Source organism: Styela clava, chromosome 8, assembly GCF_964204865.1.
Source record: "Styela clava chromosome 8, kaStyClav1.hap1.2, whole genome shotgun sequence".
Taxonomy (NCBI): domain Eukaryota; kingdom Metazoa; phylum Chordata; class Ascidiacea; order Stolidobranchia; family Styelidae; genus Styela; species Styela clava.
This window is the reverse complement of record NC_135257.1, coordinates 8,131,899-8,250,515: the sequence shown is the minus strand read 5'-3', so window position 1 is coordinate 8,250,515 and position 118,617 is coordinate 8,131,899. Positions and strand designations below refer to the sequence as shown.

Sequence of the window (118,617 nt, the reverse complement as noted above, 5' to 3'; positions counted from 1 at the left end):
GATATGGATTATTTGAATGCTTTTTAGAGCATCGTGTATTCGTTCTTCCGGTGCTTCGTTAACTGACATCAAATCAGCAAATGTTACAGTCATTCCACTCTCTAGTGTAAGAGCAGGGTAATTGATGGAATTTTCTGCGTAGCTCATATCTGCCCAAACTTCGGAGCAAAATATATCAACTCTAGATTGCGAATCGGTAACTCTTGCCAAATTGGCTGAAATGCCAAGTCGTGCAAGTGGGGTTTGGTTGACGTTAATTTGCGGTGGAACTATCTTTTTGGCAGCCGAATAAGTTGTGCAAAATCCTTTATCGCGACGTTTTCGTTTTTTGAAAGTTGATTCTGGGAATTTAATGCTCTTGCCTTTTTGCACTTTTCCTTTCTGTGATTTAACGTGGATAATAGAATCTGCGTACTGCTTTTGTGTTATTTGCAATTCCCGAGCATACGTTTTGGTAAACAGATATAAATCAGAGAATCTTTTATTTTTGAAAAATACGTGCTTCATCTGCCCAAAATGCTGTTCTATTATTCCCTGAGTTTCGTTGTTACTAAAAATGGTTTGAAACGAACAATCTTTTAAATCATTATATTTGTCGCGATAATTGTCATAAGCCTTTGAATTTTGACCAGTAGCGTGTCTTTCCAAATTCCATTCATCAAACCCTTGAAATGTTTTATCACAACTTGCGAAGATTGCAAACAAGTTGTAACCACCAGCATACTGAACACTATATCTTCTAGTTCTTGTAGACTTTCACATTTGAAGCATAGGGTAATCCAATGCATCGCTAAAACCGTGTGGCGTTAGTAATATTTGAGGCACATGATTTTCGCTGCATGCATCGAATGGCTTAAACAGTTGTGTACAATAGTACGCTCTGCATCTTCTATTGTGGCAATTCCAGTGACAATTCGATAGCATCTTTGATTGTATTCTAATCGCGTTTCATGGCAAAAGGATTTCAAAACTGCTATCCAGAGAGCCATTGAGCCATCTATTATCATCATGATTGGCTTTTTATCAAAATTCACATGTCTCATGGCGTCAAAAACAAATCTTTCTAGAAAATGTCCAATATGCATGGCGCCATGTTCATTCACTACAAACGATGCAATTGGCAAAGCTAGCTTTCCTTTGGTCGGATTTCGTATAAGTAGTGTGTACACTTGAAAATCTTTTGTGCCAGACTTTCGTTTTAACACACTTCCAGTTGCATCAAGATATGTATCATCGTTTCTGCAGGTTTGCTTGTACATTTCAAGCTGTTCTTCCGAATATAGGGTAACACTCGGTGGATGAACTGTAAATTGCCTCAACAAATGGTCGCCTTCTGACTCCATTTCATTTTTCAGATGTTCTAAATTTTTAATCCATTCGTTGCTGTTTGTTTCGGCACGTTTTATATTTCTAAGAGTCGATTTACTCGGTACATTTGTGAAAGAGCCTAGATATCTTTCTTCCGATGTCATTTTGTTGTAAAGTTGCCGCCGGAAGCACTCTGACGATATGTATTCCATTTCTTTATGCATGTCATCCCGCAAATTCCCTCTCACGTATCTCCGGCGAATACATTCCGACTTGTGGACTCGATAGCCGATGATGTCAACTGTGCACTCTATGGTATCTTTTCGGGAAAATATTAAAATTTTTCCTTCAACTTGACAGTTGCAGCATTTTCTGTGACCGCAATATAAATTAATCTTTCCTTTTTAGGCTTCCCCAATTAGGACACTATCCAAGCTGCGTAGATAGTGATTGGCAACGTAGGGAACGCATTCATTGTAAATTTGCCGAAAATGTTTAAGAAATATTTCTGTATAATCTGTCTTCTTGAAGCGGTGCTTACTTAGATCGATGCTCTGAAAGTCGTTTCCATTCATCAAACGTAATTTGGAACTCTCCTTGTCTTTTGATGTAAGTTTTTCTTTTCAACGATTTAATTACTTTCCTATTATACTTTCCCAAACGGTACAGGGATTTGAAAGATGGAATGCGTTTGCATGAAATATTTTTTGAACAATTTTGAACTGAGTGTACTAATCGGGACTTCCGTGCGCGACCTTTGCCTGTCTTTCGAACAATCATAACGCTATCCGATGAATCCGATTGGTCAGATGAGATATTTATCATTGATTTTTCATTTCCCGGTATTTTTTTTTTAATTTGTTTTGACGAAATCAACTCACAGCAATTTCCATTTCCATTTTTGGTATGAAATATATTTTACTGGTTTTGCCTGTTATTTCTACTTTCTCCCCTTCGCATAAAAACTTTTGATCTTCCCATACTTCCTCTGGCGACGAATCAAACAGACAAGACGGATGAAACCAATTAAAACAACTTTCGCACTCAACCATAAACTCGCCTGAGTATGCTTTTTTGCAAATACAATATAGGAAAGTTTCGTCATCCAATTCGGTATTTTTGATTTTTTGTTCTTCGGAAAAACATTCAAATTGTTTCCTTCATCTGGTTTAGATTTAATCATGTTTTTCATAACTTTCCTTATGTTATGCCTGCTTGACGTATTATGGCATTGTTTTAATTTATGTTTGGCCAGCTCATAAAAAACGTGTGATTTATATTGTATTTCGTGTTGCCTTTTTCCTTTTGTCTGAAACTACTTTTCGATTTCATGCATCTTTCAATATCACTCGAATTTTTTTCGTAAAAGATCTTGAGACAAGAGAGGCGTGTAGATGCTGACCTCTTGATCCAGCAACCGCACGACCTCAAAAATTCTTCTCTTTGTTTGTCCGACTCAAATCCACTCAAATTTTTCAAGATAAAAAATTCTGATATTTTAGCAATGATTTTATTCTTACTTGTTAATAGTCTGATCGCACATTTTTCCCCCGTTCTTGAAATATTGCTCCCTTTCTTAGAACGATGATGCTTAAGACCTGTGGAATAAAACTGGCTGTCGGCAATGATAACGTTAATTGCTCGTATCTGATATTTACTGTTGCAAGTAAAATGGCTGAAATAAACCCATAATTTCAATTCACATAAACAAGAGTTAACACCACTTATTCGCTAGGTAGGCACGATGAAAAGCACACGTTGGAATTAAGTCATGAACCGTGGCATTTGTACCTATATCTTTTTAACCAAATGAACTTATGCAACATTTCGCCCACTTGTCATTGTGTAGATTGCTCTTCTTTAGGTTGTTTAGAAAGGCGTGCACTCCCGAATGCAACGACAAACAACGTCCAATAGGCTTCGCCAGTGGCGGCGCGTGGTCATTTTGACAACCGGGGCAAGCTACTGCGGGACCAAGTCACCCCCATCTACGGGGACAGGATGAGCGCTGTAAGTTCTCCCATCATTTTATGAGTATAAAAACCATTCCATCGGTAACAACCAATCGGCAAAAGCGACAATTTTTAACGATAAGAAAGTGTCATTAAAACCGGTCCAAGTCAATGGACTAATAAATATAGACATAGTTTATTTTGAAACCTCTTTCAAAAGGAAAGGCAATAAATACAATGACATATTAACAGAAACTTCGGGAAAGCAGACAAAACCTAAAATAAGGTTTAAAACGTTACTATGAAGAAAGGAAAGTTAATGCAAAGATAAGGACATGCGTCGCTCACTCATAGATATATATGCTGCTAGACTTCTACTGCTTAAACATATATGCAACACGCCGCGGTTTCTTGGAAGCAAAATGCTCAATAACGCGCTGATTAAAGTCATGCATCCCAGAAAAAACGTCTTTGTGAATGGATAAAACAGCCAAGGAATTTAATCTATCTTGCTTCATTGTGTTTCTGAGATACGTTTTAATACGCTACAGCGTGCTGAATGTTCGCTCTGCGTCGGCGGAAGAAATAGGCGTCGTCAAAATGATGTCCAGAAATTTTGCAGACGCCGCAAAGGTAGTTACTAGAGTGTTATCTATGAGGAACCCATAGAGCGCGCAAGTTGATGTGATATTCAAAAAAGTTTGATTGGTGTATATACATCGCAATTCATTATTTTCCAATTTACCCACGTTTATCATGGGGTAAAATTTGGATACAGTAGCCAACAAATGGATGGGAAATTGACGTGCAAATTTTGAAAAATTTTTGGGGTTCATCAAAGAGAACGCGGCAAGGTGTTCAGTGCGCAGACGATCGCCTATTTGATTCACCAGAATGTCACAGCATTCCTTTGCAGACAAAATCAAACGCTGCGTCGTTTGCCCGCGGCGTAAAGAAGCACTCCATGTGTCGTCGTATTTTATTGTTTCCCGGATACGAGATACAGCATCGCAGAAGTCTGAAATACACGACTGCACAGACGCTCCATCCATTAGCCTTGACTGCAATGCGCCGTGTAATACATCCACGTGATAGAATATTGTGGAGAAAAAAGCGAGAAAAAATGAAAACTCACCATCTTCTAGCACAGGGGTTCTCAAACTTTTGGTGTTGCGGAGCCCTTGAAAAGTTGAATATTATTCGCGGAGCCCCAAAATAAATGTTAAAATTGTTACTTTCAGATTAATATTCCTGGGCAAGTTAAAAGTACTTTACTTATTTAAAATGCTGAACCTTTTTTAATAGGATTAACACAAGCCATAAATGAATCTGAATTTCATACTAAAGCTGTAAATTTGACACTTGACGAACATATTAATAAATTAGGGGTCGAATCTTTTCTCTTTTGACATTTCTGGAAGACTTAACAGGCCGCTAATAACGTGCGCGATTTTATTTTGTTACAATCGCCGATTTTTTTCGTCAGCATGGCGTGTTTTGAACATCTTTACGCCGGTGTTTATTCTCCTTAAATCAAAAATTTCCCTCGGCATATACATGTATTGTTACACAATGACGACGTTAATTCCTTTTTTGTTCTCGTGGGAAATTATGAGTTCAATGTGAAAAACATGTTACCATATAATAGTCATCTGCGACGAAATGTTAAAAATTATAAATAATAAAGAGATGAATCCGCAACTCAAATTTCTTGATTGAAAAACGGCATTCTAAAATATTAAAACTGAAACTTAAAATGGAAGATCACACGTTTGGCTTCAGCAGACTCACCTCAGATTGGAAACGCTTTTATAGACATTGTAAATCACAAAATTTGGTGTTATGTGAGATTTTCGTCGTAGTAACTGCGAAATCGAAACACAGTCAATTGTGCGCGCGATGTACCTCTTTTCCCATTCTGAAACTACCGACGAAGCCGCACGCAATCAATTGTGCACGCGATCCACGATGTACCTTTTTTCATTCTGAAACTACCGACGGAGCCGAATGCAATAAAATAAATTCTAATTGTTCGTATTTTGCCCAGACATTGTGATTTTTTAAACGGCGATATCCTGCTTAAAAATAATCTCAGGTGCGAAAGAACAAATCAAGTTTGACAAATCCCAAGATCGCGAAAATACGACTCCACTTTATTTATTGTTGGCAGTTTATTACATATTTTATGTTATTTTAGAATAGTATTCTTTCATTTAAGTAATACTAATACTAATCTCGAATCAAACTTGAGTAACGATGATCACAATTACATTATAACGAAGGGACACGTTGAATGCTCGCATCGGTCATGGATTGAATATTTTACGCAACAGAAATCTCGTTATCCGTTTTTTTAATGGCGAAGAATGTTGCGCGGAAATTTCCGATTCCAATTTTGAACCACCTCCCTCTTAAGAATCCTGGCTGCGCTCCTGCTTATAAATAATGTCATTTTTAATTCAGCCTCTTTACCATATTTCGAGGCTGTATTGTTGTCAGATTTTATCAACGCTGTTATTGCTTCTTTCAACAGTTACAAAATTTTGAGTCAGTATTTCGAAGAGTAATCGAATAGCTCGCGGAGCCCCTGGGTTTCTCTCGCGGAGCCCTGGGGCTCCGTACGGAGCACTTTGAGAACCTATGTTCTAGCAGACGCTTTAGACCTGCCGCCTCCCTCACAGAGCGTTCGTCCCAAACCGGAGAGCTCTGAATGCCATTGAAACACTCAATGAGCTCAGACCTAATTTCGGACACGCCCTGCACCACGCGTGATTGGAAGTTCCAACGTGTTGGTGCACAAGCTGGGAGACGGCGGCTACATATCTGGCGAAGGAGGTCAGAGCGCTTCGGCGAAACGGAAAAAAATGAAGAAAACCCCGAAACATTTGCAAAAAATATACGGACGAGAGGGGTATCAAGACACATATTTTTAATAACGAGGTTAAATTGGTGTGCATAACAATGTAAAAAATGCGCATGAGGAAAATCTTCTTTTATATAAACTTGAACACCATGTTTCGACCCACTCATGACTGCCGCGCCGCCATAAGTTTGAGCTATCAATTTTGACTTCGCGTTGTAAGGCTGTAACACTTCTTTCAGTACAGCCGATATCCCGCAAGCCGTGCGATCAACGATTGGTACAAAGCTGTGGAATCTCTTGGTACGTTTACCATCTTTCACAAACCGAAAAATCACAGCCAGTTGGGAAACGCACGTGATGTCAGTTGTCTCGTCAGACTGAATCGAAAGGAACTGGCAATTCTTAATTTCCAGAGCCAAATGTTGTAAATAAATTTTATACATTGAGTCGAGCAAATCATTTTGGATATCCTTAGATGTCCCTTTCGAAACAGTTGCGGCATCAAGATGATCTCTCAATACTGTATCTAGGGATGCGGTGTATTCCATCATATCCAAAAATACCCCTCTATTAGAAGAGCCAGCCCGTTCATCGTGCCCACGGAGGGACAGCTCGTGACAACCAATGAACTTCAAAACATCTATCAATCGACCGAGAACATTTTGGTTGTGCTGACGAATAGAAACCGCGCGTCCTTCATCCAACTGTGCTGCAATATTAACATTTCCGAATGTTCGATATTTTACTGCATTGTCCAGATGCTCCATAGAAGATTGATGATCCCTGGCACGCTCGGAAAGATGTTTAAGATCTCTAAAACCAAATTTACACCAACGTGAGTCACGGGCGGTAGCAAAAAGTAGGCAATAAAAACAAAAAAGTGCATTTTTGTCCTCGCTGTAACACAACCATTCGTGTTTTTTATACCAAGTTTCTGCGCAGAATGTACGCCGACGCTTTCCTCCGTCATGGAATTGTTCCAGTGAACAATTTTTTGGTTTTTTGCGAAAACGAAGTGCGAAGTAGTGCATCAACCTTATTCATTATGAGGTCTAAGACTAAGAAATGCGAAGCCGGAAAGAAGTGAGCAGCTCAAAAGGAATGTGGAAAATCGAAAGCAAATGGACTAAAGGTCTCTAACTGATTCAAATAGCGAAACAAGCGACAAAAACGAAGGCGAGGAAACTATCAACTCTTCAAGCAACCAACGAACGAGAAGGAATGCGTGAATATGTCAACACGTTGTTGTAAGAAACGTCGGCATTGTGTCGTCATAATTTCGGGGCTAGACCCGATGATTTAGTAAAAGAAACAGAAAACAAACGAGACAAACGCGGCGAGTGGAAGATAAAAGAGAGAATACGATATACAATGAGCAACCGGGGCAAAATCGGCGTCGCCCCGTCGACGTTCTTCGAAGGCTTTGCGAGCGAAAAATGAACCATGTCGGGAGAATATGGCTAGTGTAGACAGTCTGTGCAACCGATATTGAGGTATTTTTCGAATATTTTTTATTATACCGAAAAAACAACCGGGGCATTGGCCCTATTGACGCGCCGCCACTGAGTTGCAGTATTATTTCCAAATCATCATCTAAATATAAATCCACCCATAGCGCGATGCGCAAACTATTAGTTTACGTAGTAGGTACATTTCGTTTGACGCGGAAACACTATAATATGAAACTCGGGAATATAAATTTGATATTTGGCTGGTATGACCATAGTTACCTCATAATGACAGCATAACATAACAGCATGGTTTTGGGGGTAGTGGGACCCCTGGTATACCGAAAGGCGGATGAGCTGGATATTATCCAGCCAACGGCATCCACATGTAATGTACCTCTGGGTAGTGGGACCCTTGGTATACCAGAAGGCAGATGAGCTGAACTATGTTCAGCCAACGGCATCCAGAGCAGTTTCTTTACCAAGCATTGGCGATCTGTCTATCCATGCTTGGGTTTCTTCTGTTCAAAAAGAGATCTAACTCAAAGACTGGAACCTTGCCGTGGTGAGTTGGCTTCTCACAAATACCAGCCGGCAGAATTAGATGTTTAGAGCAGGGGTGCACAACTCAAATGAGGACAAATGCCAAATTTTTCAAAATGATCTTGTCGCGTGCCACGCAAAATCGTTGGTATTATAAATTAACCCCCGTAAAACAAACAAATTTCAATATTAATACATAAATAAAATCTGTCTATCTTAAACTATCAAAAAAATTGAAAAAAAATTCTGATAAAGAACAATAAAATGACTTAGGTACAATTACAATTATTTTTAATCGTTCTCTGGGGCTGCGTGTTCGACACCCCTTATTTAAATGCAACCAAGTTATTATGAAACCCAAAGGAAACAGCTGATTATATTAAAACAAATCCAAACCACTTTTTACTGCCAGCTGGTATTGGTCACAGGAATTGGTAATTTTTGAAAATTACCATATCCTTTAAGCCAACTCACCACGGCAAGGTTCCAGCTTTTGAGTTGGATCTCTTTTTGAACAGAAGAAACCCAAGCATGGATAGGCAGATCGCCAATGCTTGGTAAAGAAACTGCTGTGGATGCCGTTGGCTGAACATAGTTCAGCTCATCCGCCTTCTGGTATACCAAGGGTCTCACTACCCAGAGGTACATTACATGTGGATGCCGTTGGCTGGATAATATCCAGCTCATCCGCCTTCTGGTATACCAGGGGTCCCACTACCCCTCCTGGAAACTACTGATCAATCTTTTTCAGATCTCCACGGAGACCTTTGGATTGCTTCGTCAGTTTACTACCAATCCTTGCAAAAAGCTTTTTTGCAAAGCTGTATGATAGCACTCTAACAAGAAGTCTCACTACAAAAGATATTAGAGACACAGCTTCTCCTTCAATGAAATTTTCATCACAGGCGTTCTCAATCAGATCTATATAGTTCTGACAAAATTGACTTTGGAGGACCTCCTCTGCAACTTTGTTAAAATTAATAGTGTTCGGATTTCTGCTAGCTTCCCGTGTGAACCTTAAGTACACACGTTGCAAAGGGTGGAGATATTCATGTGATGGATACATGAGAGCACCAACCTTTCTTTCCATTAAAGGAATAAGCGAACCCTGCGGAGCTGTACCACACATTTCGCATATGAGATACGATGTCGGAAATTCTGTTAGGGCCCTCTTGATTGTATATCCTCCCAAATATTCAAGTGTCGAATTGTCAGCCTCACTGAGCTCACCAGTTACAAGCTGCTCCACAGGGTCTTTGGGTAGAATAACCTGTTGTATTATCTCGAGCAATAGATCTGCAGCATCAGAATTGCTCAATACACTGCCACTGAATAAGGATTTGGCCTCACAGCAAAATTTAGGGAATTTGCTGATTATGACATTACAATTCCTACTTTGTGCAAATTCCTCCATCCAGTCTCTAACAACCTTTTCTCCACTGAAAGACAACTTGACTGATTTGCTGAAATTTTCCATCAGCTTAACTGCATCTGCACTTTGTACTGAAGATCTACTGCTAGTACCTGTACAAGTAGAAGTACCTTCCATATCTTTGAAAAGGAGTTCTTCAACAAGATCTGGTGTAAGCCAGTCATTAGAGCACTCTCCTAATTTCAAATATCTATCCATCTGTGTTAGAATATATGATGAATGCTTCAGATTGCTTCATTTCGGTTTTAGGAGTGAAAAGAACAGAATACGGTTAAAATCGAAGTGATAATCATGCAACACTCACTGAATTTGGCTCATTTTAGTTTGGGGGTTAACATAGAAAGAGGAAGTGAAGATTCAGGATAATCATGCAACACTAAAAAAACTGACATGCAAGAAAATAAAGAATATTTTTCCAAATACAGATCATAGAATCATGCAGTGTAATTCATGCAGAGCAAAGTGATTTTTATATTCAAGGTTTAGCCACATGCATTAATTTGGTTTTAAAGTAAATAGAGTGTTAGTGAGCAGACCATTCGTGCAAGTATGGTACTAATTCACGACAGTGAGCCATGCAAGAAAACCATGCACAGACATCATACTTTATTCTCAAATTTCGCGTGACGTCATAACCACGTGACAAAGTCGCTCGACCAAAACTGCAGGTACATCTCGCTGGACTGCCGTCTGCCGTGAACTGTTTTGCGCGTTCGTTTCCTGCAGTTGTGTTTGAAAGTATATCTATTTTGTAGCGTTAGTTGGTATAGCCTATGTTTGCACGGCATTTGTTTGTTCCTGTAGCTTAATAGTACAAGGCTTTATGATAATATGTTACGATGAGACAGGGTGTTAGCACTGCAGTATTTTTGGTTTGCCTGGATCTGTAACAGTTTTTTTGTCTGTCATTTCCAAATTTTTACCAGCATATGGTACTGTACGTAACGCGTATATAGACTATAAATAATCTCCTTTTTATTGTTGTGCATTAATCCATATAATGGCGTCGTCAGCTTCTGTATATAGCATTCACCACCCGGATTTCAATACAAAAAAAAACGCTAGCCTACTTTGAAAAACTTAAGATGTGTCACTTGGAAGAATGAACCTAGGCTATATGTCACCACAGGATGCATGAGTGGATGAAACATCTCTATGGCCAAAGGTTGAATACCCTGACGTATATATTAATATCTCATCAATACACCTAGAATATACACAAAAGAGGCCATGAAAAACAGGAAAAGTTTGGAAGCATACAAAATTGAACCGTTCCAGCGTTCGGTGTACAAGCTATTAAAAATTTGACAGTGGAATGTTTTTTGTAACTAGAGTATACTTGGGCTCAGGCAAGTAATCGTTTCGGTCTATTGATAAATATTTCACAGCAGTCTATGATGCCAATCTTGGGAAGTATTGTCGAAAAAGTGGTGGTAGAGTTTTAATATTTGCTTCACAGTCCAACAAATCAGAAACGACATTTTGTTTTCGATTGAATCAATCCAGCGCCAGAATGCGTTGTCGAGATTTGATTTAGACAAATTGAATATGTCTGCTAACGTATCAAAATGTTTGTTTAAGCGTAGTTTCATGAGGGTCATGAGCATTTTATAATAGCACTGATCTGGCAAACAGGGGCAGAGGAAATTGAACATAACATCAAATGTTTCTACTGGTAAACCAGTATAGTAAATGAATTTTTTTGGCTATTTGCTCAAGTTCTTGTAACTAAAAATGTTCAAATTTTCTAGTTTTTCCACTGCCTCATTTCTCTCCATTCTAAGCTGCAAAAGTTCTGCCTCAAAGTTTTCTAAATTAACTAATTTGTCTAAAGCTTCATCTTTCTCTTTTCTGATTCGTAAATTTTACTCCTCGAGTAACTCCAATTGATTTTCTTTGGCGGTTTTATTTGACTCACTATGAGATGAAGCTGCAGTATCGACTGGTTCTGTATCTCTATTGAATAGTTCTATTTTATGACTTTTCGCTTTTTTATGCAAACTGTACTGTATATTTATTCATTGTATTCGTTTTTATTTGAACTTGTTTTTGTGATGACAAATATACGATTGATTGATATGCACACTTCTATCTTTTGTACTGCTGTATCTGGAAAGTCTTTTTAAATTGGATTTACTCTAGGCGGCCGAATATACAAAAATTGATACAATATAGTCTGGATGGCAGGAATCTCTAACTGGTTTGCCTGAAAATAAATTTCTTGCAATTTTTTTGACATGACAACAACTCAGATACTTTCAGAAATTCAATATTTCAGTTTATTTCACCAATGAAGAAGTGCAGTGGTACAGTGCATAAGTGTAAGTCAGGAAAAAAACACAATAGAGAGCATTAAAAGAGTTTACATACATGTTAAAAATAGAGCAATTCCAGAAATAAAAAAAACTATTGGCAAACATATGGATATTTACCACTGATAAAGTGCTTACCGCAAATGTAGACATTTGGGCCCGTTTGATTCCACGCGTTAGATAGATAGTTTATTTTGAAAACTCCATAACAGACATAAATTGAAGATGGAGAATTCTGGAGAGCAAGCAAAACCAATATAATCTCATGCAAAGATATTGTTGGGAGTGGAATGTAATAAATTGGCAAAGATAGTCATACCCATGAAAGCTTTAAGAAGAACCAAGCCATGAAAAACTACACTGATTGCTAGATGGGGCATTGCGGAAAAGGTGATATGTGGTTTAATATGCAAACAAACGCAAAACCATGACGGCAAATTCGGTGTGCGGACACTCATAAAAGCAATTATCAAGAAAAACACTAATCACATGTGAACAGGTCTGTAGCCTATAATTGATATATTGACGTGGCCAGCATTGCAGTATACACACAGAGAGAGCAAAACAAAAATATGCCATTAAATGAATGTTTAAAAACGTCGAGTATTGATATGGTCATAGTAAGTTACTCTGCAAACTATTTACACATGTTATATAGTCGAATATTCATTTAGTATTCGTTCCATCGCTGTTATTTACACGCTGCACATTTTTGTCGCGGTTCACTTCCTATTCGGGAACCTGAAATATCCTTATTGATATTCGCTTTGTTCCTGCATCCAAAAGCGATACACTATATAGGTATCTTGCACCGGTACGTCAAAAAGTTGAGTATTGATATGGTCATAGTAAGTTACTCTGCAAACTATTTACACATGTTATATAGTCGAATATTCATTTAGTATTCGTTCCATCGCTGTTATTTACACGCTGCACATTTTTGTCGCGGTTCACTTCCTATTCGGGAACCTGAAATATCCTTATTAATATTCGCTTTGTTCCTGCATCCAAAAGCGATACACTATATAGGTATCTTGCACCGGTACGTCAAGAAGTAGACAAAAATAATGTAACAAACCTGCAGTCCCGGTTAGCGCGTATACCTGCAGTTTTCGTCGCCTGGTAACCGTTGGTCACGCATGAATGCGTCAGAATTACAGAATTGAAGAAAAAATAAACAGATATAGAAAGTCTGTGATACTCTTATCTTAGCTTCAATATTGCAGTCTGAACAATATAAATCCTAGATTGCCCTCCAGGAAAAACTGAAAAAACGATAAAAAGCCAATTTCTGTTTGCAAAATGTCATTAACCGTAAATGTTAAAAAAATTAATGCACTTATCTGATTGTGATAGAATTCATCCGTAAACAGGTAAACGCCGGTCGACAGAAAAGGAATGAGGATATTCTGGCAGAAAATTAGCTTGTACTGTGCGTCCAACACCAAAATTTACCACACCGCTCCTCCTCACTCGCCTTAAATCGAAAACATAAAACGAACTCTGGAAATAAATGTCAACATTTCATACCGTCATCGTACAGCGTCAGTCGGCCGGAACGAAAGAGTCGAATAACTATCATTATGAGGTAACTGTGGTATGACAGTGGTGCGAGTTATACCTTGTAATGAATACGAACGCTTTGCAAACCTTCACGTGACCCATGGTAGCTGGTGAAATACATCTCGCGAAGGTAGTGTTACAGACAAAGTTTCTTCGTTTTATTTCGTATACATTTGACCCGGTGTTATCTTGAGAGAAATCGGTCATTGCACTTCGTCGGTTCCATTACATTTGAACCCACGTACATTTGAACCCATGACAATTGCACCTATATGCTATTGCACCTATGGAATTTTTTTTGTTTCACGGATAGTTAAACCCATACTAACCCTAACCCATGGGCTTTAGCACCCGCATATAGATTGAACCCGTGGATATACGCATGGGTTCAAATGTACATGGGTTCAAATGTACGGTCACCCACTTCGTCGAATGACCGCTAATAAACTACTCCCACTCCCTTCAAGGCGATTGCATCATCCGTTCGTGGGCAGGAATAACCATGTCGGCGTAAACAAAGTCTGTTATCGGCCATTTCTTTTTCTCTCGTTTTGTTTGTTTATTATTTCGAATCATTGCCAGCCGGCTGTTTACAATTTATTTCGTGTTAGGAGTTTGTCGTTTAGGTAGTGCTAATTTATTTGCCGCAATGAGCGGATTTGTTTGCTTGTTTCTCAGTTTAATAACAGTGTTTGATTCATTTTGCATACCTTGTATTTTAATGTTGCTATTGTTTGCATATTCTAGAATTAAGTATGTAGTTAACCTTCCTGTTGGGTTGGTCGTAAACTTTAGCAACCCTCAACAATTGATCATTCGTATTCTACAATGATCATTTCGACCTCAACAATTGATCATTCGTATTCCACAATGATCATTTCGACCTCAACAGTTGATCGTTGCGTCTCAACAATGATCATTTGACCTCAACATTACTTGATTTGGACCTCTACATTCCACAATACTGTGATCATTTGTGTCTCTACAATACTGGAATTATTTCTGTATTTGTTCTTATCATCACACAATTTCGTCGTTCATTTATTCGTCTATATCAGGGATGGCGAACCTTTTCCGATGAATGGGTCAAAAATTATATTTTTATCGCGGAACAGAAGAGAGTGGGTCACAGATATTTAATCAATGTTTGTATCTATAAGAAACTTCTGTATCAAATCTTGTAAGCTTCTGTTGGTGTTGGTGTAGTTTTGGGATTATGCAGCATTTCCATTAGGGACTTTTTATGGCACTCGATTATATGAAATGAGAGTACGAAAACACGCATATTAATTATCAAAAACGTTTAGGATAATGGGGAAAATTAATTTACGGTACCAAATAGTTTAAGAGGGAATTCCACTCTGATAGTGTTATATTTTTCGATCTGCTCCCAACCACATTAAGGCACTTTTACACTGCCCCATTGGTATTTTGGATTTCTTGGTTTTTATTTCAAATCTGGAATATTTTGTTTTTACAGCGGCATTGTAGATGAGAAACTAATAAAATGCAAAGTAGCATCTAGTTCTCGTATTACCCCTAAAAAAGCATGCAGGTGCATTTCCAAAAGAGACGAGGCGTTGCGAAAAATTACCAGATCAATTGCATTGTTATATCATAAACGATGTCAGAGCCAATAGCTAAATAACGGTACAAAGCGGTGCAGACATGCGTCCAAGATTAGGGGTTTTGAAAATTATCATACCGGCCCGGAAATATAAATTCGAATATGAGTGATCGCAGCCTTGACTGCCCAACTGACGATACATTATATTAGTTATAGTTTATAGTAGTTAATAATTTAAGGCCGGTTTTATCAATTTTTAGCACTGATATGTTAGCATTTTTTTCATTTCATTCGTGCCTTGGTGGGTCACAAATAAAACGACGTGGGTCACTTTGTGACCCGCGGGTCAGTGGTTCGCCATCCCTGGTCTATATCGTACTTGTGCATGTAGACTGGTATTTTATCGACTGCATTATATTTCGTTCATATTCAAAGTTGTGCAGTTGTTAATTATCGGGAAACCTGACAGGTTATACATAAAAGGAAATTAATAGCGCGAAGTGTCACCGCCCAACACGTTATAGGCTTCTTGTAGAGCCTCACCATAAGCACTAAGTCGCTTATAATCTACAGGTAGAGAGCATTATGGCGTAGTTGTACAGAACAAGCACAAGGCACCTTCCTTGTCGAGGCACGTTTCACGCGTACATTTAGTCAGCTCTGAATGGATGAATATAATATTTGTAGCGGTACCATTACATTTGAACCCACGACAATTGCACCTGCATACTATTGCACCTATGGATTTTTGTTTTACGGATATTTGAACCCATACTAACCCAGGGGTTTTAGCACCCGCATATAGATTGAACCCGCGGATATACACATGGGTTCAAATGTATGATCACCATTTGTAGCTAGTTTGATACCGTACGATTGCCAGTGTGCGCTAACTAAAGGCCATGTCGGAGGGGATGTATAATTTATGAATGTGTTACGTTTGCGTTAATTCGTTGGAAATAAAAAGGACCTTAACGAAAGCTAATATAGGATTATTACTTGTACTGACTAAAATCGTGGCGAATGTAACCATATACAGTATATACTTACAATTTGTAAGTGATCTTAATTTTCAATATATAAACAAATGTAATAAAGAAATGAATTTTTGTCTGAAACATAAATATATTAGTGGGTTAAAAATGACCATGAGTTCTTGGTTTAAACCAGTGTTCCCAACCCGAGGTCTTAAATGAGTCCGTGGGGCGTTTGAATGAGGCAACAAGCCAGAAATTCACTGCGGGCCGCAAATGCTTCTGCAAAACGTAACTATTAGCCAAGTTACCGATTTACGTTAAAATTTACATAGAACATAATCAGCACATCCATATAACATTAATCGAGTCAATAATCACTGGTTACTGAGTATATATGTACATATATATATACTGAGGGCATATATTGGAATTTTCAACTACTAGAATAGCAAGTTACTATTCGAAAATTTGGTAACAGGTGACGCGACAGGTCGGTTCCATTACATTTGAACCCATGACAATTGCACCTGTATGCTATTGCACCTATGGAATTTTTTTTGTTTCACGGATAGTTAAACCCATACTAACCCTAACCCATGGGTTTTAGCACCCGCATATAGATTGAACCCGTGGATATACGCATGGGTTCAAATGTACGGTCACCCGACAGGTCACTTGCGCGTCGCTTAATCAAACGATTGGATTTCACAACTCACTTGCGGATTGATGCACATGCGTCGATGGACACCTGAGTTATGTTTCTCGCGAGTTGGAACATTGAGGAATAATTTTTTTTTTCTTGTAGGTGTCAATGGTGGCAACCCAAATTTTTTAAATTGAAAAGCGGCAATACAAAATACTAAAAATAAAACGAAGAACACCATAAGTTTTGTTTTATGATGGTCCGCGACCGATTAAAAACGCTTTTTTAGACATTGCAAATTGCAAAATTTCGGGCGCTGCCGTAATACGTACAATGGCATTTTCCCTTAAGATTCCTTGCTTTACTGCCTTCACATTGGTACGTACAGTACTGGAGCGCCGTACGTGTTGTACGAACAGCTCAGCTTTGTCGAATTCACAAAAGTACGAATCGAAATAAAATATAATCGGGCACTTTACCACGCATTTTTTTGTCCAGGAGTTGTCATAATATTTTAGGAGTAGTATTGCTTCTATTTCATCAACACAACCGCAGATCAAAATGATCACAATTAAATTACCGTAATAATAAAGCAAGGCGATAAATATGTATGCTTGATTTACTAATATATATATATACTTTAAGTATATTTTTAAGTACTAAATCAAGTTGTTCTTTCTGGAAATTTATAGAAGATAGTAGGATTTTTCTAACGGCGATAACGAATTCGCAAGATCGCAAAAATATGTTTCAAATCTAAATATAATCGGGCAATATATTCTCGCATTATTATGTTCGCCGTGGCATTTTAAAGAAGTAATGCTTTCATCTTGTCGTTAGTCGACGCAACCGCGATATACCATGAACACAATTAATTTAAATTCTCGTCGTTGTCATGGATTGAATATTGTGCGACAGAAAAGGCCATGGTACACTAAAAAAGTCGGCTCTTTTAACGAACGCGGAATTGCGGCGAATTTCCGATTTTAAAATTCGTTAACATTCTGTTGTGTTTGGTTTTATTGCTTCTTCACACAGAGTACGGTTGCGATAAACGCACGTTGAGTCCGCAAAGGTTTTCGCCGGTGAGAAAACAATCCGCGACCCGCTGGTTTAAACGTACGCATCAGCTGATGCCAATGTCGTAGGTGAATATATCCACGGGTGCAAAACAAACATTAAGTTCTTTTTGAAACATCAAAATGTTGGCAAGATCTCAGCTCTACAACAGGGGTGTGCAAAGTGCGACCCGCGGGCTAAATGCGCCCGCAAGGAAAAAGTGTTGGGCCCGCGGCCCACCAATTTTGAATAATGTGCAGCCAGCGAAACGAGTTTTTAATTTAGTTTAATATAGTTCCCTTTGCGTTGCAAAGCTTATATCCGAGTTTAATTTATTATCTATGCCTATGACAATACAATGTCCTAACAGCAAAGCGAACAACGCGATCCACAAAGCTGTCACTTGCTAAGCAGCAGAGCAATTTGAGAAAAGTGTGGAGTAGACGCTGATGAATCAGTAAGAGCGCACAATTGAAGATTAAAAAATTGGAAACAGTTTAAAAAAAATTAATAACAATACATACAAAATCTAAACGAGTTTTGGTTCCAGCTTATCAGTTGATTTTGTCTAAACCTAATCTAGAATAAGATTTGACAGCAAATTATTTGTAAATGACTACTGAAGATTTTTACTTAAAACATTTCAACCGAGATAACTTTCCACATTTAGAACAAGTCATGGCTTTAAATATTGCACTTTTCGGATCAACATATTTTTTTCTAGAATGGCGTTCATAAAACCGCCTGAAAGACGAAGACTTGATAAATGGATATCAAATCGCTAGGACTTTCCTTAAAGCAAATTTGTATAAAAGTAGTGGGAAAAAAATCCAGCGTCAAATTTCTCACTGAATTCGTTTAAAGTCGGTGTGACATTAAATTTAAATAACAGTAAATTTATGCGTTTTAACCCATCATTTCTGCAAGGACCCCTAATAATGCCACAAGATCATTACCAAAAAGACACTTTTCTGAGCCTGCATTGAACAGAAGAAAGCCTATGTTAAATGAGGGTGCGGCCCGCGGTTTTATCCAGTTATTAATATCTGGCTCACTTGCGAAAAAGGTTGCACACCCCTGCTCTACAAGGAAGGAGTCCACAAAATAGTTGTAATAATGCAGGATAGCAATGCAAAAGGGCCATCTGTGCCACATATCACACATGGCCAAGGAAGGAAGAACACCCTGATCAAGCATAAAATCACCATATATCTAATATATTTCCTAGTTCTGTTTATTATTTTCATAATAATGTCTAAAATATTTTGATAGAAGCACTTGGTTATAATTTATATTTTGGGATACAATATTCAAGAATAAAATATTTTGCAATGCCATTACAGTCTTTCACTTATGTACTTACAGAGAGATATTGTCGGAGGATGAAATGATGATTGGGTTTTAGTTTGCACTTCAGTACATCGATGACCATCCATACAAGTTATGCTTTGTGATATCAGGCCAAGATATTGACAGAGAGCATGCATCAATAGCCTTTCATAACTACTTGACAACACTGAAGTGTACTTTGATGAAGGCCATTTTAGGAAAAAATTGGTCAGGTCGGTTTCCAACTTTTCCAACATACCAATGGGTATGTGCTTATTATTGAGAGCGCTTCTTAACCGACGTTCTATTCTTCTATAACATGCATCTGCGACTGCAGATTCATCATTATTCAAATCTTCCAAGTGCACTGTTGTGTCACAAATATCATTTCTGAAGGCTGGATTTCCAGATGGCTTCAATACATCTGTCGGAATCTTGGACCATTCCTTTCTTCGTTTTTCACTCTGTCCAATAAAAGCGAGATACTCATCTTGTTCCTCTCCAGAAAGTGCAGAGAATTCATTCCAAATTTTCCTGCTCTCATCATCCGTTACAACTTTAGAGAAGCTAGTTTCCATAGGTTCATCAAGCATCACAGAATCATCATCTTCATCTTCTTTATTCCATAAACTTAACAGATACCTAACATTTTCGAGTCTATTTTGGCGGCGTTTTCCTTTCCCTTTAGCCTTACTATTGGGTGAAGTTATTGTACAGGTTGCAGTTACATCAGCTAATGTTACTCGATCTAAATTTTTCGGCCTTCTTCCATGGCTTTTACGCTTTTGCAATTTTTCTTGGTTAACAGATCCTGGGCTTTCACAAATGTCAGCAATTAACTGATGGCTATCACCATCAATCTCATTATCTGGAACAAGTTTTCCCATTGAAATTAATTGAGGTTAACTAAGGCCTATTTATTTATTAGACTATTACCTAACTATGATGTGAAGGAAATACATTTTTAAATAATGTTTATGTACGTAATATTGCTTATTTAAGTACTACCGGTACTTTCATTGTTTCATTAATGAGAATTTACTAAGTTCGAACGACAAAGTAATGAAATACTAAAAATTCATTTTCCCATTCACACTAGATACAGTTGTAGATAGTAATTAGCACTTCATTAGCAATTAAACCTTACTGCCTTGTCTAAGAAAATGATCAAAAAACAAATGGAAAAACTATATTATTGGAAACGCAGATTATACTGTTATGCATGAATCATAGACATTTATCAACATGCTTTACAGCAGGGGTTGGCAAACTTTTGTCGTTCGTGGGCCAAAATTAAAGGTTGCAAGTCATTGACGGGCCCCACATATTTTTAGAAAATTAAAAACCGAAGGAATGGCAGTAAATCACATTTTTCCACACATAATTAAGTTAAATTTGAAGACTGATCATTTGAATATTTTCTGCGTCATTAAACCATTCGCACTTTTTTACGTTCTGTTGCCGTTTGTCTAATTATTATCAATTATAGGCTCCATAAACGGGTGATTGGGAATTATATACTTGTCAGGTTATAATATAATTAGTGTCTCAAACAAATTCGCTCACGTAAAGAATATAATCGTCAATACAACCGTTTTGTTAATGGGCTGTAGCTTGACGACCCCTGCTTTACAGCCTATCAGATGTTACTGCAGTACTGTTACTGCTAATTAAAATCACTGGTATAAAACAATGTCAGAATGTGGCAAATGCAGAAATGTCTGGATCTATATACTGATAAAGGCTAAAAATTCATTTGGCAGCCTATTTCCCAATGCAGCAATGCAAACCAGTGACCTCAAGCAGTGAAGAACTATCTGAATATATTCAATTCAAGCGCTCACGACTCACCACTCGTTACAACAAATTAAGATTTGAAGATAGAGGTTAATTTGGCGCCTGTTCACTAAACGCCCTAAGTTCTTCCATTTGGCGTGGCACAACCATATTTGCATATGTTATTTCTGACCACAACCTGGTTCCGTCATCCAATGATTACGTCACTATGACCTCCCAATCACATCAAATGGCTTGTCAAAGTATAGCCACAATCGCCCGAAATTGCATCACCGCCAACTATAACGAACGCCAGCAATTTCACTCATATTGCGATCGTTCTGACGAGAAAAATAGCGTCTGCATGTCTTGGATGACAGTTACTAGTTAGTGCAGTAGTATAGTGCTGGGGGTGTGTGGCTTAAAAGAAACGGGACTATTGAATTTAGAAGTTTATTTAGATGCATATCGTACAATGTCCACATTGTCTAACACATACACGCCCTAAGCCATCTCTACTTGTCCCCTTCGAAATATTCCCCATTGGCTTTTATGCACTTTTCCATTCTTTTGACCACGCTTTAAAGCACTGTGAAAATTCTTCTTTTGTGATGGTTTTGAGGTGTCTAGTGACGCTGGTCTCGATATCCTCGACTCCTTGGAAGCGTGTCTCCCTTGAGAATCTCCTTCAGCTTTGGAAAAAGAAAGAAATCACAAGGGGCTAAGTCCGGCGAATAAGGTGGATGATGCAACGTGGTGATTTCTGTGTGGGCAGGAGCATTGTCGTGTAGCAAGATCCAAGTTTTTTCTGCCCAGGAAGATCTTCGTTTCTGACGAATTTTGTTGACAAGACGAGTCAGAACTTCCTTGTAAAAGTGTTGGTTAACTGTTTGTCTTTGGGGAACAAACTCATGATGCACCATTCCCTGGTGGTCAAAGAAGGCGATCAGCATCACTTTCACTTGTGAACGTTCCATGCGGGCTTTCTTTGGTCTGGGAGAGGACACACTTTTCCACTGACGACTCTGTCGTTTTGTTTCCAGATCATATTGAAAGACTCATGACTCGTCTCCTGTGATGATGTTTTCCAAGAGTTTTTCGTCTGCAGCCTTGGCACCATTTCGGCACAAACCTTTCGCATGCCCAAAATGTCAACCAAAATGGTGCGGACCGTTTCTTTGTCCATCCCAATTTCGTTGGCAATGACGCGAATTGTTAAGCGACGGTCACTGCGAACCAACTGCCAAACCTTTTCGATGTTGGTATCAGTAGTGGAAGTGCAAGGCCTCCCTGACCTCGGATCATCCTCCACATCCTCCCTGCCTTCCACAAATCGCTTGTGCCATTCAAAAACTCTTGTTCTGGACATGGAAGAATCTCCATAAACATCACGCAACATCTGCAAAGTCTCAGTCGCCGTTTTTCCAAGTTTGACACAAAATTTAATGTTAATTCTTTGCTCAGTCGTCATTCTTTTATTGAACCCCCTATCGCCAAAAAAACTCAATCAGATCTCGCACGGCAATTTTTTTCAACAAGCAGTTAATCACATTCACCTATGGCTCCTAAAAAGCAAAAATAATTGCGATATTGTGTAAAAACAGCTGTTAAACAAAGAACACATGTTACGCCACACTGTAAAAGTGTTGATTACCGATGGTTAATCGTGTTGCGCAATCTGTGACGTCTGTCCCGTTTCTTTTTAGCCTTACCGTCGTACATTACTGTGATGTCGTAGTAATTTTCGAATGACTAGTCAGGTGGGTGTTAGGAATAACATATGTAAAAATGGTTGTGCCACGCCAACTAGAAGTACTTACGACGTGTTGTGAACATGGCCCAAGTACGTATTTGGTACCGGTAACGGTATAGAAAACTAACGAATTTGAAAATGAATACCGAACCTATACCGTACTTGAAAATTGATCAATAACCAATGCCAAACATTATAAAATTGGTATTTGTCATAATCTCAGTCATGTACCAGTGTACAGCTGATACGGTATATATACAAAAAAAAAAACATGATCTACATCTCAGGCTCAGGATCTATCTCAGGATACGTCTAGTAACATACCGGTAATCATTTTTGCATATGTCATTCCTAACCCAGGTCCCAGTAACCCCCACCTAACTACTTGATCCAAAAATTACGTCCCCGCAGCGTCACAACCGTGTCATAAAGTGTAGCCGAAATAGTGCCGCCGATAACGAACTCGAAAGCGATTCTGTCATATCAGGTTCGTTACGACCAAAGTGGCGAGAAAACGAGGAAGTAGACTACCGTATGACTCTGCTCGATTTCGGGGTATGTTATTATGTTAGTCGTTAATTGGCTAAGTTTTTTATAACGATATGAAATACCAACATCAAAAATAAGAACAACAACAAAAAATAAAGAACATCACATCAGAAAGATCCATAGCCTATGTACATCCTAAAAATTCGGGTACCGGTACCGCCACCGGTACACGATAACAAATCATTAAAATCAATCTTGATAAAATACTCAATGGAGTCGACAGAGTCTGCTCAGCTTTCATTGCTCATGTCGACTTCGCATCATCAACAACATCCGGAGCAGCGTTTTAGACATCCGAATTTTTCTATCTTATGAAGTTAATATACTAAGTTATTAGCTCTTTTTCATCAACCTTTGACCTACCAACGATATCTCAATACTTTTCTATTGAGATCCCTGGCCAATCTATGATAAATTAATCCATTTACTACCAATTAGTGTAAAAATCTGGATAAATGGCCTTGATTTATGAATTGTTCTATTTCTATGTACAAACACTAATATTTGATGTTTATTTTTAAAGTGTTCTGAATCATTTCACATAGTGTTATGAAATATTGAATCTTATTTATTCCTACATTAAGTCAACTGTTTTGTTTTTGCATCAACTTTCTTGATATTTTAATATCGAATGTTTGTTTATACAAAGTTTACAATGTATTGCATTTTTGAAATGCATTTTTTTGTTGTTTAAACCAAATTCTAATTGTTTTGATGACTCAACCCATGCATCTGCACATTGCACTAGTGTGTGTAGAATAGAACTCTACCCATATTCGCTTGTTCAAAATCCCACTTGTTATGTTTAACTTAAATTCATTCAATAAAACAAGTTACCCAAATAAGGGGTAGCTTGTCTGACCAGCTTTCCCACTTTTTTTCGTTTTGATCATTTTATATTTTGCAATATAATTTCAATTTGTGCAAAATCCCATTATTTAAAAGAATGCTTCCATAATTGAAAATAGTAAATTTATGTAAATATTGTACATAGTATAAATCGTGAGAGACATTGATATATTGACACGAACCTGTTATTTTTATGCTTATTTAATATAATTGGGTGGCAACTGACTCTGATGACCGCCAAATGTCGTATCGTTGCCCCCCAGTCATATACCGAAAACTATTTTTTTGATATTTGTTTATGTGTGCATAAATTGTTTTCTTGGTTTGACAAAATGAAATAAACTCTCTCTCTCTAACGTTTCCACTAAAAAGCGACAAAATTAGGTTTTTCGTTGATTACGCCAAAACGGCCGGCAACCAACTTCAGCAACTTGCCTAATGTAAACCAAAGTGATAGTCACTTTGATGTAAACAAGTTCATGGACGCCATCTTGTGCCATATTAGGGAAACGCGAAACAATGGAGTCTTATGGGAAATTATTATGGAATATTCTTATGGAATATAACGTGATTGAGGATAAAAAATTATCTAATGCGTTAAATTTGACCACAAACACTCCGTAGAACCATTTTTGGTAATTTTTTCGAAGTTCTTATAGTGATACCCCAATTTGACGCTGTAACATGTCTCTGCAACAATCTAGCACAGCTTGGAGCTGAGCAGTAGGGTATTATGGAGCTTGACAAATGAAAAATGTTAACCAGGAAATAGAAACGACCATTGAAGCGCAGTTGAGTCGGCCGGTAATTTCGACGAACAAATACAACTTTTTATCGATGACGTCATAAGGAACGCCATTGTCAAATGGTTAATTATGACGATTAGAATGGCTGACGTACTTCGGGAGCAACTCGGAACCGGTATACTTGTCTTCAAAGACAATTCAATGTACTATAAATGTATAATTTAATGAAATGATATCAGCATGTTCGGCTAAGATTCCTTCAAAACGCGACCTTCATAATTTATTTACCTTAAATATTTGTGAAAATAATAGGTATGTTTCATTAATTGTGTGCGAACTTCTCATAAGGCGCCGTGTTGGATGGCCGAGAACAATAGGCACAAGGTGGCGTCCATTGTCTGAGCAGAGTCAGGCTCTGGTCTGAGCATTGCCTCGCTTGTATTATGGCTCTGTTACATATACGCTTTAGATTGCGCCAAAGTCGACTTTAATAAAATATCGCTTGCCATGAGCCCGTTTCACACTACACAAATTAAAGGAGAGAGAGAGAGATTTTATTTTTACAAACAATGAAAAACAATATAAAGCAACTATCCAATTTACACATTGTTTTGTGTTGGCAATTATGCAAGACCGTTGAAGGTCATCGAGGCTCCTAACCAGGTAAGACCAGATTAAAAATATATAATATTCCGAACCAAACTTTAATAGGAAATTAGAAACAACAATGTTGGCCGAGATATGATCTGATGCAGTGGTTTCCACCTTATTCCTCTCTCAATATGCATGAAAACTAATCTACCTTTTTAATCTTTTATGGGTCTATAGGTGGTGTTATTTATAAGTCACACTCCCGCTAAGGATTTCTACATTCCTCTTTTACAATTTTTTTCTCGTGCCGTTGTCCCATTCAACTCTGGTTTCTGGCAAGTTTATGTCCCGAACAAATCTTTATGTGTCTCGTGAGACTCATCTCCATGGATAGGATAGGATATACAGGATAGGATATACATATTTATCCCGGGGGGAGGGGGAAAGCCGATAAGACGGCTTATCCATATGGCGAACCACGGCCTCTCGTCCGGGTACCATTTCAAGTCGGGTATGGGATTAGTTTTACTGTATTGTTTGTTTTCGGAAGCATGGACTTGGTGGTGGAGGAAGCCGTAACCGACCAGCGGTTACGTGAACCACCCAACGACGGCGAGGAGTCCAGCAATCCTCTCGCACATAACTATCCCTGCATGGGATTCGAACCTGCGAACCCACGCAGAGTAGTTAGAGGTGCGGTGGCGAGCGTATTCCTAACGCTTAGCCCGTTGAGCCACACCGCCGCGCCATAAACTATCTGACTTTATTCTACATATCGTCGTTGTGTCGTACCTCTTTGTCTTGTGTATTTTACTATAGTTTTTTTTTTGTAAAGCCTATTTTATGTTAGTTGTCCTATTATAACGCAGCAGTCCGAAACTGCTGTTATAATTGTTAGAGGTGCATGTCGCACATCTGTGTCTTAGGCCAGTAAGGTCTTGAACATGTATCCCGTCTCTGTTTTACTGTTTGATTATTATGCAGAAGTTGTTAAATTTTTGAGGCAAATAAATATACATACAAAGCGAAATTCGTCCCCTGAAACGCAAAATTCGTCCCTGTGGAGGAATTCCTCCCCGGTTGGGAAACGTCGATTCAAATTAAAAGACCTACATGCTAGAGAAATAGTGCAGCGAAATCATAGATATTAGGTATCATAGTACTAGTTATGTTAACCAATACTTTGTATTAGTTTCTCAAATTTTTCTGACTTTATATCTCTGTGGATTTGTGTGTGAGAATTAATTTAATTCTTTGAGGTGAGTGAACACCTATCACTTCTTTTTGGCAAAAGTTTCCGACTCGAATTCTGTACCCTTACGTATACGGTTTTATTTGCTCCCCTGATTACATAATCGGTTTTTAATATTTTTATCAATTATATTATTGTCTGTTACGCTGATCATTAAGTCGAAATAAACTTACTATACTTATGTTACCATATTTAGATATAATAGAAAGGCGATAGACAAAACTCGCTGTGCGCCATGTTGTCTTGTATGTGTTCGTGTATTGGCAATAAACACAATTGTTCAAACTAAAAGCATACTATTCAGAATACCTCGTGCCAATGAGAATATTCTCATTGCTTGTGCTAACATGTCTGTTTATACCGGTCTTGCTGTATATTGAAATGTCGTAGGCCATCTATCCATCTTTTTTGTGATTATTTTTGATTGTGGACACGATTTAATGCTTTATAATAAGGATAAGATCACTTTTACCTCGGAGAGAGGAGATCCAGATCCGATGAGGGGTAATATGGCGAAACGCGGCCTCTCGTGGGTCATCACTAATTTAGTTAAATGACGGTAGGTTCTATTTAGGGTTACCATACGTCCGGCTTTAGACGGGACAGTCCCGCTTTTCAGCGTTTTGTCCCGCCGTCCTGATAAGTCAGCCAAAAGTCCCGCTTTTCCAGCATAATACACAAACATGTTCTCGTTACTGTTGTTTCTGTGCAGCGCAGCGCTAGCCTAGGCTACTTACTGAAGGTGAATGCGTTCGTTTCCCGCTGATTCCCATTGATGACAGACGCATCGCATGTAAAACCAATACTAATTAGTCTAAATTCGAATTATTTGTACCAGTATCGTTAACATCAATTCCTTCCTATTTTTCGAACTGAACCCAATATTTGGACAGAGAATATGCGCATGAAATTTCGATAACAATATGGTCAATAAAGACAGCCGAGCTTTAAATGTGGGAATGTAGGCCTATGTAGTAAAATCGGAAAATGTGGAGTTATAAAATCACAGCTATGGGGTCGTTGTCATTCAAGGCGTCCCGATTTGAAGTCACAAAAATATGGTAACCCTAGTTCTATTGCATGTGCTCTATGTAGGATAGACAGAAAATACCGACAAGAAATAATTTGTACCAAGGTATGTATTGCAAGCACATAAAAATATATGAATAAAATGTGTAAGATATTTTAAAAAAACAAGGAAAAAAGCGGATAGACAAATAAAAATATTTCTAAGTGCGTATATACTATACATAAAAATAAAATATGATACTTATGGCAGGGCCATGCAAATTGAATATTATTGATAGAATACTAAATGTGCAACTTAATTCATAAAAATAATTGATTGGTTGAGAACTGAACAGTTTTACTGAGTAAATAAAATAACATTCATTCAAAAAATGAAAAAGGTGCTTGATAATATAGTTAGTGAATGTGTAACTTAAGTAATAAAAAAGAGGAACTGAATGGTTAAGAACTGAACAACTTTACTGAGTTTGTACCATTCGTTTAGTAAATGCAAGGTATGCTTGATAATATATCAAACCCATAGTCACCACAAATTCAATGCAATAGTAAATTCATGAGTTTTGATTTTGATTTCATTTTGTATGATAGCAATACTGCAAAATAGACGATACTGTGAATAAAAAATGAATTTAATAGTAATAATGAAAATGGTTTAAACAAAGAAATAGTGACAGTGCTATCAAACCTATGCAGTATCTTGCAATTTAAATGGTGATTATATATATATCCATACAACAGCATGATGTTGAACATGAAAGCGTTCGGATATTAGACTATCCCGGTGTCATATTCAGAATACTATACCACCAGACTATATCCTAACAAACCCAATTTAGCAATGAAAGCAACTCTTTACTATCTAGATTGTACATAAAGATTGAGAATGAAATTTTTATTTCAATGTGGGTCTTGTTAATAAATTCAGCTGTTTCTATGGTGTTCTATGTTGAGAGGTCATGATATTCATAATCAATTTCACAAAAGTAAAATTACAGTTGTAATATATACTGATTAGACAGTGCCTCTTGTATTCATTCCTGAATTATGTTCAAATTCAATTCAAAACAAATTATACAGTGATGATGACTCCTTAGAGTACAATGCTATTTAATCCTAGGTTTACATGATCTCTGATGAACAAGAAGTCTATCTGGAAGAAACGTTCTCCCGCATCGATCACAAGGTAGCAATTGACTTTGTGATGCCTCCCAGGCTGCTTGGTTGAAAGCTTCTACAGAATACTGCCCAGTGCCATCAATGGGTCGAATCTCTGGTTTTTTCGGTTCTGGTCTACGTAGCTTTCTCGGCAGTTCATCATTTTCTTTTCTCCATTTTACAAGGCACTGAGGTTCATGTATCAAGATAGATTTAGAACCATATTTTCTTCCACAAATGTAGCACAACACAAATGGCTGATGGTTCATAGGACTAACTTTAGGTTTATTTGGAGGCGGTTTGGGCATCATGTATTTCTGCCTTAAGACCGCATTTTGTTTAGTTTCAGCTTTTGGTTTTCTTGTTCGATCATTAAGTTCCGTCAGAGCCTGTGACATTCTGTTTATTCTTAATGAAGATGTTGTTCCTAATGTTTGTGGCTCACTAGTGCCTTGCTTTCGATCTCCAGTAACAGTTTTTGATGTTGTGCGAGATAACTTTTCCTCATTCAATTTTAGTTGAATGTCACTTCTTTTGTGCTTCAAAAACGGCAGAGTAGGGTATGACTCTGAAGACTGTCTTTGAGAAATAATCTGAGGTCCAGTTGGCATTGATCTTCTTTCTGCAATACTCTGCGAAGTTCGAAGTGTCATGCTAGTTTTTGCTCTCAATTGAAGTTTTCCCGTTGGATCTGGTGTCGATTTCGCAATAAGATTCCCTCTAAAATCACGTGAAGGATTTGCAGTGTGAGATTTACCCATCATCATGCTTCTAGATAATGACCTTCTATCAGTAATATAGGGTTTTCTCTGCATTGGTGATACTGATGCTTTACCAGGTTGCAATTTAATATTGTATGCATCTTTTGTGCCATAATGTGAAACATTAGTGAGCTCAACACTTTGATCTGAATTTGTTGCTGCAATTTGTGAACGATTGTGCGACACAGATCTATTATTTGGAGGGTGAGGGCTGATGCCTATAGATTTTGAGTGTACTGGTTCACTTTTGTTCATGGATGTAAATCTTGACGTCGATCTACTAGGGCCATCTTGTGAAAGTGATGGAATATCAAAACTTTTTTTTGCTGCCGTTTGATTTGAATCATTTGCGGTTTGTGGTGTTCCAAACGTTCTAGTTTTATATGCTTCAACAGAATCATATGTATTTGTATTGGTGATCACAGGGCGAACAATATCACCCTGCCTGCTCCGGCTTCTCTTTTTCAATATTACTGTTTGTGGACGTGATTTACCCTTGCAGCTTCTCAAATGAACCTCCAATCTATCAAGAAGAAAAGTACGTCCACATCTTTCACAAGGAATAAGTTGAGCCATTGCACTTTGCCATGCCAAGTCATTATAATCCTGCACCTGCTGCTTAGAAGCTGACTGCGTACCACCACCTTTCAATGAAGGTAAAAGCTCTGGTTTTTTGGGTTGGGGCCTTCTCATCTTTGGGAGTAATTTCATATTTTCAATGTTCCATTTTTCCAAGCATTTTGGCTCATGAATGCTAATCGATTTAGAGCCAAATTCACGGCCACAAATATAACACACAGGAAATCGTGGCGGCCCCATTACTCAAATTTACTATAATGGAATATCTGCGCACAACCCAAGACTCTGATCTGGAATTATATTTCAGAATCACATGATTTCTGGAAAAGTGTGAATAGGAATATAGGTAAAATCGAACTGGAATTATATTTCAGAATCACATGATTTCTGGAAAAGTGTGAATAGGAATATAGGTAAAATCGAAATACAGACCTAGGTATTTCGGTGATCAAAAATTAATATTTTAGTGCCAAATGTGAGAATGCAGCTCAAAAAACCTCTAACAGAATTTGGTTACATTCATAATGTATGGAAAAACATTTTTTACTCTTGTGGCCATTTATCAAAATTTCATATTTCGCCTTCCTGGTAAATGCTTTCAAGTTTCTCAAGGTCTGTGCCGAATTAAAATTTGTGACTTTTTTGTATCACTATTACGCAATGTTGGGAATGCTCAGGTCATTGACTCAACTCAATGTGGCTAAGCTCTGTGATTGACTTGGTGGAACTTATGAGATTCTACCCAACAAACTTTTTGTCTAAGTACGGTATTTCAATTTCTTCACCCATTCACAAAACTATGACTTAACCAAAATTGCGTGTAGAATACTTTAATTAGGTTATTGTTTTTATTAGTTCGGTTACTGTTCTTACTTTTTCTTATCACATTCACAAACGTACAATATTCCTATCCTAACTCCAATACCTGAAAACAGGCGCCTCTCCAAGACTAGTTTTGCGTCAGAAGTCGCTAGGCAACCAATATGTGATGAACCAAAAGTAGTCAAGCGTGGCCTTTCGACGTAAGTGCACCTCGAAGAGCCACATTATGGACAAGAACACAAATGAACATCAAATATGCCTATAATCAGCTCTGCTGGAATACTAGTCCATTGTAAATGTCACTAACCAACATGATTATAACAGAAATCTACAAGCCATTTATAATATGCATGCGACTTATTAGTGGCATTCCTTGGATTGAACAATCCTCGCTTGCATGTCGTTGTAGTCAATCGAAGCCATTCTCTCACATGGGTGTCAGAACAGATGCTTTGATTTCACGTGTTTTGGGTAGAATATACAGATTCGCAGGCGTATGTTGACCCAAACATCGACAATCGTTTGACATTGGGATATTTTTCCATTAATGGTCCCTTCCTTTAAAGCGCATTTTAGTTGGTCTTCCTCATAACGATCGATCATCTTCAAGTCAGTTGCAGCCTCATCTGAGACTAGAGATAATTTCAAACAATCCGTCTCAGAATGAGTCTTCCATAATCTGTCACATTTTATTTCCGACACGGGCAAACTACGGCCCGCGGGACAAATCCGACCCGCCTGATGCTGTCACAACCAAACCTTGCCCACCCGTTTTATCTACTCTTCAATTACTTGCTCAAATGCTCAAATGGTAAACTGGGCGTTTTTCCGACGAACTTCGTTTGCGATAAGATTACGAAAGCTGTTGAATCGCAATTTACGCGTCTTACAACAAATTATTTGATTGTGAGGTAATAATTGGCCATTGCAGGGTAAAGTGACTGAGGGCGTTGGTATGTCTTCGAAGTAAAAGAAGAATGCATGATGAGTCATAATCTGTTTATTCGAAACATGATGAATCGTAGTTTGCAACTCATTTTTTCCTTAAAAATAACCAAGGTGAAAAGAGCCGCATACGGCTCGCAAGCGCGGGTTGGTCACTCCTGCAATAGGGATAGATAGAGCCACAACGAGGATGATTTATTTTTCAAAGGCACAGTACAATTAATGTTACACGTTGGGCTTAGATTAACCGACCCCCAACAATCTTCCAGCGGGCGGTCCTGGAGCCACTGGGTTAAATGGTTCGGTTGTTGAATCAAAGACTTGGGTTATAAGTGCGGGACATTCTATATCATGGGATTTTGGAATCATTCTGCTCAGTTGATCAATCAGCTTGATTCACAAATCAGCGCGGTAGCACAATTATCATGAACTTAGGGAACAACAATTTTTAAATATGAATTTTTGAATACCTGTTGATCTTAAAATGGAACCTTGAATACTTGGAAGATAATATTTAAACTATGTAATTATATGTGACTTTGTCATTCTAATGGGTCCTCAAGACACATAAATTACTGAACGCATAGAATCAATCATTCAGTTATGACGCACAATAGGAATCATGTTTCATCACTAACTCACTAGGAGTAAAAAGGCGACATGTCAGAGTTGCATTTTTTAAATATGGCTTCACAAATAAATTTGAGGGATTCACCATAAAGCAAGAGGGCCATTCAAAATTCTCATCTGAACCGATTCGAATATTTAACTATTTGATTAGAAATGCCCAGCCCAAATTGTCAATGACTGGTCCTTGGTCGACATAAAGTGAAGGTATGCTTGTGACACATTAAAAAGGCAGAATTTATGGTGAAATAAAGACTGAAAAAATTAAAAAGCCTCCTAGTAATTTATTATGTAAAGTCGAAGAGAAAAGCGATTTTTCCGCAACCACAAAACTATCCCCAAGTCCACACTCTGTTGAACAGGCAAGCTTCTAAATATTCACACATCATCGATGATCGAAAACAAAAGATCAGCAATCAATCTTCACGGATTTTCTACCAAGTTAAAGTATTAAAACAAATGTTGATAGATATACACTGACCTCTGCAAATATCGTTCAGAATTCCCACAAAAACGGCTCTGTGTCTCAGAACACGACTAAATCAATTACACACATTCTATTTATTTAAATATGGAGGTCCAATTTGAAAATGACATATAATATCAATCCATAAACCTTACTTTATATTACAAATAAAATGTACTTGGCAAAGAAACATTTTAAAATAAACACAAAAATCAACGAAACTCCATGGAAATGTTAAATGTGGAGGGTATAAACAGACAGTTATGTAAAAACACTCTTTTTAATAGTGATAAAATGCCACTGGTCAAGAGTCAGGCCAGTCTGTTTATTCTGTGGCAATCATCACAGCTCTAGCACATTACTGAAACAAATGCCTGAGGAATGCTTGTGCCGCATGTTCTATTCGAATTCGTATTACAGAACTTGCCTAATAAGCTTATGAAGAAGAAAGTAGTACAAGATTGAAACTTCTCTCGATTATCGAGAACATTTTCCTGAATCATCCCACCATGAATTCCCACTTCAAATTAAAATTTGCACTCATTCCATGTCCCACTATAGAAATTTAATATGAACACTACTACATACACGATGGCAGTAACTACTCTTGATTTGATTCAATGTCAGTAACTCAGTAGGCCAAAATCAAACTCAAACTACCACTATTTCAACAAGTTATGAAAAAACACAGTCGGAACATTGTAACAAAAATCAAAGATTGTTGATCATAAAATGCAATATATCGAAATCAGAATGCAATAAGATTGTAAATTACAGGAGGTAGCCGTATACATATTCGGGATCAAGAAGGTTACACTTAATTTAAAATGTTTTGTCCATCCAAGTTTGCTCTAAACCAGGGGTTCCAAAACCAGGGGTCGCGACCCCAAATTGGGTATGAGTGATAAGTAAGTAGAGTCGCAAACAGGTCACGGGGTCGCTGAGGTATGATAGAGGATGGATGTACAAAACATCTAAGATTTGACAAAGAATGTATAATTTAGCAGTTTGTACCATGGCTTTGTACCATGTAAAACAGGCCCATGGACATCGCTATCGCTGTTTGGTTTTAGCTCATTTTACTTAATATCACCACATAACCAAACTCAAAGTCGAGTGGAAGAAACTTATTGACCTGGGGTCGCACTGGACACTTAAAGGTTGTCGTTGGGGTCGTCCTGGAAAAAGCTTGGAAACCCCTGCTCTAAACAATGCTCTTCATGAGCAATTGCACATTGACTGCTATGCTCTAGATTTACAGAGTTCGCTAATGGGCATGATGGTAAATCTTGTGAGATAGAGTTAGGGATAAATGCCATTATGTCAATTAAAAATTCATGCAGTGATGTAACCACCCACCTCGCACTGTGTGATACATTGGCAAAAATCAAGGACACAAAAACAACTAGTAGGCCTACCTACCGGTAAATCAAATTTGAAATTGGTAATTACATTTTGACAGATAAAGAATGGAAATATAAATTTAAATGGATTGAGTGTTCTTGACTTCTTTAGAGGGCGGCAATATGAACATTTGTCCCATCCAACACCAGGTAAATCTTCGTTTCAAGCAAAATAGGCAACATAAACCATTTTCAACCCACCGCATTTCAACCCACCCACCAATCCAAGTTAGAAAATAAATGGATCAATGAAGATTACAACACCCATTTCAAGCACAAAGTTGTTTCTCTTCGACATATGTTTTCAAATGGAAAATGCAATCATTACTAATTGCATAATCCCACCATAATTCGTTACGTGGATTCCAGAAATGCATGACAATATATAATAGGTATGATTTTAAGTATACATATATGGATATATCCAAACAAACATTTTTACATTACTTGCAATATACATTTGATGGCCAATTTTGGTGTAAGTATCATGCATGCTTGTGTGAAGGTAATGGGGTCCAGTGGGCAATATGAATCAAACAAGTAATAATAGGTTATCAACACAATTTACAGTAACAAGCAACAGCATTTAAAATATAATTCATAGAACATATCAATGTTATTCGGTTATTAATCTTATCTACCAATGATAATCCATTTAGTGGATTTCAAAATTGTTTGTAGTAATCTTCTGCCTTCTTTGTGTGAAATATGGGTTGGACAAGTAAGAATAGGCTAATAATATACAGTAACATTAATAAATGCAATAAAAGTGTGAAAACATGCAAAATAATAGGTTTAGTTCCTGAGGACCAAATATTCCAATATACTAATAGATAATAGCATTATCAGGTTGTAACAGGACAAATTCCAATCTTTATTAAAAATCCTATTACTATTTAACAGCTAGTCCAAAATTGATATTCAGTTGAAATTTTACTGCAAGTCTACACATACTGCAAACCATTTTTTGATGTAAAAATATATACAGTGATATGTGCACAAGAATGCTATATACCAATAAACAGAACCAATTAAGCAGAGTGGTGATCCAATAAAGTCCGTTCCAAAAAACTTGAAAAAGTGTCAAACAATTCTACCATTGTATCTTAGTTGAAATATGTTTTAGTGAAAAAGCACACACATGAAATTGAGGCACATATATAGGTATTTTTCAGCATCTGTCTTCTGACAACTGAAACTTCTTTCAGTTCAAAATCAGCTATTTTATTAGTAGACTTATCGATACTAGATTCAGAAAAAATGATACATATTTCTGACGATGGGTAATAAATGTATAAAGAATCACATTGAATCGAGTTGCTTTCAATATTACAATATAATATTCCAGTAGATTTTTCAAAAACTCAACCATCTGAAAGTACTCTGAACTTACTTAACATAAAATTCACTACTAAGCATTGTCGACAAATGTATTCGACTTTTTTCAGATTTTCATGACTGAAGTTTAGCACAGACACTGTTAATTAAAAAAAAAGAGTTCTGTATTAAAAAACTATTCGTGATATGTACCTAGGATTCAAGATGCCAAATATCATGGATTATTACCTGCCTATTGCCAAACTCCAACTCTTTGGTTGTCTTGGTTGTTTGTCTGTTCAAAAAACATGAAATCAATGAGGAAGACTGCACCAAGTAAGCAAGCTTTCATTTTCACATCAAGATCCATTGGAAATTGAACTCCAAAGTTGTCAGCATCAGTAAAATATTCTTTTACGAGGCCAGACCACTGCTTTGAGATTTTTCCTATTTCACTGCCCTCCTTTGTTAGAACCTAATAAAGAGAAAGTTCTTCAAGTTGACAAAAATATAGTACGGTATATTACTATTAGGATTATATTGTTTCAAACATACACTTAATTAAGTATTAATATCTGATTAGTATCCCTCATAAGTCAGGAAACTTGTTTGAAATTTGATGGTAGGTTTGAGACAATCAGACAAGTATTGAAAAATCTTCTAAAATTCATTAAAGTTCTTTCATAGACTGATTTTCTGGTAACTAAAAATAACGCCATATCAACTTTTTGCTTTACAATATGCCATATTCATTGTACATTTATTATCGAATATTGGAAATGCACAAACTATAATAGGATTATTATAATCAACCCCAACTACATTAGTTGATTTAGCCAGTGAATAACTTTCTAATGTGCGAGTTAATACTAGAATATTAACTTGGTATCAAACAATGACTAGAACGATGTAAGCGGCATATAACTGTAAACAGATCATCTTCAAAGTGTGTGAATGTCTGAAAGTATGCGTAATTTTACCTTGAATTCAACGTCTCCACAGAAATTGCAAGTGAAACAAGGTCCTTCAATTTTTAATACAGTTTCACCCTGTTCATTTTTCACATCAAACTTCGGTAGGAATATATCCCAAGTCTGTTCAATAGAACCAATCACTGTGCCTGAAATAAATATTTTTGATAATGTGATACAATAGAAATGAAGAGAAACAATAAAACTGTGTTGACGTCCAAAATGAAAGAATAATAGAAGAACACTGTAGCAGTCAGAAAAGAGAATGTCATTGTTTAATCTGGAGAGTGGAGAGGTTGAAACTATTGGAACCATCAAAATTAACTACTAACAAGTATCAATTTCATGGAGTACAATTGCATTGCCATATCGAATGTCAAATACAATTTAATACTCCATATTCTCTAACCGCATGCATTGAAGATAACTTTTGTGACAAAGCATAGCAGTAACAATAATATAATTCATGAAGAGTATCATAATCAGACTGCAGAGAATTGCAGAAAACTACTGGGGCTAAAATAATACCAACAGCTACAGAAGTTCTTATAATCAGATTGAAAGAAATAAGAAGTTTTGGGACTGAATTATTTAAACACTTCTGGCAGCACAGAATGAAAGATAAATTTTTTATGAGCGGGCGAAACAAAATCCCAGATTGATATCCAGCAGTCCAATACACTACATACAGTGGTTTTTAGAGTAATAGGATTTTTACATTTACTTGATTTGCCAATATTATGTCACATACAAAAAATGGTTAACACACCGTGTTCGTGTAACTAAAACCACTGTGTAGCATTACAAAACACCAGTTGATGTATTTCCACCAGTATAGTATTAGGTTTATAATAAAACCATATCTTATATTCTATTGAAGGACATAGTATCCTGATTTTCTTAAGTAAGTAATGTTTATAACTTTGCGTTGATAACTGATCACACTGCTTTATTAGTGAAACATGTGCTTCGTATCACAGAGTCGGAGAAGGTCAGAAATTTTTGGGCATTATAAAATTATTTTATACATTGGAATAAGTAATAAAAATCACCTAAGAATTCAAAACAACAATCTCAAACTACATTCAAACAAATCGAAACTGTGTGACATGATATTCAGTTTGCGATCCGAGTCTTTTTATAATGTGCCAGGTACATCCGTATTTCCTCAAAGATACCGGTAATTATCATTTTTAAACACATTTTTTTCTTCAATAAACAATAGATCTTCCTCCAAGATCCATAAAATATTCATGACAAATTATAGTAAAAACGTGATAAAATAGGGAAGTAGACATATCAATTTTAAAATGTCCACGCCAAATGGTTTGAAATTCTTTTTTGCCAATCAGTTTTGAATTTAAATATTTTAAGTTGTGATGATACAGTATGACAAGTACAACTATATCATGGTATAGTATGATACATTGATACTATACCAATACCAATCTCATAAAATAAAAGTTAGGATGAGCCCATGTTTGCACAGTTTCAGCACCATGAAACACTACCATTACTACCAATATCATGGCATCTACCATACACGCAGAGCCCAAATCGAATAACTGTATATGATCATGATACTGCTTTTTGTGTATAGAAAAAGTTTTTATCACATTCGAGGCAGGATGAAGTGAAAGTACTGGTAATTCAACAGTCAGAATTGCATTATGTTTACCAAATTAATAAGAACTAGGAAAAATAATTGGGATTTGGGAATACAATACAACACGAAAAAGACAAATAAGTCGATTCAAAAGTTTTCAAAACGCTAAGCAATGTTAATATTTCATCATGTATCTTTTTAAAATAATGAATACTATATATGAAATTTGTCATAGCTTGTAAGATTTGCCAAAATTTAATTATCAAATCGACAAAATATAAAACAATAGGTCCTAACAAAGAAGAACAATACTGCAGCAACTTGAGGGTATTATTTAAAATTATACCACAAATCACAATAGATTAACATTTAAATGAGGGTGAAGGTACAGCTGTAAAATAATATTGTGATGAAATTATATAGGCAGTTGATCAATGTAGATGAATTGATCTATAAAAATACAACAATCCATATTCACTTTTATATTTATGACTCACTGTTGCATTGTTATTAAGTGAGTTCTAAACGACTTTTAATAGGATAATATGAGTATGAGTCACACAGCATTATATTGCACCAATATCACAATAGCGGTAAAAACTTAACAAGTAGGAATTACAATAGACATTTCAAACTGTTAAGTTAATATGGCAATATTTACTTAATATCACAGCGTTCATTTGAGCATTAGCCCAATAAGAATACAATATTGACAATTGACACCCAAGTCTTCAGGTGAATAGGCAAATACAAATGTTTCGTTGTTCTAGTTCAGTTGCCAGGTGGTGGTTATAAAAATTTCTATTAATGTTTCCACTGTTGCTATTCAACAATAATAGATTAGAATCTCATTTCATTAGTTGTATTCGCTATGTTATTGTAAAAAAGTTGTTTTAATAGGTAAGTTTCCACACAAAAAAACGAAACAAAACTTAAACTTGTAAGCCTATTATATAAATTGCCATGTTGTTATATAGATTGAACCAATTGGTTTTACATTGATACATTCAATACTGAATATTATTCGCTTGACTGTAATTATATCCAGACTACAAAATATTGTCCTCTGGTCATATTGAATATTTTTTCTGAGAGGAATTGAGTCATTGCATGATTTATGCCATAGTCTACTGGAATTAATTACAAAAATATACATATTTACCAGGCGGTGAAGTAATTGTCATCTGTTGAAGGCAACAAGGCGTCCAACATGAAGCACAGCGCAGTGGTCGTTCAAGATGCATCACTTCCTGTTGATGGTTGTCAAGAATTTTCATCTCAAAATTTCTACATGGTCCACAACACTGCCTTGTACAGCAATCACTCTGCTCAGCAGCAAAGTATACTTTCTGTCCAAGGCTGTTTTTGATCTCATATTTGTTTGCAGTTTCAAATCCTGTATCGAAAAAGGGGCTAAGCTAAAAACTTACGATGGAATATGGACATGCCATGTAGTATATTCGGCACCGCAACATTGGACAGTAATGTAGTCACATTTCTTTCACATAGTTACTAAAAAAGTCAATTTTATTCTGTATTCTTATGATTCAAAAAATTAATCGCACATTGTTTCTGTACAATCTGCAGTAATATATTTTGTAGGCATATTGAATGGCTTATCTGACTGTTTAGCATAACATTAGCATCAATTTTGTTATGAATTATTTACTTGAAAAATATGAATGATTTTGTCCTTGGAACCAGAAACGAAACAATTGATTTGAGATTTTCTAATACTTTCAATTGCAATTTCAATGAAATACCTATATATGAAAGATTTGAGAGTGTGTATAGAAAAAGTTTTTATCACATTCGAGGCAGGATGAAGTGAAAGTACTGGTAATTCAATAGTCAGAATTGCATTATGTTTACCAAATTAATAAGAACTAGGAAAAATAATTGGGAATACAATACAACATGAAAAAGACAAATAAGTCGATTCAAAAGTTTTCAAAACGCTGAGCAATGTTAATATTTCATCATGTATCTTTTTAAAATAATGAATACTATATATGAAATTTGTCATAGCTTGTAAGTTTTGCCAAAATTTGATTATCAAATCGACAAAATATAAAACAATATGTCCTAACAAAGAAGAACAATACTGCAGCAACTTGAAGGTATTATTTAAAATTATACCACAAATCACAATAGATTAACATTTAAATGAGGGTGAAGGTACAACTGTAACATTATATTGTGATGAAATTATATAGGCAGTTGATCAATGTAGATGAATTGATATATAAAAATACTAATCCGAGGGTATAATTTAGCAAATATATGTAAAACATCATACCAAATATTAAGCTTCAATTACCTGGGATAAAATTTTTCACGCTTTTATTTTACATTGATGAGTCAAAAATAAATCAATTTGTTGTTCATTCAAAATAAATAAATCTAAAAATTATCATATGAATAAATGAACAAACATATCTTTTATTGAAATATAATGTAATCTTTAATACAAACCTGTGAAAGCTTCCAACAATTCAACTTGCTGATGAACTAATATTTGATCAACTTGAGTTAAGTATTCCAATCCGGGCGGGCATCCTGGTACTCCAGTGGGTGCTTGCATCCATTGACCACCCGGAGGAGCACCACCTGGATGCTGCTGCGGGGCATAACCTTGCTGTGGGGGTGCGTAGCCTTGCTGAGGGGGTACAAAGCCTGGTTGAGGTGGTCCATATCCAGGTTGTGCATAACCTTGAGGAGGTGGATAGCCTCCCTGCTGTGGTGGTGGATAAGGTGCTCCACCTTGTGGTTGTCCAGGATAATATCCTTGCTGAGCCATGCAGTTTAGTTTATTGTACGATACAATATTAGAGGAGCTCTTGCTCAGAAAAAACGAAAAATTTATTAAAAATCCTGTTTAATAAAGCAAAACTTTTGTGACACTAGGGGAACTTTACTAAAAAGGGCTTTAGTGAAATTTGGAGAATTTATGCAGATTGGGGGTCTCGTGTAGTTTCGTACCTAACCTACTCCTAGTGGGCGTAGCATAACAATTTTTGATGGCAATTCTAACCCCCATCTGACTATGTCATCCAAAAATGACGTCACTACGATATTACAATCACGTCGAATATACGTACGATCGTCCGAAATGGCATCGGCCCCGACGATAAAGAACTGACTAACGTCATCGATCTCTCTCCTATTGGGATCATTGCAATGGGAAAACGAGAGAAATAGCTGTTCGATTTCGGGTGCTCGCCTGCGCGTCTTGGATGGCAGTTCGTATAGTTTAAAGGGCTCTATTGCGTCTAATTTTTAGATGGCGTAGTCAGGTGGGGGTTAGGATTGACAAGTGAATTAATTGTTATGCTACGCCCACTAGAAGTATGTTAGGTACGAAACTACATGAGACCCCAAATTGGTTTAAAAAACATCACACAGTCAGAAGATGCCAACTAAAAATGGAAACAAATTGATGGAAGAGTCGTAAGTAGGCACTTAGTCTATATCTTAGGATTTGCCAGTCTATTCTAGCAACAAAGATCGTTAGTGCATAGCATTGAATGTGCGACTCAAAAAACCATTCAAACAAAACATTGCTGAGGATAAAGCTAATCATGACAGAACAACATCAATCTGCTGATCTAGTAAAACTGCAACGCAAAAGATTTGAGCATCCTTAAGTTAAGGGAATATCTATAATAATATATTATATTCCAATAGATAATTACGATTTTGTATAAAACTTATTACATCCTTCTCTTATATTTTAAATAATGATTATGGTATTGGAGTTAATGTTTGCAAATTTGTTGTGATTTCATGTTGGCTAAACAACCCTAGTTTAGTAGTTATAGTCGGGTCTTACTACTGAATACAGCGCGAAACACCGCAAAGAGCGCGAAACACCGCAAAGAGCGCGAAACCAGCGCAAAACAGAGGGAAACAGCGCAAAACAGGAGACGTAGTCATTTCCACCTCCTGCCACGAAAGAACTACGGCGCCTCTCGCCATGGTTTTATGGCGGTATTTCCGGTATATTTACAAGGTTATGTACCGGATTATAGGTCATCATGCGAAATTTTATCTACCTTTTTGGTGCTCCAGAAGTATGTGCAGCAATATGTCGCACAACTTGAATCCGCTACACACACATACTATTTTCAGGTTGTGCGCCATCTTGGTGCACATACTTCTGGAGGTCCCTTTTTATCTAACCCTAACCCTAAAGCCAACCATATACATATGGAAAATGTTCTAAATTATGGTACCCAAAATGTGTCACCAGCAGGGGCAGACCTGCCATTACAGCATTTCTGGCTACATACGTTGGTTTGTGTTTTTAATTTGTTGCCGTGGTACTCCAACTCAAAACAAGGTGCCCCGAACTCATTGCAAAATTTTTTTCTGCTTCACACTGTTTCCCTCTGTTTTGCGCTCTTTCGCGCTGTTTTCTCACTGTTTTGCGCTGTTTCCCTCTGTTTTGCGCTCTTTGCGGTGTTTCGTGCTGTATTCAGTAAGTAGTAAGACTGGTTATAGTCTATTCTAGATAATTTGTTTGTTAGTTCTGCAGTTTGGTATCATTGATCATACCGGCTAGGGATGGGACGAGTCCGGCATTACAGAGATTCGACGAATCCGAGTAATAGGTCAAGGACTCGAATCTGCCGAGTCCGTGACGTCATAATGGAAAAGCAGAAAAACGTGTTTTTGACCATGCTACAGCAGCGAGCGCTCACAAACATACGTCGTAGCTCATATTTTTTGCCTAATGGTTCCGCAGATAGCTGTTGAATCATTTAAAATATATATTTTTTCTCTTTTTTGGCGGCCATAATACAAACGTAAACGTGGGTCAATGTGCGCCTTGGCTGTGAACTGGATTTGCGTCAATTCTGGGCGGCTATTCAGAAATTCTTACATGTCAATATGAAAAATAAAAAGCTTTCGACTACAATGCTTTCCCACAATTCCAGATATTTTTAGCCGTAAATTTACTATGTCATGTGCGTAATAGTAGAGAAATGCCACTCGTCGTCAATACAATGTGGTACATTTGCTTGCAATTTAGTAGTTCATGTAAACGTTCTAAAACTCTCCATGCTTTCCATTGCCTTTTCAGCGAAAGGATTGCACGCAATAAACTCGATTTAAAAGAGGTATTGATGAGATTCCACATTAGGTTGATCCAGAGCATGTTTCATTTTTACGCGAATCAAAAACTCACAAATATTGCAATAACACATATTTTATTGTGTACCACATGTATAGGATAGATAGTTTGAAGGCGACTGGCGCAACATCCATCATTGTTATAAGCGATTAATAGTTTTTAACTTGCGTTACCGGTATATTATCTGGATATCTGTCGTCATTTTATTAGGCGTGTTTATAATGCAAACGAGGGTTATTATTGTTACAGATCTAACCTGTAATTTTAACTAGTTGAGGTATGTAGTGGGATTTATAGAGGCAAAAGTACAAACATAGGTGTAAATTAGTAAAAACAGAATTGATTATGGACTCAGTAAAAATGACGTGGACTCGCCTGAAAAAATGCCTGGATTCGAATCGAATCCGAGTCCGGATCCGAATCCCGGCCCATCCCTAATACCGGCACGCCAATAACAATTTTAGTCGGGACCTTCCCAGACTGACGGAAGCACAGACAGACGCTCGCAAATCATTGACACGATAGTCCAATGGCGAATTGCTGCGATCGCGGTTCTAAGACACGGTAGAGCTAAACATAACCTGGCCACTGCGGAATCCACCATTTGAACCCACGTACCACTTCAGCGAAGCAAACTATCGCAAAGAAATAGTCTGGGTACCGGTACCGTACGGCAAATCACGTGAAAATACGGCAGATCGCTGCAGGAGAAAGTCGTCAATTCGCATAAATATTGTTATCGCTCAACTGCTGTGACGTTTTTAAACGATCACGTGCCGCCCATAAACATTTGCTCCCGGAGGGCTTTTTTATACGCTTTGGTTTATAAATAAAAAATTGTCTAACATAGAGTCGTCTAAACTCTAAACTAAACCTTTAAATATACAAAAAACGGACAACAAATAGGTAAATCAAAGCAGCAACAGTTGATCTAAATTAGATTTATGTCCAGAAAATCATGGGAATTATTTTGCTTGTCATCTTCAAAAGAACTTTTTCCAATGTCAATTTACACATATGCCTATGGTTTAAAGTTTAGAAAAACTAATACGACTAACTATATAAGTAATTTCAGATTGGCTAAAAGTAAAATTTCACGAGAAATCACTCACAAGAATAACTGACTTTGCTAAACGAAGATACTTTGGCGTATACCGGTACCTTCAGAAATAATGAATCGTAGTAGTATATATTTACGGTTGAATGTATCTTGATTATGGGCCGTACCGTAGCAATCGATCTTACGATGATATAACAAAGGGGTGTCTCAAAAATGTCCGTGTCCATTGTATCAATTGTTCCACACTGGTCCAGCTTGTCTATCACTTGTTGATCCGACGCTTGTCCTATTCGTACATCATTTTACCCACGTGTATCACTTGTCCCACAATTGATACCCCTATATCAATAAATGAATTTACCGAAATTCTAAAAACTCCACCCCGTATTCTTCAGAAGCAAAATATACCAATTTAAATTATTTGAACAATTTCTATGCAGCAACAACGAATCTAAGATCGTGATTTAGAAAAATCGCTGAGGTATGTGAACCCCCCAGATTTTTATCTGTGGGAATATTCGAAGAAACATGTGCATCAGAACATTCCTAAAACAATTGGTGAATTGAAAGATATTCTAGAAAGAACATATCTTCTGTTCAAAGCGTCCTGGATTTTTGAAATTTCGGGATACAATCATGTACAAACAGTTCAAGTGTAAACAAAATTAAATAAATTTTCTTCATTTTTGTAGAAGTAGGATAAGAAATGTATGGGTTCTGTATTTTGGGGTCACCCTGTATGATGAGACAACACGGGATAACGCTAGTTAGTAGTATATATTTACGCTCAAACTATAGTACATGTTACAGACAAATTTTCTTCGTTTTATTTTGTATATATTTGACCCGGGGTTATCTCGAGATATATTGGTCATTGCACTTTGTCGAATGACCGTTCACGAAATGACTCCCTTCAAGGCGATTTCACCATCTGTTCGTGGGCAGGAATAGACATGTCGGCGTATACAAAGTCTGTTATCGGCTTTTTATTTTTCTCTCGTTTTTGTTTGTTTATTATTTCGAATCATTGCCAGTCGGCCATTTACAATTTATTTCGTGTTAGCAGTTTGCCTTTAGGTAGTGCTAATTTATTTGCCGCAATGAGCGGATTTATTTGCTTGTTTTTTTGGATACATGACTGCTTTTGATTCGTATTGTATAATTAATTTAACGTTGCTATTGTTTTCGCTGTTTAAGAATTAAGTATGTAGTTAACATGCCTGTTGGGTTGGTCGTAAACTTTAGCAACCCTCAACAATTGATCATTCGTATTCTACAATGATCATTTCGACCTCAACAGTTGATCGTTGCGTCTCAACAATGATCATTTGACCTCAACATTACTTGATTTGGACCTCTACATTCTACAATACTGTGATCATTTGTGTCTCTAAAATACTGGAATTATTTCTGTATTTGTTCTTATCATCACACAATTTCGTCGTTCATTTATTCGTCTATATCGTACTTGTGCATGTAGACTGGTATTTTATCGACTGCATTATATTTCGTTCATATTCAAAGTTGTGGAGTTGTTAATTATCGAGAAACCTGGCAGGTTATACATAAAAGAAAGTTAATAGCGCGAAGTGTCACCGCCCAACACGTTATAGGCTTCTTGTAGAGCCTCACCATAAGCACTAAGTCGCTTTTAATCTACAGCAGTGGTTCCCAAACTTTTTGTACCATCGCCCCGCTACAGTAGTTTATACAACTTCATCGCCCCCCGGCACTGCAAAAAAAATTGAAAGTCTGAAACGAATATATTACAGACCAAATAAGAAGACAAATCATGTTTTATGGTGTTTTTTAATGAGATGGATGAGCTTGGTGTTCTTCAGCGAGTTTTTTATTATATCTAAAATTACCCCGTTTACTGATGGAAAGACGATTTCGTTGTTTTGATAGCAATAGCAGCTCGGCTGAAAACCCCTCTTTCACCATATCAGAGATCGGGAATGGAAGAATCCAGGGTTCTACCTCCTCAAAAACCACCGTGTACTCTTGCATTTAACTCCCTAAATTCACCCCATTTCACATTAAAATAATGAAAAAAATTTAATTTTCCAAAACGTATAATAATGATTTTCGTACATCTCATTGACCTTTACCTACATTACTCTACAGCCTGATGACCTTTACCAAAATACATGATATATAACGGTCTTCGGTAAAATTCATTCCCGATTCCTTATCCTACCACGTCCTCCAGTCCATAGAATTAATCAGCCGTTGGTTTTGGATTCGTGGACTCGGATGGCTCAGGGGTCGGCAACTTTTACGTCGCTCGCGGGACAAAATTTAGGGTTGCTATTCGTTTGCGGATCGCATATATTTTTTGAAAGTTAAAAACGGAACATCGTGCGAAAACTGCGACAATTCGTGAACTGAACTCAGTCGTCTTATTAAAAAATTATTACAATGATATTCAATGTGACACTGTCTAGTTGCTGCATCACGCTTGATAGCATCACGACGCCAAGATTGGAAGATTTTCTAAATGGGCATCACCTATCCTAGTTTTTGTATGTTCATTTTCGAAAATAATTGTTCGCACAAATATGTACTTCCAAACATCGAAGTGAATATTTTCGCATGATTTGTGAAATTTTGATAAGAATTATCTTTAAGAAGATACATTCTTACAAAAATCAAGCAGTGATGAATTTCTCGAATAGAATATGAATTTTTTTTCCTTATTGCATTGCAATATATTCGAATATTTACTGCGCTATTGAACCCCTGCACTCAGCATCAACTTTTCTGCGTGTTTCCATTTGTCTAATTATAATTAAATTGTAGGCTCGTTAAACGAGTAGCTGTTCAATATAATTTTTAGGATATATTAAAATTTAGTCTAAACGTGTCTCACGATAAATTCTGTTACGTAAAAAATGTAATTATTTTTTTTTTTTTTAGATATATTTTTTTAATAAAAAATGTAATTTACTCCTCGAACTTAGATAATAAATAAAATGAATTCATCGTTAAAACCGCCGTTTAGATGTTTCCCCTGGCATAGACTTCCTTGTTTACTTCGTGACATTGGCCAATCAGCAAGGTGCAAAAATAAACGTAACAATGTCCCCTTTCGCATCCACTCAGGCACATTCCTCACTCAGACAGACTTTCAGGCGTGGTCGTGAACATTACCTCATTTCCGCGATTTTGAATATGTCGTTTCGGTCGATCGTGCGTATATTTGGCAAGCTCTATGCCGTGATTGTGATGTCGTAGTGATTTAATTTTTGGATGGCGTAATCAGATGGGGGTTAGGATTGACATATCAAAAAATTGTTATGCTATGCCCACTAGAAGTCCGTTAGGTACGAAACTACACGAGACCCAAATTCTTTACCGGTACTTTCGAAAAACAGGTTGTTGAATGGTATGAACTAGAATGATAGTTTGAAACAAAAACTGTATTTTATAGGCAACAATTCGCGAAACCACTCTTAAAATAAGCACCGAAAATTTTAGAATGGTAAAGTATGGGAAGAAATTTCCGGGGTCAAAGGTCGGAGAAAGGTCCATTCAGTGAAGCGTCCCGGGCCAGATTACTACAGATTTCCCGACCACTGGGATACGCAAACTACCGTACCTTATTGCGAAGACGAGTCCAGCAATCCTTTCGCACGTGACTACGCCCCCGTTATTCAAACCTACGAAAGCACGCAGGGTACAGTAATCAAGTGCACGATGCGCCGAGCTAAAACAGGTTTCGCGAAATCGCCCCCCTCTGTATCGTTTTCGCCCACCGGGGGCGATATCGCCCACTTTGGGAATCACTGATCTACAGTACCTATCAATCAGTGGCGTAGCATCCACCCCCGCAACCCCCGCGGTCGCGGGAGGGCCCACAGCGGTTAGAATTTAGAAATGTGAGCCGCAAAACCTAAAGTTGCATTGCAAAACCAGTAATGCACATGTTATAACGTTGATGTTAGTTCTGCTCAAATCGTTTTGCTACGTAACAATGCCAGGGAGTTGTCGATTTTCGGCGTCTTGTGGTTTGATCGCACCGGCAAAATTACGAAGGCTGTCAGAATGATGTCGAAAGCAAAACTTCTCAGTGCCGCACAGAAACGCAGAAAAAGGGCAAAAGAGGAAGCACGTATCCAAAATATAAAAGTAACCAAGATAAACGGCAAATTTTATTACCATTGCCTTTTAATAGTGACATGTTATGCTTTTTGACGAAATAAAAAAAAGCGTTGTTTTAGATTATGTCCGAGATTTTTTAGGGTCATTTCCACAAAATATTTTTGCGGGAGGGGGGGGGGGGGGGGCACGAGAGTCTTCCTACGCCACTGATATCAATGCCAAAAGTTAGATCAGGGGTCGTGCCAAAATCAAGGCTTGCAAGTCATTGGCGGGACGCACATATTTTTAGAAAGTTCAAAACCGAACGGATGATACTTTATATAATAAAACTGATAGCAGTGATACATCTCTCGAATAGAATATACATTCATTTCCTCATTGCATTTCAATAAATTTCATTCGAATATTTCCGGCGACATTAAACACTTTGCACTTAGCATCAACTTTTCTGCGTTTTGTTGCCATTTGTCTAATTATAATTAAGTAAATTTTAAGCCCATTAAACTCGTAATTGTAAACTTTATACTTTTTAGATTCTAATATAATTTGGTCTATTCGTGTCTCACAGCAAATTCTGTTACGTGAAGAATATAATCGTCAAAACAACTGTTTTGTTACTATAATTCAGTGGAGCGTCGCGGGCCGGATTATATCATTCCGTGGGCCGGATCCGGCCCGCAGGTTGCCGACCCCTGACTTAGATTATCGATGCCAAAACTAAAATATACACGGAATCGGAACGTGTGACAAAGATTGTGTATTTACTAAGAACTGCACTCGCGTTTAACGATTTTATGTAATGTCCAATGTCTGAGGAAGTTCATGTTTTTTAACCTGTATCTCGTCGTTCACGTTTACAGTGGTATTAAATAATAACGAAAGACGTTTATTTCGAATTTGGCCTTGGTGCATTAGTTTTACATCAATTGTCTTAGTTTTTCACAAGCACTACTAGTAATACTTATTAACTTGGAGGCTGGGAGAGCTCAAATTTATAAGAGCTCATAAACATAATTCTGCTGTACTTATTGAAATATATATATAAGATAATTTTTTGAGATCTTAGTTCTTAAAAGACCATTTCAGGACAAAGCTTGAATGAAATTTCTTCATTTAGAAATGATTAGGGAATGAATGGGTTCCGTGTTTTGGGTTCACCCTGTATGATGATGATGAGACAACGCGGAAGAACGCTAGTGAATAAAGTTGAACTCTATGACCTTAATTAACACAGGTCTGCCTAACCACTTCGGAATGTTCCAACCTCGTCGCCAATTTTCCTACGTTTTCCAAGCATTTTAATGCCAAATTTTAAAAATTAAAATAAATATTTGAGCAGTTTGTTTTGATGCATTAAAAAAGAGTTTATATATCTGTGTTGAAATATAGTGTTATATAAATAAAAGTCTTGGTAAGGAATTTTCCCTCTTTTTAATTTGTATATAAGCTTTTAAAATTGTATTTGTTAGAAATATTTTGTGCGTATTGTTGGTTTTTAGTTTTACATTTGCCAAATTCGCATTCTCTTTAAGTTTTTCTTTATTTTCCTTGTTGTCCTCCCATTTTCTCTCTTTATTTTGTTAAATAATCTGCACAGTAGCCTTAATTATGTATACTGCCGTATTCAGTAGTTCGGGAGTTTCTTTTTCTTGAGGAGATTGTTTTCAAATTCAACTTCTATCTAATCCACTTGATGGATCAATGTTTGTTGTAATTAAAATTCCGTATCCCTCACAATGACGTCATAATGCATTTTAAATAACGCTGGCATGTCTATTATGACGACATAATGAATTCTTTGTGCCGTCATTGTTAAAGAGGGGGTTCAGATATGTCACAGCTTAGAGAACCAGTTCTTAACCAGTGGGCCACTAAAACATTTTCAGATTGACCAAAAATCTATTAAAAATTGTTAGACTTATTGGTAAATTAGTTGAATGAGATTGTGTTAGAAATGAACGATAATGCTGTTGTTTACTACAAAATGGTAATTTTCATTTTAAATGTTTATCTTTACGAAACGAATTTTTTGTTTTTCCATTGCCTATAAAAGTTGATAGGGCACAGACTGTTAGATCACTTAGCTTGGATAATTGCGTAGGCTAATATCGAACTATTTACTATCGAAGTAAAGTATGCAACATAAACATTTTTGCGCTGGGAGTGGGTGAATTAAAGAATTAAAATTTCATAATTTATTGCCGCGTCGCACACAGGCGCCTTTGATTACGATAAAAAATAAAATAATTGTTAAATGTTTCAAATCGAAACGTGAAAGGCGGCGCTGGGGTATGTGCGCCATATTTGGTATTCTTATAAACGCGATAAGCGATATTCGAAGGTCGCGATATTCGAGTATTAAATTCCAATTGGACATCCCTTCTTTAAGCACTGCAATTAATTAACCTAAAATAAACATACACTTGATGGAAACAAAAACTAGGAAAAAAACATGAAAATGACATTTCACGCGAAGGGTGACGCCTTCGTATGTAGAAAATCTTACGTTAGCTAGCCGAAGTACTATTTCCACAAGAAGAATTTTCGCAAGTTGGATTTTTTGTATCCAGAGCTCTTCGTGGGTAGAGTTTATAGGTGTGGCCCGCTGCTTCACTCAGTTATTTGTATCGGGCGCTCCTGTTATAGGGCTTGCTCATCCCGGGTTAGAGTTTAAATCACGGAAAGTGAGATGTTGAGTGGTCCCAGCAAGACTTCGGATTTTTATCTGTGGGAATATATATTCGAAGAAACATGTGCATCAAAACATTCCTCAAACAATTGGTGAACTGGAACAATTGGAACATATTCTAAAGAAAACATATCTTCTGTGCGAAACGTTCTGGATTTCTGGGAACACTAACGTGCAAACAGAAATTCAAGTGTAAACAAAATTAAATAAATTTTCTCCATTTTCGTAAAAGTAATTAAGAAATGTATGGGTTCTGTTTTTTGGAGTCACTCTGCGTGATGAGATAACGCGGTTCCATTACATTTAAATCCACGACAATTGCACTTACATACTATTACACCTATGGAATTTTTTTTGTTTCACGGATATTTGAACCCATACTAACCCGAACCCATGGGTTTAAGCACCCACATATAGATTGAACTCGCGGATATACACATGGGTTCAAATGTACGATCACCGAATAACGCTAGTGAATAAAGTTTAACCCCATGGTCTTAACACACTGAAGGTAAGATACCATTGATTCAAATGTTAAAAGGTTTAATCAGAATCAACAAAATCGGTTGAACGGATTGCACATTGGCTGAATGTCGCTATATTTGAAAAGGAATGCAAAAGGGTTCTGAAAACTGGCGAATGCTGTGCAATATACACATAGTCTCCAAATTTTGTAAAATCATTGACCTGACTTTGCTAAATATGGGATGGATATAGGTTTTCATCAAAACTTGACTTTAATTGTACCATGTCCTGTTTCCTTGCTTCACAGCAATATTGTTATGTTAAAATGTATTCTTTTTCATTCGATAATTTCACAGGCATTGCTAATTTGAAAATTGAGTAGGCTACAATACATTACTATTACTCAGGCATCGTTATTGAAACAGAAAGAACAAATAGCATCTAAAAGTCATTGAACAATGCGAAAGTATTGATGGCTGGACATAGCAGTGCATTACTTAGGTTTTTCGAAGGAAGAAAAATTGCAAAATTCTATGACAAAAATCGTCCGACCTATCCTTCAATTGTGTCAAATGATATCATGAAATACGTTCACAGCAAAACTAAATTAAATATCAAAGGTTCCAAATTATGCAAAATGCTGGACGTTGGATGCGGCGGGGGTCAAAGTATTCATTCTTTTGCAGGACATTTCAACTCACTGCTCGGAATAGATATAAGTGAAGCTCAGATCGAATTTGCAAAAGAACACAATTCGTTTGAAAATGTGGATTTTCAATGACATGGAAAATGACATTTCACGTGAAGGGTGACGCCTTCGTATGTAGAAAATCTTACGTTAGCTAGCCGAAGTACTATTTCCACAAGAAGAATTTTTGCAAGTTGGATTTTTTGTATCCAGAGCTCTTCGTGGGTAGAGTTTATAGGTGTGGCCCGCAACTTCACCTAGTTATTTGTATCGGGTGCTCCTGTTATAAAGCTTGCACATCCCGGGTTAGAGTTTAAACCACGGAAAGTGAGATGATGAGTGGTCCCAGCAAGACTTCAGATTTTTATCTGTGGGAATATTCGAAGAAACATGTGCATCAAAACATTCCTCAAACAATTGGTGAACTGGAACAATTGGAACATATTCTGAAGAAAACATATCTTCTGTGCAAAACGATCTGGATTTCTGGGAACACTAACGTGCAAACAGAAATTCAAGTGTAAACAAAACTGAACAAATTTTCTCCATTTTCGTAGAAGTAATTAAGAAATGTATGGGTTCTGTTTTTTGGAGTCTACATGATGAACCAATACGGAATAACGCGGTTCCATTACATTTAAATCCACGACAATTGCACTTACATACTAGTGTATTTGCACCTATGAAAAATTTTTTGTTTCACGGATATTTGAACCCATACTAACCCTAACCCATGGGTTTTGGCACCAGCATATAGATTGAACTCGCGGATATACACATGGGTTCGAATGTACGGTCACCGAATAACGCTAGTGAATAAAGTTTAACCCCATGGTCTTAACACACTGAAGGTAAGATACCATTAATCAGAATCAACATAATCGGTTGACCCGATAATTCCAACTTTTTAGCAACAGCCTTTTTCTCAAACTATGATATCAAAACCAAACCTTCTAAAATATCCGGGGAATCCGAACGTATGACAAAGATTGTGAATTTACTAAGAATTGCATTCACGTTTCACGATTATTGGTGTATTTTGCCTGAAGTAGTTTAAGTTTTTTGACCTGTATCTGGTCGTTCACGTTTACAGTTTAAATTTTAGCAAAAGGCATTATGTTCGAGTTTGAAGGTTTGGCCGCGGTGCATTGCTATACATCAGTTGTCTCAGTTTATCACAAGCACTACTAGTAGTACTCATTGACTTGGAGGTATGGAGAGCTCAATTTGTTTGTAGTTTCATGTCCCAGTCTGTAACTAAACACACTATGCTGTATGTATTAAAATATATAATATTTTTGAGATATGTAGATCTCAAAAGGGTACGCCCTTAAAAGACCATTTCAGGACAAAGCTTAGATTCTTTGTTTATTGAAGTCCATATATCTTTGAAATGAACTAAAATCGATGAGACTCAGTGGTGTCGACATGTGAATCTGAAGTTAGATTTTAATTATGTCGTATTTATGGTTACATTAGCTTAATTGAATGCAATCTCAGTTTCAATTTTGGCAGGTTTGGTGCATAGAAAAATAAATGTATATACTTTCAGAGATTGCTAAATATAAGATGGATATATATAGGTTTTCATCAAAACTTAACTATGTATAGGGTTACCATATTTTGGGGATCTCAAAGCGGGACGCCTCTAAAGACCATAGCTGTGATTTTTGCACCTTTAAATTTTACATTGAAGGTCTACATTTAAAACCATCCCGACCGTCTTCATTGACCATATTGTAATCCAAAGTTCATGCGTTGTCTGTCTAAATATCGGTTTCAGTTTGAAAAATGGAAATAAATTTACGTTAACGTTAATAAGCATCCTTTTGGCGTACGCGGCTTACGCGTAACAAAATGTAGCAATTATCCGCTAACAAAACAACGAAATAAACAAAACCACGCACCCACCTTCAGTAAGAAGGCTAACGGTACGCTACACAGCAACACCAGTAGCCTACATATCAAAAACATTCTAATTGGTATTGTTCGTGTATTTTGCTGACTGGTTGAGCGCCGAAGCGGGACATTTGGCTGACCTGTCGGGACACCGGGACAAGACGTGGAAAAGCGGGACTGTCCCTCCTAAAGCGGGACGTATGGTAAGCCTAACTATGTATCATGTCTTGTTTCCTTGCTTCACAGCAATATTTTGCGCTTTTGTTATGTCAAAATGTATTCTTTTTCATTCAATAACTTCACAGGCATTGCTAATTTGAAAATCGATTACAATACATTAATATTACTTAGGCATCGCTATTGAAACAGAAAGAACAAAAAGCATCGAAAAGTTATTGAACGAAAGAATTGATGGCTGGACACAGCAGTGCATTATTAAGGTTTTTCGAAGGAAGAAAAATTGCAAAATTCTATGACAAAAATCGTCCGCCGTATCCTTCAATTGTGTCAAATGCTATCATGAAATACGTTCATAGCAAAACTGAATCAAATATCAAAGGTTCCAAATTATGCAAAATGCTGGACGTTGGATGCGGTGGAGGTCAAAGTATTCATTCTTTTGCAGAATACTTCGACTCACTGCTCGGAATAGATATTAGTGAAGCTCAGATCGACTTTGCAAAAGAACACAATTCGTTCAAAAATGTGGATTTTCGAGTCGTTAATAATAATTTGTTTCCTGTCGAAGATGAAACAGTTGATCTCGTTACCTGTGCTTCAACAGCACATTGGCTGAATGTCGCAACATTTGAGAAAGAATGCAATAGAGTTCTGAAAACTGGTGGATGCACAGTTCCCAAACTTTGTAAAATCGTCAACCTCTAGCGAAAAGATAGATATAAGACATATCAAGTTTAAATTTCTTACAGATGTTGGATTTCACGAACGTGGTTTTGCAACGTTGGGCCACTATGAAGATATATACGATAAACTCCAGACAGAATCGAAAGAAAGAATAGAAAATCTTGAACATGATGTAAAATTTAACATAGAGAAGTTCAAAATGTTGTTCAGAAGCTATTCCGCCTATCAATTCTACACAAAGAAAAACCCAGAAGATATAGATCCCACTGATGTAATGGGAATGGAGGTGAAAAAGCTTTTACATCTCGAAAAAATACCAGACCATGAAGCGGAATTTCTTGTAACTCATCAGTATCCACTCATCGTATTCACCAAGACGTAATCCATTACAGACTCATATTTTCTCGGTTCCCGTCCTATTCCTGATATTTTGATTATTCCTGTTAACATATTCAACTTTGGATTAATTCCTTATTCAGACATTTATTCATTAAATTTATAGTTAATAACATGTGACATGAACTACATATGCCTACGCCCTATACACCTTAGTATTTCTCGTAAAAACATCATTCAGGTCAGAATGAAATGATTTCATAAATTTTATGCAATGTTTTCCAACATTCACAAAAACTGCTGCCTGCAAACTAGTCATGAGGGTTGGTTGCGACGAGGTTTTTGAGATGCATTGATTGCACTGGTAAATGTTGGAATGTCGATCGACAAAAATCTTGAAAAAAAGACTAGCGATCGACTGATCGGTAATATGATCATACACAAAAATGAATGAGTACTGAATATGAAAATAACTGCACACACACATCTATACAAAAAATTTCACCATTTCCAATAAGCTCGGCTTTGTGGGCGCATTCATTGAGGAAATCGACACAAAAGTTGTATTTTTTTATTCTACTTCAGTTGTTAATTTGATTGTACCAGGGTAAATGTTTCATCATTTAAGATTTATTCAAAGGATACAATTCAGATATAAGGCCTGCATAATTTTTAGTAGTAAATGTTGAAAATTCCTCAAGAAACCTTGACAGGTATTCGTGTTTTATCTAAACAGCGAAAAATAAATATTCTCAAACCACGAATCTTACATGACTGCTCAACCTTCAGTATCTAATTTACAATTTCCTCCAAGTGCGATTCTTCGCTCTCTTGGAATTAGAAAATAATGTGCATTTTGATGCCACTGCTACCATTGCGAATAAAATTGATCACACTACCCCTGGAGTGAGACAATAATTTTCGTCAGTTAACCCACACGATAATCGACAATTCATTTTGAAACTTTGGCAGCGGCAAAACTTACATTTGTTACGTGATAATATGCTATATCGGGCTTGCCCAGACGACTCAAATACTTTATATCGTATTTTGCGCATGTACAGTACTCCTCAGTACAGTATTCTTCCTGTTTTAGAACACACACCTGGTTCAAGTCATTTTTTGGCGTTTGTTATAAAATTCACTCAACACGTTCGTTCCACTGCCTGAGATGTGGCGATCGACGTGTTGGCCACCCCTGATATAGGGCATGGGTATTAAAACAGAAACAGCAAATATCATCGAAAATTTATTGAACGATACGACAGGATTGATGGCAGGATACAGCAGTACATTACTTGCAAAAAAATTGCAAAATTCTACTACAAAATTCGTCTGTGATATATGACATAGGCCTATGTGAAACCATAAGATCAAATTTCATGTACTAGAGTTATTCTGTGCTGTCTCATACTTAAACGCAATACATAGGCAAAAAATATGCTTTTGTAAACTATTCAATTGTTCAAATCGAGTACCGGTACTATGTAATCGAGTAATGTCTCATAAAACATCAACACAATACGCTGTCACGAAATTTGTGATGTCTTACCTTAAAAATTAAGTCACACCGTGCTTTAATAAGTTATTCCACTATTTAATTTGAGTATTGTTCAAAATATAATGTCACAATTAGGGCTGGGAATGGTTAACCGATTTTAGATGGTTAACGGTTACGATTTATTTTAACCGTTAACTGACATCTCAGGTACAAATCATCTTTATTCATCTTTCAATTTCTTCAAAACGGATCACGTCATTGCAAATTTATCTCCGGTGGCGTTTAATTCAAAAGATTGGCACTGTATTGGTAAGGACCCAATAAATGTGGAAAATAATTTGAAGTACCAGGATTGCTGATTATGAAAATCTACAATGATAAATTCAGAATCAGTTTTTGGTCCAAATGTATTGTTCACGATTTTGTTGCAAAATCGTATATTCAGAGTCATCCAACGAGCGTTGATGCGTTGAAATTGCTAGCCATAGTCTCACTATATTTCAATACAATACTCTGCGAGGTAAACCAGGCCGGCGAGTCAGCCTGGGATCTAAAAGGAATACCAAACTCTCATGATCTTTTCATCATATCGTGTAAAATGGCTTATTTTCTGCATATATAAATACAGACAACGTCGACTAAACTTCATTTATCCTATTATTCGCACAGCTTCAATGCAAACGAAAAGGATATATAATATATATATACATATCTAAGGGTTGAAATCAGCATCATATATCCCTAAATAGAAAATGTTATCATTTTACCACGCAAGAAAAAGTGAACCGCTGCCACGGTTGCAAGTTCTTGCCCGTATACTTGCTCTGCTTTTATGCATAATATTTTATGATTTGTGACCAAAAGCTCGAAGTGCCGATTGCGACAATTCCGGCAACGACTCCCCATTCAAATTCCACAAGATAATAAATGGGATAGAATTACCGAAAGCCCGGGGGCATAAAAGAGTGTATAATGAAAACGTTCATGAAACTTGCTATCTCATTTGGATATCTAAAATATTCAGCTGGCTTCGCGTGTCCATCCGTCATCCCGCTTCAGCGTTGTATGTTGAATGTTGAAGAAATGATCAATCTTGCAAATTTTATACTGATATCGATTAGATTTGTTCACAAGTATCGTTTTAAGCAGAGGCTGACTTTTGGAAGTATTCTGGTTATTGTGATGCTATGGAAAGGCAAAAATATGTTTAAATATAACAGACATTTTCGGGCGTCTGGCGCACATGGTGAGTTATGATGATATAAAAAAAATCAATTTTAAATTAGCAACGTTGCGTTAATTTATAATATTTCGACTTGCAGGTATTTGTCGAGCATGCATAAACTATCCAAATATCAAGTTGGTTATTCTACCACAATGCAAAGAATGTTTCACTAAAGTTCTCGGTGAGTACTTTTACACATTATTTGTGGAGTATGCATTCTGTATGTTAAAGCAGGGGTATGCAACCTTTTTTGCAGGCGGGCCAGATATCATAAACTGGATAAAACCGCGGGCCGCACTTTCATTGAACATGGACTTTCTATTAATTGCAGGCACAAAATAGTGTCTTTTTGTTATTATGACCTTATGTCATTATGGGTCCTTGCAGAAATGATGCGTTAAAACGTATAAATTCATAAAAACTGTTATTCCAATTTATTTTCACACCGAATTTAAACGAATTCAGGGAAATATTTGCTGCTGGATTCTTTTCCCGGCTGCTTTTATTCGAATTTGAATATTCAATGGAAGTGCTAGCAATTCGATATTTATTTCCAAGTCTTCGTCTTTCAGGCGGTTTTATGACGCCCATTTTAGAAAAAAAATATGTTGAGCCGAAAAGTGCCATATTTGAAACCATGACTTTTTCAAATGTGGAAAGTTATCTTGGTTGGGCCCCACACCATTCAAAGTTGGAACTTCTCCGCGGGCCGCACAATTTTTCTTTGCGGGCCGCACTTTACACACCCCTGTGTTAAAGCATTATACGTGCATCTTGAGCATCACGTATTAGTGTTCAAAGGAAAGGGATAACAAAAAATAACATAATTGTGGAAATCACGTATTACGTTTCGAAGGGTATTATCTATTATGGGAATGTTTACATTCACGGGCAATGGCACTATGTGTTAGCGAGGCCCAAAAGTTATGTTAGAACAGAATGCATATTTTTCGACGGTCATTCAGTAAAATAAAAATGGTTTGCTATTGATAGAGACAAACAATACTTTATGTTACCAGACTGGGAGATGTCAGAAGCAGCAAAAATCCGAAATAAGGTGCTCTTGGAGTACCACGAGAGATCCAAGGAAACGAAAAACGTCACTCAACGTCTGCCTGATATAATAGGCATCGGGGTTCGAAAATGTGGTACTGGTTGGCTACAGCATGCATTGCTGAGGCATCCATTGATTAAAATAAATATGAAGGAAGTTCATTATTTCAATATTTATCAGACTTACAAGTTGGGAACAGAATATTACAGGTTAGTCTAGTTTCTATTCTGTACTTCTACTCGACAATAACCAGGGAAAAGTATGGGTGATTGAATACCCATGTATTACCTATCTGTTTTATTGATTTGTGCTTATCTTGACAATCTGACAAATTCATATCTCCGCTTTGAGGTATAAGAGTTTTTAATTACTGCAAATCTCATTGCAGAAATGTCATGCCAAATGTAACGAAATATGAGAGAGCGATGGAAAAAACTCCAGGATATTTTAATTTTCCAAGATGGCGGGTCAATATGCCACAAGTTGTTCGTCACGATGTTCCAAATGCAAAATTATGGCTCATTTTATGTGATCCTGTGCAAAGAGCGTTTTCAGACTTTGTTCAAGCGGTAAGTTAAATTGCAAGGGCGAGTCTATCAGGTACTGACATATTCGAAAGACGAGAGCCTTGAATAAATGGAGAGTATGAATATCATTATGAAACAAGTAGGAATTGCTCTTGTAGAATCATTTTTTTAGCATTTGTCAGATGATTTGAGTCTATAATCCGAATTGGATATTAAAATATATTATTCTACTTCGAGGTTACGGATAAAATTTTCGAGATACCAGGGACATTTGAGGAATACGTTGAACAATATTTACCAAGGGCGCAGGCGGCATATAGTTCTCATCTGGATCTAAACAAAATTGCTTCAAAATGGCGTGAAGTTGATCGGTCGTCGAATATATTGACTTTAGGGGTATACTACCCAATGATGAAAGAGTAAGCAAAGAGTAGTTTAGTAACATTTTAATTTAACTTCCATTAACTACTTACTAATCGTATTTGTATTTCTCGAGTTGTTGTTGTTGTTTATATTCGTATTTGGAATGGATGTATTTTAAAATGAACCATTGCTGAAATGTGAAATGTAACTGTTAGAAAACACTGGTAAATGTATGAGACATAGTGAAAATGTTGGAAGAATGAAGAAAAAGAAATTTACAAATAGCAATTCAATGATACATGAAACCTTCCATATAGCTACTTAAAATTTCTTAGACATTACTTCTTGAAAAAACATAGTATGGGTTCAGAGATTTTGAACTTTGGGTTTGGGGTTATTTGGCATATAATGGTAAATTTGTATTACTATTATTATCAAGTTTTTTACCGAAACTAACTTTTATCAATTCTGCTGTGTAATAAAATTATGCGTGAATATTGACATATGACGTTGTATGTTTCTTGCACCCTTACTGACTAAAACCTGCCGATGGATAACGCGGAGATGTTTTTTCTTCAAGGTGGATGAAATATTACACGGAAGAAAACCTCCATGTTATCAGCGGAGAAGAAATGATAAAGAACCCGGGTGTGGTTGTGGAAAGGGTACAAGACGATTTTTAATTGTACAAGATATTCATACAACATCTTTTCTTTCTGACTTGATAAGATTTTCTGACTTGATAAGATATCCGGTTTTGATATGATTTGGTTCTATTTATAACGTCTTTCCCGACTGAAAATACATTCATTATTCATTTTTTACGAAAATCCAACGCTTCCGTTTAGTAATCTACTGTGACATTTTTGAAATGATTTACATGAAAAATCAATTAGACCGTACTACATTTTCAGCTACAAGAATTTCTCGGATTACCAAAGTTGATACTGGCAGAAGATTTTATCGAAAATCCCAGCACAGGACTTCACTGCATTTCACCAACAATTGTTATTGACTCAGAATTATACAAAATACCGATGCAATGCATGACTCTAGTGGTGAAAGGTCGAACGAGAGCTCCCAAGTTGGCACGAGAGTCATCGTTAAAAAAAACGTTTAAAAAACTAAAACCATTTTACAAACCTTTTGATGAACAATTATTTCAATTGTTAGGTAGACGACTTTGGTAATTAACTTATTTCGTAAAGATGTTTACATTTATTTGAATAAATACACGTCATTCTAATATTGTTTATCTTCATAGTTAGAGTGAGTGGTATCTGCTAATATAACCTGTTTGTTCTGTAGCAGATGTGCGAATTCCCACAATCGCAAAGAAACTGATCGCGTCACATTACAAACGTTAGACACTGACTCTCGTTAGGAATCTTCGATATTTTTCGTTTTTGCGTCAACACACTCAGCCTGATACAGTTACCTAAAATCGCATTTGGCAGAATATTTTAGGACATGTGACCAGTAACTTACTTACAGAATTATCTAGCATGCAGTACGCCTTATTAAATATTTCAATGAAGTTACCACAGAACTGGAAGTCTGTGCCGTTTTTAATCACAATTGTTTAGTCTTATCAAAGTCAGACCTGTCAGGCAAAATACATTTGTGTTAGTGTGAAGCAGGACTCTTGATTTACATGGTGTCGTTATAATTTCCCTCTATTTCAATTAAAAATATGATTCATGTACATTGGAACGTATGAAATGATTTTGAAAACATATGTAGCCTATAACGTTATGTAAGGTAGGTTCAGCTAATGGGTCGTGAGGGGGATTATTTAGGGAAATCTTGAACAGAAGAATATGCAGTTGTGTGTTCGGATAATTTGTGTTTTTATTATCAATATCATCACAGCTTGGTAAAACACTCCAGCTGAAAAATGTTACGTTTGGTGGTTTATATGGCGATATTTGTTGGTGTTAACTGCAGATTGATGAATCGAAAACCAGAAGCAATAAGACTGGAATCTGCGCCAACTACATTAATACAAAGTAAGAATGGCGTTTAATGTTAGATTCAGAAGCATTTTTCCAAACTTTCGTTTCGTTGTTTACAGGGGAATTTTCCGGAGATAGTATCAGCTTTCTCATCGCTGGCGATAATGGTGGTTTTCCTGAACCTTTCTACTCGACTAAACTACAACGAAACGTAGCTGCTTTGATGGCACGCGAATCTAAAGATAATGACTGTAAATTTATTCTGGAGCTCGGAGATAATTTCTATTTTCTCGGAGTAAAAGATATTCACGACAAAAGGTGGAAGGTATTATTGCTTTTGTTTAGAAATTATCTAAATGATATTAATCATAGAGGCAATACTTGCACTCCGACGTTTTAGCTACAAAAACTTATTAGCAAAACGTAGTTTCAATCAATCTGAAGAAAACGACTTAATCTGATTAAAACGCCTGTGATTGGAAGCGTGCGTTACAGTTATATGTTGATGGATAAAAATGGAAAGGACAGCTGACTGATAAAAGACTTTGGTTTTAAGTTGCAGAGCGAGCGGCGAGTTGTACTACCAAGTTATGAACAAAAAAGGCACGTCGTAAGTGATTGAGGAAGATGAAAATTCTTGCTATACGATTACAGCTCGTCCTACGATTAGTTAGAGAGATATTGAATAGTAGCATTACCAATCGAACATTTGCCGTGGTTTTAGTATTACTTTTCTGCATCCAAATATTTACGATTCCAGGGAACGTTTGAGGATGTATATAACGATCCTGCACTCTATATTCCTTGGTATATAACAACTGGTAATCATGATTGGCACGGAAGCGTTCAAGCACAGATTGATTACAGTAAAATTTCAACTAGATGGTAGGTTAATATAGTCTAGAATTGTGAGGCTTTATGTCTAATATGTCCATCTAATTATGATACAATTGCATGTCCTGAATTGTATAAAATATAGGGTATTATCGCATGTATTTCTAGATTGTACGCTGAGAGAAATAAAATCGTTATGGGTGGATTTTGTCACTATTATGAATATGCCATCCATTGTATATGCTTCTAACGTCACATATAAACGATTGGTGAATATTAGAAGTTCGTTTATATTGACTTTAATTATAATAGTGGATGATTGTTTGTTTATGTTTAACTTAATTTGTATAACCACTTTGTCGTGATCAGACCTTATATATATATATATTTAATTGTCATAGACCCTATGTATTAAAAAGTTGGTTATATTGAAGTTGTAGCTGGACATTGGTTTTACACAAAAGTCGTTTGGGTGAATTGTGTCTTGGCGGTTATAGGCATTCCTCTAGTTTCTTACGGTAATGATAATATCAAGATACAAATGTTACATACTAAGTAATGTTCTATTTCATCAGGACAATGCCGTGGTATTGGTACACACTGGATTTCACCATGCCCGATATTGGAGTTAAACTTCGTATCATAATGTTTGAAACGACAATACCTTGCGGCATCGGCGGTGCACCCGATGGTGTCGCAATCGATGATGCCATGGCGGAGGAAGAGTGGGCATGGTTGGAAACGCAATTACAGGAAGGACAAGAGTAGGTTTATACGTGACCAGAGCAATCGTGAATTCGATATTAGGTTTATATAAAATTTATATCTGACGTCAACAGTATATTATACTATATAGCAAGGCTACTCAACTGGCGGACCGCGGTCCGAATCCGGACCTTTCGGATATTCGATTCGGACCGCGTATAATTCTTTATTTTGGATCATTTTTGAAATTTCTTTATTTTGGACCACTTTTGAAATTTCTTTTCATAAAATCACTTTTATAGATTTAAAATTATATATGAAAAGGACAATAACGCCATACCAAACAATCTTGACAATCTTATCATTAGTCGGCCGAGGAATTAAGGATGCCGAAATATAATTTCTGGGAAGTCCGGACCCAAATATGTTTAAAGTTTTGTATGCGGACCTTCGGTAAAAATAGTTGAGTAGCCCTGCTATATAGTATATATCATAGAATAATAAATCGAAAATGTATGTACTTTGGAGAAAGTGAAACAATGTGCACTATCTAGACCAGTGGTTCTCAACCCTTTTTTTAGTATGCGGACCGGTAAAATTTCAAAATTCATTCTGCTGACCGGTGAACCTTTAAAATCAACTCGGAATGTCAAAAACACGAAAAATAATTAAACAAATGTAATTATGGCAAAAATATGCAATTCAAAAGCAGACAATTCAATTTAATGAGAAATTTGCTGCTGTTGTTTCTTATGTTTAACGCGATTCCAATTGAAGTTTCTGCAAGGCGAAGTAGAGCGTTGACTTCCACATGATTTATCTATTTGGTCTTGGTGAGAGATATCGATGAAAAACTTACTCACGTAAGCAAGTTGTACAAAAAATCAGCAGTAATTTAATGGATTTGTCACTGAGCTCGGGATATTCTTTTTACGGAGATGTCCAAAACTGTGGCAAAGGTATCCAGCCGTTCAGTGCTTAAAATGGGCATACTCTCTGACAAGGTTTGCGGACCGGCGATTGAAAACCACTGCACTAGACTACACTTTTATAAATTGTGTAAGCTACTTGTCTCATTCGTACTGTGCAGAAATACCTACTGAATAGAAAATAATTAAAATTACGTCTTTGTTTGTGCAGCGCTGACTATTTGATTGTGACCGGTCACTATCCAGTGTACAGTGCGGGCAACGCTGGACCTTACATCGAATGCTTGTACAATAGACTGGAACCTCTTTTGGATACTTATAGGGTATCAGCGTATATAGCAGGCCATGATCATGACGCCCAGGTGAATTCTTAGGGTGGTAAAGCCTTACGCCTGCCAGTCGAATTTACTATGACGATTACTTCTATTTCGTTGTGAACCTCTTGGTCTGAAGTGAAAGGTAGTGATAAATTATAATATATATATATTTGTTTTTTAAGCATTTGATTCCAAAAGATTCTGAAGTTCATTATATTGTTGTTGGATGCAGTAACTTCATAACACCATGGTTCGCCCACGCGGATAGTGAATACTTCACGGCAGAATTTCTGTGAGTAATCTTTTTATAGGCTGTTTCTGATATTCGCTTGTAACTACTAACAGATAGAAGGCTACCGTATATCGGGAGGATCAAATTTATTTAGCTTTGGCACATGAAAGTTGCTACTATCTATCTCCATTTGCACTTCAAATTTCTGTACACTTAATTTACTCTATAAATTTTGTTTTTCAAACGACAATCTTCGAGGTCTATAGTTTCTTTTTTCCAAATCCAATCCAAGCGCTATTTCAACTTTCACCATTCGAGGTTCTAAAATTAAATGTATGCGGGGGAAGAATGAACTACAAAGGATATTATAATAAGGGGGAACTGCAGTCCTAAACAAACAAAAAAAAACGTGTCAATATGTGTTAAAACGTATAAACGTGTTGCCATAACATAAATAGAAATATTACATAACAGTTCATATAAATGCGCCAATTGTATGGTTACGTAATTGAAGTCGTGACAGTATGGTTGCGGGTAGCTGATAAAGGAATGCGAGAGCTATTACCGTATTTCATTCAATTTTACATTAATTCAAACTCTCTCGCAATAACGTATAGCGCTAAATATTAATATTACAAAGTGCGTTTTTTCCCAGCTTTGCGTCGTGGATGGATATTTTAACGGGATGTTTTGCTCGAGTTGATGTGGATGGTACCAGTATGAGAGTTACTATATTAGACGGGAAAGAAGGAAATGAAATGTACACAGCTGCATTACCAAGAAGAGATAAAACTCTGCTCTTTTAAATTGGGCAGACTATAAATGAAATACTTCTAATTCAAGGCATAATTGGTACTAATTTGAGCTGAGCATTGAAAAATGCCTGTGAATCGTTCTTGAGCATATTGATTTGTGGCATTGTATACATTCGGATGACTCGAATAAATCAACGTCAATAACCCGGGTGTGTTGACCATATGGCCCTATCACATGTCAACCAAAACGGTCAAGTGACAGCGAGACAGTTCGAATAAGAAATATCGACGTTGCTTCAGAGATCCCTTCGCGCAGGGTTTCCCAAACATTCCGGGTCGCGGACCCCTATTTGTGAACCTCAGTTGGGCCCCATCAATCCCTGTGCCTAACCAACGAGGAAGGATAATGTTCCATTTACAACACAAACGACATTAATATATTAGACGAGGTTGCATTTTCCTGCACAATTTATCAATTCTCGGAGCAATTTGTGACGACTCTATGGAAAGGCAATAAAATTCAAATTTAACAGAAATGGATACTTGCCTGCAACGCGCAATTAAAATGACGCAATGGCTAATCTCGGCATGGACCGCTCCAAAGTGACTATAACACCTATAGACACTTCGGGGCCGCTCCCTCCTGCATTTTTCTAAATGACGTCAGATAAGCATCATTGAATTCGGTATCACACTATCACCACTTGGGAGAGTATATTCACTTTGAGCGGTCTGAAAGTTTATTTTCAAATTACGCGCGAACCTTGATTAACGGTCTCAAACAATCCGTTCAACTTCGGAAAAATAGACAAACATAAAGATACCAACATTTCAACGGAAACAGCTACTAATTTTATGGTATTTATTATCTTGAGCGAGTGGTGTCATGTCACTCAAATATGGTATAAAAATAAGTTGCTTCACTGCTGATAAGTATTTTAGTAAAATAGTTATGTTTAGTACCGGTACAAAAATAAGGCTTAGGTAGAAAGATACTAGTCATACAAAAAATAATATGAAGAAACATGCTGTGCATACACATGTGTGTAGGAAACAAAGTGCTGAAGGAAGTAAAAACAGTTACAGTGGATGATCACTGTACATTGATAACCACTTAAATACACCGAAAATTGCGCACTAAAATGCAAATAAAAATTTGCCGAAAACACTGCGGATATGAATAAAACTTTGATATTGAAATGATGAAGCTCTTTGACATGAATGAATGCAGTGCTATCTACATCCTGCATATTTACTTGAATTTATCTTATAAAGTTTTTGAAAATCGATTTAAATCTCATTGGAAAATGCTAATACTAAACTCTTAACATACACATATGATAATGATGAACTGCCATTCAAAACTTGTTAAGAAATATAGGCGAAAACACTAAGACAAAAAAGAGTTTAACTGAATGTATAACGTCATGCACAAAGTTTTGAAAACTTGTGTTCTTATAAATAGTATTTAAACTCAGAATCCCATTTTGGACATCCCTGTTGCCAAGTGGTATAAAAATATTTCGATAACATCCACAGCAATAATATTGACCATGGGTATTACGTTGTACTAATTAATAACAAAACTCAACTATGCTAAGCATAATACTGTATGGTCATATTAATACGTAAGGTATAAAAACACAAGTGCAGATTAAAAATGGACTTATAAAGAAAAGCAGAGGACTCAGTAACTTTTATTAAAGAGATAAAAATCCATGCAAATGTATTGAACCAAATTTGAAATGTTTAAAATAAAATTATTTGTTTGACCCAACTAAATCTGAAAGTCCATATAACAGATAATCGGAAGGTATCAAAACTACATACTTTGCTCAAATTAACCTAATCTAACAATATATTAAATTTAGGACCGGACATTTTCAAATACTCAATGATTTCAGAATCGAATCAAACATTTTTTTTCGAAATAAATCTCGAATACTTGATAGATATGTAATTGTTTGACATGTGAGACGCATAAATTACTGAAAACATAAAACAATCACTCAAAAAGTTCGCTGAGTTAGAAACATGTTTCATCAATAACTCATTTAATAAATATAACTGAATGCAATGTTCGACCAATCCCTTTGTCATAATTAGTAGTCGATACTCACTGAATACTTGAAGTGTGTGAAGCATATAGGTCCAAAGAAATTAGTAATATGAAATCTAAATAGTCATATTTAGGAACTTAAAAATCACCTTGCATTCGTACACCTTGCAAGTAAGTTTTTTGAGAAAAATAAAATACTATACTCCACAATAGATCAATACTGAATAGTGGATACACGCTTACCATGCCAAGAGAAGATATATTCAAATAATTCGGTAAAAAGGACACCGACTATGAAAAATATTCAGAATTAAACAGATACAAATGTTCGAAAAAAACTGCAATTGGAGTGTCAGTTTCATAATATTTGGAAACTTTAGAAAAATGTGCACACTTTGGTAATTATAAAAGGGTATAAAAATAGAATATGAGAAAAAGATTTACATAGCTCATGAAAAACACAAGAAATAGATATTAGAAATGAAGATGGAAATTCATGGAACTAATAAATTGTGATTTTGTTAAAAAAGGTCAATGAGCCAAATAAACAAATGATGTTCATTTACTATAATCAAACTCAATCTGCGACTGTGTGTGTCTGGCTTCTGAAGCAAAAATAATGTTATATATCCAAGTAAAAAGTGTTACTGTAATTAGGCAAGATATTGATAGAGTTGAAAACTCATAAATCTGTTTTCCTGGCAGAAAGTTTGGATACTTTTTCACCTGATCCAGTTTCTTCAAGATGAAATGTTGTTGTTTCATTGAAACCTGAAAGGCCATCAGAGGCAATGCTAATTATTACATATCATAAAAAAATGAACTATGGGGAAATCTGATATCATGCGCGGTCGCCCCCCAATAATTTTGTCTATATTTAAACACATGTTGTTTCTAAAATTATACACAATTATTATTTCCGAAAAGTGTGATAGTCGAGCGCGAACAAATGGTTAATAGTGACTGATATTTTAACTGTTTTCTTACAGTAATGTACATGAGAGGGCCTTCAAAGCACCTCACATTTTGGTAAAAGATGCACGGTCGCACGGGTAATACATGGTCTTCAAACGCACCGCTGATCACGCGCTTCGGTTTTGCTCGCCCTTCTGCGTTCCACAGTACGCCCTTATTATTATCACAGGTAATCTCACTTTTGCAACCTAATTCTTTTTTGTTACAATTTGATATGTTTCTCCCATTGCCAAAATCATTCAATAGTGTTACTGTCTGCACTTGCGAGAGAAATGAAAATAGCAAACAAATGTATTTCATTGCAACAATTAATTATTATCGCTAAAAACACTAAATTGGTTTAAAGTTGTTATAAACCGCTGTACGCAACCACGTTATGAATTTCGTGCAAGGCCCGACCATATATTGATGGCAATGATCATAGCATTTACAATGTCGAAACGCTTATTCGACTTTTCAGACCGCAGAAACTATTCGAAAAAGGTAACAGTTTTTGTGTTAGAGATATGAATCAATCGTCAATTCTACCACGATTTCGTGAAGTATTGCAATTTACAAAATGTAATTGCCAGGGTAAAATAGAATATTTTTATCAATTTGAATAATTTTAACGAATTGTCGAATATCGGGTATTTTTAGTATATTTACAACAGACATCCAGAACACTAGACATTCTAATGTTGGTGAGCTATTTCTACCTGTCTTCTTTTTTTTACAAGGACCAATTATTACACAACAGCAAACGTCGAAGTTTGGCTTCATATTCCCGGAGAACTATCGGCGACATATGTTAAAGACAGCTATTAAAGAGTGAATTCAAGATTTTATTCTGATATTTATCTTTTGCGCTGGCTTTGATCTTTCACCCCATCGTTTGTAAATTACCAGTCTACCTTAGCTTAAGCTAACAGTTACAATTACCATTTCTGATGCCGGAATGCGAATATCTATGTAAAAGGTGGTTTAGTTGTCCGTCTTGTGATTTAACTTTTCTATTGTGCCTGTTTTATTCTCGGATTAAATAGTGAATAAAAACCCAGCAAAGTCATTGCGTGAATCATGAATGTTATTTTGAGTTTAAATAATGATTCAATAATGACGATTCTATTTGTCGAATAATAATTTCTTGATAAATTTGGGAAAAATTCCGCATAATAATTTGTTACCTTGCTTGACATTTTCAATTTTACGGAACGGTGTTGGCGCGCTTTGTTCATAACACAATACCCAACTACAACTCCTCAAATTTGTCGTTTCTGTTTGTTAGCAAGAGACGTAATTCTCGATTCGAAGTAATGAAAATTGGAATCACTTGAAATAAATTCCGAAATGAAATCTCTTCGCAGTACGATGGTTGGGGACCACTGGATTAGACCAAGGGACCAATTTTTTTGTAAGGGTCGGATGTGATGTCACAGTTACTATTCCTTTTTTGCTACGACAGTGTCGAATTTTATGGCATTGTTGAAACAGAGATGAAAAAAGCATGTTTAGATATTCTATAATCTAAGTAAACTTCAAAAACAAATTTAGAATGTTTTCACTTTCTCCAATGGCAGGAAGCCTGGATAAGACAATCATTTTGTGAAATGATACTGCCGATGCAGTTAGTAAGGAGTCACTTACCGCTTTCATCCAAGGCAATTGTTTCCGAATTACCAATTTTCTTAATATTTTGAGGTAGACTTCCACTCAAGCTTAGACTGCTTAATAAAGTGTTCAACTCCTGACAATGAAACAAAATTATTGATATTATTTTGACAATTCATTCATCAGCGACTAAGGTGAAAACTTCCTACCTTTTTGTGATGTTCTTTTTTGACAAGTCTCTCTATTTCCATTTTCTGACTTTCCAAATGTTCAAGTTGTGACTAAAATGTAAATAAAACTAATAACAAATACAATGAATCATAGGTTCTCTCCATATGAAACCAAAGGGCTCCATAAGAGAAATCTAGCGGCCCCATTTGTTCACTTTTTCGTAGTTGTATTAATTTTGTAGCTGTCCAAAGAATCAATAATGGCACTAGTAAAATTTGATAAGGACACTACTTTATTAATATGCTTTTTGTCAAATGTCAAATTTGTGGGGCGAATTTATTGTGGGTTCGCAAGTAATACTCAACCCTTTCACAGGCTCCACAACACCAAAAGTTTGATAACTCTTGCAATAATTGATATAACATGGAACAACAAGTTGAATAATTATTAGAATGTGCCATACATATTGAGTTTATAAACTTATAATAAATGAGACATCAAATAATTGTATCTCTCACCTGTAATATAATATTCTCTGCACTCAAATCTTGATTTTTGTCAAGAGCTCGACTCAATTCCAAACTCCTGCAAGAAAAAAAAAACTATTAAACTGAATACATGAATATACTGTAATAAAATAATATATAATTAACATAATTTTGAATAACTCAACATAGTTTGTTATCGCATAATAGTCTAGTTGCAGAGTGGTATACTATTACTACTAATATAATAATTTTAATGATTGAAACTTCAATATTGTTAGCAAAGCAAAGAATTGGCTAGGCTGTTTTTTGTGATGATAAGGATCATACCCGTAACTCCAGGGTTAAACCTGTACATCTAAGAATGTGTCGGAATAACAAATAAAAAGGTGACTTTTGACTCCAATTCTTTATGCTATACTTTTGAATTTCATTGAAAATTTAAACGATAATTCAACCTGTCTTCAGCACTTTTCCTAGCTTCATCTTCTCTCCTGATTGCTTTCCTATGTTCCTCTTCTGCTCGTCGGACTTCATTGATCGCTTCTTGTTTCCATGACAACTCTTGTTCAAGTGCAGATTCGGCAAGCATGACTCTCAATTCAAGTTTTCCAACTTCCTCTGCAGTTGCTCGTCTCTCAAGCATAAACAAATCCCTTATATTGAAAACAAATTAATTAGACTGATAAACTAACGCATTCAGCATAACTGAACTATTGTTACAGGTTGATGCTTATGGGTTCAAATCCTTGCCTAACCACCTATGGCAAGGTGTATAAATTTGTTGAAATATGGCAGATTAATTCTAAAGTATCCAAATATTATAGACATATAGTAGCTATCTAATAAGATGCACTTAGAGAAAATTTTCAGCAGATCCGAAACATAATTCTAATTATGACTTTGGGGTGAAAAATCACATTCGGATATCATTATCTAACTGCGATTGTAACAAATATTAACAAGGAAAACATTTCCCCACTGCCTGATGATCAGAGCTGCTTGTTGAGGGCCTTTGTCAATAAAATAAATACAATTCCACTAATAAATATTTAAAAATTAACCATTTTCTATGAGTTGTGGTTATGCAAGACCTATCTTACATATCCTTACTCTACACGTCAGCATTGGTGGATCAGTGCATGTATATTGCAAGCATACTGTGGATTGAGAGTCCAGTGTTTCTCAAACGGTAAGGCGCACCTCATGAAGGGGGCGTAAACAATTTTTTGAGGGGGTGTGAAGTCAAATAAAAATATAAATACCTAGATTTGATCTTGCCTGCCTTAATTTGAATATATACATATCATTACTGTTTAGAAATTACAGAGAGCTGTGGTGCTTGTATCTTTATTATCCTTAACTTGGAGCATGTTTACTAGAGAATTTGTTCTAGAACGTTCTAAACCCCGAATTAATCATCTTGTCAGCCAAAAAGAACTGCACTAAAGAACTACCATACATCAAATTTTGCTCGTTTTTAAGATACATTGTTTAAGTTCCATCCACATATTTTTAATGAGTTTTTTGAATAAAACATACTTTCACCTTACTATGCTTTTTTTGAAGTGGGCACGAGACTTGACAAATTTTAGAAAGGGGGCACAGCTTGAAAAGTTTGAGAACCACTGCATGAGACTATATTATATTATGTGATTCAAGAGACTTGCTGCACACACTAACAAAAATATATCTCAGTAATATATTTTGCTGACGATGCGTATGTAACAACATTTATTGTACCTTATTTTCCTGATCTTCATTTTATGTTTCTGTTTGAGGCTCCGATATTTTTCAGCAAAATTATGAGATTTATCGAGAGCGGTCAACAACTTGACTCTCATAACATTGGTAACATCTTCAAGTTGTTCTCTCGACATTTCTTCAACCATTTTCTAAAAATAATTTTCATTTTATAATTTCAACATGATTAATTTGTGACTTAATGTTCAGTTGTGCGTGTTTTGCTATGAATAAGCTAACAGTAACACAAGTTATAATTTACAAGAATTCGCAAAATACAGGTACAGGTACCAAAGAAAAGTTGAAAACATCTTTAAGGAGTAAAAATCATTATACTAAAAAATCCACTCAATTTTGTTGGAAGAGCGGTTCTCATTCAATTGCAATTAGAGGCACTAAGTCAGCTATTTAATAGTATTTGCATGTCTCACAAGCTGATTAACATCAGGACAAGTGCATATACGATAATATGTTTGAAACCAATGAAATGATGGCAATTTGCATGTCTTACTACCTCTTGTTTCATATCGAACAAACATACAGTACTCATTCAAGCTATATTAGACAAGTGCATTAACAATAATATGTTTGGAACTAATGAGAAGATGGCAATTTGTCTGTTTAAATCTAATATCAATTTCAATTGTAACATTAGATCTACCATCGAGGCAGAATATGGTCCATGCATTTCCATGCAAACAAGTCCATGCATTTCAAACAAATACGGTAACTGGTTGACTATTACCACTGGTAACCCTACAACAGGCCGAGGTTCACCATATAATTAAGACGTCTGATTGTCTTTCCCTCCCCGGGGATAAATATGAAAAATACTAGATCCTAAATGAATCTCAACAATAATCAATATTACCTCTCCATTGACATCCTCATATTTTCCAGTCATCAATATTAATTTATGTTGCATGCTTTCATTCCTCAACTGCATTTCATCAATTTCTTGAACCAATTCATTTTTCTTTCTAATCATTGATTCCAATTCCATTCTTACCGATTCTAATTGTTCTTCAGCAGTAAATCTTCAAATTTACAAAAATATAAGAATATTATTTTGAAGAATGCACAACAGCTACAGAAATTTATATGCAAAAAAAAACATTTTCCATTTTTGAAAAGTTAGGAATTATTTTTTCTAAAGCATATGGAATAAAGCAGAACTACAATCCTTAATGTACGGTAGTGTTCCAATGTGTCAATGATGTTAAAAAGAAGTACCAAATCCAAAGGACGCTATTGTGACTATATGGATTTCCATTTGAAATCTTGTGAAAAGATTCCATATGCATTCTAACATTATAAAGTGATAAAATATATTCGCTATCAATTTGTTTTCATAACTTAAATAGTACTGAACATTGCCTTTATTTCCCTACAACATTAATACATGGAATTTGAATAATTACACAAAAATTTGGCTCAAAGGTACTTTAGTGCAACAATTTTGTGTTTCACATAATTGCTTAACAGTAAAATATATAGTGTGAAGCAGGGATGTCAAAAATAATTAAATACTCAAATCCATTTAAAATTCCCTATATTTGATATTTTAAATTTTTGATTTTAGAAATAATTTAGAAAAATTAGCTTTATTTGAAAAATTATAATGATAAACAATTTAAGTTTTATAGTATGACCTACTAAAAACCCCTCATTTGAATGTGGAAACTTTAAAAAATAGATATAATCAAATCATTGTATATCCCAACTTTTCAGCATTTCCTAAATCAAACCCGTTGGATATACATTACTATATAACTTTCTCAGAATATAATTTTTTCAGATTTGGAATATATCCAATATTTCACATTCAAAAATATTTTTCACTGTTTTTGCAAGGTTTTTGGTGGATTTTCAGGGTTTTTGCCCAATTTTGGTGTTTTTTCACTGATTTTGCAAGGTTTTGGTGGTTTTTCATGATTTTTCACTGTTTCTGCACGTTTTTTGGTGGGTTTTGCAAGATTTTCATAGTTTTTGGTGGCTTTCAGCGATTTTTAATGGTTGTTGCACGTTTCTACAAAGTTTTTGGTTGTTTTTCATAGTTTTCGAGAAGTTACATTTGGAATATATTCAATATTTCACATTCGAAAATATTATTCCAGAAATATTCGGAACAGTATATTATTCAGATTTGATCATCTCTGGTGTCGAGTAAATAGGGTTTGAATTTCTCAAAACAAACCTTTTTCCTTTTTCATTCTCCAAATGAGTTTGTGCTTGAGTGAGTTCAATTTGAATATCCGAAACTCGTTTGTTTTCTGTTGAAACGTAACTTTTTAATTTAGAACTTTGATCTTTCATTTGCTTCAATTCTCGGATTTCTTTGTCATGAGCTCGTTTCAAATCTGCGATCTATGATGAAATATATAATGACTAAATATCTGTAATGTGTTTTTCAAATTTCAAACAAAAATATTTCAGCCATTTTAACGATTATTAAAAATAAGTGAGCGATGCTCAAATATATGAAAACAAAGGTCAAATGTCATATAAAAATGTTCCCACATATTATATGAGTATTTCCAAGAATTAAAGAAAAAAAACAGAAAAATTGAATACAACGAGTGACAGTATTTAACGACCCACCCATAGGAGATCTGAAAATGAGAAGGAATAAGCCTACTAGCAGCTTCAACCATTTTTTTAGAGGGATTTTTAATAACTATATATATATAACACACAGTAATCTGCGTCCAATTTATAAATGGCAAATGCTATGCTACAGAGTTAATTGATTTGCTGCAAAAGTTTCCTTAATTTCCAATTCATATTATACTCTAAATTTGTGTTCATGAATTAAGATCAATCAATCAATAATAAAAATAGTTTTTTGTTTTTATACTATTAGTTTTTTTACAGTAACTTGAGCTTTGTTGGATTCCATCCCACCTAGCTTTTTTATCACAATACATTGAGTAGAATTTTATTTACTAACATCTCTGGCACAGTGATAAACATATATATTTCACTGGAAAATAAAATCTCCCTATCTAAATTATAGAGGGCCTAACTAAGATAAGCCCATGTTTTATGTGATCTTGTATAAATGAAATACCAACATGTTTTTCCATTTCTTTTATGTCATCATCTCTTTTTGTAACTTCACTTTCCAATCTTTTTCTCTCCACATCAATTCTAGCTTGTTTTTCATTTGAAGATTGAAGTTCAGTCAAATACTAATACAAAACAGGATTAAATTTATGATTCACATATTTGAATTTTCAAACATCTTTCTCTCTGAATAGGTCGTTGAACTAGATTTGGAGAAGGGATAATTAATATTGATATTTTGTATTACTTTCAATTATAAAATGTTTAATCTATTTTAGAATAGACCATGATCAAATTATCAGATAGCAACCCCACTCACCCCAAGTACGAGTACGAAAGAAATTTCTTAGAAATTACCGTAAATCTAACATCAGTAAAACCAGTACACAAAAGCAGTAATAAATTGTTATGCAGTCGCAAAATGTAAAATAAAGTGCAAAACAACTACAGTATAGTATTACAAGATAGAATTTAATAAGGTATTCATTCTACTATCTTCACTCTAAACGAGGCAGAAAAGCAGGTACTACCGAATTACTGATACACATTGATCTATTTTTATTTAAAGGGATAAATTCAGTCATTCATCAAGTATTGAATTAAAATTTAAAAAAAATGTACCGATAGAAAAACCTTTAAAATGCTATTTTACCTTTGAAAGTTCAATTTCTAATTCATCGTTTCTTTGTTTTAATCCATAACTAATTTCAGATTGTGTACATAATTGTCTTTCACATTGTTTCCATCCTGCTTCTGATTTTGCAAATTCTCTTTGAGCTTTATAGTACTTTTCTTTATATTCAGCTTCTTCCGCTTTCACCACCTAAGTTATACATCACAGATTTTATCAATCAAATCTACATTTTACAATAATTTCACCCGTTCACAATACAATATTATAACAGTCGTGCTTGCTTAACTCATTTATTATCTATAATATATGTCACTTATTCAGACCGTTTGCTCCTAACAAGGCACTGTAAAAGCATCCACTGATATCTACTATTTATGAAACGACTGAAATGTTTCTTTTTCAGCATTGCCTATCAAATTTAATTATATCTTGAGTGAGGTGGGTGGGATCTGAACCCGAAATGTGTAACTTCGATGTCAACCCAGTATCGCTTTGACTAAAAGTAATAAATAAATACATTTTTATTTTGTTTTATGACAGGATTGTTGGTGGAGGAACCTTAGTCAAGACATTTTATCCAAGCTTTTGGCAAAAATAATGTGGTAATTTCAATTCTAAACAATCTACAGATATATTTCTGTAACTGTAAATCAGCTACTACATGTTTCTAGTGTTACAACATATTTTTCATAATTATATTAGCTGAATATTTTTTAAAAGTGTTCCATTCATTGCACAATGTACTCACTTTGTACTGTCTGTCTGTTTCAGCAAGTTGTGCTTTCAATTCTTGAACATCCTTTATTGATATACCGGTCTCTTTTGAAATTTCCTACAAAATCATTACAAAATAGATTATTCGAATAAAAACAACTTTAGTTTACCAGCTAACAAATGTACAGAATAAAGTATATTCACAGTATATTCAATCAGATAGAAAGTGTAGAATATCAGCCTCCCGAGTCAAAATCTTTACCACAAATAATTTTTTGTTACAATATCATTTTTTCTCCCTGAATTTTTTTGAAAAAATTTGCCTACGTTTGTTCTTTCCTCATTTTTCTTTATAATTTCTTCCAACTCTCTGATTCTTTCTTGCATTCTTGACATATCTTCCTGATGTTTCTTCTCTTTCTGTTCAGCAAGTTTTTCTTCCGATTCTAAAGCAGCTCTGATATTAAAGAAATAATTTAAGTTTCAACTCATGTCAGATAAAAGATCGATCTCTTGAAATACTGCCAAGATTCAAGATAAAAGTCAAACCAACTTGCTGTTTTAATTGTTGTCGGTCAAGTGATTATAATTGTCATCTAATACAAACAATGCTTATGTGATGTCACAATGGGAACAATCAATAATACTTATTAAGTGTTACCATAGTTTCACACTATAACACTGACAAAAGCGCACCTTTTCCCATCAATGTGAGTCAGAGAAAGCGCAGGCTTGTAGCCATATAACTAAAATGAGTCAGGCTATTAAAAAGGGTTCATGAGAAGAAAATGAAATCATGGAATGGAAATTATACACTGCTTCAACTTAGTAGAATAATAGTGAAATAATACTATAATCAGGGATGGCCAATTCGAATAAAGTATTCGAATGTATTCGAATATCTCGTCATTCGAATATCGGAATTCACGTTCATAAGAATATCGGATATTTGTGTGACGTCACACATTTTCGACGCCGCTTTCAAGACGTTTCCGTTGAATGAAAACATTCTCGATAGAAACTTGCGCGTGATTGTTTTCATCACTCATCAGCGTAACGTGTTATTTAGGCCCGTAAACGCCTTTACGATTGTGTTATTTACTCTAAAACGAAAATTTTCCACAAATTTGTTCCACGATAACGATAACATTTATTTTATTTTTGTACGCGCACGGAATTGTGAATCTGGTAAATACGTTCATCGGCGGCGAGTTTCTAAAGACAACGCAACTTTTTGATTGAAAAGCGGCAATTTAGAATACTGAAAATAAAACCGTAAACAATATAAGTTTTACTGAGGCCCGCGAAAATTTAAAAAACTCTTTTCTAGGCAGTGAAAATCGCAAAATTTCGTGTGCCTCTGGCACACATGTTTGGTCGGCGTTTAGAAACATATCGTCACTAATTGAGGGCGGGATTTGCCTGATTATCCATTACTTTAAATTGCCGTCAAATATTTTCATGTTAACACGATACAAGGTTTGAAACGCGACTTTTTCCCGGGTTGTGAGGATGTATATAATATAATTAATCTAAAGTATATTCAATCAATTTTATTGTGAAGAAATAAATTGTACTCTGAGATATTACAGCATATTTATGGATTTCTCGAACAGTTTTATCTAAAAATAATCAGAGTGGCAGCATTTCGATCGAGCGGAGTCACTGTTAACAAGTACATCTAAATATTTGCCGAATTCGCAAAATACGGATCAAAACAATATTTAATCGGACAGTTTACCTCACGTTTTTATTTTTATGACCGCGGATTGCAATGGTATATAAGAGTGGTGAGGATTTTATTTTGTTGACGCAACCGCAGGTTAAATTGAAGACAATTAAATTAATAAAGCAAGACATTTTAAATATGCCCGTGTCGGTCACGAATTCATCACTTTGCACAACAGAAAAATATATATTCGTTGTTATATTATTTGTTGTTAAAAGTCGAGGTGGCATAATCGCGGCGATGAATATGTATTTTTAATTTACTGCTAAACTTTATATGTATATTCATTGTATGAAATGAATTATACTCTACACTTAACAGGATTTTATATAATTATTTGAGATTTTTCTAACGGCGATAACTAGTTGGCAAGATTGCAAAAATACGTAATAAAATTAAATACATCAGGCAGTTTATCTCGTAATTTTAGGTCACAGATCGCCGTGGACCAAATAGTAATGTTTTTTTTTTGGCGTAAGAAGAAGTAACCGTGAGTTACGTTGGACATATTAAATTAATATATAAAGATATTTTAGAATCTCGTAGTTGTCATGGATGGAATATTTTACGTAACAGAATGATCATTATACGCTGAAAAGACGGCGGTGGGTGTTACAGGCGGCAATGGGAATTTCCGATTTCGAAAATCCTGGCTGCGCGCTGGCAGTGGTGGTCAGCTATTCTCCACTAATTTATTTCTAATTCCAAACACAACATTATGTTACACATAATAACAATATACTGGTAGGTAGTAGAATACCTCAGGCCTAAATATTAGAATTTTTAAAGGCATAATGGATTTTCGATTGTTGTTGCCTGTATTGCCAATAAATTTTATTACTCTCAGAAAATATACACAATTATCTGAATACAAGTAGTATTTTTGTCAATAGACTTGACTATTATCGTAATATCATGGTACCAATGATAGAAAGCGTCAGACAACTCCTTGGCTATTATTTCATATGGTCATTCGTACAAAGTGAATAATGTTAATAAACTGACTGTGTCACAAGTTGCTATTATTTTTTATTGATAGCTATAAACTATCAATTACTTCGTGTACATATACTGTTGGTTTGTGGCTTCATTCTGATATTTCTATTGAAGCTTATTTCCTAATTTACTGGGTTTTAATCAACTAAAACAAAAATGTGTTATTTTCGATTTTAGAATGTATTCGGAATTCCAGATTCGAAAAGATTATTTTAGAATGTATTCGGAATAGTTTAGTATTCGGAAATGGCCATCCCTGACTATAATAATATTAATAATCATGCTATGCTAATAATGGTTGATAATAATAATAAAGATCGAGATCGATCATTGAATTCAAGTCTTGGTATCTCTCAATATTTACCAAACCCAGAAAAACAGGTATTGCAAAACTCAGCAGCTTCATATAATACTATTTAATACTTTTAACTCCAGCGTTAAACAAAGTTTCATAATGGATACTTACTCCATTTCACTTATTAATTTCTTTGATTTAAATTGTAATTTCTCTTGTGATTCAGCCAATAAATAGTTATCGACAGAAGTGGATTGTTTTGCAACTGATGGTCCTGAAATTTCAACAAAAAGGACATTTATATATATCATTCAGATTTATTGGATATATGATCCATAGTACAGAATTCATGCAAAAAAAGATTTCAGTTATTCAAATTTGAAATGGAATGAGGATAATAATAATTTTTCTTTTTGGTATTCCTAATCAAGCAACTTATAGCAAATTCAAAAATTTTTCATAAATCACTTTTTTGATCTAAAATGTCTTCTCGTGTATTTCCACACTTCTCAATCTTACACTGAAACTGGTTTAATATCATTATACAAAATACCTCACTGCTACTGCAACCTGGCTCAATATCAAGACGGCAATATCAAGAATGATCAAGCACATTAATATAGAAAACCACGATTAGCCACATGCTTTGGTACTTGTTTACATATTTTGCATTTCGATGATATCATCATTGCCTGACGCATAACTTCACTGTATCTACTCAATGCCATGGCAACCATAAAACAAAGCATGACTGTTGCTATGACAAAGCATTGAAAAATGCTAGATGATAAGAGACAGGAATGTATACACTTAACAGTATGCTACTAATAATAAGTGCCTGAACAGAATTTGCTGCTGCTAAGCAAGGCCCAAAGAAGTTGAAAAAACTTCTGTGAAGTAAATAATAATATCTGCTAGATTTGAACTTGCAAGCCTCCTTTTGGATAGTTACATTTCTTTATTTTAAATATTTACGTTCTAACTAGGTATTTTCAATGTGCTTTTCGGATAAAACAGACTTTTGCCTTACTATCTGTTATTTATAACTTATTGTTATTTAATTATTTTTGACGTGGGGCGCGAGACTTGACAAATTCTAAAAAGGGGGCGCAGCTTTAAAGTTTGAGAACAACTGCTCTAAAATGACAATCACTGTAAGAATTTATTGAACAATTTTGAAATCTTACATAACACTATCATTAATTGAATCTGAATGTATCTACTGTCTTTTGCCTACTTCAATCTCAACAAGTCAGTCTGTGTATATTACTGAATATCTTAGTATTGAAGCTTCATTTTTACATGAAAATGATGAATGTTATCTTCACACACCATTAACAGAGCATATCCTTAGCAGAATAACAATGACAGATGAAGCCAAAATTATGATAAATCATCCTTAGTTTAAACAAAATTAAGTACCGTATTCGACGAAAAAATGTCTGGAAAAATATACCTTTGAAAATATATTATAGGGTGGGAAACCAAGAGCATTATTTTACGAAACAAGCTAATAGGCAATAGTAAATGATTAAGTACCATATAGAGTTGGATTCATGCAAAATCATATGTTGGTTATCACACAAAGAACTAACCAAAGTGGGACATATCAAATAGGTAGGTTGAAGGGTGTGTACCAGGTTAGAGTTAGGCCATAATTTTATTCGATTTTCCTTATTTTAGTTTTATTACGAGTTCGGGGACTGTCTGTGTTAGCCAAGTGAATATACCCCCTGCCCATAGGCTTCAGTCCTTTTACACTTGATGTGAAGTAGGCGAACAAAATTACTATGCCACAAAACAGATGAGAAAATTTTTGTGGATATTGTATAAAGCAGACCATTATGGTTTAAAAATGTTATATAAAGCTGGTACCTGTCATAAAGGGGGGTTCGCTGTCCTCAATATTTAATCTTTTATTTAACTCAGCATTTACGTCTTTATATCTTTCATTCATTTCCTTGAGTTCTGAATATAATTACTTATGAGTAAATAACAGAATTACAAGAAAACATAATGAAACATTTCATTCAAAAATTTCCATCAAATAGGAAAATAACAAGGATTCATATGAGACCTGTAATTTAAATTACAAATATACCTCATTCTAACTCCAACGCTGAAATTGTTTCCATTTGTAAATCTTTCAAAATAGTTTATTGGAGAGCTATTTATTTTCAAGTTATTTGATACAACAAACTAAATTCTCGTACCATTCATCCAAAGTTAGATGCACGAAATGAATAATTTCATTTAAATTTCAAACCTTCTAATTCAGCCGTTAATTCTGCTTCTCTTGTTCTGTTTGATATTTTACAATTCTCTAGTTCGTTTGTCAATCGTTCAATTTGTCCGACATAATAATTTACAGAATTCTGGAATAGAAAATTTTCAAACACAAAATTTAGATAGGCCAAATGTAATAAAGACTTGGCATTAGTCTAGTGAGAAATACACAAGAATAATTTATTCCTGTGTATTTCTCACTAGACTAATATACAACAGGCAATTCATGATTGGTAATCTTATATAGAAAGTAGACAAACCTCCAAAGCTAGAATCTGAGTCTTTGCTTCCATATTATTGACATTATTACTTGGCAATCCATTTACTAAGGAAAGAGTTTGATTTAGATGAGCAACCTAGAATTTAAAAAAGGGATTATAATCAAGTGTGTACCAAAATTTGTTGTTTTTAAGACAAATGAAAAAATAAACAAGAAATTATGCACTTTTGAATACAATTAATGAATGCACAAAAAAAATTCAAAATTTGTAACCTGGCTGAAAAATTATGTAGAATTTATTACAAATCCAAGCAACTTGAGAGTTATTTTTAAATAATATTCAGATCAATTTATAACCGTACCTCTCTTTTTAACCTGTCCCTTTCTTGGGTGGCTTCAGTGAGTTTATTTGCCATTCCTCCCATTTCAGCCATTGCTGTGTTCATCCTATTTCTTAATTCACTGTCTTCACTTCTCAAGTCCTACAAAACAAAATATGTTTTGGTAAAAATTTTGCATTAATAAATTCCAGTAATATTCTATATCTTTAGCATTGAAAACTATAAAAACAATAAATGAGTAAATATTTCTGTATAAGCCTGAAAAAATAATCAATAAATTTTTGGATATATATTCAGAGTCTCAGACCGACAAACGAAACGAAAACTGATGCTAATTAGTCTAATTAGTTCATATGAATACAGTTTCAAATGTGTTACACAACTTTAATAGTTTGTCAGGGGTGTGCAACCTGCGACCCGCGGACCAAGTGCGGCCCAAAAGGAAAAATTGTGCAGCACGTATCCAATTTATTATCTATGCCTATGACGTTACAAAGCCCTAACAGTTAGCTTTTTGGAAGCGAACAACACATGTCATAAGATCAATAACCAAAATTTTTGTGCCTGCTACTAGAAAGCCTATGTTGAATAAAGATGCATCCCGCGGATTCGTCCAGTTATTTGTATCTGGCTCTCCTGTATTAAAGGTTGCACACCCCTGGTTTATGTAACCCCACTGACATGCACGTCAAATTAACAGTAAAAATTAAAAGCTGACAACCACAGGTGAATTAGACACAAAGGTGTTGGAATTTCTGAATTATACATAATTCAGCGATAATCTGGGTTAATAAACCTGGCTTAGTGCCACATTAAATATTAATATATACCGGGAATTAACAAGAGAAATACCAATTTTAAATACTAAGGTTAAGAGGTTCACAGTCCTAACAAAAAAAAATTGCTTATTATAAAAATAAACAAAGCACAAAAGTTCAAACATTTTTTTAAGGTTCGTCACATAACAGAATAGTAATAGCAATTCTGAATATTCTAAATTGATAACTTAGCAGCAAAATACAATAATATACACCAAATATAATTCATGCAATTTAACATGAATTGTTGTTTCACTGTTTAAAGTACAGTGAATATTAGTGAATGATTAAATCATTTTAACAAACACTTTTCGAGAGGAAAATAAGTCTAATCTAATTTATCTTACATTACTAAACTACAGCAGATCTTTTTTGAAAAATATGTGACAAAATTCATTCATATAAAAAGTCATGCATCAGGCATAAGTCTAGATTCATGCACAAGGCAGTGTGGTTTAAATGCAATAATTGCCATCTAAAAATATTAGCCTTTAATATGGGCAAAAAATTAGCTCTTGTGTAATATTCATATACTATTGGCTTACCTGGTTGCAACCCCAGTCACATGGCATTCTTTTATCCTTGTGGTTAATAGTACTCATAAAAAATTAAGATTAATCTTTCTTTCATCTACAATTTTTTCTGACATTTCAAAAGGCTGCTATTTTATGGGAGAAATGAATATAATGAATGGAATTTCAAAAATATGGGGCATTTTTTAGAAAAGTGCAAAGCTAACTAGTCATGTGGAAAATTTCCCCTGTATAATCTACATAAGAGTGTTTCGGTCAATTTCACACATGTCTAAATTCTAAAATAAATCAACTGAAACGAGAAAAATTCAACAACATCGTTCAATATTATAAGCAGCCACTTTTACAAGAAAACCACAGTCAAGTTTTTTAAATTGACTCGTGTTTCTTCATATAAATATATGTAAGGAATTATACAGTTCGTTTAAAAAATGAAAGAGTAAATTTGCTTGTAAACTTTGTGAATTTATACTAAAACGGTGAATTTACCAGAAATAGCATGCTATGTATCAAGTGCATTAAGAAAATCCCTGCTAAGATAACTTTAATTAAGTTCATGCAAATTATCTCACATGCAACTGTTTCTCTAAATCAAAGTGTTTAGTCTTCACCTTCTCAGTAACTTCTAATTTTTCTAGAAGATTTGATCGAACAAGCAGGAGATACGCCATCTAAAACAGGAAGAAGACAGTATGAATTGGAGTGTGGATTGGATTGAAAAACCTTTTAGAACAGTCCTTCCCAGCATTTGAATATGTGATGTACAAGTTGTCTCTATTGCGAGCCATCTCAATGCCTGTCATCAAAACTGCATATAAAACCATATTGCATTTGAAAGATCATATAAAATGTGATCGGTCAGAAACATTTGACATAGATAAGATAGTTGAGAACAAAATACACCAAATACTTTGGACTTGATCACATAACTTCCTGTATTTAATGAGATGAATAAAAGGCAAAAGCATTTAGTTACATGAGCAAAACACTATAGATTTGACATCTCGTGCAAGATATTCTTAATGGCGATTAGTCTCATTCGAATATTTTGTTTTCATATCATGCTTGCACTGCTCATGGCCCAAAATCTTTCCGTGGGGCCCTGGGGATCCATGAAACACAGGTTGAAAATCACTCTTTTAAATTTGAGGTTCAAGGACTTCATTTTTTACTGAAGCTTAGTACCATAATAAGTCTTAATTACATTCTTTCTCTGTGGAAGTTTCAGGAATCTGATCTAACTCTAAATGTAGATTTTTCATTTTTTTTGTTATGTAGCATCATGTAAGGAAAGAGGGAAGGAACTTGAGTTATTGCATCAATTTTGAAGATTTGTATAAATCTATGTTACGAATCAAATGACTCCATAGCTCCATCACCTGTTCAGTTCTTGTGTTTCCAATGAGTTCAGCCATATGCTCTTCATGACACATTTCTGTAATTTTGGTTTCTTCTTCATCTGAAAAATTTGCCCAAAATTGCATTTCATTTTAATATAAAATCATTCATTACTTTTTGACGAGAGAGATTAAAAAAATCAAAATTAGAAATTGTACCTGTATGTAAAAGTATAACAATGAAAGTATAAGTTTATATGAGAGAAAAAATATGTTGGTAATCATCTGGAAGTTATAACATTTATCATTATTGATGTGAAATGAAGTAGTGGTGTAACACTGCTTAGCAATTGAAATAGTCCAGAGATATCATAAAAAGCAAATAAAATTGAAATTGTATAATATTGGAAAAATTCAAACAATATCCTTCATTAATTCATAACAAAAATTTAGTAGAAAAAATTGTTTTCGAAAACAATAGCAGTGGTGTAACATATAGGTTTTTTAAAACCATTGGCAATGCTTAGCAATTTGAATAGTCCAGGGATATCATGGAATGAAAAAAAATGAAATTATATAATATCGGGAAAATGTATTTTGTCGATTCAAACGCTATACTTCATTAATTTATAACAAATTTAAAAAAAAAAAAATAGGCAATTATAACAATTAATATTTTCCTAAACAACCATAAACAAATGGAGAAATGCATAAATAATAGAAATTTACAATCATTGATATCATTCTGATAATCTTATATATGTCAAGCATTGTTTTACATGTTTTTAATTAATTTTCAGAAGAAATCGATCCCTAACTCGATAAATGTGAAACAATAATTTATCAAAGTTTAATTAAGTATTACTTTGTTTGTCTTTGATCATCTTCAGTTCTTTCTTCAAAGCTTCATTTTCTCGATCAAATTCTGAAGTCAATCGATCTCTCTCTTCACTCAATCCACGAACATTCTCTACATATCGTTGAAGCTGAGAATAGAATATTAATTCATAAAAAGTAACACTAAGAAGTCAATATTTAAAAAAAATGATAATGGCAATGAACAAAGGTTGGTGACTTGGTGTAAAATAAATAGGGGTGCTACTAGAATGAAGTCTACCACACTATAGTATAAGATCTATCTCAAGCTAGAACCATAGGCATTTTGCATCCTTAATGGACAGCACCTAATGTTATACATTTACTTTAGCAATTATACACTTTACTTGATATATACATATTCCTGTAATGACTCAAACAGATAATTAAACATTCTAGTGTTAGGGTGAGGACCAAAGTGGAATCTAATATAGGAGCTCCATTTGCCTTCTTGCAAAAAATGGGCAGGTCCCATTTGGTAATAGTTTGGTTCTAACAGCCAAATCTCAAATTGGACAGAAGCCACTAACTAAAATCAAAACCAAAACAGGTACAATTTTAAAACCAAGACCAAAACATGGTCCATGATCCCTGATCCATAATGACAGAAGTTTGAAAAAATCTAATTCTGATAAAGGGGGCAAAATCTAATTTTATTTTACTACCTCATTCATCTCCTTATTTTGTACATTTTTCATCATTTCAAAATCAGCAACAACCTTCTTATATAGTTGCCACATTATTTGAATGTTGATTTCTGTACTTTTGTGTGAATTTGATGATCCAGAATTATTGGCATTATAGTCCAAAATCCCATGCTCTCGAAGTGCATGCACTATTTCATCAGGAACACTCTGTAAAGAAACCAAAACTTTATACCAATCAACGCATAACAAATCAAATACCATTTTAACCAAGATTCCCAGTTAAAATTGCACAAACCAAAAATGTGTGACCACTGGAGGCTGGAGCGCTGAGAGTAATATGTTCATCCCTCTACTACAGCAGTGATTTCTAACCTTCTATGGCTTGTGGCCCCCTTCCGAAAGCTTAGCATCCATTTAGCACCCTGTTCATCATTCCTGTGTTATTTATAGTGAAATTTTAATTGATAGATTCCAAATTCCATTTTGTTCAAACAATTCATACTCAACAAAACACCCTATGATATACCCTTGTCATGCAATGAAATTAGGAAGAACAGGAAAGGTAAAATCAGTTTTGCGCCTAGCATTGTGGCCCCCCTCCAACTGCTCTGCGGCCCACTTGGGGAGTCATGGGCCCCCAGTTAACAGCTTATGAAACAAGTGACAAATCTAGCAGGATGACTGAAATGAAGAAGAGAAGAGAAATATTCTAGGCTAGATAGATAATAAACCATATTTTGCACTAACATCATCTGTGCACACGAACGCTACGATGAGCAATTTATGTGAATTTGAAATAGCTATAAGCTTTTACAGTATATAAATATTTAACTGAATATTTTATGCTATTATCACACTGCAAAAAGCAAATAAATCCACTTAATGTTGAATTTATGCTTTGGAAAGACTGTTGAATATTTGTTTTAGGAGCCAAAACCTTTAGGGCCATTTTACTTTTTATCATAAAAAATATCATTTTTATTAGACTTAGGTATTCTTTCATAGAATAACAAGCTTCGAAGATATAAAATTACCATTTTCCTATTTATTCTCAACACCAGCCACTCAATTCCAAAATCAATCCTTTGTCAGTTGTTGGTCTCCATACTTCTTTTCTGTTCCCAGTGCTTCATGTTAGGAAGGCATTATTGAACAGTATCGGAATATTTTATTGGAACATATAATTTCTAACTAGCTAATAAAAGTAAATGATTTGTGTTACAGTGTAACAGTGAAGTACAAAAATATATGATGAATTGTCATAATTTATATTCAAAACAGTACACATCAATAGAAGTCATTTTATGTTTTGATGAATGCTAAATTTCAACAAAGAATGTACATCAACAATACAATAACATTTTGAAAAACAATGAGCCAAATAATCACCAAAACCAACCATATTAATGTAAATAGACAGCCTTTGGTTGATGTCAAACCATGTTATTCAAGATATGAAACTCCACAAAGAATATATTGTTGAAGTATGAGCAAATAGGAAATCCAATATTATATTTCTATCATTCTTGAAGATGCCAACTTCATACATATTATAAATACTAATAATACCCAGTGTTGAAATTCATGTAAAAGCAATCTGATCAAGTTATTTTACAAAACCTAATATAGTACGGTAATTGCAAAATCTTCCAAATTGAGTTTTATACTAGAAATGTGTCTCAAGTACCTTCAACTCTTCTGAGTTGTAGAGATAACCTGAGCATCTGACAAAATAATGCATCATTCATGTTACATAGCCAACATAAAGACAAATACAAAATTATTGGAATAATGAAAGCCGTTCCATACTACATTTTGAATAGTCATTTGTTTACCGTTTTTATCTGCATTTTGAAAAATAATGTTAGAATATAATATGAGCGAAATGAAAAAACAATGCTACACAATAAAGATAAGTTGATCACCAATCCTCTCCATGCTAGAGAATATGAAATCCTTTCTGAAAAGGAATTTATGAATATGCTAGGCAAACAAGTTGTATTCAGTTTTATTCCTCAGTAAAAGTAACAATAAAACACTCAAGGGTGATAAAATCTTTATAAGGTGGCAAATATTTATTTAACTGATGCTTGAAATGTAAAGCTTCATAAGTATTGTCGCATATTCCTTGTATAAATGAATATATATATTATCAAACCTTATATTGGACAAAACTCATAGATCGTAGTAAAAAAACTGTTTGAAGTTATTCTCACTAGATGTAATATTAAACTAATGCTAAATACGCAAAGCCTAATGAATAAACTAGAATTCGGTTGGAAACCGAAGACTTATCGATCGAAGGTTAGGGGATCCCCCAAAACAGTGGTCTTACTCCATAGTGACACCGTGCGTCCCATCACTAATTATTTAATAACTCGCTAATTATACGACATAATCCATCCAAAATCGATAGGCTTCTGATCCCAGCTAAGATGAATGCACATGCAAAATTTGGAGGAGATTGAACCTCGCTTTCGTGAGATATCGCGTGCATCTAACACACAGACAGACAGACAGACAAATACCTATCAACATACTTACCGATCAAGATCGATAAGTAATAAGATTTTACAGAAATATAAATCTATTTTAAATGAATGTTGAACCAAACTAGTTAAATGCATCGGAATTAATTCTTCTTCTGGATAGAACAATGATAATGTAAATGATAATGTAAGTAAAGAACAATGATAATGTAAATAATAAGATTTCTGTAACAAGCGTATCATTATTTAATATTATTATAAATCATTACAGAATCCAAATTTTTCATCAGTTGGAACAATGAATTTTTATGCACAAAGGGTTGATGCACCAAAATTTTGTGACACTTTCGAATTTCTATTTGGATTTTCCCCAATAAATGATATGATTTGCCTGGATATGAAATTCCTATATCATTCTCAAAAACAAACTGTTGGCACTGTTCTTTCAACATAGTCAATGTTTTTTATTAACGTTTGACATGTCATGTAAACTATCCTGTATTCTTTGAATGTCTGCGTCCAAAATGGCAAGCCCATTGGCAAAGTCATTTTCATCTCTCGTAGTAAAAGAAATGAAGGATGAAGAAACAGAGTTTTGTTCCCACAACGTGGGTTTCGAACTTCTTGAAACAAGAGAATCATCACTAATGCCGATGTTTTCAAAATAAGGCGACTTGGTAGATGATGGAGATGTTGCTGCTGACGTTGTTGGCATAGAAGATAATCGACTGCTTTCTAATACATGGTCATAATTGTTAGGAGGCAAAAACTCCTCTGTAGTATGACTACCTGACATGAAAACTGGAAATGAAGGGCCAAAATTTTCTTTATTAGAATGAGGAGGAAACGTCTTAGTCATTGGAAAACTATGTTGGTTTAACACTGATTGCGGTAGAAAGCTTGCATCTCCTTGATAATTGGTTCTTGTATGTTGTGGTGTATTCAAAACATTTTTTAAGTTATTTAAAAAAGCATTTGAAACATCACTTGAAGGAACATTCGAAGATTTCTTTTGAGCTTGAGATGCCTTTCTCAAATCTTCTAGTAACCGAGACACACTGCTTTGAAGTCCTTTATTTAAATCATTTAATCTTGTAATTTCATCGTCTTTTTGTTGGAGCGAAACTTTCATCAATTCACCTTCAGTTTCTGCATCACTAAGTTGTCTTTTCAAAGCGTCAACTTTTTGCAATGCATTCGTCACTTCCGTTTTAATTGTACCAGCTTCTGTGGAAAATATTTCTCGACTTTTCGAAAATTCTATATCTTTATGAAGTAAATCTTCATCGAGTTTCTTTTTCTCTTTTCTTAAATCAGAAATAACATTTTCTTGTCTTTTATTTTCATCTTGTAATTGCTGCATCAATGATGATAATTTCTTGATTTGTTCCATCAATGTTTGATTCATGCATTGAACTGTTTCCAGTTCAAGATTTATATCTTTATCATTGTATTTTTGTTCCTTTTCTGCTAGTGTTTGGTTCAAAATTCTTAATTTTCTTTGAAGAGTGGCATTTTCCTCTTTCAATGAAGCAGTAGCAGATTCTATTTGCGAATCAAAATTCTGAGATTGGATAATTGATAGGTCACTTTGCAGTGCAAAAAATTCTTTATCCATCGTTTCAATAACTTTCTCCAGTCTTTTTAAATTTTTGCTATCGCCACTACTGACAACTGATTTCGCTGTCACTTTAAGTTTTCCCAGCAGTTCGGACAATAAAGTTAAACGTCCATCACAGTTTGGTTGATCAATAGGAATCACAAATGAATATTTTGTTTCATTTTTTAACGTTTCATCCTGGTCAGAAGGTCCAACATCCCTAACAGGTGGATCATGCTTTTCCTGACCTGTTTGATTGGCAGAGTTATAATTGCAAAGAAGCTCAATCAAACCACTGGAAACAGAAGAACAAACGCTCGACCTGGATGATGACTTGGAAATATCGGAAAGCGATTGCAAATCTGTGTCACATGTTTTACGATTCTTCAATTTTTCAACTTTCAAAGGAGTATTCAGTGGTGTAGAAGACACATGATAAGTTCTAATTATACAAGGTTTATCTCTACTTTCCGACGTTTTAATTTCTGATTCCGATTTCTTTCTAGATCCCAATTTACGTTTGACAATACCTCGCTTTTGTACTGGGTTAGGAGCTGCGAAGGTTTTCTTTTTATCAGCAGATTTAATGTTACGTCTGGATCCGTTTTCGCTACCTTGATTTTTCACTCTCGATTGTTGCTTATTATTCATTGTGATTAAAAATTACTATCAAAAGCATAATATTAAACTTTAAGAGTCATAAAATATCAGTTGAAATAACTTTAGTATAAAAATAATGCTTCCTCAAAACATGTGCAGACTGTGCTGAATAACAAGAGTATTGCAAGCCCACAATTTCGAGGGGGGAGCAATTCTTTTTTGTATAATGACGTAATACGACGCAGATAAAAGTAGCTACTGATATCTAACAATATTTTAAAAGAATCGTTCTACAGACGTACTCCACTACAGAAGTTATCAGAGGCACATAAGCGTATATTTTCACCTATCTCGTTTGGTCTATTACTCTATTTGGTGAAAGAATTATTGATAGCAAGCCAAGTAACGTCCGGATTTCAGTAAATCGTTCAAGAATAGAGCAGAATGGTGTTGGAAAAGGCATATGAAACTAAGCCTTACAGTAAATGCGAAATTTTATTTGGGGGAAAGCATGGCCCCCTTAGCCCCCCCCCAGGGATTCGCCTATGCTGAATAATATCTGGATAAATATGGTTCTGAGTTGCCATTTTTGAAATATTTACAATATTGAAATAACAGCGTATTTGACTTCTTATAATGAATTTAAAGGACACCTCATCCGAGAGGGAGTATTTTCAAATATAAATTTTGAGTTTTTGTCCACTATCAACTGCTAACTTTATATTGAATATTCCTGAACATGTTATTATGAAGATATAGCCAAATATAGTTTCATGATATTCTGTTATCTAATGTAAGATACTGATTTAAGATAAGATTTATTTTTTAATTTGGGAACTTAGTCATGTACGGTAATTAGGGCTGGGAATGGTTAACCGGTTAACCGATTTCAGATAGTTAACGGTTACGATTTATTTTAACCGTTAACTGACATCTCATGTACAAATCATCTTCATACCGTACAATTTCTCAAATATGATTACGTCATCGCAAATTTATCTCTTGTGGCATTTAATTCAAAAGAATATTATTAACTGTGTGGGTAAGGACTCAATAAATGTGAAAAATAATGGAAGTACTAAGATTGCTGATTATGGAAATTTGACAATGATGAATTCAGAATCAGTTTTCGGACGATTTCGAAATATATTGTTCACGATTTCATTGCAAAATCGGATATTCAATGTCATACAACAAGTGCGCAGTTGTTGCCGTTTTTCTTTATATGATATATATCTCGAAGTAAAATTTGCACATCGAACACTGATAATTTGTCGCATAAATTACGTTTAACAACGGAATCAGGTTTTCTAAAATACTTCCACGCCCGAACCACGCTGCCTATCTCTTGCAGCAGAGCAATCATGAAACTATCTCTATTCGTGAATAATTTTAATAAGCGATACCGGGATAAGAACACGCAAAATTGCTTTATATGCATTGTGACGTAACATGCTGAAATTATAAATAATTATGCCAAACGTCACGCAGCGGTTAACCGGTTAATTTTACCTGGGTAACGGTTAAAGTGTTTTCCCTGAAATTCCCAGCCCTAACCGTAATGCATTTTGTTGTGTGTGAATGCCTTCTTGATGCACAATTTCGATAGTCTATTAATTGTTGTCAAGTTCGATGATTACAAATGAATCGTGTCGCAATGATCTCGATATGAGCAAGATCACTGGGGTCAGTGAGTTTATATAATATAGGATTTACATATTTATCCCAGAGGAGAGGAAAGCCGATAAGACGGCTTAATCATATGGCGAACCACAGCCTCTCGTCCGATTACCAGCCCAGGTCGGGTATGGGAATAGTTAGCAAGTTATTTGTTTTCGGAAGCATGGACTTGATGGTGCAGGAAGAAGTAACTGACAAACGTTTAAGTGGAACACCTTAGAGCGGCAAAGAGTCCAGCAATTCTCTCACACACAATCATCCCTGCATGGGATTCGAACCTGCGAACCCATGTTGGGTAATCAGAGACGTTTTCATAACGCTTAGCATGATGCCCCACACCGCCAAGCCATATACCTGTTTAGTATAAGATTTACATATTTATCCCAGGGGAGCGGAAGTCCGTTAATAAGGCTTAACCATATGGCAAACCACAGCCTCTCATCTGGTTACCATTCCATGTCGGGTATGTGATCACCGTAGTCAGTAATTTGTTTTCGGCAGTATGGAGGTGATGGTGGAGGAAGCCGTAACCGACCAGCGGTTACGTGCTACAGAAGTGGTGACTTCTCTATGCCCCATGGGCCAAGGCCACGGCCCATCTAATAGGGCCGCAGCCCATTGGTGATGTGCCATGGCCCATGTGACATAATTTTTTGGTGATGTTGCCAGATGGGGGTTAGGAATGACATATGCAAAAATTGAGCCAGGCCAACTAGAAGTACAAGTGGTATTAAACTATACCAGACCCAATGTTTACTTGTACTCAATTTAAGTATTTTTACATAGTACAGTAGTACTCCTCTTCGGCCCATTGCCAATGGGCCATGTCCCCATCCCATCGGCCGTAGAGGAGTGACCACTCCCACTCATTACGTGAACCACCCTACGTCGGCGGGGTGTCCAGCAGTCCTCTCGCACATAACTTTCGCCGCATGGGATTCAAATCTGTGAACCCATGCAGAGTAATCAGAGGTGCGTGGTGGCGAGCGTATTCTTAACGATTAGCCACACCGCACCGCTTAGTTGAAAATTGTGTGAATATTGTTTTGACTGAACGCGAACAGGCATACTGATACGGGACGGACTAAAAGTAGGCACTTGCAATTTGCAAATTAGGCACTTTTTTAGACCCTATTTAGGCACTTCGGACAAAAAGAAAAATGGGCGTAATAACTTTCAAAATGATAATAAATTAATTAAAAATTGTCAAATTAAATGTTGAACACGCAAAGTGCAACAAGTAAACCCAATGATAATATTTATAACGTAGTATTAGAGGGGTCGCTCGCGCTCTGTCACCACATATGCTAGGCACTTATTTAGGCCCTTCGAAAATAAAGAAAGTTGTGAATTATCACCAATATAAGACCGAGAAATAAAAATATAAGTCACACTAATTCGCCTAGGTAAATATCCAACGAATGCACTTGAGTATAGTAGTGGTATTTAGGAATAATTAATTGTTATAAATTGCCTAATCAAGTGCCTAATTTCTAAGTGCCTACTTTTAGTCCATCCCTACTGATACTGGTATGACAAGAATTTCATTCTGCCTGAGATAGACTTATTTGAAAAAACATGAAAATTTCACACCCCAACTTTCCGTTTGGCTTTATTCGAGAAGTTACGGTATATCCAGACGTCGGTAATTTTACATTCAGACATTAACATTTTTGTTTTGTGTTATTTTAAGAAGTCACATCGTTTACTTCGCTAGACCCCCAAAAATCTATACGCATAAAAACTTTATCATTCAGATATATTAAATTCTGTTTCTGACGAAAACGATTTGTGCTGTCTCAAATCTCAATGCGAAAACAAGCATCCCCTTATTACACAAAATTTCAGCTTTGATGACGACAAAACTTTTGAATTCCAGCTGTCTGGAATTTGGAAACCGCTGCACGCTTGACTAGTTTTAACGTAAATAACTGGCATTCTTGGTCAAATCAGACAATTTACGGTGTGTATTTGTATTATTTTAAAGCAGACTAATATTTTAAAATATGAAGGCTTTTTACCGTTACAAAAACTTCAAAAAATAGTTTACATCGAGTGGCAAAATGAAACAGACTATCAACGAAGACCAAAAAATGCTGGCGAAAGGTCGTTTCTATAGCGACGAGCAGTGAATGCGACAGTATACCGGGAAAGATGATTTTGTTTTTATGTCAAACATCGTCATGGGTGGGTATCAGTGTGACAGAATCGCTACTACACGGCACTCTTTCTTAATTTCACAATGAAAAGAGGTCTTATTGTACTATATATAGTAGATATATAATGTAGATTATAAATTACAATTTTAATTCTAGGAAATATAAGATACTACGGTACTGTACTGTAGGGCGTAGGCCATGTTCAGGAGATCGTAACTCCAGTTTTCTTGTTTAAAAATTAGCACCGGTACCGGTAACAGTTATGAGTATGGAGTATGTTCTAAATTGTATCATGTTTAACAAAATACCCAGAACGAAACATATCAGCATACTGGTATAGAAGTTGTTGTACAGGTATTCAATGAGTTTGAATTTGGAAATGCAGGAAAGTTGAATTAAAAATGATCTGATTGGTTCTCTTTTTATGCTACAGGCTACAGCTTTCAAAAAATAAATGGAATTTTACCATTCAATTGCACAAAATGAAAATTGAAGACATTGTCTTACTGAAACACTCATAATCATGAAATTTTTGTTTTATACCATTTTTAATTATTGTATTTCGAATCAAGAGTCTGAAAAAGTGCAACAAATATAGTACTTCTGTACTTTGTGTAAAATAGGTGTTCTCTTTGCGACCCCTAAAATTCGTTTCGGCCCCTAGTTTGAAAAGCCCTGATATAGGCTATATATATAAATATATATTTAGGTATATAGTAATATAGAAAAAGATCAAATATTGAAAACTTGGTAAACAATATCATGAATTCAAGTAAATACGGAGAGCAATTTAATCATTATTGGGTATTAATTTTTTATTTGAACGTCCATGTTCGGTGTATTATTGCTATGTTATATTGAGTTATATGATCCATCGGGATCGAATATATCTGACATTTCATTACTTAGCTACATCCTGCTTAATTTGCATGATTTTGCTGAATGGTATATTAAATATATGAATATGATGCTTTTTGTGAAAGTTCCATAACCTTAAGTTTAATACACAGGGGGTGAAATATCCATGGATAAACAATCAAGGCCGACTGACCAACCCCAAGACAGACGACGGTCAAGCGCTTCGCAACGCCGTGCAAGCTCTGCTGGTAACCGATCGTCACAGCCACAACGTCCTGCAACATGTGGCGGTAGAAAACTTTGTTTAATTTCTTTTATCGTTGGCATTATTGTTGCAATTGGGGCTGGATTTGGGGCAGGATATTTGGTATATGCCTACACTTTAAATGACAGTGGAAATTTAGATGTTATGGAATCTGATGATCTCCCTGCTGCAGATTTTGGAATTCAGACAGACAATGCCTCTGAGAGTGTAGTACTTGAATCTAAAGATGAGTTGAAAGAGCCTAAACGAATTGGGATCGATTCGTCAGAATGTGGAAAGTTGGGAGAAGAGTTGAGTCAACGGTTTAGAGGGTTTTCAGGAGATGTGCAATATCGTAACAAACGAATAGTAGGTGGAAAATTTACCTCTCTTCAGAACTTTCCTTGGCAAGTATCGCTATGGACAAGAAATCGTCATACCTGTGGTGGTAGTATCATTTCATCTAATTGGATTGTCACTGCAGCTCACTGTACTCACCCATATCCAGCTCCAGAAAATTGGACAGTGTATGCTGGAGCTACTTACATATCCGAAATGGAAGCAGAAGCAAACTTAACACAAGTTGTAGCATTGTCAGATGTAGTATCTCATCCAGAATTTGACCCTACAACATATGATAACGATGTAGCTTTGATGCGAATGGAGCATCATTTGATAATGAATGATCACATTTCACCGATTTGTCTACCTAACGCAGATGAAGAAACAGTTGCTGGTCAGGTATGTGCTATCTCTGGATGGGGAGCATTATCAGAGGGAGGAATCATGCCCAACAAACTGCAAGAAGCAACAGTTCGTGTTATAGATCTCAAAGTTTGCAACGCTGATAACTGGCTTATGGGACTTGTTACAGATTTGATGATATGTGCTGGAACAGAAGATGGAAGCATGGATGCCTGCCAAGGAGATTCTGGTGGGCCGTTGTCATGCAAACGAGAGTCAAATAGTAAAATTTTCTTGCCAGGATTAGTCAGCTGGGGAATTGGTTGTGGAGAGGAACGTATGCCAGGAGTTTATACAGACATGAGACTATACAAGTCTTGGATTGTACAGAATGTACAAAGTGTCGAACTTAGATATGAATAGTATTTGTTTAGTTCAATTTTATATGCATAGAAGTAGAAGTTTCATGTTTACTATTGAGCTTATATTGGTTGCTGGTTTATTAATGTAAGGAAATATGAATGAGAGAAAAAAAGAATATTTTTAACAATGTACTCGTATATTATGTGGTTGGAATCTCCATTAGTCAATGAGTAGAGGTTAGGAAAGAATTGGATTTGTAAAATTGTACAGATTCATCTCAATGTAAAACTTGTTATAAAATTAAATTAGTGATACTTTGTGACATTTTTCAATGTGTAAAATATGTGAGCCAAAGATACTCATTTTTTAGATGGTGTACATTGCATATACCTACCGGTAATTCAAATATTTTCAAACTTGGATTTTTCACATTTAATTTTGAGAATTTTCCAAAGCATTCACGATTTATACTGCCTGACGTTTTATATCTATAAGTTTATTATTTAATGCATGTTTTATTTTATTTATTTAGAATGACAACTATAAATATAATCAAACATTATCATACTCAGAGGCTTGTGAAAAATCAAATTGCTTTTGACAATGAATATTTTGCTTATGTGCATGAAAAAGACATCCTTTTGAACAAAGTGAGACATGGATATCCAGAGCATATAAAATTATCTGGTCATCATTCTTCTGTCACTGCATTGTGCATAGGTACTAATGATGATGGCACATATCTCGTATCAGCTGGAAGTCATTATATTATTTTGTGGGATGTCTGTGAGATAGAAAAATGTTTTACATCTGGAAACCCAGTACGGGGTAGAATCATTACTGACTTAAAAAACAATGCCCCAATGAATCTTACTATATCTAAAAACTGCTCAAGAATATGTGTGGTTTTGTGCAATGAATTTTTGATTTATAATATCAAAGATGCATCAATCATATTTTCACTATCTAATGATACGGATTCAGAAGTTTCTTTTTTGTCTGAAAAACTGATAGTATGTTGCTTCAGCGGTGTGAAATTGGAGATATGGGATATTGAAGAAAGCCTACAGGTTTGGACATCATCCATGTTTAAGAGTTCGATATCATATTTAATAGCATCAAATAATATATTAACTGTCGCATGTTCAAACAATGTGATCAAATGTTTTGGGATAAAGAACAATGTTGAGGAATTTTCATGTCAAGAAAGATTTAAGGTTGATTTAGATAAAGAATTATTTCATCATAATTTAGTTGAACAGTTACAAGAATCCAACAATAATATTCATACTCGCATTATTTCTGTTTTTATGGCCGAGTGCAAGAAGATTGCTGATGACATTGATACAATTGAATATAAGCTGATATGTGCTACAAGCCAGGCTCTTTGTATCATTGATTACTTGACACAAGAAGTAGAAGTTTTGCATATAAGAGATTTTGACTTAGACTCCTTGATTACAGCACATTTTTGCCAAATTGACGGGGATTCAGTGTTTTGTTTAGCAGTGCCAATGTTTGACCAGAAAATAATTTCTATGGACATTGCTTTTAACACAAAAAATGATGGGTATCAAGAGGATGTCATTACTATTTTACCAAAATCTCCCATAACTGATGGTTCGATTTTAAAAAAAGAACTTGTACCAGTAAACAGCACACAAAAACCTAAAAATTCCAAACAAAGTTCCGTCACATTCCATACCAAAATAAAAAGTTCAGGATACAACAAAAAACCTCAATGTCAACAAATGTTCAAGCCAAATACATCATTCAGTGCAAAATCCAGAAAAACGCCCAAATCAGTGACAAGGCCTCATGTCACACATGACATTCCCTGCTGTGTGACCGATTGGTCTATTCCACTCAAAGAACCAAAGTGTGTTTCGATTGGAACCTGCAATATCAACCATATATCTTTATCTGAATGTAACCAATATCTCGCATGCTCATTTCCTGATAACTCAGCTACATTACTGAATCGTAAAACTAAGAATCATCTATCAACTCTATGCGGACATAATGGACCTATTCTGGGAAGTTATTGGAATCATTCTTCTACATTCTTATTAACTTATTCAGCTGATTGTTCAGCAAGAATGTGGAAAACTGACCAACCAGGAAACTCAGTTCTTGATCTTTCATTAATAAATGGAAATTTGAGTAAAAAGGTGGACAAAATCCCAAAAATTGTCACACAGGCACAGTTTTATTATGTGGATAAGTTTATTATCCTAACTTTCGGTAATTCAATTGGTCTTTACTCTTACTATATTGATGAAAGTCCTAAATCAGATGTGAAACGATATCTGGAGAGAAACAAATATAAACTTGTGAAGCTTTTCACTGATTCTGACTGTCAATCTATCACATGCTCGACTGCACCAAATAATATCTATTCATATGTGGTATTAACATGTGGATCTGATAAAACTGTTCAAATTTATGACATGAATACAAGTTCATCGATAGCTTGTTTGAAAAATGTACATACCAGACCTGTGAGCCAAATAGTTCTAAATACAGGGTCATCATTTATCCAGCCAGAAAACTATAACCTATTTACAACATCAGCTCCCACTGATGGCATTAAATTATGGGATATTCGATCAATGAAATGTGTAATGAAGTATCATTCCCATTCTTCAACTAGCATTTGTCCATTCGATGTTAGTCCTTGTGGAAAGTTTATTGTAACGTCAGGCGATGACGATTGTATATATATTTATGATACAAGAAGCACGTTGCTACAAGTCACTTCTAAGCAAAAAGACAAAATTACCTCAGTTTCCTTTTCGAAAAATGGGAAATCTATAATGGCTGGATTAAGAAATGCAAATTTGGTAACTTTTGACACAATTTGTTGATTGAATTGGAGCGCTAACACATGGAATAAAATCAACTGGATTCATTATCTTGAAATGATAAATTTTTGCTCTCCTGAGAAAATTGCAATAATAATTTTAGATTTCATAATCAATTACTTCAATCGGCTGAATTTGTGTAATATTACCATGTCCATGAACATTCGTTCTTTCGCGTTTTAACTGTAGTATTCATTTTTGCGCACATCCCAGCTTAAGAACCTTTGAAAATTGTTGTTTTTTAAAATAATTATGTCTATCTTCTCTTTGTTACTGCACGGTGGTGAAATAAATACTACTTAAATGCAGTGTTGTACTATTGTACATTTACAGTGCCGTACTTGCGTTTAATTTACTCCTGACCTACACTGATGCTCTGGTTGCGGATGCATGGGAGGGTAACTCTGGCCATCCGACTGTAACATAGCGATAGAAAGGGCCCAGCCAACCCAAAAGGGGGGGGGGGTGTATTTTTAAACCACGCTTGCACATTTTGTTCCGAAAAAAGTTCAGATTAAAGGCAGCTACTGGTATCTTAAAGAAGCTCTCCACAGATTTCGTTTAACTCTGTTAAGTGTTGTTACGTTTAGAGAGAGGATTGGAAAGAAGCCAAAAAACTTCGGGTGACCAGTGAATCGCTCACGAACAGAGCAAAATAGTGTTGAAAAGGACACTCGACTTTGTATCTTCTATTATTCTATTATTTGAAACTTTCCAGTTCGGCACTGCCTACCCAATTTTTTCCTTTTTTTTTTGTAATTTTTCAAGGAAATATCGTTTTGACTTTGAGCAAATGCCTTTATTGCCGGAAATTCTCCAGTCATTTTTTGATAAGTCTGTTGCTGATAATCGGTCAACAAGAGTTTTTATACAACATAGGATGACCCCCCCCCCCCCCCCCCCCCCCAAAGGTAACTCAATGCCTGCACATAAATAATCACGATGGCAAAAATATCAGAAATTATAGCGTAACATTCCTTATTCAATAAAAATATGCATTTATTCATGGAAATTTTTATTAAGTGCATTTGTTTATACTGTATACTATATATCATATAAATTTTAGACGCGAGTTAATGATATATATATATCAATAAAAAAACAATTTTTCAATTAAATTCCACAGCAGTATTAGAGAACGACTTCCAACTCTAACATTATTCTTTCACACATAGACTCAAACTCGTGAAACAGTTATTTACAAAATCATCAATTAGAACAGCCATGCTTGCCATACTCAAAATGCATGACTTTAGGAAAAACTTGAAATAGTTGAAAAAAAATTTGACAAAACAGTCGTATAAACTAAAGTATTAACGTTATAAAAAAATTCACTACAGTAAATAACAAGTTGAAAAAGCGATGTAATATAGTAACAAAAGACAAGAATAGAATGCTCTGAAAAAACGTTCGAATGAATAACAGACACATAAGAGCACTTCTTAGCATTATACCAAAACAAGCGATTGCATAGCAAAGAAAAATACGCGGCACTAATTTCGTTCTCGTGGTTTATGGTTCGTACATATACAATCATATAAACTCATAAGCCACACATCATTACAATTTTATACACGCGGGGAGGTATTTTCGAAAGTCTTTGTCATAAATCATTTTTTTAAATATTCCCGTTAAGAGAATAGACTGCTTGCTCGTATGAGGGTGGGGCTGCACTAGGTGGCCTATTATATTGAGCTGCCGATGGGGCAATATTTAATGAACTGGTTTGAAGAAAATTGTTGTTGTAGATGTCTCCTCGGACTGTAGCCCCAGTTCTTGCCGTAGTCCATTCAGGATTATATGGTGGAGGAGTTTCAGATGCCACAGGACCAGTGACAGTATTTATTGACGGTGCAATGTGGTTCCGAGTTCTCATTGCGTTACCTTTATATCGAAGGATATATCCAAAAATGCACAAAAGTGATCCCCCAGCAATCACGATATACCCGATGTAATCCGGTTCTATAAAACTACCTACAGCTATTGTGAAGCCGACGATAACGGTAAGTATTCCGAGTAGAATAAATCTTCCACCCCATATATCCAAAAATAAAGTTTTCTGCTCTGAAAAATTAAATTCACTGTTATAAAAACCAAAACATACATGTTAATTCAACTTTCATTTATTTGTATATATATATATATATATATATATATATAGTTTCACTTCGTTTCTCTTTTGCTGTAATATAACAGTGAAACAGGCATTTGCTGAATTTGGGTAGTTACCAGCGTGTTTTGGTAGAAGTACAAACAAACAATTTCAATTAAAAGTGATTACAACAGAAATTTCTGGCAGTTCCAAACTTGAATGAAACTTATACTTTATATGACATTATAAAAAAAACTAAACATACCTGGTGTTTGGCACTGGAAAGATATTCTAATTCGATGAAGAATTCTACTTCGTCGTGAACGACGTACAGCCCTGTGATAACCATGGAGGAACGTAATATATCATGAGATAAGTAAGATTGACGAAAAAGTTCTATCGAACTTTGTCAGACGTTATAATTGTTTTAGCTTAGCTCTCAGTAAAAAAAAAGTTAATCTCTTATGCTATACAAATTTATCAGTAATTCCGCATTACTTACATGGTACGTCTTCTCTTATTGAGCACTGTGTGTGACTCGTTGAAATACGATAACAGTATTGAAGGCCTACGCTAAGCGTTCTATGTTTGTTTTGTTCAATCGGTGACAACGATAGGTCCAACAAAAGAACCCAGACAAAAAGTTTGCCTTCGCCCGATACTATAATAGATTTGTTCATTTTTAAAAAGATTATGATATTCAAAGATCGCCTGGACTAGTCACAATTTACCGCCCGTTTCAAAATAGAACCATAAAGCGATCAGAATAAATACATTCCAGGACTTGATCAAAGTTTTGTCATTGAAGTTCATTACAAAAATCAAGCGCAGGGAGAAAGAAGAGCACGAGCCATGATTACGTTGACGTTGCAATTTTCGAGAATTTGATTATCACACCATTATTTATATAATAATTGAGTTAAATATATAGCATATACTTGGCTAAGCGTGAAAATTCTAGACTTGTATAGTACAAATACTTAAGCGCAAAGTGCACGCGTTCTAAAGACTATTTTGCACTAGAAAATACGTAATTAAATGTAATTATTTTAACCTTATACACGTATTAAACGAGATCACTTTTTGAACGCTCGTTATAATCGATTTCCGATTCATTTCATTTTAATCCGATGCCAAACAAAACAATAGATTCTGATGAAATTGAACTCCGTTATATTAAAAGTAAAGAAACTGCTGCATAATCGATTTTTAGGATTCCCAGCGGAAACTTTTGAATGCCTCTAAATAAGGAGGACAGTGTTGATAACGATTCATTGGTATAAACTCAGGATGCTGATATGCGGGTGGTAAGGTCGTATTTGATGTTTAGCGCTATTAACTTTCTAATGCGATGAGCAATTATTATGTTTTTGTTCTATCAACTTGGGCGTAAACATTTATTGTCTTGAAAAATATTCAGAAAGAGATAAAGCCGTTTGTCTCAGATTACACATTAGTTATATATATTTGTATGTGTCGAATTTATGTTGGGAAATCCTCCGAATAATATCATCTTGATATCAATAGATTATTAGCGATAGCATTGTTTTATTAACAAGAAAAACGAACATTTGTAAAGATAATAATGGTGTAAAAGAACGGCGTGACAGAAGGAAAAAGCACAGTATGCTGCCAGCATTTCATTTTAGGAAGGGGATGGGATGGATGTTCCCAAATTTAGGGAGGTGTGGACATTTTACTATTAGCGATAAAACTGTCACCCTTCTAAATTAGGGGAGGGGGTGGAATTTTAGTGGGGGTGTAGGGAAATCACTGTGACAGTGTTAATAAAACATCTATTAAGAAAGTGAATAATGCATGCGTCTATTTTATCATTCGTTCATTACAGAAGTTCAAATTTGGCAAATTTCCACTGTGAGAACGTTTTTATAGCAACTTTATTTTTTAAGGTGGCTTTGTCAACCAACCATCAAAAGGTTTCATAGATAGAGACAATTATAGACTCCAGAGGTCATCCATGCCACAACAATGTCTTCATCGCGCGCAACCAATGCCCTTTGTTTAGGGATGGGAATGGTTAACCGGTTAACCGATTTCAGATGGTTAACGGTTACGATTTATTTCAACCGTTAACTGACATCTCAGGTACAAATCATCTTCATACCGTACAATTTCTTCAAAAATGATTACGTCATCGCAAATTTATCTCTTGTGGTATTTAATTCAAAAGAATATTACTAACTGTGTGGGTAAGGACTCAATAAATGTGAAAAATAATGGAAGTACCAAGATTGCTGATTATGGAAATTTGACAATGATGAATTCAGAATCAGTTTTCGGTCGATTTCGAAATATATCGATTTCATTGCAAAATCGGATATTCAATGTCATACAACAAGTGCGCAGTTGATGCCGTTTTTCTTTATGATATATATCTCGAAGTAAAATTTGCACATCGAACACTGATCATTTGTCACATAAATGACGTTTAACAACGGATTCAGGTTTTCTAAAATACTTCAACACGCCCGAACCCCGCTGCCTATCTCTTGAAGCAGAGCAATCATGAAACTATCTCGATTCGGGAATAATTTTAATAAGCGATACCGGGATAAGAACACGCGAAATTGCTTTATAAGCATTGTGACGTAACGAGCTGAAATTATAAATTATTACGTTCAACGTCATGCGGCGGTTAACCGGTTAATTTTACCCGGTTAACGGTTAAAGTGTTTTCCCTGAAATTCCCAGCCCTACGGCTTTGTTATCTCACATTTTGAATATACTGTATTTTGAATCCGATTTTCTCCATGATAAAATTCGGATGATTTAAGCGAATTGCTAAATTTGTCTGCAGCATTATTGGATGGCTGAATTTCATCGTATTTTTAACCAATGAGAGAATAAAGTCAAAAACTATATAAGTGTTCCTTTGATCAAAATAAAACAGCACATTTGTTTGCATTATCTATATAAAAGCCCTCTAGTGACTTCCTCCGTCTGTGAATATTGAAATTTGCAATATATATAACGGTCAATTTTTTGTTGACTTAAGCAATTTATTTTCTCAATAACTACAGCCCATCAACAACAACAATTTGGCAAAGCGAAATGCCTGATGCAAATCAGCAGCTTGCCAGACAAATCTGCAGCGCAGTTACGAAATGTTCGTGGAAACTCTGAAAATCGCGATTGTCGAATAATCATATTTCCGCAACCATAACGTTCACGAATTTCCTCAATATTTTAATAGAAATCATGCGCAAATAAATATTACTTTATTATAAATATATATTAATGGTATTGACTGAAAATTTTATTACAAATATATAAATAATAGTTTGCTTCCGAAAACTCAATTAATTTTAATTCAACAATGGAAAATAACGACAATGAGAGAACGGATTATGACAAGCAGATTTACCTCATGTACAACAGAGATATGATTCCAGTATATAATACACCTGTCAGGAATTGTAGCGCATCTTCAGAAAGAACAAATCAAGCCTCAAATTGTCCTTGTGAGTTATTGGTGATATATTTGAATTGACTATTTTGATTCTAGTATGATAGTCAATTGTATACCGTGTATCAGGGGCGGACACTTTCCATAATTTTGGGGGGGCGAACTTGGATCGCCTACCGAAAAACACCGCGCCGTGTATCGTCACGTAACAATAACCTGTCGATGTCATTCTCTAAGTATTAGCATGTCATTTTGTTACTCATATATCGATTACCTAGGCTGCTTTTGCTCGGACACGGAACTTGCGCGTCACTGAACCAATTTCTTGAATTCCGCGAGAATTAGCCCACGGCTCTTGCTAACAAACAGAATATAACAAATTTGAGGAGTCGTATTAGGTTATTGTTTCAATTCCTAGTTCTGCATAAAGCGCACTAACGCCGTTTCGTAAAATTAGAAATGCAAAACAAGGTAACAAGCTATTGTGCGAATTTTTTTCCTAAATTTTTCCAAGGAATTATCATTTGACTAGTAGAATTGCCATTATTGCCGATTTATTAAATCATCATTTGAACTCGACATAACATTCAGGATTCACGCAATGACTTTGCAGGGTTTTTATTTATAATTTAATACGAAAATAAACAGGCACAAGTTCAGGCGCGCAGCCAGGATTTTAAAAAAAAGGCGGGGTCAAAGTCGGAACTTCCCATTGCCGTCTGCAACAAGCACCGCGATTACGCGCTCGTTAAAAGAGCCGCTTATTTAAGCGTATAATGATTTTTCTGTCAATTCATGACAGCCACGAGATTCTAAAATGTCCGCGGAATAGTCGCCGCGATTACGCCACTTGTTAAAAGAGCCGACTTTATCAACGAAAACTGATTTTTCACTTGTGCAAAGTAATCAATCGAAGACCGATACGGGCATATTCAAAATGTCTTGATTTATTAATTTAATTGTCTTCAATTTAAACTGCGGTTGAGTCGACAAAACAAGAGCCACTCTAAAACACGACGGCAATCCGCGGACATAAAAATGTGTGGTAAACTGCCCGTTTATATATTGTTTTGATCCGTATTTTTGCTATTTTGCGCATTCGATAAATTTGAGATGTACTTGTCACACTGGCTCCGCTCAATCGCAATGTTGTCACTCCGATTATTTTCAAAGATAGAACCTTTCGAAAAATCCGTAAATTTTCTGTCAGTTCTCACGTAGTAAAAGTTATTTCAGTACAATAAAAATACATAAATAAATACAAAAAGTGATCGAGTATACTTTAATTATCTTATATATCATCACAAATCGGGGAAAAGTCGCGTTCTCAGCTTTGTTTAATGTTAACACGAAAATTTTCGACGTCAATTTAAAAGTAATGGATAAAAAGGCAAATCCCGCTCACAATTGACCGTGTTTCGATTTTAATGACGAAATGTTTTTAAAGGTCAAGCAAACATAACTTGTGCCGTAGGCACACGAAATTTTGCGATTTTCGATGCCTAGAAAAGCGTTTTTAGACTGTCGCGGGCCTCAACAAATCTTATATTGTTTACAGTTTTATTTTTAGTATTTTATATTTCCGCTTTTCAACTTTTCGACATAGTAAATGCTTTGATCTTTGCCCGCAAATTATGCTGGGCCTTGCACGAAATCCATAACGTGAAAAGATACGTCCAGCGGTGAAGATTGTTTATAACAACTTTAGATCTAGTTAATTTTTTAGCGATAATAATTAATTGTTGTAATGAAACACAGTTTGCCTCTTTCACTTCTCTCGCAAGTGCCAACAATAACACTATTGAAAGATTTTGACAATGAGAAAATCATGTTAAATTGTACAAAAATGAATTAGTTGTGCAAAACCGTGGCGCGTGATCGGCGGTGCGTTTGAAGACGGAGTATTACCCGTGCGGGCGCGCATGTTTCACAAAATTGTGAGGTGCTCCGAAGGCGATCTGGTCCAAATTATTGTAAAAAAACATTTATAATATCGGTAACTATTAACCGTTTAATTGCGCTTGACTATCGCACTTTTCGGAAATGATAATTTTGTAAGGCGGAAACAACATGTATTAAATTTTTTTTTGCGAAATTATTGGGGGGCGACCGCCCCCCCTTGCCCCCCCCCCCCCCCCCCCCCCCGGGTGTCCGCCCCTGCGTGTATTGTAATTTGTAATCCAATATAAATTCAGTTTTGGGCAGTCAGGGTATACTCCGAAATTTTATTTTTTAAATATTGACATACTGTATAATGGTATTTTAATAGGAAAGTTATCCAAGAATGGCCTGTAGGTTATAGTTTACTATACGAATAAAAAGCTATTGACTTTTCGATGACAGAGATGTTGAAATTGGACGCAGTTTTAGCATTATCACCATTACGTGTTTGACAATATTGATCCAATCATTTATTCGACTTTTATCTATAAAAAATGAAATTCTAATTTTGTTCAGCGTGTTGCATAAAACTTGGATGGCAATGGAAAATGAACTTATCTCCTCGTTGCTGTCAACGACTCATCTGTATCTTATCATGTACGGCAATTATCGTCGCGGGAGTTGTTGTGATACTAGCAGGACGATATACTGAAGCAGCGGACGAGTTTTTAGCTGTTGGTTCTAACTTTATATTTTTCGGATGTGTACTGTCGTGTGTTTATGCATGTACAAGATGCAACAACTACGCAAGTAACGAAAACGAGAATGACGAGGCGGTGATCGTATCAGTGTGATATTTTCGCTGTGGATACAAAGTTAATTGGAAAGACTTGTTGCAAAAATAAATTCATATTACCTCACCTTGAACATCAGAATCATGACATATCAAATATGATGAACACTTATGATCAATACCTTTTATCTTCGAATATCTGCTATTTTGATCTGTCTGTCATAAATATGTGCCAGTAATAATGGGTTCCATTACATTTGAACCCACGTACATTTGAACCCACGACAATTGCACCTGCATGCCATTGCACCTATGGAAATTTTTTTGGTTTTACGGATATTTGTACCCATAATAACCTAACCCATAGGTTTTAGCACCCGCATATTGATTGAACCCGCGGATATACACATGGGTTCAAATGTACATGGGTTCAAATGTACGGTCACCGTTATAATGTACACCAGGGTGGTCCAAGGTTGCGAGGTTGAAGGCCCGCAAAAACTTTTGAGGAGGTCTCGCGGCCGCAGTCAGAGAAAACCCCGAAGGGATTAAAACATCGCGAGTTTACTTACTATAAATATATTTAAGAATGCGAGTTTATCGTTTCAATCAGTTTTTCAGGGAAACTTTAGAAAGCCTTTAGGTATTTTGAAATTGCTTCCCGAGAAATATCGTGGGATTTTCGGTATCTTTTCTCTTGTTCGGTTTTGTAATGTCGCTTAAAATTATATTATTCACGACGGATATTACTTGAAAACACACCAGACACTGTGTGTTGTGGGTAAGCAAATACGCTTCTTTTCAGTTTACTTCGGTCACATTTTTTCTACACTCATTGTATGATGAATTGTTATATTTGAAAACATTTATTACTTGTAGCGTGAGCAGGCTTATAGTGCTACCGTCAAAAAACAAACCAAGTCCGTTCAATTTGAGGACCTCGGACCCAGATATAAAAAAAAAAAACTGTATCGTACGGCGCTAAGTCAGCTCAGAGGAATGTCACTGCTGTCACATGACCGATGCTTAAAAATAGAGTGGAGTTTTGACTAAAATAAAGGCACAAAACGTCTGTTCAACGGAGGAGTTACTTGACGCGAGCTTATTTCACGGGCTTGGTAGGGTCTTCACGAGACAATTCATTCTCCTTTTACCGATCACAGGACGGCATTCCCATATAGCAGTCGGTGGTTCTCAACTTTTTACTGATTGCGTACGCGTACCACTTTGTGTTTTTTACTCTGGTCGCGTACCACATACTAAACTCCCTTCTGGGGTTGGGACCAATGGCAAAAGAAACGCGCTATGAGAGCATTTAATATGACACTACATCCATTTTAGACTTCCGTGCAAAGTTTCAACGTATCAATTTTATGTAGTAATAACGTATTAATTGCGTGCGAAATTACGAGATCATTTGCGTCGTCTGCCTTCAAAGCTAAAAGGCTTTAATCATCGTTTCGTTTTAGGTGGAAGTATCGGTCGAGGGCGATCTAAAGACAAGAACTGGTAGCGCTATAAACCAGTTCAGCGAATACAAACGGTATAGAAGATAAAGCGTTGTCGCCATATTTTAGCCAACTCAAAAGTTAATTGTTACAATTATTCAAAGTTGCTCGCGTACCACTCAAAAAGCTTCCGCGTACCACTAGTGGTTGAGAACCACTGCCATACAGGCACCGTCTTGACGTTTATATATACAGCAATGAAATTACGTGATTTTAACAAACATCAATCCCGACATATGGATTAGGAAAAGGACTATTCTCAGTTGGAAGAGTTTAAAAATAAATCAAAATTGTTCTGCTAACAAATACAAATATCTTCAAAAGGTTTAGTAGTGTAAGCTAAAAATTGTTTTGCGGGCCGCACGGAATGTGTCGGCGGGCCGTAGTTTGAACCACCCTGATGTACGCTGTACAGTATTGAAAAACTGCTGAACAGTTAGAATCATAGGACAGCATTTGCACTAAGTTATGCCAAGTACAGTCATCAGTATCATACACAAGGTCAAACTTTAAATAAAAACATTCACGGATTTACTGTAAATGCCAAAAAGCAGAATGAAAACGACAAAGAATTAGTTTTAGTTGTGTAGCTAGAATTATATTTTCGGGAGATATACAAGTAGAAAGGCTTCGCACCTTTTTACACTCGCCAGTCACCAGACTCACTACATGTGTTGTATGAACAGTAAACCCGTAACGTTACTTTCTTATTTATTCGGTGGTTTTCGTGGCCACGTATTTTTTATTCAATTTTATATGAATGTGATAACTAGAGTGTATCGGTATCGTCCATTACAGTTTACCTTTTTTATTTCATTAAAACTTTATGTATTCAATATCGATTGCAATTAACTGCATCATTAATTTCTTAATTAATTTCATTCGCTGTTTTATATATATTGATTTTTATTTCCGAAGATGTTTTGGCTTCTTGTCGGTGGCTATTCATAGGGACTTCAAAATTTTTGAGTCGCAGGAACCTTGTTTCGACGCCGGATGCCGAGCAAAGCTGATAATTAGTATTCGAACAAAGGAAATGATCCAGACGGTGGAAAGAGCGCCAGAAATCTGTATTGCGGACGAAGAATCATGCAGAATCAAGAATCTGCGGGCAGAACTCAATTTTGCGTCTGTGAACCAGGAAAATGAATTTATAGGTAATACAGGTAAAATATCTATGACAACCCACTCATCGCGTGCATGCTTGCGATGCTTCACGCAAGCTAAATTGAGAGAAGAAGATTCCAGGCACTTTCGATCCCATTGTTATTTTAGGTTGTTTGAGTACTATTAATTAAAAGCGTTTTTTTGGTGAGAAGTTTCGATTTATTTAGCGGAACCGCTGAAATTTGATGTCCCACATTCACCTTCTCCGTTGAACAATATCCTCTAACAGTTTAACTAGTAGATTCAACAAATACAAAAATAATGTTTTAAAAGTACATATATATATATATTAATTGTTGCAGATTTGCCACAGGGAGACAACGAAGGTTTCAGAAAACGACTTTATCAATCATGTGCACTATTTGTTTTCGTTGGCAGTTTTATTTGCCTTCTGAACGGAATCGCAATGGTTGTGATAGGTACCTCTCCGGAAAAGTCCGACACATATACACCTGGGTTATTTTTTCTTGTATCTGGTTGCATTTTGTTCCTAATCGCCGCAGGATTATGCTTCAAGTCCATGAAAATGATGCTATCCACTGAAAAAATTTCTTCAATTGATCACGAAGCAGACAACTCGAATACGAACAGATTCGAAATTCCCGGAGAAAGTTATGGCCTATTTTTTTACGAAGACGACGAATATGAGGAAAATCTGTATTCATCTATCTATGACATTGATCACGTATAATGGGAGATATTTTGGAATATGGAGCTGTTATGAATGGGAGGGTTTCGGACAAAATTATGCGAAAAAGCAGGACTTCTCCTACACACAATCTTCAGTTCTGGCCCTTAGTCTCTTTCCAGATAAAAATTTTATTTAATAAATTTTCAATGCAAGGTTTCACGAGCATTGATTCCGTTTACAGGGACGTAGCGATCGAGATCACCCCGTCTTTACTATGTTTGTTCGTTAACAATGACTCCTATTCTCAGCATTTTATAATACTTATTGATGCCGACTTATTGACGTTATTCCGATTACCATGCTTCATTTTACATTAAATCATTTCGCGGCCTAAATGTTGTAACATTATTTGCAACAAATTTAGATCAAATATTATATATTTGCGCATAATTTAAATACCTTACTTATATGATATGGCTTTTCCGAAAATACAAAGTTATATCGCAAAAAAATGCATATTGTGACATTTATTTTGCACTCACGAAAAAATTAACTTAATTTTCTAACTCAAGTCGATGATCCTATCGGCCAAGATTGACACAAATTTGGTCGAGTGTCGGAGGTTTTCAAGTTTCAAAATAAGTTGCCGCGTTTGGTAAAGCCAGTTAGTTAATCATATTTGGCCGAAATATTGCGAGGCATTGTGGAAAATATATTGAGCAAGGAAAAGTCCGGACTGATATAAAACCGGTAACAGAACATCAAGGTTTTGTAATTGAAAATGGTTCTCGCACAGAATAAACACACTGGCTCATACTTGATATTTGATAGCAGTTAAATTGAGAATATTGAACTGTTAAAAACAAAAAAACGATCGTCGAAATTCTTAAATCTCGTTGCCTTGGTTAAATATAATCCAATGATCAGGACATTTTCAATTAAATACTGCATAAAGATATTTATACATTAAACATTTAGGCTACAATTTAGCTTTTTTTTTAATTTTAATCATGCATTGTGGTGGAGAAATCCCACTATTTAAATACGGGTAACTATAAAAATAGAATAGGATTCTGGATTCGATTTAAGTATTCTAAAACAGTGGTTCCCAACCGCCGGTCCGCGGACCGTCAACGGTCTGCAAAGGATTTTTACCGGATCGCGGGAAATCCCGTCATATTGTTGTTTCTCTGCCGTCTCAATCGCTTTACCGATGCCGAAAAGACGAAGTTGCGTTGGTTCATTACGCAATTTCTCTTCCGTCGTCATATTGCTGATTTTTACCGGATCGCGGGATAACCCGTCATATTGTTGTTTCTCTGTCGTCTCAATCGCTTTACCGATGCCGAAAAGACGAAGTTGCGTTGGTTCATTGCGGAATTTCTCTTCCGTCGTCATATTGCTGTTTGACAAGCGCGACATTAATTATCACGGTGACGTATTGGCAAGATAGAGAAAAGTGAGAAAAACGGCTGAAATACCGAAGCTCTAGTCTAACTTCTTCTACTTTTGAAACTTTCACTTTTTACAATCGACGGAATTGACTGCTTTGGAGAGAGCTCATTTCAATCGCGAAAGCGCTCGACCAATAATTACGACTTTACGTAATTCGTAACTTCCCTTCCGTAACTCGAAATAATTCGGTAAATTACGTGCAAGCCTACTTGGCAATATTTCCCCCAAATAATATTCCTTCAACTCAGTGGCGGCGCGTGGTCATTTTGACAACCGGGGCAAGCTACTGCGGGACCAAGTCACCCCCATCTACGGGGACAGGATGAGCGCTGTAAGTTCTCCCATCATTTTATGAGTATAAAAACCATTCCATCGGTAACAAGCAATCGGCAAAAGCGACAATTTTTAACGATAAGAAAGTGTCTTTAAAACCGGTCCAAGTCAAGGGTTTAATAAATATAGACATAGTTTATTTTGAAACCTCTTTCAAAAGGAAAGGCAATATTTACCCAGATAAACCCAATATTTACCCGACCCCTGCTCTAACTTCTTCTACTTTTGAAACTTTCACTTTTTACAATCGACGGAATTGACTGCTTTGGAGAGAGCTCGTTTCAATCGCGAAAGCGCTCGACCAATAATTACGACTTTACGTAATTCGTAACTTCCCTTCCGTAACTCGAAATAATTCGGTAATTCCGTAAATCTGTAAATTACGTGCAAGCCTACTTGGCAATATTTCCCCCAAATATTATTCCTTCAACTCAGTGGCGGCGCGTGGTCATTTTGACAACCGGGGCAAGCTACTGCGGGACCAAGTCACCCCCATCTACGGGGACAGGATGAGCGCTGTAAGTTCTCCCATCATTTTATGAGTATAAAAACCATTCCATCGGTAACAACCAATCGGCAAAAGCGACAATTTTTAACGATAAGAAAGTGTCTTTAAAACCGGTCCAAGTCAAGGGATTAATAAATATAGACATAGTTTATTTTGAAACCTCTTTCAAAAGGAAAGGCAATATTTACCCAGATAAATACAATGACATATTAACAGAAACTTCGGGAAAGCAGACAAAACCTAAAATAAGGTTTAAAACGTTACTATGAAGAAAGGAAAGGTAATGCAAAGATAAGGACATGCGTCGCTCACTCATAGATATATATGCTGCTAGACTTCTACTGCTTGAACATGGTTCCATTACATTTGAACCCACGTACATTTGAACCCATGACAATTGCACCTGTATGTTATTGCACCTATGGAATTTTTTTTGTTTTTCGGATAGTTGAACCCATACTAACCCTAACCCATGGGTTTTAGCACCCGCATATAGATTAAACCCGTGGATATACACATGGGTTCAAATGTACGTGGGTTCAAATGTACGGTCACCCTTGAACATATATGCAACACGCCGCGGTTTCTTGGAAGCAAAATGCTCAATAACGCGCTGATTAAAGTCATGCATCCCAGAAATAACGTCTCTGTGAATGGATAAAACAGCCAAGGAATTTAATCTATCTTGCTTCATTGTGTTTCTGAGATACGTTTTAATACGCTTCAGCGTGCTGAATGTTCGCTCTGCGTCGGCGGAAGAAATAGGCGTCGTCAAAATGATGTCCAGAAATTTTGCAGACGCCGCAAAGGTAGTTACTAGAGTGTTATCTATGAGGAACCCATAGAGCGCGCAAGTTGATGTGATGTTCAAAAAAGTTTGATTGGTGTATATACATCGCAATTCATTTTCCAATTTACCCACGTTTATCATGGGGTAAAATTTGGAGACCGTAGCCAACAAATGGATGGGAAATTGACGTGCAAATTTTGAAAAATTTTTGGGGTTCATCAAAGAGAACGCGGCAAGGTGTTCAGTGCGCAGACGATCGCCTATTTGATTCACCAGAATGTCACAGCATTCCTTTGCAGACAAAATCAAACGCTGCGTTGTTTGCCCGCGGCGTAAAGAAGCACTCCATGTGTCGTCGTATTTTATTGTTTCCCGGATACGAGATACAGCATCGCAGAAGTCTGAAATACACGACTGCACAGACGCTCCATCCATTAGCTTTGGCTGCAATGCGCCGTAAAATACATCCACGTGATAGAATATTGTGGAGAAAAAAGCGAGAAAAAATGAAAACTCACCATCTTCTAGCAGACGCTTTAGACCTGCCGCCTCCCTCACAGAGCGTTCGTCCCAAACCGGAGAGCTCTGAATGCCATTGAAACACTCAATGAGCTCAGACCTAATTTCGGACACGCCCTGCACCACGCGTGATTGGAAGTTCCAACGTGTTGGTGCACAAGCTGGGAGGCGGCGGCTACATATCTGGCGAAGGAGGTCAGAGCGCTTCGGCGAAACGGAAAAAAATGAAGAAAACCCCGAAACATTTGCAAAAAATATACGGACGAGAGGGGTATCAAGACACATATTTTTAATAACGAGGTTAAATTGGTGTGCATAACAATGTAAAAAATGCGCATGAGGAAAATCTTCTTTTATATAAACTTGAACACCATGTTTCGACCCACTCATAACTGCCGCGCCGTCATAAGTTTGAGCTATCAATTTTGACTTCGCGTTGTAAGGCTGTAACACTTCTTTCAGTACAGCCGATATCCCGCAAGCCGTGCGATCAGAACTCAGAACTCAGAACTCAGAAGTTTTATTTCGTCGTGCATGAAATATTGTACGCAATTAAACAATTATAATGATAATACAAAAATCAATTGAAGACTGAAGTATACATGCATACAATATATCGCAATTGACGCGGAGCCGCGAAAGACTGCAAAAGTCATCGTGTCAACGACACCGTGTTGATTTATTGATGAACAGATGACATTGAATAAATGTAAAAAAAAAAAAAAAAAAATAAAAAAAAAAAAAAAAAATAAAAATAAAAAAAATATGAATTGGATGATATCATCATGACTTGCTGAGCGAATTTAATTCAGGAAATAAAAAGTAAATATGATGCAAGTCAATCGGGAAAGAGTGACTGATTAAGTCAGTTTTGCTTTATAATGTCATGCTCGGGTGAGCGTAAAAACAACAGAGAAATTTCATGACTAACATGACGCCGTATAGCGTAGTTACTAGTTAGCAACCAGAAAAGGGGAGAATTCGTTATATGAGTTAAAGAGACATCAATAATATTTAAATTTGACAAGTGAAATGATTATATCGACAGAGGAAGTAAGCAACACTACATAATGTGAGATGAAAAGGCATGTATGATAAGATAATAATATTAAAAATATTCAATAATATGCCTTTAGATTAACGTACTTACAGCTGTACAGACTTATGCATTCATGTAATGGCAGAGCCACATGCCCAAGTCTGTAAGTGTAAAGTGTTATCATTATTATTGATTTAGTGCTTTCAGAGGTTCATAAAATTTAAGATTATACATCAATAGATATGAGAATTGATACTGCAGTATTGGCAATGCTAGTAGCATTGCAGCTTTGTTGAAATATTACATAGAGCACATGAAGACAACATACTGACATATATATTTTATGATTTCGAAGAAAGGGGTAAACTTGACAACAAGCCTAAATGGTATAACAACTGGGAAATTACTGACATATATAAGCATCAAGGTGAAGATTTTTCAACATTTGTTTAAATAAGTTATAATTTTTGGAACGAATTGAATTGGGCAGTGTGTTCCATAGTTTCACACCGATGCATTTGATACTGTTTTGTGTATGACTTGTAGAGTAACGAGAAACATAATATGAGCTATTAGCAGAAGATCGAGTTGCATATGAGTGGATACTGCTTTGCTTAACAAAATATTTAGTGAATGCAACAGGCAATTTATTATTGTGATGCTGGTGCATGATTTTCAGTATCTCAATTTTATATATATCTGCCATTTTGACTATTTTCATGTTATAATAGTGGGGGTCTAGTTTCGACCTATATCCAGCGTTAGTAATAGCACGGATAGCCCTATTTTGCATAATTTCTACTCGATGCAATGAGGTTCTGTTAGCTGATCCCCATGCTATAATACCGTATTGCAAATGTGACTGAACCAATGAATGGTAGACCATGCGTAATGTTGACGCTGATGTATATCGTCTAAGTCTATACATCATTCCTACTGATTTGGATAATTTAATTGCAATGTTAGATATTTGAATATCCCATTGCATTTTATTGTCAATGAAGATGCCTAGATATTTATAGGAATTGACAGTTTCAAGAACAGAGCCCCCTATCTCAATTTTCAAATCATGTGGGGGTTTGTTTTTAATTGGTGATATCAGCATGGTTTTCGATTTATCTACATTTAGAGTTAGTTTGTTGAGTTTTATCCAATTTGCAACTTTTTCAATTTCAGCGTTCGCTCTTGATTGGAGTACTTCAGGGGATTTATCACTATCAAGCAGATTTGTATCGTCCGCGAACAATTTCGAAAATAATGTGGTGCTTCGAGCAAGATCGTTGATGAATATTAAAAATAAAGTCGGTCCCAAGCACGATCCCTGTGGGACTCCGTGGGTCACAGGTAAGGTGGGTGAACAATAAAAACCCATTTGTACATATTGTGATCTGTTGGTCAAGTAATCGGCAAAAAGTTTGTTAGCCACACCTCTAATACCGTAGTGCCACAGTTTATGTATTAAAATTTGGTGATTAACAGTATCGAAGGCTTTTTTAAGATCTAAGAAGGTTGCACTGACATATTCTTTGTTTTCTAGTTTATCATAGATGTGAGATATTGTGTCAAGAATCGCATGTGAAGTAGAA

At 35.7% G+C, this 118,617-nt stretch overlaps 13 protein-coding genes across 18 annotated transcripts; 6 read left to right on the top strand and 7 right to left on the bottom strand.

The window, feature by feature from the left end:
• Positions 1-18,880: 18,880 nt before the first annotated feature.
• LOC144425680 (R3H domain-containing protein 4-like) lies at positions 18,881-19,957 on the bottom strand. The gene has a single exon (XM_078115186.1). It carries the CDS (start codon positions 19,881-19,883, stop codon positions 19,005-19,007), a length of 879 nt encoding a protein of 292 aa, XP_077971312.1. The 5' UTR covers positions 19,884-19,957; the 3' UTR covers positions 18,881-19,004.
• A 58-nt stretch (positions 19,958-20,015) lies between these two features.
• On the bottom strand, positions 20,016-22,750 carry LOC144425681 (protein GVQW3-like). Its single transcript, XM_078115187.1, has one exon. It carries the CDS (start codon positions 22,241-22,243, stop codon positions 21,731-21,733), a length of 513 nt encoding a protein of 170 aa, XP_077971313.1. The 5' UTR covers positions 22,244-22,750; the 3' UTR covers positions 20,016-21,730.
• Positions 22,751-27,641: 4,891 nt separating this feature from the next.
• Positions 27,642-31,663, bottom strand: LOC144425814 (zinc finger protein 474-like). The gene has a single exon (XM_078115504.1). The coding sequence runs from the start codon at positions 30,274-30,276 to the stop codon at positions 28,645-28,647; it is 1,632 nt and encodes a 543-aa protein (XP_077971630.1). The 5' UTR covers positions 30,277-31,663; the 3' UTR covers positions 27,642-28,644.
• Positions 31,664-32,972: 1,309 nt separating this feature from the next.
• LOC144425626 (phospholipid scramblase 2-like) lies at positions 32,973-41,073 on the bottom strand. Its single transcript, XM_078114981.1, has 5 exons — positions 40,669-41,073; positions 39,356-39,589; positions 36,597-36,736; positions 35,866-36,091; positions 32,973-35,776 (listed from the first exon to the last, which is right to left on the bottom strand). The coding sequence occupies exons 1-4, from the start codon at positions 40,991-40,993 to the stop codon at positions 35,870-35,872; spliced, it is 921 nt and encodes a 306-aa protein (XP_077971107.1). The 5' UTR covers positions 40,994-41,073; the 3' UTR covers positions 32,973-35,776; positions 35,866-35,869.
• A 12,034-nt stretch (positions 41,074-53,107) lies between these two features.
• Positions 53,108-56,544, top strand: LOC144425798 (putative methyltransferase DDB_G0268948). Its single transcript, XM_078115468.1, has 2 exons — positions 53,108-54,438; positions 54,587-56,544. Exon 2 carries the CDS (start codon positions 54,647-54,649, stop codon positions 55,118-55,120), a length of 474 nt encoding a protein of 157 aa, XP_077971594.1. The 5' UTR covers positions 53,108-54,438; positions 54,587-54,646; the 3' UTR covers positions 55,121-56,544.
• A 1,364-nt stretch (positions 56,545-57,908) lies between these two features.
• On the top strand, positions 57,909-61,841 carry LOC144425716 (heparan sulfate glucosamine 3-O-sulfotransferase 5-like). Its single transcript, XM_078115252.1, has 7 exons — positions 57,909-58,182; positions 58,259-58,342; positions 59,181-59,424; positions 59,604-59,784; positions 59,980-60,161; positions 60,686-60,770; positions 61,020-61,841. Exons 1-7 carry the CDS (start codon positions 57,909-57,911, stop codon positions 61,293-61,295), a joined length of 1,326 nt encoding a protein of 441 aa, XP_077971378.1. The 3' UTR covers positions 61,296-61,841.
• Positions 61,842-61,923: 82 nt separating this feature from the next.
• LOC144425618 (tartrate-resistant acid phosphatase type 5-like) lies at positions 61,924-65,884 on the top strand. Its single transcript, XM_078114959.1, has 7 exons — positions 61,924-62,114; positions 62,180-62,385; positions 62,821-62,945; positions 63,470-63,658; positions 64,740-64,890; positions 65,028-65,137; positions 65,733-65,884. The coding sequence occupies exons 1-7, from the start codon at positions 62,003-62,005 to the stop codon at positions 65,881-65,883; spliced, it is 1,044 nt and encodes a 347-aa protein (XP_077971085.1). The 5' UTR covers positions 61,924-62,002; the 3' UTR covers position 65,884.
• Positions 65,885-66,680: 796 nt separating this feature from the next.
• On the bottom strand, positions 66,681-88,538 carry LOC144425616 (uncharacterized). Of its 3 annotated transcripts, none has more exons than XM_078114955.1 (22): positions 88,382-88,538; positions 87,366-87,554; positions 86,690-86,810; positions 85,867-85,946; positions 85,060-85,158; positions 83,158-83,277; positions 82,836-82,931; positions 82,556-82,664; positions 82,165-82,257; positions 80,461-80,563; positions 77,597-77,726; positions 77,304-77,387; positions 76,574-76,744; positions 75,930-76,046; positions 75,053-75,222; positions 73,727-73,892; positions 72,856-73,007; positions 71,571-71,768; positions 71,146-71,212; positions 70,666-70,737; positions 70,493-70,592; positions 66,681-68,662 (listed from the first exon to the last, which is right to left on the bottom strand). In XM_078114955.1, the coding sequence occupies exons 1-22, from the start codon at positions 88,382-88,384 to the stop codon at positions 68,574-68,576; spliced, it is 2,529 nt and encodes an 842-aa protein (XP_077971081.1). In that variant the 5' UTR covers positions 88,385-88,538; the 3' UTR covers positions 66,681-68,573. The 3 variants fall into 3 exon arrangements, with proteins under 3 accessions (XP_077971081.1, XP_077971082.1, XP_077971083.1); XM_078114956.1 differs by having other exon boundaries at positions 85,099-85,158; XM_078114957.1 differs by lacking the exons at positions 85,060-85,158; positions 85,867-85,946; positions 86,690-86,810; positions 87,366-87,554; positions 88,382-88,538 and adding an exon at positions 84,500-84,836.
• Positions 88,539-88,542: 4 nt separating this feature from the next.
• LOC144425617 (coiled-coil domain-containing protein 14-like) lies at positions 88,543-92,261 on the bottom strand. The gene has a single exon (XM_078114958.1). The coding sequence runs from the start codon at positions 92,085-92,087 to the stop codon at positions 90,291-90,293; it is 1,797 nt and encodes a 598-aa protein (XP_077971084.1). The 5' UTR covers positions 92,088-92,261; the 3' UTR covers positions 88,543-90,290.
• Positions 92,262-95,772: 3,511 nt separating this feature from the next.
• LOC144425785 (trypsin-1-like) lies at positions 95,773-98,558 on the top strand. Of its 3 annotated transcripts, none has more exons than XM_078115423.1 (2): positions 95,773-95,903; positions 96,886-98,558. In XM_078115423.1, the coding sequence occupies exons 1-2, from the start codon at positions 95,849-95,851 to the stop codon at positions 98,082-98,084; spliced, it is 1,254 nt and encodes a 417-aa protein (XP_077971549.1). In that variant the 5' UTR covers positions 95,773-95,848; the 3' UTR covers positions 98,085-98,558. The 3 variants fall into 3 exon arrangements, with proteins under 3 accessions (XP_077971549.1, XP_077971550.1, XP_077971551.1); XM_078115424.1 differs by having other exon boundaries at positions 95,863-95,968; XM_078115425.1 differs by lacking the exon at positions 95,773-95,903 and adding an exon at positions 96,062-96,229.
• On the top strand, positions 98,531-101,215 carry LOC144425784 (WD repeat-containing protein 27-like). Its single transcript, XM_078115422.1, has one exon. It carries the CDS (start codon positions 98,531-98,533, stop codon positions 100,889-100,891), a length of 2,361 nt encoding a protein of 786 aa, XP_077971548.1. The 3' UTR covers positions 100,892-101,215.
• A 657-nt stretch (positions 101,216-101,872) lies between these two features.
• On the bottom strand, positions 101,873-103,838 carry LOC144425803 (uncharacterized). Its single transcript, XM_078115472.1, has 3 exons — positions 103,483-103,838; positions 103,246-103,316; positions 101,873-102,952 (listed from the first exon to the last, which is right to left on the bottom strand). Coding segments are annotated over exons 1-3 (519 nt in total). The 5' UTR covers positions 103,485-103,838; the 3' UTR covers positions 101,873-102,506.
• An 832-nt stretch (positions 103,839-104,670) lies between these two features.
• LOC144425804 (uncharacterized) lies at positions 104,671-112,882 on the top strand. Of its 2 annotated transcripts, XR_013477663.1 has the most exons (4): positions 104,671-106,462; positions 108,865-110,562; positions 110,717-111,746; positions 112,059-112,882. XR_013477663.1 is itself a non-coding variant. In XM_078115473.1 (3 exons), the coding sequence occupies exons 1-2, from the start codon at positions 106,318-106,320 to the stop codon at positions 109,140-109,142; spliced, it is 423 nt and encodes a 140-aa protein (XP_077971599.1). In that variant the 5' UTR covers positions 105,116-106,317; the 3' UTR covers positions 109,143-111,746; positions 112,059-112,881. The 2 variants fall into 2 exon arrangements, 1 of the variants encoding a protein (XP_077971599.1); XM_078115473.1 differs by having other exon boundaries at positions 105,116-106,462; positions 108,865-111,746; positions 112,059-112,881.
• The last annotated feature ends 5,735 nt before the right edge of the window (positions 112,883-118,617 follow it).

Excerpts from the sequence above, each read along its gene's own strand:
- LOC144425626 (XM_078114981.1), bottom strand. The coding sequence starts at position 40,993 with ATGGCTCAGCAAGGATATTATCCTGGACAACCACAAGGTGGAGCACCT. Across the intron at positions 39,590-40,668 it reads ATTGTTGGAAGCTTTCACAG|GATTTGAAACTGCAAACAAA; the intron begins GTTTGTATTAAA and ends TTTTCGATACAG. Across the intron at positions 36,092-36,596 it reads GTGGAGACGTTGAATTCAAG|GTTCTAACAAAGGAGGGCAG; the intron begins GTAAAATTACGC and ends TCTCTTTATTAG.
- LOC144425681 (XM_078115187.1), bottom strand. The coding sequence starts at position 22,243 with ATGACGACTGAGCAAAGAATTAACATTAAATTTTGTGTCAAACTTGGA.
- LOC144425798 (XM_078115468.1), top strand. The coding sequence starts at position 54,647 with ATGGCTGGACACAGCAGTGCATTATTAAGGTTTTTCGAAGGAAGAAAA.
- LOC144425803 (XM_078115472.1), bottom strand. Across the intron at positions 102,953-103,245 it reads TTTCCAGTGCCAAACACCAG|AGCAGAAAACTTTATTTTTG; the intron begins GTATGTTTAGTT and ends TTAATTTTTCAG.
- LOC144425784 (XM_078115422.1), top strand. The coding sequence starts at position 98,531 with ATGCATGTTTTATTTTATTTATTTAGAATGACAACTATAAATATAATC.
- LOC144425618 (XM_078114959.1), top strand. The coding sequence starts at position 62,003 with ATGTTACGTTTGGTGGTTTATATGGCGATATTTGTTGGTGTTAACTGC. Across the intron at positions 62,386-62,820 it reads TTCACGACAAAAGGTGGAAG|GGAACGTTTGAGGATGTATA; the intron begins GTATTATTGCTT and ends TTACGATTCCAG. Across the intron at positions 63,659-64,739 it reads CAATTACAGGAAGGACAAGA|CGCTGACTATTTGATTGTGA; the intron begins GTAGGTTTATAC and ends TTGTTTGTGCAG.
- LOC144425680 (XM_078115186.1), bottom strand. The coding sequence starts at position 19,883 with ATGGGAAAACTTGTTCCAGATAATGAGATTGATGGTGATAGCCATCAG.
- LOC144425617 (XM_078114958.1), bottom strand. The coding sequence starts at position 92,087 with ATGAATAATAAGCAACAATCGAGAGTGAAAAATCAAGGTAGCGAAAAC.
- LOC144425785 (XM_078115423.1), top strand. The coding sequence starts at position 95,849 with ATGCGACAGTATACCGGGAAAGATGATTTTGTTTTTATGTCAAACATC. Across the intron at positions 95,904-96,885 it reads TATGTCAAACATCGTCATGG|GGGGTGAAATATCCATGGAT; the intron begins GTGGGTATCAGT and ends TTTAATACACAG.
- LOC144425804 (XM_078115473.1), top strand. The coding sequence starts at position 106,318 with ATGGAAAATAACGACAATGAGAGAACGGATTATGACAAGCAGATTTAC. Across the intron at positions 106,463-108,864 it reads TCAAGCCTCAAATTGTCCTT|CGTGTTGCATAAAACTTGGA; the intron begins GTGAGTTATTGG and ends AATTTTGTTCAG.
- LOC144425716 (XM_078115252.1), top strand. The coding sequence starts at position 57,909 with ATGAAAACGTTCATGAAACTTGCTATCTCATTTGGATATCTAAAATAT. Across the intron at positions 59,425-59,603 it reads TTGGGAACAGAATATTACAG|AAATGTCATGCCAAATGTAA; the intron begins GTTAGTCTAGTT and ends ATCTCATTGCAG. Across the intron at positions 59,785-59,979 it reads TTTCAGACTTTGTTCAAGCG|GTTACGGATAAAATTTTCGA; the intron begins GTAAGTTAAATT and ends TTCTACTTCGAG.
- LOC144425616 (XM_078114955.1), bottom strand. Across the intron at positions 71,769-72,855 it reads ATGAAGATCAGGAAAATAAG|GGATTTGTTTATGCTTGAGA; the intron begins GTACAATAAATG and ends TTTCAATATAAG. Across the intron at positions 70,738-71,145 it reads CAGAGAATATTATATTACAG|TCACAACTTGAACATTTGGA; the intron begins GTGAGAGATACA and ends TTTACATTTTAG.
- LOC144425814 (XM_078115504.1), bottom strand. The coding sequence starts at position 30,276 with ATGGGGCCGCCACGATTTCCTGTGTGTTATATTTGTGGCCGTGAATTT.